Below are 144,179 nucleotides of genomic sequence, written 5' to 3' on the forward strand. Positions count from 1 at the left end.
AGGAGCAAAAAGCGGCAAGTGAGGTTGCAGAAGAAGGCAATAGAACTGCAGAAAGAGGCAAGAGAGTTGCAGAAACAGGCGAAGGGGTACAGAAAGAGGGAACAGGTGGGCAGACTGAGGCAAGAGAGGTGCAGAAAGGTAAGAGGAGTATATAAAAAGGCAAGAGGGATGCAGAAATTTGGAACAGAGGTGCAGAAAGAAGCAAGAGCAGTGCAGAAAGAACCAACAGAGGTGCAGAAAGAGGCAAGAGAGGAACAGAAAGAGGCAAGAGAGAGGTAGAGAGAGGCAAGTGAAGTGCAGAACAAAGCAAAAGAGGTGCAGAAAGAAGCAACAAAGGTGCAAAAGGAGGCAAGAGGGGTGCAGAAAGGGATAGGAGAGGTGCACTAAGAGGCAAAAGGGGTACAGAAAGAGGCAGGAGGGGTGCAGAAAGAAGGAAGAGAAGTGCAGAAAGAAGCAAAAGAGGTGCTAAAAGAGGCACGAAGGGTGCAGACAGACGAGAAGTGCAGAAAGAAGCAACAGAGGTACAGAAAGAGGCAAGAGTGGTGCAGAAAGAGGGACAAGAGTTGTAGAAAGAGGCAAGAGAGTTGCACAAAGAGGGAAGAGGGGTGCATAAACAGGCAAAAGGGGTGCAGAAAGAAGCAAGTGGGGTACAGGAAGAGGGAAGAGAGGTGCAGAAAGAGGCAAGAGAGGTACAGAAAGAGGCAAGAGAAGTACAGAAACAGGCAAGAGACGTATTGACAGAGGCAAGACGGGTGCAGAAGGAGGCAAGAGAACTGCTTTAAGAGGCAAGAGAGTTGCAGAAAGAGGCAAGTGAGGTGCAGAAGGAGGCAAGAGAACTGTAGAAAGAGGCATAAAAGTTACAGACACAGGCAAAAGAGGTACAGAAGAGGGAACAGGTGGGTAGACTGTGGCAAGAGAGGTGCATAAAGAGGGAAGAGGGGTGCAGAAACAGACAAGAGGGATGCAAAAAGAAGCAACAGAGGTGCAGAAAGAAGCAAGAGGGGTGCAGAAAGAGGCAAGCGAAGTGCAGAAAGAAGCAAAAGAGGTACAGAAAGAGGCAAGAGAAGTGAAGAAAGAGGCAAGAGAGGTACAGAAACAGCATGGAGAGGTACAGGAAGAGGGAACAGGGGTGCAGAAAGAGGCAAGAGGTGTACAGGAAGAAGCAAGTGAGGTACAGAAAGAGGCAACTGAGGTGCAGAAAGAGGCAAGAGAGGTACAGAAAGAAGCAAGAGAGGTGCAGAAAGTGTAAGAGATGAGCAGAAAGAGGCAAAAGAAGTGCAGAAAAAGAAAGAAAGGTGCAGAAAGAAGCAACAGAAATGCAGAAAGTGGCAAGAGAGGCACAGAAAGAAGCAAGAGTGGTTTGCATACCATTAGTACCAATTTAACACCCACATTTAGCAATAAGTAACAGGTGACCATTCTAGGCTTGCAAAGGGCCTTCCACCATGCTGTAACACTTGTCGCTGCATTTTTTAGCAGTTTGAGCTAGAAGCAAGGTCTTGTTTTCAAATCTACAGATTATGCAGCAGATGATGGATTATGTGGCAAATGTTCAAAATGTATAATTGTGCGAAAGGCAGTGCAGCCAAACAGTCACATTATTCCAGTGGCCCTGCTGATACCTCCAACTAGGTCCAGAAGAGCTCCTCAGTGGTTCCTTCTTTTTTGTGTCTCATTGAGTTTATAGTTTAGCTTCTATGGTAAACGAGGAAGACTAAACCTGAGGTTACCACTCCACAACACAGACTACAATACCATATAATTACTCTCCAAAACACATAATCCCACTCCACATAATTCCTATGCACTAAATACCACATATTTTCACTGCACAACATACCACATAATTCCACTACACACAACGTACATCCACTCCACTCCACTCCACTCCAAAAAACAATAATAAAAAAGTTTTACATTTACAACGCCAATAGCTCTAACTCTCGCAAATGCAAAACCTATTACATTGCAATGCTTCCTTAACTAGTAGTTGTGTTTGCAGCGTGGTAGAGAAAGGGTGCTGGGCCTCTGACCAGCTCTCAGTAATCCAGCTGCGTAGGACTTACAGGAGGTACCAGGAGGGCTTCTTAGCCCCCAAAGTCCCTCAGGAGTTAAGTGGACTTCATCCCCCAATCATTTGGGTGCAGGAGGCGCCTTTGCAGAGTGGTAGAGAAAAGGGGGCATGGCCTCCAAAGTCCTCTTAAAAATTCCACTGTGTGGGACTTACAGAAGGTAACAGGAGGGGTAGTTGGCCCCCCAAGGACATCTTTGGTGGCCAACTACCCCTCCTATTACCTCCAGTAAGTCCCACACAGCAGGATTGCTAAATTTTCAAAGCAGGCCACGCCCCCTTTGCCCACCACTCTGCAAATACGCTCCCTGGCATGCTCTTGGATGGGGAGTGAAGTCCCCTTTGCTGCAGGGTGCCACTAGCCTACCTCCTACCTCCAGTAAGCCCCACACAGTGGGATTGCTGAGAATGGTCAGAGGCCACACACCCTTTTTACACCACTTTTCAAACAAGCTTACTGGAGGTACCTGATGGGCTAGTTGGCCCTTAAGAACCCTTAGGATGGAAGGGGATTTAATCCCCCAACCCAGAGCGTGCCAGGAGGAACATTTGCAGAGTTGTGGGCAAAGGGGGTTGGCTTGCTATGAGAACTTTGGTGTTGTCCACTCCATATTGTGCACATGTGGCCCCTTTTCCTTAGTTCTGGGACAGAGCCTGGCTGCCCTCACAGACACCATACTGTGCAAACACGTGTCTTTCTCGCTCAGGTACAACATTTGACTCACCTAACTCACCTAACAGCAGATTCTGCACACGGGTCACGGTGGGTCAGTTTCTGTGCACACTACATGCGCACAGCTGCTGCCTTCGGGCAGGTCTGTGCAGCATCTGGCTAGACCCACACGTCTGCGTCTTTGGCCGGTGCTGATTTCTCCACAGCTCGACACCAGTGCTCGCAGCTCCGGCCTCGCACACACACTGTGCAGAGCTCCGAGCTGATAGACACATGTTCCTCACAACTCCAGCTTTCAGACACCCTGTTCTGCCCAGCTTGTTCTCTCATTGATATGTGTACAGTGCACCAGATTCTCACACACACACCGTATTTCACACAGGGCCGTAGCTGTCAATAGTGCATAAGGTGCAGTGGCACCGGGGATCAGAGGCCCAATGGAAGCCATTGAATGCTGATTATAGTGATAATTTACTGCCTATACAGAAGTCAGCAGGCCCGTTCGCTCCCTTGTACTAGAGCCCCCTGCAGTCTTTCTCCTCACTGATGCACACGTGCACTGCGCGTGCACTCATCTGCAGCTCTTGTGCACAGACCCAGGACACTCTCACAGATAATGTGTTTAAACGGGGACTTCTCGCAGGACTGGCGAATTATTGGAGGTCTACGGCTCACCCTTTTCTTGAACACTTCAGAAATGGGGCTTTTTGGATGATTATACTGGTACTGTGAAGTTTCTTCTGGGGTGACCTTCCCATACAGTTAACTTTGTATAATTATAAGGGATTGTTAAAACCAACCACTCTCAGAAGTATATGCTTCCAATCGATAGATAGGCGGCAAAACATGACCCAGAGATTCTGTTATTCCATGTTCTGTACGGCCTGTTTTCATCTGGATACCATCCTTTCATGCACTTTCAAAGGCACAATGTTATGCTCGCAGTTGTTAGCCAAACTGGATTCATTGATAGATGTAATCTGGAAAGAGAACTAACAAATCCTCTTCTAAAATTGTGGTCACCGGATCAAACACCCGTGTTCACGTGGTGTTCGTGTTCGTCTTTGTAAGTGAGCTGTGTGGCAAACAGCTCGTGTACAGACAAGAAGATCAATACCACAGGAACATGAAGGTGTGCATGAAGAAGGGTGCCAGAGCGAAACACATGTCAACAGCTCCCTGGGGGTCAAAACCCATGTCGGCTCCCACAGGAGGCAGGAGCTGGCTGGGACCGCGAGGGCCTTCAGGCTCCCCCAGGGTCCCAAACCAGCTGGCCATGCCCCAGGGAATGGGATCCCTGGGCCCAAAAATGGCCCAGGAGGGGGGCCACTAAGCTCCTGCGCTTTTTTATTTTAAAAAATGGCTGGGCAACGGAGGATGGGGTCCCCGGTGCCCAAAATCAGGCTGGGGTGGTGCAGCTACACAGCCCCTCTCCTTAAAATTATATTTTAAGAAAACAAAACAAAAAATAAATGGTTTGGGCCCGGGAGATGGGGTCCTGAAGGCCGAAAATGGCACAGGAGGGAGGCCGCACTCCACACAGTGGGATTGCTAAGAGGTCTTCAGAGACCACGCCCCCCTTTCTCCACCACTGTGCAAACGCGCCTCCGGGCGCACTACTGGTTGGGGACAAACTCCACTTTACTCCAGAGGGAACTTGGGGGCCAAGAAGCCCTCCTGGTAGCTCCTGTAAGTCCTATGCAGCAGGATTCCTGAGAGCTGGTTGGAGGCCCGGCCCTTTTTCTCCACCACTCTGCAAATGTAATTGCTAGTTAAAAAACCTTACAAATTCACTTAAAAAACCAAAGGTTACAGGGACGTTATAGTTAAGAATTAGCATTTAAAACACCTTAGAAATTCACAGTAAAAAACACAGTTTCGGGGACTGTATAGTTAAGAATTAGAATTTAAAAACCTTAGAAATTCACAGAAAAAAACACAGGTTACAGGAACGTTATGGCTAGGCTGTCATTTCACTTGTACAAAACCTGTGAAATTCAGCCGTTATAGTTAGCTGAGCTGACTATAATTCACGCCCCAGGAATGCACTGATGATGACGTCACATATTAAATCACTCATGACATGGTCAGTGACATCACTGATGACATCTCAAATGACATCACTGATGACATTATCTACATAATCTCTGATGCACCTAATCATACCCCAATATAACCTTTCATCCACCCACTCCAAATTTCAGACTACAATTCTCAAAACCATAGACACACCAATACCAGTAAGTACATACCTACTGACTGATCCATAGGTCTACACACACATCCACTCAGTCACCCATACAGCCACTCACACACCACCACTCACCCATAGAGCTACTCACATACCTAGTCACTCACCAAACAAGAGTCAATCACACTGCCACTTACTCACCTATACAGTTATATACACACCACCTCACTTAGTCATACATACACATACTTACTCTCTTAAAATATCACTGACACAAGCACACATTCATCTAAACAGCCACTCTCACAATTACTCACTAACACATACATCCACTTATATACTTCAATACTTACATATACTGCCTTTTGCATATGCAGTTACTCACCCATATATACCAGTCCCAAAATAAATAGTGAAAATATAGAAAAGTCAGCAGGGTAGGAATGCCATAACCCCCAAACCATGATCTTGGGGTACCTCTGGATTTTTTTCTTTTACAGTGAGGTTGCGACGAATTTGCAAAGTTGTGGTGATTTCTTTTTTTTTTAAAAAACAATCATCTCTGGTGCCTAGTGGGCTTTCTGCCCTCCAGGGGCAGATCAGGGGTAATAACACCCATCTGGCCTCCAGGGCGGGCAGAAAGACTGTCCCTTTTTTGTTTGGGGAGTGTGGGCATTGTATTAAAGGAGGGGGGCGGCCTCCTTTCTGGGACTCATTGATGCCCTGGGGACCACCACTTCCATGGAGCTTCTTTTAAAATAAATGTGGGGTAGGCCTGTACAGCTTCCCTTGCTGCACCTGGGACCACCACCTCCCTGGGACTTATTTATTGTTTGGATTGGGTTCTCTTGGACTTAGAATAATGAGGGGGGCCGCATTGACACCTCTGTAGCCCAGAGACCAATACTTCCCTGGGGCAAATTAGAGGATTGGAGGGGGCCACGTGGCCCCGTTCCTGGAGCCCTAGATGGCCCTGGGGGTGACACTTCCCATGACCAGCCATTGCAATGCCCATGGGTGCCCAATCCTGAGATACTGCTGTTTGCTATGGCTTGGAAGTAGCACTGCTCCCACCAAGCCATATCAAACTCTGCTCTGCTTACTTGAAGCAGAGCTGGATTGTTTTTAAACACAGGAGGTAACAGGAGGGGTAGTTGGCCCCAGGGACCCTCAAGAGCCAAGGGGACTTCATCCCCCAATCAGTAGTGTGCCAGGAGGTGCATTTGCTGAGTGGTGGAGAAAGGGGGCATGGTCACTGAAAACCTCTCAGCAAACCCACTGTGTGGGACTTGCTGGAGGTAACAGGAGAGGTAGTTGGCCCCCAAGTACCCTCAAGAGCCAAGGGGACTTCATCCCCCAACTAGTAGTGTGCCAGGAGATGCATTTGCAAAGTGTTAGAGAAAGGAGGCATGGCCTCCGGCAACCTCTCAGCAATCCTGCTGTGTGGGACTTACTGAAGGCAACAGGAGGGGTAGTTGGCTCCCAAGGACGCACTTTGGGGCCAAATACCCCTCCTGTTACCTGCCGCAAGTGTGCATTGTGGTAGGGTGTAGCTATGTGGGTACTACCCTGAACCAGAATAGTACGCAGCATATACCATTAGGTCAGTGGAGTTGCCAGTGTGAAATATAGGGAGACAAACATTTGCTAAAAGTGGTAAATTTAAATGAGTTTTGGATATCTTTAACATTTTTTGGCTGTGTCAGCTTTGAATTGATTGCATTTAAATTGTTCCAGTGCAACTATTCCAAAGACATTCAGGGGCATATTATCTAGCAATGGCGATAAAGCTCACCTGCGCAAGCTATCGTAATTTTTTGTATCGCATAGTTTCCCGGATACTTATCGCATTGTTTTCAACGTATTATCAACATGTTGGTAACAAGCGATAGTTTCTGGGAAAAGACGCGAAAACTCCCGCTAACACGCGATAGGAATTCATGCGATAGCATGTATCAGCGAGGTAACGGTGAGTTAGCAGCGATAGTATTGCAGCTAACATGCCAATAGCATCCAATATGACCCATTGAACACCCAGTAAGACCCGATCTATGGCACATGATCACTGGCACAATTAGTCTTGCACTCTGCAGCAGTAACACATTGTGAGGACCTGTTATGTGATGGGGTGGCATGTTTGTTGTAGTGCACCCCCTTACAACACCACGCCACCTTCTTGTACATGAGCAGCAGAAATAGGCTGGCTTACATGCACCTACATGCTTAGGGGCTATTAATGCTATACCTTCTTGGTGTCTGTGGCTCCTCAGATGGAGATCAGGCCTAGTGTCCCTTAAGCGCCCCCATTTATAACTATGTTTAGTCATGTTTTTATCAGGTGTTAAAAACCTGCGATCTTCGGGGATTAGCGCAACTTTTTTTATCACGGCGCAACTTTGGTAATACAGCGAAGTGGTGTTAGCAAGTTTTAACGTGTACATTTTGGTTAGAAACGCCTACCTTGCATGTCATATGCGATAAATATCGCTGACATACAAGGCAATAGAAAATGCGACAGCTAACGCCTGAAAGCTTGTGCTAACGCATGTTAGCGCAGGCTTGCTAATAGGGCGATTAAAATATCGCTGCTTTATCGGCAAAAAGTGCCGCTAAAGCGGCGATATTGCCCTTGATAATATGCCCCTCACACTTTTCAAGCTTAGCATATGCTTTATATTTCTGACTGCCTTTGTTTGTTGGTTACACTGATTCATTATATGGATTAAACAGCACATCCTTATATTCAAAGCAGCCAAATCTTAACTAAAATGAATTTGTGTGGACTACACTACATTGTCTTCATTGATACCACTTTAACAAAACTGTAGAAAATGTCTTGTAGCAGCAATGGATGATAAAAATAATGTCTTTATAATTCTGACTTTTGTAATCTATGCATAGATAGATTTACAGCAGGAGATAATGAAACCTTTCTAAATCTTTTCTTTGACTGCCTTCATAAGATAGGTGCTTTCTAACTGTTATCTACATATAACTGCCATACGAATGATGGGGTGGATGTTATTCTGACTTCTTTGACAGAAATGCCTTGTCATATTCTTAATATGTTGCAGTGAATACCGCCTTCAGACACTTCTACTGCCTAATCATCTCCAATGCCCCCGTCACACACTTGGTACCACATAATTAGGTTTTCCTGACAGGCACTCAGACAAACCTAATTTAGAACTGAACTGTGAATCAGAACCGATTCTCCATATTATATATCATAAGACATGTAACTACAGAAGCCTACATCAAATGTGGGTGTGTGATGTGAAGATCTGCCATGAATATGAGTCAAATGTAGTTTGTTGATGTGACAAAATAAACACCCAATGCTAACAGCCTCATGGGGCTTACTCAACTCTACTGCCAGAGCTAAGGAAACTCCTCATTGTTGTCCCAGGTACTGGGGAAATTCTGTGACGACCAGTAAATAAAATTGATTTTATGGATGCACAACTGTTTTTTAACATTAGCATTCTTTAATTCTTGGTAATTATTTGTATTTCATTAGGGCAGTGCGTCACAAACATTTTAGAACCACAATCCTCTTTTTAAAATGATGATCTTTTGCGACCCACCTAGCTTTAATGGACATGAAACTGTCTTTGTGTACTTGTGACTAAAGCATCATGTGGCAGCGCACTGTGATTTACAGACAACACATTTTCCATTGAAATGACCACTAAATGTGCATAGACATGCTGTTTCATTCAACTGTATTGCACACAATCATAATGTGTGTAAATCGGGTTTCAGTGAATATTGATTAATTGTGCAGCACCAAGTAAAGTGTCTTGGTTTGTTTTGATCCTATTACAACCTTTGCTTCTATCACACTTCAGAAATACAACAAAATGGCTTCATTTGTGTTTTCCTTACTGCTAAAAGCGTACAGTTGATTTACAGATATTTACATTTTGTTGTGATACATATCAAAAAATGAAATTCTACAGCCATTCCTTTCACACTCTCTGTACTCCAGCAAGATTGTCACATAATTCACTTTACTTTTCTATCTCTGACTGCAAAGTGAGAGGAGTGTGTAAACACCAATCCCCATGTTAAAAAAATAAGCAGCAGTTTGTCAAAAGGCATAGCCTGGCATTTGACCTCTGTCTTTGAAGCGCAGCAAATGTGACAAGATAAATACAAATTTAAAAGGCATCTTTAATTTATTGCTTCAACTTTCACAATCCACCAAAATTCTGCTCGCCAGCCACCAGTGGGTTGTGACCCGCAGTTTGGGAAAGACTGCTTTAAAGCATGCAAATTGTGTATTCCCTCCAGTTGTCAGGAATCCTTTCACAACTTTCTGAAGAGCACTCTTCTCTCTGCTTGAATGCAACCATTCACAGCCAGTCCTTTGTGTGTCTTATTAAGTCACAAAATTAACTGCTCCTCAAATATACTTATTTATTCCATTACAATGAATTCTTTTTTCAAACAATCTCATCTTAACTTCCCCAAGACATTTTTCCACCTCACATGTTGATTTTCATTCTTCCATTTTACAAGCACATTAAACATTTTCGAAATGAGAATGTGTTTATAAATTCCTTTCCTCAACGCATTACAGACCATTTTGGGTGCTGCTAAAGGAGATATAGCAATATCTACATTATAGTTCTATTTGTATTCTCTAAACGAAAAAATCAAATGTGCTTTTAACCAGTTTACATTTACATTTGATTAACAAGGAGATATAGCAATATCTACATTATTGTTCTATTTGTATTCGCTAAACGAAAAGATCAAATGTGCTTTTAACCAGTTTACATTTACATTTAATTAACAAGTGGCCAACAGCCCAATTCCTTTTTCCATACCTGAACTGAACATCCTGCCAATGCTTCCAATAGTCCTCCATTAATACTCTTCTGTTTCCCATGATTCCCATGTACTATCTTTGTCACATGCTTCAATCAACTCCTATGTGTGCTTGTTTGTGTTCCTTAAAGCACTTTGTGATAGTCATTTATATTACAATTCTGAATCAATCATCATAATGTGTATTTATTTTATTCATAACTATTTTCGATATACTCATTAATATTTTCCAATAAACATTTACATCCTTTGTGACTCCATTGCATTTTTTAGTCTGTTAAAGAGCGTCAGTCTTGCAAGAACCTTTATAAACCAAATCTGAGTTTTACCATTCTCCAAAAATAACATTAACTCTCATTGGATCCCTAATTAATGCAACAAAAACAAATTTCATTTCACTTTATTTGTGCTTCTTTTCTTTAATTGTTATCCAGGTGCAAATAATGCAGCTGCAGCTGGGGTCCACATCAAGAACCAATCAATAAAGCTGCTTCTATGAATGTACTACTTTTTTAATATTAATGTTCTAAATTCTTATTTTGAATCCTTTAAAGTTTGAAAATAGTCCCTCTCATTGCCAGGACACTTCTCACAACATTCTGAGCATGCTCTCAGCTTTCTGCTTGAAAGCAACCATGCACAGTAAGCCCTTTATGTCTCTACCAAAGTCAACAAATAAACTTCTGCTCAAATATACAATGAGCTATTAAATTATAATGAATTCTTCTTTAAAAAAGATTCATCTTAACTTCCTTTCATTCTTCCACTGAACAAACATTTTAAACAATTGCAACTTGGAAATGGAGTGTGCATATCTGTAAATTCCTAAATTCCTTTCCTCAATACATTTCTGATCTTGGAAATTCAACAAGATCTTCAGAAGAAATATATTTGTAATCTTTAAAAAACAGAAAAATACAGTTTTAGCACAAAAAGAGAAAACCAGACATCTTTCCTACCAAAAAAATAAAATAAGCCAAGAAAAAACAGGCACCTAAATTGATCACGTTACCTGTCTAAGAGGTACCCTGCGAGCATGACAACCTACTGAGCAGAGTTCTTGAATTCCTCCTGAGGGTAATAAGGTCCATCAATTTTTTCAGTCAGTTCTGTTACTCCAGACATATTTTTGAGTACATTTTTGCTATATAGCTTGTTAATATTGGCTACCTTTCCAGCATGCCAACTTTAATATCCATATACCCTCAGAACATGTTCCTTGGCCTATTGAATCTGAAATTGAGCAAAACATCTGGAGAGCCCTGTTTACATCAGAATTGGTTCCTTGATTCTTACCATCACATACAATAAATAGCTAAATTGATTACATTTCCTAATATTTTCCTTAAAATTTGATATCCCTGTAACAGAGGCACCCTGGAGGCTTGTGGCAAGAGCCCCGGGGGTACTGCGAATCCCTGTTTGACAATGTTGTCCGTGACGAGATACATCCTCACTTCTGAGTCCAGAGGAATGTAAGCTGGTGTCGGAAGCAAGGAGCGGAGGCAAGGAGGAAGCGGTTTCGAAAGGAAAGGAATGCCAACGCCGGTGAGAGACGAACAACGGGAGAGGTTGGAAGCAGAGGAGAGTGATGGCAACGTCGGGGACGGAGGAGGAGCGCTCACACAATAACTCACGAACCACAAATTCTTTGTATAGCAAAAAAGGCCACTTTATTAAGACAGGTGCCAAATAAATTTCTCTTCAAACATTTGTCCATATATAAATAAATAAATTCCTCCAATTTATTTCCACCTATCTACAAAAAGCATAAACCCCCAATGTAGACCCCAATTGGAGACCGAGTGACTGACCCCTCTAGATAGCATCCCCTCATTCTCATTTCCTGTCCCCTTAACTTCATCCCCCCACCTCCCCCATTGGAGGATGGACAATCCCGCTCAAGGCTGCCCACCCCCCCAGCAAAAAAAAACGCCTACCAAAACAAACTAACCATCTAACGGACAAAACCTGTCTTAGCGTGGCAAAAAGAAAGAAAAAACTGCTTTGATGATAGCAAAACTAAGACATAATCACCCAGTATAGGTGACAGACAGATGTAAAATAGAGAGGGAAGGGTGGGTGGGACAAAAATTGCCAGGAACCCCCTCCTCCCAGCTCCCGAGGGCACAGTGATTTTCCCGCCCCACCTACCCTCTATATCAAACCTCCCCTCGCGCACCTCCCGCCTCCCTGATCACCCCTCCCTCACACCTGTGTGGCCGTTCGATTGCGTGAACAACCCAGGGGGCGACCGGCTCGCACCACGCACCCCCTGGGTCCCCCCTTGCACAATAACTCATGAACCACAAATTCTTTGTATAGCAAAAAAGGCCACTTTATTAAGACAGGTGCCAAATAAATTTCTCTTCAAACATTTGTCCATATATAATTAAATAAATTCCTCCAATTTATTTCCACCTATCTACAAAAAACATAAACCCCCAATGTAGACCCCATTCGGAGCCCGAATGACTGACCCCTGTAGATAGCATCCCCTCATTCTCATTTCCTGTCCCCTTAACTTCGTCCCCCCCACCTCCCCCATTGGAGGATTGACAATCCCGCTCAAGGCTGCCCACCCCCCCAGCAAAAAAATGGCCAACCAGGAAAACCCAAAGAGTTTTCCTGCCCCACCCCTGAACAATGTTTGCAAAAAACCCTTCTTAGGCGCACCAAATACTTTCCTTCCAAATTTGCGCAATCAAGTCCCTTAATTCCAGTAAATAGTATGCTTGCCCCATTTTGGACAAATGAACCCCATCGTCCCTAAAGAGATAACCTTCCATGCTCCGTATGTTAGAATGCGCAAGAACCTTAACGCCATTGCCCACACAATACAGTCTCATGGCTCGGTTAACCTTCCGTCTCGCTTTCTCCATCGCCGCATGGTTACGTGCTCCTCTCCGATGCAGCCTCGTGATGAATTCTGTCCATACCACCTGGGTGCCCACCCAAGAAGCCGTGATGACCTCCAGATCACGTTTCATCAATTTTATGAGAGTCAGACCAGATAAGCTAACGAGATCATTTTCCCCCAAATGGATAATAAGCAGATTCGGTGGGCCCCCTCTTGAACACATCCTGTCCAACAGGGGGAACAATCCCCCCAGTGCATTCCCCCTTTTCCCTGCCATACCACCTCATGACTAGCACTGTGAAGTCCAAGCGATCTCCCACAAATCTGCTGCTCGGCATACACCGCGGTCCATTTTACGAAGGAATGTCCTATTATCCATGTATTCTTTTTCCAACTTGCCAAATCATGTCTTCATCCGTAAAAAACAAAGACACTCCATTAAAGTCTGCCAGAAAAGTCAACCATATGGACAAATCCGCCCTAGTCGCCGCGGAAATACGCACTCTATGGTGCGGGAGAGTTACCCCAGACATAGACAACCCGAGCCTCCTACAGAAAGTTCTACCATCCCGGACCACCCTACACGCAAAGTTGAGGTACCCTAACAGTTTTTGCACCTGCCTTAGCTCCAATTTGCGCTCCTCCAACACAGAGGACAGAAATGCGGAAATCTCCTGCACCTTTGCCGCCGGCAGCCGAGCTACCATCTCCACCGTGTCAATCTCGATGCCCAAAAACACCAGCGTCGTGCTAGGACCCTCCGTCTTATCCAGTGCCAGCGGCACCCCCAACTCTTGAGTCATTAGCTGGAAAGAATGCAACGCCTCTTGACATTGACCAGTGTTCTTTGCACCAATGAACAAAAAATCATCCAAATAATGGCAAATGAGGTCATGACCAGTAACATAAGTAAATCGCCACTGCAAAAACGTGCTGAAGGTTTCAAAAAGGGCACATGATATAGAACACCCCATTGGAAGCATTTTATCCATGTAAAAAGCCCCTTGCACGTGCATTCCCAAGAGCTCAAAGTCAGACGGGTGAATTGGTAGCAATCGAAACGCCGATTGGATATCGCTCTTTGCCAATTGCGCAGCCCTCCCTGCCGATCTCACTAAACGCAGAGCATCATCTACAGAAGAGTATGACACGCAAGAGTCAACGGGCGATATAAAGTCATTAATGGAGGAACCCTCAGGCCACGACAAATGGTGTATCAAACGGAACTCCCCTGCTTTCTTTTTAGGAACTACCCCCAGTGGGGAGACAATCAAATTGGGCAGAGGACAGTGCACGAAAGGACCCGCAACTCTACCCACCTCCATCTCAGACCTTAACTTCTGCTGAACCACCTGCGGGAACTCCTTTGCTGACTTCAAATTATCACCCCATCTACTCCGACGTGGACCCTGGTAGCCAATCTTAAAGACATCCCGGAAACCCCCAAAAAGTCTGTTGGCAGCCTCCTCATCCGGATAGTCCTCCAGCCAGCGCCCCAAAACCGCTAACCTAATTGGGGTAGGAGCCCTTTGCCGCAAACTGCAAAAACTGCCCTCTTCCCCGCTGCCCTCTACCTTGGACCCCGAAACTCTGGCCCGCAAAACATTGTGTGAGGGGATGTTTGCCTCCACATTGGGAGCACTCATGCTTGTACTGGCAAAACTGCCTACTGCAGAAGCCCCTGTTAAAATTCCAACAGGCCCCCAAATTGGACGGCTGACCCCTTCCTCCAAACCCCACCCCAGGCTGGGCGGGACGAGATTGAAAGGGCCGATAAGATACCGGCAACCCACTGGCAGTATGAGTAATAGCAGGTGGCTGAGAAGACACCATCCATTGCAACCACAGCTCGGAATCCACATCACCCCATGGTTTGTCTGGGGCAACACTCAGCCGAGCTCTGAACTCCTCATCATAGGACAACCATGCATATCCCCCAAAATAACTCTGAGCCTTCCTTATAATATCCATATACTTAAACAAGGCGACCGCCCGATCCGGATACTTTTCACAATAAATGGAAGCGTAGATAAGAAAGGCAGAAGTCCAGTTCTCAATCGTTTTGGGGACCCTAGGACGCCTGGCCAACTCCCATTCCTCCTCCTTGGAGCCCTCTTTGGCCTGTATATCTCAATATAATAATTTAAAAACGTCAACAAACTCATGCCGCCAAATTCTACTTTTAGTCCTATCGGATTAATGGGAGCCCAATGGCATAGCAATCCCCATATAAGGCAATTTTTTGTGAATATTCTTATCCACCTCTCCAGACACCGTGACCTCCTGACATGTGTTTGTAAGGGCTGTACTACCACTAACTGAGGTACCCCCCCTTGCCCATCCTCCATGAATAAACCTGGTTGTACTGCCTCAGCAGGTGCCCTTTCCCCCAATGCCTCCCCCCCAACACCAATGGACCTGGTTAATTTCTGAGGGTGACCCCCCTTGTTGCCACACCAACCACCAACCCGCCGTACCTGCAGGCAATGGAGCTACACCATCTTGGCCGACTTGACGGACCTCCTGAGGGCGAATGACAGCTTTTGCTTGGTCCGCACGAGACGTCTGCAAAAGACTAAACACACTGTGTTGCCCCGACAAACCCCTCTTACCCCTCACAGATGTCGCACAATGCTCCCTCACGACCCCATCCACATCCCTCAATTCACCTTCTTCCAAATCATCACTGCCAGTGCCCAATAGCATAGCATCACAGCCTCCACCATGAGACGCCCCACTGACACCCAACATCTCCAAAGCACCCCGTCCCCCAGAACCCAACTGCAAATTCAACTGCTTCATAGCTGAGGGGTGGCCCGAGTGGGAAAGGAAATCCGCTCCAGATCGCCCTTCCTCTAATGGCCCCCCAAATGGAGCCGCAGCGCGCTCCATCCGCAATGGTCGCTTACCGGCATGCACTCTGTGTGGATAAAACCGGCAGAGTGTCCCGCAAGCCGCTCAAACTGTCCTGTTCCTCCCCACCTGTTGTGCCCCCAGAGCCCCTGAAACTGCCACCCAGGGGCCGGAACGCTGCACCCTCAGTACCCACCCACACCCAATGACCCGCCTGTGACTCCAGCAATGCCAGCGGGGATGACTCACCCAAGGGCGCTACTTGTGGCTCCGGAACGCACGAGGGGCTGTTGCACTGCCTAGACGCCTCAACACTGCCAGCTGTGTGCACTAACCAAGGGGCCGCAGCGCGGACTGGCTGTAACCCAGGAGACAATAGCACTGTCCCCACACCATCCTGCGCGCTCGCATGAGACAAGCAATCACCAACCACAGAGGCTGTACCGGGCATAAATACACTGGGAGTCAAACTACCTCTTCCATGTGGCAAACCCACTAACTGCCCCCCAAAGGGGACTCCCTGGGCAAAGGATGGTGAACAAACCCTGAGTGTGCCTGCGCTGGACTCAAAACATATTGCTGCCCATTGAAATTCACCTGCTGAGCACACCCCTGGAGCATTAATGCCACCAACTCCTGCGCAGGGGAATTGGCGCGCTCCTGGACTTTTCCATAAAGAGCCTTGTCCCCCACACTCACTGCCCTCCTCCCCCTCCGTGCCCCCACCTTCGCAGACCCCGACCGGATAACAGCGCTTCTCCCCCGCAGCCCAGCCGAGCCTATGGACCTCCCCCTCCTGCCACCCACCATAGCGCGCAGCCCGCCCGCAGCCAAGCGAGCAGACACACGTACCTGTTCCCCTCCTGGGGCCACCACTTGGGAGCCGGCCTGCCCCTCGCTGCCTGCAGCCTCGTCCAGCCGCGGCCCCACCGGGACATCCGCTACGACATCACCACCGGCCCCAGGCTCCGGTGAAAGAAAGGCCGCCACCGCTTTGGACACGCCGCTCGCGGACTTGTGATGAGCGCGGCTGCCCACCCAGGCCTGGCCTGTAACTCCGGGCTGTAATAAATCGCTCCGGCCTGCAGCACAGAGCACCCGAACGGCCTCCCGCACCTCCTCCGCTGACGTCATCCCGCCCACAGAACTACGGAAAGCTGCCACGGACAAAAATTTCCAGGAGCCCCCTCCTCCCAGCTCCCGAGGGCACAGTGATTTTCCCGCCCCACCTGCCCTCTATATCAAACCTCCCCTCGCGTGCCTCCCGCCTCCCTGATCACCCCTCGCTCACACCTGTGTGGCCGTTCTATTGCGCAAACAACCCAGGGGGCGACCGGCTCGTGCCACGCACCCTCTGGTTCCCCCCTTCTGGCACAGTCAGCCCCGGTTCCTGGTGAGGAAAGGAGGCGGAGTGGAAATTTCGGATACCCAGAGGGAAGGCGAGACGTGTGAGGCAATCGTAACTCCATTATCGGGCCACGGCCTCAGGCAAGTAATACAAACAGCTGGTCACTACATGAGCGAGTGGGGTGTTTTTTTGTTGCATATTTCTATAGAGCGAACTCGACCCAGAGGTATTGGAGCGCTGTACACGAGCACCGTATTTACATTACACAATCAGGCACGGGGAGATTAAGTGATTTGCCCAGAATCACAGGATGTGGACGTGACCTCGAGGCTCGAACCCTGGTTTCCTGCACCAAAGTCGGCAGTTTAAGCCGACGGACCACATCCTTTTTGACTCCGTGACTCGTGCTTATCTCACGAGCCTGTGAGGGTGTGGAAAGGAGGCACTTTAGGGGTCCTGGGAACAGGATCTCTTTGAGGTGGTAGTCTTCTGTGTTTAAGGGATGCAGCCTGTTTGTTTAAGTGGATACTAGCAGTAAGGGAAGGCCTGGATCTTTTGTTTTCTTTTCCCCCTCACGGTTTCTTTTCCCTTCTGTGGGCAATACCCTTGACAAATCTTCCCTCACATGATAACAGTGGTGACCTGGTGAAGGACCTAACAATTACGCTTTCTGCCTGGACATTGGCGGCCTCTGCCTTTGTTTAACCGAGGATACTCCACTCCGGAGAACAGAGTAACAAGGGTGAAATGAAGACGATCTCGACAGTGAAGAAACTGGAAGGATAAGTGAAGGGGAAGACCTGAAGAGCCCATAAAAGAATAGCTCGGAGTACCTGGGACTGTTCACTCAGGGGAAATCACAAATAAATTGTTGTATTGAGTAAGCAAAACACGGTCTGCTGTCTCGTCCTGTAACAATCCCCCTATTGGCTTAAGATTATCCTCTCACCAGAATTTAACAGTTGTCTCTTTCCAGTCCATATATGTGGTCATACCAAAAAGTTTATCACTCAAATTACATTGTACACAATCCGTAACTTTACTCTCACCCTTCCAATGCGTCCTCCACCACCAAAAACATCTCTCATACTTCTCTCCTTTAAATTGATATTCATGGGAGGTGGTTCCCAGAGTAGGGTAAGTCACAGGCATTGAAATTCCCTGGACGCCTGCGGCATGCCTGCTGGGGATAATAAAGAAACCTAGAGGATGTAAAATGAATTACAAATGTCTGAAATGTACGCTGCTTCTGCAGAGTTACTGTGGGTTGGATGGGAAGCAGGGTGTGAGTGTAGAATTATGGGTGCGTGAATTTTTTGGGAATGGGGAACTGATGGGGAACATCACATGTGCATTTCCTGCACTGATGAGCAAGCCCCTGAGGCCGTGGAGGCCTGGAGACAACCAATAAACAACTTTAATACAAGTGGGACTCTAGATTATGACTCTGATTGGGAATGGTTTGTGTGCTCATCAAGACAGAAATATTGAAGCTATTGATGGGATCATCTGGTGTGGATTACTATAATGTATACGATATTCTTGCTTGCAGGCTTGTTGTACAGAATATTATTACTTCTTGAGCAGGGTGGGGCAAGGGAAGCGGGTTGGAGGGTTATTGGCCTGCAGAGTTGATTTGCATTGAATGCTGTGTTGTATTGTTTTGTTGAAAATCCCAAAAATAAAGATTTAAAAAAGAAATTGATACTTATGTGGACATCATATGCTGTTTCAACAAACTTAAACTTAATAAGAGGAATTAACTTTTCACATATAACTAAAAATCTATCCTCCTCTCAAAAATGAATTAGCCATACTCCAATGTGGCTGTGCTTCTTATCTCAATGACTTCTTAAAATAACAATTTTCGTAAAACGTTGCATTTTTAATCTCGCACCATTCTAACTTTTTGCTGCAGATTACCAAATTTACCCCTACTTCTGCCATGATGCACCCTTCTATCTCATCTTCAACCACATGACCCTGTGCCTCATGGGAACAGTCCAGCCCGAACTGCCAAGCCATGTCTTCCCTGGACCGGAAACAAGCACCCTGGGACCGGTTTCTGGCTAATCAGCCATCATCAGCCAGGCTAGCTTGAATTCACAGTGGCAAAGTGAGCAAGGGACCCACGTCTGGGCATACTCTGCCAACTTAGGGTGACCAAAGCAAAACCAGCTGAAGAAGGGTGAAACCCCGAAACCGGTCCTAGGATGCTTGTTTCCAGTCCAGGGAGGACCTGGCTTGGCAGTTCGGGCTGGACTCTTCCCATGAGGCACAGGGTCAAGACTGATTTGCATATGGATGGGTTCAAACTGGAATGGCATGGTGAGCGAAAAAACGATAGATTTAGGCCCAGATCTCTGTACAGGGGTGAATGTATGACATTGTTCTGCATTCTGTCCATCAACTGTTGTTTTTGCATATGTCACCCGAGTGGGACGGGTATGCCCAGACGTGGGTCCCGTGCTCTCCATGCCACTGGAATCAAGCTATCCTGGCTGAAGAGGGGTGAAACCCTGATACCGGTCCTAGGATGCTTGTTTCCAGTCCAGGGAGGACCTGGCTTGGCAGTTTGGGCTGGACTGTTCCCATGAGGCACAGGGTCAAGACTGATTTGCATATGGCTGGGTTAAAACTGGAATGGCATGGTGAGCAAAAAAACGATGGATTTAGGCCCAGATCTGTGTACTGGGGTGAATGTATGACATTGTTCTGCATTCTGTCCATCAACTGTTGTTTTTGCACTTATAAACAATCAGCCCTAACGTTCTTGACCCCTTATATGTAATCTACCTTAAAGTTAAACTCCAAACGTTTGGCTGCAAGTCTTGCCACTTACGCTGTGTATTTCTTAATCTAACCACCAGCTAAAATATCCACTAATGGGTAATGATCAGTCAAATGGTTGACACCAAAAAAATGGTTTGAACTACTTCACACTCTAGACACCTGCTGGCATTTCTCAATCCATAAATGAGTAGTGGAGTTCCGCAAGATATAAAGTTCTTGAAGGCAACACTTCTGACAGTACATTTGACTCAATACCACTCCTAAATTGTAAGCATAAGCATCTATCGTTACTCAACTTATTCTCTGTTTCATAAAACGCTATAAACCAGGTGTCATTAAAAAATCACTTTTTTGTTAACCTCAAAAACTTTCTGACAATCAGAGGACCCCAGAGACTCTGTTCCCTTTTTTAAGTAGGTATCTAGAGCATTCAGTCTGTCTGCAAAATATTTCAGACATTTTAAATAAAGTTCATGTAAACCTAGAAACAATACTGACTGGTCCCTACCTCTTAAAATGCACTCCTCTAAATTGTGTTTCAATTTCTCGTCTTCACTTGATAGAACACAACCTAAATATTTTAATTCGTTAGAACTAAATACACATTTTTCTTTTGCGTGTAATACCTTTTCTAAAAAAAATTTAATGCTTTTTCGGTGATAGCATGTTCATCTTCAGTTTTAATGATCACTAATATACCATGCTGGAATGCCACAACAGAATTCACAACTCTAAATTAATATGATATATTTTTTTAATGCAGGTTCTACCAGTACCAGGCCAAATGGCATACACCAAAACTGGTGGGCAAATTCAGGTTTAAAATGTTGACTAAATTGTCTGGATTAAGCATCCAATAGTATAATAATCTGAGACCCACCACTTCATCTGACCTACCATAACCATTACACTTTAAGTCGAAGGCGGAGGCTATGTCTCTATCCAGATTGCATCATTGAGACTTCTTAAATCGATGCATACATTTAACTCACCTGATTTGTTGTGACCTAGACTCAGGGATAACCACAATATCAACTAGCTCAATAATACACTGATCACACATGCTTCAAATGTTTTGATAAATGTTTCTTGTCATGGTAAAGTACATTGGTCAATTTGTACAGGGGAGTCTGCAATCCATGTATGCAAGCTGATCTCCTTGTTACAGTTTAGTTGTGACGTCAGATGTAGTTGCTCATCTACAATAACCTTTTTACAGTTTTAAAGCCAGCAGGCAAGATGAAAGGGAGCTCATAGAGCATAGAGCTGCCTTTAAACAATAAAAATTAGGACTAGCTTTCCTTCTTGTGATCTGTTTTTGTAAATGAGTAGTTATAGGTAGAAAGAAGGTATTTACAACATGTTAAATGTATTGCATGCCATAGGTCATTTAAGGAGAGATTCTCTCTGCATATTTCTACACATTCTAATTTCGAGCATTTTTTTATTTGACGTATATTAAATTGGTTATAATATATTTTTACAGCAAGTTACTAAATGCTCTCTGGTGTGTTTAATTTCTGCTTTTTTTGTTCATGTCTGAAACCATACTATCACTTTCATATGAAAGTGCAAGGCACCAAAGATCTAAGTGGTTTGTGGGAAGGGTGATGTGTGACTATGAATAACCATGTATAATAAGGAATAAAATACACTCCGCTCTATGTTAAAGGGATATTGCAAGCCACCTCAGAGTTTCACAATGGCATCATGGAAAGCACCCATATCTAATGTCTAATAAAGACTTGATCATCAAAAGCGGGTCTTCCAGGAATGATTACATTAAGGTGTGTCAATACATTTATTCATCTTTTGCATTCTCTGGATTCAAATGTGTTTGTGTATGTGGTCTTGTGTGCAAAGTCATCCTTATATCACAAGCCAAAATATGTAACAAATGGGGTGTGGCCTAGTCGGTAATGGAGTAGGATGTGTTTCGACCTATTCTCCGTTCCTCATGGGTCTTCCAGCACCATCAACAGCACCGGGGCAACCATCAAAGCCTGTAATAGCTGTCGGAGCATTAGTGTACCTCCTCTGCAACCTGGAGGGGTGGATAATTTTGCTCTGCTGCCCTGGCCCCGGTCTTAGTGAAGCGGAGACCTGTCGTGGCCTACTCTGCACCCCGATGGCATTTTCCTCAGCTCATGCCATGCTCTGTGGTGACAGAGTGGAGCTTCACCTTACATCTTTCAGGCGTGCAACTGCAGATCCCTTGGAAACAGTGAGGCTTCTGGCTGTGGATCCCAAATCTGACACCCCATTTACCCCGCTGCAGAGGAAAGATGCTTTTCTAAGCCCGTAGAGGCAGTCTACATCAGCCTTGCAGCCGACCCACGTGGACACCAGTGAGCCTTGCAGCAGTGGCATGGGGTGCAGACCACGGCCAGCGGAGCCGGCCCTGCAGTCACAGACCAGCGACTCTCACCTGCGGAGAATCCGTTCTGAAATTGGATCTCTTAAAGCGGACTTCAAAACCTGCATTTGCCACATCAAGAGGGATGTGGATGCCTGGTCTGAAGACCAGGAATTGCTGTGGTGGCATTTGGCAGTACTTGAAGACCAGTAAATTGAGCTACAAATCAAACAAAAAGATGTACAAAATAGGAGCTGCTGGAACAACATACGGATCAGGAGAATGCATGGGGGGTCAGTGGGCAGTGACATTATGGCCTTCACTGTTGAACTTCTAAAAACAATTAAAGGTGATGGAGAGGCCCCCCCACCCCCCCCCCCCCGCCGGTTCTAGATAGAGCTCATCAAATGGCCTCCAACCGGGGGCGCTCAGCTGCAGTTCCGGACATATTGACACAGGTCCATTTCTTCACAGAGAAAGAAGGCATCCTATGGGCCTCCAGGGGTAAAGCAGACTTGGTGTTCCGTAGCCACACCATTCAACTCTACCAGGACCTCTCCCCTGTGACCCTGTACAGAAGGCAAGATTTTAAACCGATTACAAACAATCTAAGGGATGGCAAACAACACTTTATATGCTCCTTGACTGAGGCAAAGCAGCTGCTGGGGCTCGCCACTGACCCTCGAGATAGGGACACCTCCCCCCTTGTGGAAATGCCAGAGAGGAACTACGGCCCGTCTAGACCACTGTGAAACCTCACCGTCCGACAAACATCAGACTGAGAAATCAACACAAGAGACTATACATTACATTATTCAATGCCTCTGTACCCTGTGAAAAGACGTCTCCAGCTCCTATCACTACAGGCTCCCTGTAACTTCATCAGCATAATCATGCTTCAATACGCTTGTCCGCCCAGGCTAAAACTGCTAAGTCCTCTGCTCTTTCTGCTTGTGGAGGTGTTGGTCACCAAGGGACTGGGGAGACACCCCGCCTAACTTCCTGCACTTGATCCTGATCTACTTCTAATGGCCATCCCCCAGCAATTCACAACCCAGGAGGGAGACTCTACCAGCCGGGAGTTGGACATGTTGGTGCCGGTCACCGCGGGAAACTGATGAAACTGTTGGGCCCAATTGGTCCGCTTCTTTTGATTGCTTGTACTTGGTCTTTCTTTTCAGGTCACTTTCCATCAGTAGATGTCATAGCTGATCCTCGCAGAGTCCACTAAGCGCCCACCTAGATCCGGGTGGGGATCATATGTCATATTTGTCTGTTCCAACACCATGCGGGGATTCACCATTCTTTGGGACCTGCTCAGATGCACTCTTTTTCAGGCTGACATGAGGGTCGCAGGGCAGTACAAGATCCCCTTCTTTTCTTTTCTAGAGTCGCCTCCCTTCGCTATTGCTGACAATCCCACACTACATTGCCACCACTTACCCCTTCGACTGAGGACCCTACCGGGGGGCACTATATTATTATCCCTTGTGTGGGGCCTTAACTCCCCAAACAAGCACCGACAGCTATGGCAATATATATTGCAAAACAACCTGGATGTTGTCCTGCTACAGGTGACACATCTCCTGGGGGCAGACAAACATTGTATGGCACATCCAAAATACACAACACTTTACTGGGCATAAACGGGCACTAAGACACTTGGAGTAGGTATCCTTTGCAAGGCAGGCTTCAGCTCTTCTAACATAATGGTGGTGAGAGATAGGGAGGGCTGCTTTATGACATTACACATCCATCAGGGCTAGTGGAAACTCACACTCCTTAACATATATGCCCTAAACACCTCGCTGGACTTATACTTTTGGCGCGTTTTGCACAAACAGTTGGCTGAGGTGGAATGCAACATTATTGTTTTCAGCAATTTCAACTTGGTGTGGGACCCAGCCCTGGACAGAAGTGTGGTCATTTTTCAATGCACTTGGGCCATGTCTACCAACCTTAAGAGGGATATTGAGGACTTGGGTCTTCTGAAAGCATGGCACTATAAGCACCCTGACACCAGGGAGTATTAATTTTACACCCACGTACAAGCATCATATTCTCACATCAATTACACCCTCGTTACACATTCCCTCCTTCATAATCTTGACGCGGAGGAGATTACCGATACCTCCATCTTTAATTATGCACATGGAGAATTGTCATGGCCTGGTGCTGCATCCTCCCGTCGGAACCCACCACTCTGGCACCTGTCCTCATTCACTGCTTCTGGTCCGGTAGATATGGCTGAGAACTGTAAGGGGACCCCCGAGTATTTCACACTCAATTCCTTGCCAGATATCCCACTCCACATGGTTTGGGATAGGTTTAAAGCTACTATCAGGAGAGTGATCACCTCCATTGCCATAGCAAGGGAAAGAGAGTCCCGTTTGGTGGAGTCTAATTTGATGGCAGAGATTAAGACTATGGAGCAGCAAGATAAAGTAGCTCCCTCCCGCCACAATAAAAGACAACTAGCTATCTGACACAGCCAACAATGGGTGCACAGAGCAAATAGGTCTGAACGCACCCTTTTGGCCCTCCATCAGTGCTACAATGAGGGAGGTGATAAAGTGGGCATGCTCCTAGCTCACAGACTCCTCCAGACACAGGCTAAGGATAGGGGACTCGGGCTGGGCCACCACTGGGCGGGACAAGTTAATGGCATTCCATGACTATTACCAAACCCTATACACTTATTCGAGACCTACCTAGATACCTGTGAGAGGGAGTCCCTCCGTCCCCAACACTTGGAACTCCTCGATGCACTGATTTCTCTGGAGGAGCTCAGTGCTGCGGTCCAAGCTCTACTGCTCGGCAAATCCCTGACACCAGATGGGCTCCCTGCCAGCTTTTATCTGCTGTTTTTGCCCCAACTGGAGGATCACTTGTTGCAACTGGTTAACTCTTCCACACATGACACTTGTCTCACACCCTTATTGGCAGTGGTGGAAATATCTATACTACACAAACCAAGCAAAGATCCAACGCACTGCTCATCCTATCGCCCCATAGCATTTCTTAACACAGATGCCAAGCTCTTCACTAAAATCTGCTAGACTCAAGCGCTACCTAGCAGGCCTCATAGACCTGGATCAGGAGGGCTTTATTTGGAATCAACAGAGCACAGACAATATCGGTTGCATAGCTCATCTGGTACAGAAGTCACACTGCAATCATATCCCCATATGCCTTCTCTCGCTTGACGCAGAGAAGCATTTAATCAGGTGAACTGGTCCGTTCTCCACGCAGTGTTGGGTAAAATAGGGCTGGGGCCATGCATTATTACAAAATTTATGGCCTTGTACATGGCACTGACAGCTGCCGTTAGGGTTAACTGGCAATTTACAACCGTATAGTCATTCTTAGGGAGATGCGACAAGGGTGCCCACTATCACCCTTTAGAGCTTGAGCCTTTGGCTATCAACATCCACCTTACGGCATCTGTGGCGGGCATTACCTTTGGGGGCAGAGTACACAAGATTATCATGTTGGCGGATGACCTCTTGCTTACGCTTTTGCAGCCTGATATTTCACTTCCGTCCATAGTCACATGTCGAAATACTTTTGAGGTGTTATCAAGCTTTAATATTAACATGTCTAATTCGTGGACACTCAACCTAACTATCCCCAAGCAAGGACTACCTACCCTGCAAAAGATGGTGCTATTTCAGTGGTCACCGGATGCAATTCAGTACCTAGGCCTTAACCTCATCTCCACAATCACATCCTGGACACACGCTAATTGACCTCACCTCTGCCGATCTATCCTGGCGGAACTTCGGTAGTGAAAACCACTCCACATCTCTTGACTGTGCCGGGTGAATGTTATAAAAATGAACGTACTCCTACGGGCTCTGTACATCTTCCAAACCATGCCCACCCGATCCCGCAGGATGCTATTCTGTGTTTACAGCATGACATTGTTCCTTTATATGGAATAGGAAATTACCTAGGATATCTAATGCCCTCATGATGCAACTCCGAGACTAGCGTGCCCCAACCTCCTTGAATACTACTGGGCTGCCCATCTGCGCTACATCTCTGAGTGGGTAGTGCAAGAAAGTGAGAAGCACTGGTTCTATATGGATAGGGCAGTGGCCTGCTGACCCCTGTGGGATCTCGCCTGGCTCTCCAAACACACCCAGCCATGCACCGCGTACATTGCTACCTCCACCAAGACGGTACTCGAGATATGGGGTAGATTGGCACTAAGAAAGGGACTCACTAACTTTTTGTCTCCTAATATGCATACAGCCCATAACCCTGGCTTTGCTCTGGTGCTGTTGCCCTCTTTCTTCCACGGCTGGAGCGATGAGGATTGTGAAATGTTAAGAGATCTCTTTGTTGGAGATTCCATGAAGTCTTTTGATCAGTGTAAGGTTGAATACCATCTTCCAGAGGCAGCAAGGTTCCAATATTGCCAACTGTGACACTGGGCACTGCATCCCTCTATTTACCCTGGGTCTACCCGGCCTCACACCCCTTGAGAGCAGCTGAAATGGGCATATGATGGCTTGCGCATCCTTATTGCTCACACATATCATATTCCCCAACACTCCATACCCACTCACATTCACAGCTACCAGACTACTTGCCATTCCACTCCCAAGGAGGGCATTTCGGCCAAACAGTGGGAGACACCATGGCAGGACATAACCAAAACATATTGCTGTATATCCCTTAGGGAAACGGCGTACAAACTTATTTTTCAGTTGTACTACACGCCGGCCCACCTCTCCACCATCTACCCCAACACTTCCCCCTTTGTTGGACATGCAAACTAGCACCTAGCAATTTTTGCCATATATAGTGGTCCTGCAGTCTTATCACTACCTACTGGAAAGAAGTACTGGGCCACATCAAAGCCATTATAGTGTATCCACTTCCTACCTCCTACCTCACGGTTATTCTTGGTATTCGACCCTCTGTCTTGGAGGCAATGACCCATGCTGAATAGAAACTGGTTAGCTACATGTTCCTGGCTGCATAACATCTTGTGGCATTGGCATAGTAAAAGACGACCACCCCCCATGTGGCCCTGTGGTTCTTTAACCTGTGGCATGTAATTACAGTGGGGCAGCTCTCCCACACCCTGACTAAAACAAAGTCTAGGTTCCAATGTATTTGGTGTCTGCTGATCCAGTATCTTACCCGTATAGATTTTACGCTTCAGTCCACTGAAACTATAAGTGCTCCAGCTCTTTGATTAAACCGTTCACTGATTCACTGCTGGCTGGTAGGGAGAAGCACACCCTTTACACTACACCTGCACTTACCTCTAACACTGATGATCTTGATCTGTGATTGATGACTTTGTTCTTTTAATGTTTTTATGTTTGTTTATCTTATGTACTGTGACATGAGGCACTGTGGATGATATTTTATTATGCTATTTGACCATTATTGCTGTAGACACCTGGCTGGGTGAACCCTGGGTGCTTCTCCTGTGTACCATGTACTTCATGATCTCCTGTCATTTTTGCATGTATTGAGGGCTATGTCGCACTTTGTTTCTTTGCCTAAAACTTTTAATATAGAGATTTTGAGTAAATATGTACCAAATATATCATGGCAACCCTCCTGATCTGATATGTGTTACGCAAAAATGTGTCTCTTTCCTCTTTGCCCAAAGCATCATTCACAATCTTAAATAGATAATCCAGGTAATATGATAGTTTCTAACAGTATCTACCTTGGTAGGCTAAAATTCAAAGTTTACCCATTGTACATAAAAAACTCAAGTCACATAACTGCCCTAGAAGCTACATAGCAATGCATCTCGGATTATTTAATGTTTCACATATGTCCAACCCAATATGTTAAGCCACTACTTTATATATGCTCCCATAATTGTTGAAGTAGGAAAATCTACTAGAGAACTTGTTAAAAAACAAACGATATACAAATATGGACATCTTTCCAGTCACAAAATCATAAAATCCATGTCGTTTTGGTGTTTGAAATGCATGGAGTTGCTTTAACTATTTGTTAAGTAGTTCAACTAGGTTTTGGATACAGAAGTAAAGTTAATGGAAATAATCGATGTGATTTTATAGAATGAGTTTGTCACATCTGCGTGTCTTTGTTATTTGGGAACACAAAAATAAATTGTTTATGTAAGGTTTTTAGCCTTGATAAAGTTCCAAAAAAGAACTTAACACATTGGCTGATCCAATTAATATTATGTTTCTACTGTAAGAAATATTTTGAAATAAAGCCTGGAATCCAAACTATCAAACTGGATTGGACATTATGGTGATGGGGAATGTGCTTCTGCTTGTTCTGTTCCATTTGAGATGGAATTAACACTGTATGACTTAAGTGCCTCTCCCACTCTGGAAAAAGTGATTCAGATTATTATATTGTTGATTGCCTGCTCAGTCGATTGGCAGCTGACTCAAGGAGCAGAGCATCATCTCACCACACAGTGAAAAGAATAGGGGATAATTTGTCACAATCATTGCTACCTTTGTAAATTGAGCTCTTTCAGTGTTGTCAAATGTATTATCAATTAGTGACTTACATATAATAACCCTTTTTGCTGGCACACTCATCCACAACTAAAACCTGAAATTTCTCTCTAGATGAGTAAGTTTGAATTATGTCAGATCAGAGGCCACCAGCCAATTCCATTCAATACCTTTCTGGGTATGTATACCAAGTAGTAAAAACAATTGTCTCCCATAAAACTCTTATATGTATTCATTGACATGATGGTGATCTAAGCTGCAAAATTCACCAGTAACTTGATTTCATCATTCTCCTCCGACACCAGAAGAAGAATAGGTTCACATTTCTTCACCTCACCACTGTTATAGAAATTATTACAATTCACTACTAGCACCAACTCACCCACACTATCAGCCACCTCCTTTTGTTTATAAGAAATTGGGTTATTCGTTGTGAATGACGTGAGTTAGTCACAAGTTATAAGTCAGCAATTCTATTTTTACTGGGAACCAAGTACCCCTTTTGTTGCACTTGACTCTCTCGGAATAGCGAAACAGACCCCTTCATGGTCTACTCAGGGGAGGTGGTGTGGGCTACTAACCCCAGTTTGATGGTAGGCAATAATACTCAATAACTGATTTTCGAGCTAGTTCGTCTTCCTATGAAAAGAACACGGTCTTTTACTATACATACTACTAAATTGCAAATATATACAACTAGGTAGATGGAAACACCTTTGGGGGGTACCCTCATATCAAGTTACTCCCCTAGTGGGTCCTGGACCCTATAAGCACCATACCCCTCACCTATACTAGATGCAACATCACAATAAAAGTAATTGTCCTTATCAATAACACAGGCCCACTGGCTTTGTTAGGATGTTGAGGTGTCCATAAAAGCAGCCACATTCTCTAATTCACCGCTGAAATTAATGAAGACAGTACCAATATACACTGTATGTAATAACTCACTATTTAAGTCAATGGGGTAATACCAGTATTCATTACATTCTAAGAACCTTTCATTGTCAGCAATCCACATTGATAATAAAGTCTTGAAGTCAAAACCTATGTCAAAGAGTTCTTCCATGTTTACTCTGCTGCTATTGCAGCTCCAGGACCCACCAATAGGGGTCCCTGTCAGCCCAAGTCAATGTGCAAAAGCACAGGCCCTGGGAGTGCTTTGAAATTTACCAACACCTCTCTCAGGTTCAGGGATTCAGTCCCTCTGGGAGAAGTAGGGTCAGGCTTTTGTAAAATATTTTGGACAGGGCTACTCCTCTCCTGAAATTCCCTAAACACACTTCCTAGATATTGGTTACATTGGTTGTGCCCCTGTCCCTTCAGGGGACACCACTGAAACAAGTATATGAAATTTTATAGGGGTTAGTGGGCTTAAGGAGCGATCTTCTGCACCCGGGCAAGCATTCCAATGGGCAAAAAAAGCCGCTCTTTGCTTTTCTATGCCCAAAGGTCCCGCTGGCTCCCCACGTGTGCAGATTTCACTTATAATGTGTAATTACTTTCAGCAAGCATTACAGACCAATGCTATGAAAATGCATTCACATTATAAGACCTTTCACAACCACTCTGTGAAGAGTACTTTCTGCAACAGACTACCTGGGAGCAGAGACCAGGATGCTCATGGTGGTAGTCTTCCACGTGCAGCAAGCTCACATACCCACCGGTTCATGTGAATCCAGCCCAGACCCTCATACCCTAGCTGCGCCGCAGCAGCCTTATCATAAAAGGCAGAAACTGGGGGTTAGCACTCTCAGTCCATTTACAGTGAATTTAAGGTTGTCATATGCACAAAATCCAAGGGGACTAAATGTGCAGAACCCATTTGCTGCAATGTTCTTCGAATTCATTTACCACATAATACATCTCCTTTCTTCTACTACCCCTGAACACCCTATTTAAATGGTTAATACTTGAAAGACGTTTGCCTGGTGAATTGCATATCTATTGTTTATCTTTGACAACCTGCATACCTCCAATACTATTGCTTCTATTTGCTCTTCTACCAGTAGCTCCAACTCTTGTGGCAGCTAAACAAGGTGTCTGTATAGCTAATAACAACAGGCAACTTTTTTGCTACGCCAATGTAATCTCAGGTATTTTACTTTATGCTTGTTATAGGAAATTCCCCTAGTTACACCATTGTGACATGTCGTACAAATTCACGTCTGTTTTTGGTAAAGATCACTGGTGCACAGGACCAGCAAGAATGAACAGAACTCGAGCAGATCGTGTTCATGGCACTTTCATGTTTTGCACTTTGTTTAGTTCGAAATGTGTCCTCCCATCCAAAATGGATTAAAGCACGTATTGTGTGCTAAAAAATAGTGCTAAATATCAGATTTGCATTTCGTGTAATTTTGCATAATTTCACATAATTTGTTCAGATTTTATGTAATTACATCAAAGGACATTGCACACATTTCACATATCCTTAACATCTAACCACTTGGTATATTACTGCTAAATCTCAGTGCTTTTAGCAGTAAGAACAGCCTTAACTTGAGTGAACTTTTTACATGTCAAGAAACGTCACTTTATTTTTTTAACACCACACCTTCCACAAGTTGAACCCTTTGTACTCACAGTTAACATGCAGTATTTTTAAAGCTGTACAAATATGTCTACAGATTAATCAAGCTCCTGGTGTATTCCGCTATAGGTTTTCATGATACATGTCCTTATATAGGCATAATTCGCATTGCCCTTATATAGGCATAAGATCCCAGTCCTTATTTAGACATTAGCCATGCAATCCAAATACAGGCATGGTCACCTACATCCGTCCACCCCAACGTCACAACGAGTTCTTAGAAACCAGACCCTTAAGCTCTTGGGAGTTCGCATTGCACAGGATTATTGATTTCTCCCAAAACTCATTTATTATGCATGAACACTAATTCCTTAAGGGTTCATTCCTGACGTCTTCCTCTGCCCGGCTTTACGTCGATGCTAACATTCCAAGGCACCCACCGGGTATAAATATACCGTCCCTTGCGCTAACAAGTAGGAGGAGACCTCGACTTTAGAGGAGCCCGTGTCCCGGCCTGATGAACTGACAAGAGACGCTGTCATCCCTGCTCGCAGAGAATCCAGCTTCCAGTGTTCTGACTCCCTTCGCGGGGTATTAGAGTTCGAGACCCGGAAAGAGATTATCACCTCTCTCATTCTCAAGGTATGGAGCTGACTAGAACCTAGAGGGACTCTTGGCATACTAAAACTTAGCATACCATCCTATAGTCTACCATGCTATAGAATACATCACCTACTTCTTACCTTGTACTACACTTAGGTTAGGTACTCTGGGGTAGAACTAGTTAGAGAAGCATCTTATGAGTACTCGCATTTTTAGCTTATGTTATTTTTGTATTTGAATATATGTGTCATAGTTAAAAGATAATGCTAGCACAATATTATTTCTTTCCACTGCTTACGCTGTACATAATCTATCTCGCATACTGTCTTGGGATTGTAACAGCTCCTATCTCCTACACGAGAAACAAGACTGTTCAATAAATCCTTTTATTGAAACGCCCGTCTATTCTTTCTGTGTAACTCTGAAGAAACTAAGCATGCACGATTAGCTGAGTGAAACTGTTATCTGTTGTTTCCATGATTCTGAGAGTGTTCCGATTCTAAAGGGAAACAAAGTTGTCATGTTTATGCGATTGCCAGAAACAAATCCCTTCTTGTTTACAAGGAGTTTCTAGTGGCCTCTGAGTTAGCTGGTACAGATTAATTAAGTTTAACATACTCGATAGGGGCATACTGACCTCAGTCCTATGCCAAATCTATAGGGTATAGCATTCCAATGCGCAGAGCCTATTAGGGAAATAGGAACTACATTACATGCCGCCCAACGTTTGGTAAGGCACTAATTTAACGCTAGATACTGAGTAACTCAGTCGTGCTTTTCTCAAAGATCCTTACTCACATGCTTCATAACATGTCTCGAGTGGGTAGGGTTAAGTATCCGCCAAAGCTGAATAGAACAAAAATCCTATCTAGCTATCCTATCTACCTAGCTGTTTTGGTTTGTTCAACGTCGAAGGATACAGTGTTCCAAAATATTGCGCACCTTATCTTTGTTTCCTTGAAACGTGTTCTACATTTTTAAAAAACAATGTCCCTGAATGGGGATACTAACACCGAGAACGGTGTAGCTGCGGCTGATCCAGTAACAGTTTTTAACTTTACAGGTTTAAATGAAACCGATGAGGGTGTTATAAACATCCCTCCAAACTTAAGGAGATTCATCACTCTAAAACTTATAAAACACGACCTAACTCCAAGAGGTAGTAGAGCAGTTTTTGTGATAGAGGCACACGAATCCTTTCAGACAGAGGTATTCTATTCATAGATTGTATTCCCAGAATCAAATCCAGTAACAAAAGTATTTCACTACTTGAAAGAAGATGAACCACCTGAAGAATATATTCCTTTCGAGGATATTGAAATTCCACTCACATACCAGGAGCATAATCTCTGGTTTAAAGGCACCCTTAAACATCACAAAAACATTACCAGGCTCGGTCCACTAGGTAGGCCAGGAGCAACATGGCCGATTCTAGCAGGCTACACACCTCATCCTGACATCGAAGAGATGTCAGTCGTAGAATTACTTACTCAACTACAAAAGTTAATAAAAATGTACAGACAATTAGCCCAATATGTCATGCGGACTTTCACAGTCCAACCACCAATAACCATTCCAAATCAAACCCCTCAACAAGGGTATCCACTAAAAATTACTCCACAGACTTCATGCGCAGCCATGGGTAAAATGCCAATAATACGTGAACAAATTCCAATCTGGATATCTCAAAAAATTACTCAAATTGAAGCAGTATTTCCAAATACTAGCCCTTATGAGAAACACAGAATTCTAACAATCTGTTTTTCCAATGGGGATCACACCACAACTGGAAGACTGCACCACTTGGGGCAAATGTCTTTGCTGCCATCTACACTAAAACACATGGTGTTTCGTCAATTGCAGTAATACCAGATGTCCTGAAAAAAAATTCAAAACGAATACGGGACAGAGCCTGCTCTGAATTTAGGTATGAAATTATTGAAAAACTTCGACCAGGTCTCAACAATAATATTATCTAATATTAAAGGGCAGGCAGCATCAGTGGCGATCCGCCAACGCTTTAGGGAATTTGATGTAACAGAACATCAACATGAACTACCCAGAATAATAGAAAATCTTATGCAGAATTAGGCAGAGATAGTTTGGTTGGAAACCTTTGAAGCCAAAACTGTCTGAAGGTCCTGAGAAGGACTCTAATATTCAAAATCCTACATCTTCTAAAAAGAAGTGGGGGCGGAGCCAAGATGGCGGAGTGAGCAGACGTCCTGCTCCGGAGCTCCCGCCAGGATCCTGCATAGCACCGGCCACGGGGCCGTCAACAGCGCTGAAAGTGCCGATTTTCCGGAGTCCGGAGACCCGCGACTTCACTGCGGACAAGGTGGCGCCCGGGGGCTGGGAGCTTTCTGGCCGTGCAGCGACAGTGCCGGAGAGCAGCAGGCAGGAGGCCGCGCTGGAGGGCCCAGTGCGGGCGTAGAATCTGCTGTGTGTCGGTGGCCGCGGCCCGGAGACTGAGACTGGCGGTGAGCGGCGAGAGTGGCCCCCGGAGTGGTGCGGGGGCTCGGGGGCCCGTGGAGGGGATCCGCTGCCACAAGGATCGGACCCGCTGCCCTGGAGGTGGGGGCGGCGCCGGAGAGGGGACGGCCTGCAGGGAGCTATTGAGAGTGCCCGGAGAGCGGGGAGTGGAGCCCACCGGTGCCCCATGAAGCGGTGAGCGCCTGCATACCACGGCCCTGCCGCGTTGTGGATACGGGATCGGCGGCTGGGGGCGCGGAGGACCGAGCCGCTCGGGGCCGGTGGAGGGGCCTGCGCGACTGAGCCTGAGGCGCCTGCGGACGGCCTGGGGGTGCCCCTATCCCCAGAGTGGCAGTAGTGTGGCACAAGCTGGTGAGGACCAGGGTTTGCTTACCGGCGGCTGGATCGGGCTGGACGGTGGGGATTTGGCCCTGCTGACTGAGGGCGGTCGCGCTCGGCAGAGCGAGCCCTGGCCGGAAGGCCGCAGTGGAGCACATCAGAGGGGGGCGGCGAAGAGTCCTCGCCTCCCGGAGGTTTGCAGCAGTGGTTGCGACTGGCGGAGTGCCTGGCTTCTCCTGGGGGTCGGTCAGAGCGCATCGGGATCCCTGAGGGCCGTGTCCCCGTGCTCGGCCGGGTCCCTTGGTCATCAAGGTTGTGACGGACCCTGTCGCGGGGTGGCTGATTGAGGTGTTTGGGGAGCCCGCGGCCAACGCCGGGCCTAGTTACGACAGGACTTTCCAGGCTGCCTGCGGGGGAGAAACGGGACCCGGAGCTCGCGACCGCGACCGAGTGGAGTGGGTTGGTGGCCCTCTGGCGCTACCGGCGCCTTTCCCAGGACAGAGGATAGACGCAACAGCCCGTTGGGCACACGGGGATCCCCTGGGTTGAGGAGCTGATCCCCGAGCTTGGGCCTCCTGCCGAGCCTCAGCTGGTTGGCGGTCCCGCGAGTGAGCATTCTACGGGAATCCGCAGTGACTTGCGGGCGGCGACATGGCCGCGCACAAGAAACGACAGGACAAGAACATCAAGGAGTTGTTTTCCAAGTCCCCGGGGGGTCAGCTGGCTGCGACAGCGGACGCCGGTGGCTCGAGCAGGGGGAATCTGGACGCTGAGGGCTAGGAGCCTATTACTAAGGCCTTCTTGGAGTCCATGTTCGCTGCTCTGCGGGACGATATTCAAACTTTCCGACAGGAGTTCACGTCTGAGCTCAAGGAAGTCCGCCGCGATGTGGACGGCATTGGCGAAAGAGTGGCGGACCTAGAGGGCAAGAGGGATGGCAAAGACGTGGAAATCGCAAATCTCCAGCAGGAGATCATCCGCCTGCATGACCAGCAGGTGGACCTACAGGTACATCTTGATGACCTCGAGAATCGCTCCCGTCGTCATAACATCCGCATTAGAGGCGTGAAAGTGACCGATGACACGAAGGACTTGTTCGCCTACTCGCGGGAGCTATTCAATCACATCTTGGAGCGCCGTTGGATGCGAGCCTGGGGATAGATCGAGCGCACAGAGTGGGTCCCCCTAGGGCCTCATCGGCGTCCCCGCCGGATATCCTGGTGTGCGTTCAGGACTACCCTACCAAGGAAAGGATCATGCAAAAAGCACGCCGCATGCAACCCTTACACTTTCGAGATCACAAACCAGTGCTGTTTCAGGACCTGTCTGCGCTCACGCTGCAAAAACGGCGCCTGTTCAGGCCTATCATGGCGCACCTCCAGCACAACAACATCCCCTACAGCTGGGGTCACCCCTTCCGGTTGGTCTTTCGTAAGGACGACAGACTCTACCAGCTGCGCTCTCTGTCCGAGGCCGCTAGCTTGCTGGGAGTGGCCCTCCCTGAGGACGGCGGGGGAGAGGGGGCCGCCGCATCCGGCACGGGACAGGCTGGGCCTCGCTGGAGGCAGCAGGGCTGTAGACGCCGTTTTCAAAAACCGCCATCTGCTGAAATCACGAAGGGTCGTCAGTCGGCGTTGGAAGCTGTGTCAACGGAACTCCCGGGCTCGCAGAATGACTGATCTGGTCTAGCATGGTACCTGATATGGGACTCTTCTTGAATCTGGATCCTCGGCGGGAGGGAGGCTTCCTTCCATGATTGATGGACGTTCCCCAATGACTTTTTGCCAGTCGCAGGCCTGCGACGGACTATATGGTTACAGTTTTCTTGGTTTGGGTTTTTCTTTTTTTAGTTTTGGGGGGGTTTGTTGGGGTGGGAGGAGGTTGGGGGCCCGTGCTTGTCCTTCCTGCACAGCCTGAATCACCACTTGCACTCCCGCGTCCCTGTCCCGCTACCGCCCCGAGGGCCTCGGGCCCTTGCCGGTGCTGCTGCTCCGCGGCGGGGTTCCTCATGTGTTACCCATCATGCCACCCACCATACTGACCCTGAATGTCCGGGGTCTTAACAACCCAGTCAAACGTAAGGCTGGAAAATTCCCAAGCAGATCTCTGCCTTCTGCAGGAAACTCATCTGCTGGCGCGCGATTGCCACCGCCTTAGGTCCCGGAGGTTCCCCACCCAGTTTTTTTCATCCGGCCCAACTAAGACAGCTGGAGTGGCGATCCTAGTGGCTCATCGATTTCGGGGGGAGGTCCTCCACAAAGTTGCCGAGATCAGGGGACGCCTTCTGACCTATCTTCTTGCTCTTGGGGGGCTACCATTCACTGTTAGCTCCATCTACGCCCCGAACGAGGGTCCCGAGCGCTTTTTGCATTCTGCACTCACAGAATCCACGACCACACCAGACCGCCATATTATTATAGGGGGGGATCTTAACTTGGTGTTCGACACTGTTTAGGACCGATCCGGTCAGCGCTCTCATAAAATAGGGGCCATTACGGCGGAGGGGCTTGAGCGCTTGCGGGACTTGGGGCTGGACGGCCTCTGGCGATCCCTGCATCCCCGCGATAGGGAGTACTCCTTTTACTCCAACGCGCACAAGACCTATGCCCGATTAGATTACCTGTTAGTCTCTGCACCACTGAGAGCGCTTGTGACGGTGGCGGACATAGGGGTGGTGTCCTTATCGGATCATGCCCCGGTGACCGCTGTTTTCACTCTCCCACCCATGCCACGTCCCTCTAGGGTGTGGCGTCTTAGAGATGGCCTTTTGCACCGCAACGAGGTCCTCCAGCGCATCAAACGCACTATCCAGGAGTATCACACACATAACGACAACACAGACACATCGCTGGCTACACAATGGGCAGCGCTGAAGGCAGTCCTCAGAGGGGAGTTCATTTCTATCTCGGCGGCGGACAATAGGGACCGTGGCCGCAAGAGGGAAGAGCTTACGCAACAGGTGAGAGAGTTGGAACGCATACACCAGAGAACGGGGGCTCCGAGAGTATGGCGGCAACTTAAAGCGGCTTGCCTACAGTTGACAGCGCTGGACCAAGACAGGGCGGAGTATGCGGTACTGAGGCTGAAACATGCCTACTATGTGGGAGGGGATCGGTGTGGACGACTTTTGGCTCATAAACTCAGAGAGGTACGTCAACGACAGGCTGTTAAACGGATTTCTAGGGCGGACGGCTCGATAGCAACGGACGATAGCGCTATTGCGGAGGCGTTCCGCGACTTTTATGCATCTCTGTATGCGGAGGCCCCGTTGGCTCGGGCGGAGGGGGAGGCCTTCCTGGACTTGGTGGATTTACCGGCCTTGTCACCTGAGCAGGCCGCTCATCTCGACAGAAGCATTCATATGGACGAAGTCGTGTCCGCCATTTCGCGGCTTAAACTAGGGAAAGCCCCGGGTCCAGACGGTTTTCCCGCTCTCTTTTATAAGAAATTTGCCTTGCTGTTGGCCCCGGTCCTCACCAAGCTGTTCAACTCCTTTGCCGCTCAAGGAGCTCTCCCAGGCGACCTCTTGGAGGCGTCGATTGTAGTGATTCCCAAGCCGGGCAAGGACGGTGCGCAATGTGGCTCCTACCGCCCGATCTCACTCCTCAATGTGGATCTTAAGCTCTATACGGGGATACTGGCCTCGCGCCTCTGCCCTCTTATGCCGGGACTCACAAACCCGGATCAAGCCGGCTTCATCCCCGAGAGGCAAACGTCTGATAATACTAAGAGGATACTACATCTTATAGAGAAGGCCACGCGGACACCGGGGGAATATATGATGCTTGCCATTGATGCCGAAAAGGCGTTCGGCCGGGTTCATTGGCCATTTCTAGAGCAGGTACTGGGGAGGGCTGGGATTGGCGACCGCTTTCGCACGATGGTCCTTAACTGTTATAGATATCCCACGGCCACGGTTCAGGTGAACGGCTGCACGTCTTCCAGAATCCACATTGAGAGGGGCACGAGACAGGGATGCCCGCTGTCCCCCCTCCTCTTCGCCCTCTATATGGAGCCTTTGGCCCAGAGGGTGCGACAGAACCCGGGGATCACCGGCATCCGGTTCAGGGGCTTCGTTCACACAATCAGCCTGTATGCGGATGCTGTGCTGCTGTCCTTATCGGATCCGGGCCCTGCCCTCCCAGCGTGCTGGGCAGAATTGGAGGCGTTCGCACGGGCGGCCGGATTTAAGGTGAATGCTGAGAAGTCCCTGGCCCTGGATCTGTCGTTGTAGCGGTCCACTCGTGAGCATTTGCAATCCCGACTCCCCATTCGTTGGGCAGCGGACACGATATCCTATCTAGGGATCCAACTAGCTCCATCGCTTCCTCAGATAGTGCAGAAGAACTATGCACAACTACGCGACAGGATCTGCCGGGACCTCAACCGATGGCGGCATTATCCCCTCTCGTGGCTGGGCAGGATTGCGGCGGTTAAGATGACCATCCTCCCGCAGATTCTCTATTTCTTTCGCACTATACCTCTTCACCCACCGGCGGGATGGATTCGGGTGACGCAGTCAGATCTGGCTCGGTTTATCTGGAATGGGAGGAAACCGCGGATGCGGCGGGCGCTGGGGGTTTTGGCCCTGGAGGCAGGCGGGTTGGGGATTCCAGATTTGGGACTCTATTTTCGGGCAGCACAGCTGCGATATTTGGTGGAGTGGAGCCGATCGGAGTCCGAGAAGCATTGGCTTTTTCAAGATCAGGCGGTGGCGGCGAGACCGCTACAGGACATCCCCTTCTTGCACAAGGCACATCGGCCGCCTAACCTATACGCCTCCTATATTACACGGGTCCCCCTGGAGGTGTGAGACGCCACTAATGTCGCACACAAACTCACCTCATTCCCGTCCCCACTTACCCCGCTGCTCGGCAACCCCGATTTTACCCCGGGACTAGAAGAGGCCGCTTTTTCGAGCTGGAAGGCAGCAGGCTGTCGGGCCCTGTGTCACGTTTATGGAGAGAGGGGTGACCTCGTTTGCTTCTTTGCGAAGGGACTTCGGGCTGCCGGAGGTGGAGCGGTTAAGGTACATGCAGGTGCGGCACTGGGCGCTTCAGCCGCAGGTCTGCTCGGGGGCGGAGCGGCGCCTTTCCCCCTACAAACGCTGGCTTATCACTCATACATCCGACAAACGCCTTGTCTCCGACCTTTATAAACAGTTGCAGATCACACACAAGCTCACATACAATGCGCACAGGCTCCGATGGGAACGAGATCTGGGGAGGACCCTGACTCATAAAGAATGGGAGGACATCTATTACAGGACACGACATTCGGCTTATCATATGGGGCTCACAGAGACCCTTACAAAAGTAGTGACGTATTGGTATTATACGCCGGAGCCTATGCATGCGATGGACCACTCTAGAGAGGCGACGTGCTGGAGGGGTTGTGGACAACTGGGTAGCCTTACACACCTATTATGGGACTGTCCACACCTCCAGCCCTTCTGGAAACTGGTGCTGGATGAAGTGGACAAGCACTTTGAGACAGAGTTACCGCGCTTTCCTGCTTATGTGCTCTTGGGTCTGCCCAACCCTCTGACATACCCATTACGCTCCTGCAGAGGCCGATTGATGGCCATCGCGTTGGGGTCTGCGGTACAAAATATACTTGCACACTGGCGCACACCTCAGCTGCCGACCTTTGTGGGATGGCTCCACCGATTGTGGTATGTCCTGGGTATGGAAAAGTTGGCGCTAACCTTGGCTGGGGAAGGGGATAGGTGCAGGGAATTGTGGCAGCCCTTTTTATCACTTTTGTCCTCAGAATTTAGGGAAGTTATGTGTCCCCGATATTTAAAGTTGTTACGTATCGCAGAGACTTCCGATGGGGGTGGACATTAAAGCTGGCGGGCCTTGGGCGTGCTGTGGGGTGCGGGAGGAGGGGAAGGGGCTTGAGGGAAGGCGGGGGGGATTGAGTTATTTGGGGGGGGTTTGGTGGGAAATGGGGGTTTACAGTGGTAAGTTGTGGTCTAGTGTAGGATCATTCAGTTCGAGCACACTTCGGGGAACGGAGGAATGACAGACACCTAGATGGTTGTCCTAGCATTGTACGAGGCACTTGGGTCTCACTGTATGTTCTTTGACATGATGTCCTTTGAGCTATCCCTCAATAAAAACATTTAAACCATAAAAAGAAGTGGGAAATTAATAAACAAAATCCAAAAGAGACACGTTCTCAATCCCGAGGTAGATCTCCTCAAAAGGAGCCCTCTGAAAGGAGGTATAACCTCAGGAATAGGGACACTTTAAGAAAACCTGACAGGTATCAAGATACTGATACACGATCCTCTCGTACCTTACAGATATCGTCACAGACATCAGAAAGAAGAGGACGGTCATATCACAAAGACGAACGTGTGAAGTCAAAAGACGATCAACACGTTCAGAAAAATAAAGGAAAACCTCAATTCATCAAAAAGAAGGTAGCAGGTCTGAAGATCAGACATGTTGAGAATACTGAGATAACAGCTCAGGAACGGAGAATGGGCTCAGACAATGCTGGACAGTGCAGCAGAAGTAACAATAGCTCGCCAGAACCTGAAGGAACTTCTGGAGATAGTGGACTTAATGAGTACATCACAGTAGAGACTGTAGACACCAGGGTTAGTACTCCACAAAAGTTATATGAAATAACACTCCAGATGAAGAGAGACATACCAAGAAAAGTGAAAGCACTCTTTTGGGAGAAACTTTCAAGGGTTTATGATATACTTCTAGCAGAACAGGACAGGCCACCCAAATTTGTCAGGGAGTGCCCACATGGTGAGGACATCATTATGCCAGCCTTCTCCAACCATATTCCAGTTCACCTAAAATATAGTTATGCCAGGAAATGGGCAGTAGCCCAGGTCCCAGCATTATACAAAAATCATGTAGGATGCGATGAGGACTCACCTCACCACAAAATAAAGCTAAAAAATCAAACTACTGCACAAAGGCAGTACCCAATAAAGCAAGAAGCTAAAAAACAGGTCAGGGAGATCTTAGATCAACTTGAATACCAAGGGGTGATTGAAACATGCACCTCCTCAATTAACAATCCTTTGTTTCCTGTAGCCAAACCAGACAATACATATTGTCTAGTTTTGGATTACAGACACTTGAACACTTGTTCCAAAACATTTTCAGTGCAAAGTGCACATATGTTATGTTAAAATAGTTTTATAATGCGCACAGCTACCCAAAAAGGGTTTCCCAGCGCAGAGCTGAAGGAACCAAGGAAGTGAAAGATTATTGATTGAACAACCAAATTTTTAGTAGTTTACGGACATTTGTATAAAGTGTTTCTCTACGAATCAATATGGGGAGAGAATTCCATAAGAGTGGGCCAAGATAGGAAAAAGAGCGGACACCCATTCTTGTAAGTTTGACCCTAGGAACCACAAATATTTCCTGAGATGTGGAACGCAACAAGCGGGAGGGTTGATAGGGGCAGACTAGTTTTTGAAGGTATTGAGGGGCAGTATCTGTCTTGATCTTGAACATATAGTTCAGAGCTTTAAACGTAGTCCGATTTTCCACTCTGAGCCAGTGTAGCTCTCTCAAGGCACTAGAAGTAGAGGACATTCTTGGGAGTTTGCAAAGCAGTCTTGCTACAGAATTCAGCACCACCTGAAGCTTACGTAATACATCTCTATTTGCTCCCAAGTAAAGTATATTTCCGTAGTCCAGCCTAGATGTTACAAGTGCCTGGACAACGGTCTTTTGGGTAGCACTAGGAAGCATCCAGATGATTTTCTTCAACCATTTTAAGATGGTGAAGCAGGTGGCATCAGTTTTTACCACATGTTGCTTCATAGATAAATTGCTATCAATGATAAATCTCAGGTTGCGGACTTGAGAGGTGGGTACAGGTAAAGGACCCATTGTACTGGGCCAATGTTGGGGACCCCACAGGTCTTTATTTTTCCCTAGAATAAGGAACTCAGTTTTTTCACCATTGAGCTTGAGTAGATTGATTTGCATCCAAGATGCAATATTACTCAAGCCAACTTGAAGAGTTGAGGGTCCTGGCAGCTTTTCTGCAGAAAGGGAAAAAATAATTTGGGTGTCGTCAGCATACGAAAAAAGAGACGACCCGGCCTCTTCTGCTTTCGCTGCCAAAGGTTGTACATATACATTAAACAGAAGAGGACTTAAAATTGACCCCTGAGGTACCCCATAAGGAGAAGAGTGGATTTTTGACGCAGAACTAGAAGAAAAGACTTGATAAGTCCGCTTGGATAAGAAAGAAGACAACCAGCCAAGTGCTGTACCAGTAATACTAAGAGACTGCAAGGATTTAATTAACACGGTGTGACAGACCGTGTCAAATGCAGCACTCAAGTCTTACAGTATGAGGGCCACAGTGTTACCTGTATCTAAATGTTGCCGTAACAGTTCAGTGACACCAAGAAGAGTTGTTTCAGTCGAAAAACCAGCTCGGAATCCAGACTGGGCCGAATGCAGAAAATTAGAGGATTCGATAAACTCAGTTAGTTGTAGGTTAACATGTTTTTCCAAGATTTTGGAAAAAATTGGGAGCAGGGATATAGGCCTGAAATTGGATGACTGGGCAGGGTCAGCATTAGCCTTTTTCAAAAGTGGGACGACCATGACATGTTTCCAATCAGGGGGAACCATGACCTCTTGGAGCGAAGCGTTAAGTGGCTCCATTATAATTTTAAGGATGGCAACTCAAGTTGCTGGAATACAGAAACAGGAAGGAGATCACAAGGAAACCTTGACTTAAGGCTGCCTAAATTTTTTTAAATGAATTAATATTGAGAGTTAACCACGTTTCCAGTTTTGTGGACAAATCGGCAGAAAAAATAGGCTCCGGCGAGGGGGCTGACTGAATAGGCGCCAATGATCTAGTTTTATCTAGTGTTAGATATATTTGCTCCACGTTATTTATAAAAAAGTTAGCGAGACTGTTACATTGTGATTCATCTAGAATAGGAGAAGTAGGCTGAGTATCAGAGCCAGCTAACTTTTTGACCATAGAAAACAAAGTATGTGAACAGTTCTTTGCATTGGACATAGTGGAGGAAACATAATCTGCTCAGGCCAATTTACATAGAACATGATATTTTTTAAGGCGATTTTGTATATAATTTTAGATTTTCCTCCAGCATCTTTCCAATGCTTTACATTTACTTTTTTCGTTTTTTAGTTGTTCTGTAAACCACGGAGCGGGGGGACAATGGTTATGCAGTTTTTTAACAGAAGTTGGAAGGCAGTCATCAGTTGCATTAGAAATTCAGCTGTAAATAGTTTCCAAAGAAGACGTTGATATCGAATCCATAATAGGAGCACTATTGGACAGGGTTTGATGAAATGCTTCCATATCCAATTTTCCTTGATTGTGATCCAGATACCAATGTAAACAACTTCCCTGGGACAGTAAGATAGAACTTGACCGCAAAGTGATCTGACCAACACAAGGAAAAGGCAGGAGGATATTGAATGTAAGATAAATTAGAAAAGATGGTATCTAATAGGTGGCCTGCCATATGCATCAGGCCGCTATTGCATAGCAGCCAGATCCGAAATCAATGCGCCGCTAGTTGTGCACTCAGTAGTGTCAAGATGGAGATTTAAATCACCTAAAATGGTGAAATTAGCGATTTTAAGTAGATAGGGGCAATCAAGTCTGGGAATGATGATACCTAAGGACCGGACGGTCCTGGGGGCCGATAAACCAGCATACCGGAGAAAGTAAACTGAGAAGTCAAAGTAAGTTTAAATAAAGCTGCTTCGCAACCAGTAAGAGGTAGGTCCTCAAATTAGCATGAGTAGCATTTTTTAAAGATTAATGCAATGCCTCCTCCTACCCTTAGATTTCTATCTTTTCTAACTAGGGCATAGTTGGCAGGTAAAGCCGTGGCCACATCTGGTCCTGAACTTCTATGCAATCATGTTTCAGTTAGGAAAATTGCGTCTGGTTGTTCACTGCTTAATAGGTTAGAGATATCCTCCTTATGTTTAGGGAGGGATCGACAGTTAATATTCCAGAAGTTAAACACTTTGTTAGAGGAGAGACAGTGATTTTGTTGGGCAAAAACACTGTCTATAATTGTACCATTTGCTTGACTGGAGGGTAGTGTGCGAAAGATGAAATCACAGTGAGAACAAATAGTAACGTCATCTGTGGGGTGAAAAAAGCTGCAGTTAGGGTGAGGCTTACATTGTAAATTCTGCAATTGTTCAGATGAGTATTTGATAAGCTGTGGCGGGGGAGCCAAACTTTGAACAGAGTTTGTGGCCCCTGGTCCCGTTTGGTCTCGGACAGGCACAGACGGACTTGCCTTTGGCATGCCCGCTGCGCGCGTCCGCTGCGCGGTCGCATTGACATGCATATTTATGGTCAGACCCAACCACTAGCCCGCTAACCTCCCAATGGCCGCCGCTCAAAAATCAAATTCACCTTCCACTCTTTCGGCCACAGTCATGCGCTCCTGAAGGGTATTGAACACAACCCTTCCCAGGCACACAATGCTGCGCAGTAGCGGTTACATGAGTCTTTATGGTCAGACCCAACCACTAGGCCACTAACCTCCCAATAGCCGCCGCTCACCACCCCTTGCCCCAGCGGCAGTGCTGGTCGTTGACGGGAGGCTTCAGCGTTCGGGCAAATGGGAACGGGTGGGGTGCCGATCTGCGAGGTAAGTTATAACTAAAATATAGACTCCGTTTTTTTTTTTAAAGTAGCACCAAGGAACAGGGGCAGTTAGAGATGTGCAAAAAGTGCAAATATGCAATATTAAAAGAAAGCAACAATTAAAAGGATTTAAAATCAAATTCACCTTCCACTCCTTCGGCCACAGTACTCCTGGAGGGTACTGAACACAACACTTCCCAGGCGCACATAGTACAGCATTAATGAATAACATTGTGCATAAAAAATATAAAACCACATTGGACATTTCAAATGGTTTCTTTTGTCAAAACATAGCACCTGAAAGCAAGTACTTAACAGCTTTGGGGATCTAACATCAATTTTGTCGACTCCCACAAGGGTTCAAAAACAGCCCAGGGTTATTCTCAGCAAGGGTAACAGAGTTACTACAAATTTATGATAACGAGGCATTGTCATACGTCGATGACATCTATCTGACAGATGATGACCTAGATAGGCACTTGAACAGGGTGAATACCATTATACTGGGCTTCGCCTCTGAGGGCTATAAATTCAACTTTAAAAAATTGAGAATTGCTCATCTCAATGTCCTTTTCCTAGGATATGAGCTTTCAAGTGAAGGCAAAAGCCTAGCAGCTAACTTTATAGAAAAGTGTGCACTGCTCCAACCTCCAAAAACGTGGAAAAACTTACAATCCATCTTGGGTTTCTTAAATTTTGGAAGAACTTACATTCTAAATTACGCAGAAAGGGTTAAACCTCTCTACGAATTAATCAAACCTGATTTTTCAACAAAACATTGGACACAGGAACACACAAACATCCTGCGTTCACTCCAAGCTAACATGTTAGCAACAAATCACTTACATACACACGTGAATAAATGCAATTTAGTGATCCGAATAATTTCGGATCAATGCGGATTCACCTATTTAACATTTAATGAGGGTGAAAATGTACCAATGCATACAAATCACATTTGTATACACAAGCAGGAATGCGCTTCACTTCAACAGAAAAGATACTGACAGCAGTTCAAACCGCTGTAGCAAAAGAAAGAGCTCTAGCCCAGGGGAAACACATTATTGTCGTGACTCCAGTACCAGCCTTAGAGGCGGTTACAAAAGCGAGCATTCCAAATGCAAAAGCTTTACATCCTAGATGGATACAATTGGTTAATTCTCTTGCTGCAACAGATGTTGAATATGTTTTTGATCCTGATTTAAAAACACAAGCGTTCTTGCAATATTGAACATGAATGTCCTCTGCCCACTGAAATTCTGCCTCTCGATCAGTACGAATTTAGAATTTATACTGATGGTTCAGCACAACCTGCTACAGGGAGTAAGCAAGCTTACAATGCAGCGTGCAAAATCGTTAAAGGTCACATGCGTGATGGTAATTTCCAATCAATGGTCACTAAAACTCAATCTCTAGGAGATTGTACAGCTCAGCAAGCTTAACTACAAGCTTTCAAACTGGCACTTGAGAATACAGATCGCGAATTCCCCACAATTACAGTGTGCGATTCTTTTTACTGTGTCCAGTAATATAATTAATATTTACAGAATTGGCTTCAAAATGGATTCCAAAATGCAAAGGTGGCACAATAAAGCACAAAACGCTTTGAGAACAAGTAGTTCAGTTTCAGAAACGAACTACCAAAAGCTCACGTGATACACACGCTGAGTCATCAATGTGATGACATTCACGTTGCAGGGAATTCATTGGCTGAAAAAGCCGCAAAGGGGGCTGTTCAGACGGCTTCCGTAGCTGCGGTCACTCGTTCAAAAACGAGAATAGACAGTGAGATATTGCTGGCTGTCAATGCTTCAAGCAATGGCAGTGGTGCAGCTTTACCAAAGAAATGTCCACTCAACTACTCCTTTTGCTCGAATTCCTGGAGAGGGGGATAGGGTAATTCCAAACATGGAACGGAGATTAGGACTGATCCTAGCAGCACATGAAGGGATAGCCTCTGCCCATGCAGACGTTTCTGCTACAGTATCTTTACTAAAACAAAGATATTGGTGGCCTGGCATTAGGAAACAGACCAAAAACTATGTTTTGGAATGTGAAATATGCCAACAGATGAAAGTCTCCATAGTGAAATGTCCTGCGCAGACACCCCTGTTGATTTCAGAAAAACCATTAGCTTGTATTTACCTGGACCACTGCGGTCCCTTGCAAGGGGACGGTAACTATAAATATATAATGGTGGCAGTGGATTCGTGCTTAAGGTTCCTATGGATGTGGCCTCAGCGCTCGGCTGACACTCGAACTGTTATAAAAGATTTGCGAGTCTTTATCGGCACATACGCAATTGGCACACTACATTCTGGCCAGGGCCCTGTCTTTAGCTCTGGGGCTTAAAAAGAAGCCATGGCCAGTTGGGGCGTAGCATTGCGGTACTTCTCTCTGTTTCATCCTGAGTGAAATTCTGTTGTGGAAAGGAAAAACCGGGACATAAAGCAGCCTATAACAGCTAGAGTATTAGGTTCGGGTGATTGGTGGGTCAAACATGTTTATGGGGTCCAACTCATTAAATAATTTGCCAAGAAGTTCTCTGGGGGGGATGTCACTCCATATGAGGTCCTATTTGGGACAAGAATGTGGGTTCCTGATCTCAAATGTAAAGGCACAGTGGTGGAAAATAAACCCTTTGATATCAAAGATCGTTTGGCTGTTTTACAGGATCAAAATGAACTAAGATCGAAACAAAGCAACGTGTTCCTGAAGCCAACCACCACTGGGGACAAACTGGCTGTCCCAGCAAGGCCTGTCTCGATCCCAAAAGTTGGGGATCTAGTCAGAGCGAAGATTGCTGACAAGAAGGAATTTGGACCTTCTTACAGACAACCAGTACCTGTCATAGCCGTCCACGGAACAAGAACAGTACTTCTGCCACCCCTTGCTGGAAGAAAGGAGAAAAGATTTGTGTCAATCGACCTCATCAAACCACACTATGTGGCCGATACTAAAAAGTAGGCCTTGTGGACTCCGACCTAGTAGCAGACGCCCTCCTCTCGCTACTATCCAAGACGTTCAGGCTGAAAGACTCATAACCATCGAGAATTCAGCAGTAAGAGATGAAGGACTAAGTAACAATGCTATGGAACTCATCCCTCTTGAAACTCAAGTAACAGTTCGTCCAGATACACCTGTCTACACAAACGTAACACGTGATCAACTGGTTCCAGCGATTTCGACGAATCCTGATGCAATTCCGACAATTGACCGAACTGCTTCTGGCTACTTCATTAACTTTGATACGGTTTCTGAGGATCCAGGTGAGCCTGAAACGATGCCAGCCCTAAAAACTTTCAAACAACAAGTACAAGAATTTTTTCGTTTTCTGAAAGACACGTATCTGGTTTCACCATGGATTGAACTATGGATTATTTCTGGAATATTTTCTTTCTGCTTTGGCTAGCTTTGGTAATGACTCTTAGCATGCTTATGAATGGCAGATACATTTGTTTGGACAATGAAAGTAAAAATGTGAACTTACTTTTAAAACCACACCAATCTTCCCATCGAGAAGCAAGAGATTTGTCAGCAGTGAACATCACCGCCGTTCCTATACAGGTTCGAATAGTTTTTGACAAAACCGATTTTGACATATTCGGCCCAACTGAACTTTTGAAGATTCCACATTTATTTAAAATTTAATTAAGTGACTTTATTACCTCCAGTACCTATTCTGATGATTGGGACTTTGAGACTGTTAATAAGATGGGTTCTGATCTAGAAAGGTCTGCTGCGTTCTATAACAATGAAAACTTAGAGGGTTCATCAGACTATGAACAGCTTTATTGTTACACCCACTATGCTCATCATTTCTTGCATAGATCTGCAATACCTAGAAATGTATTTATGTTTAACCAATGGGATCATTGTCCTACACCACCAAAGGGTAGTTCAAAAACGTTTGCAAATAAGTTTCCATATTTTTCAGGGTACAATACATCTGATCCAGAATTTGTTTTCTATAGAAATGTGAACACAACAGGACAGAAAAATATGTTAACTACTACAAAACAGATTTATTCTGCAGCCTTTATTGTCCAACTGTCTAGAGAAGGATTTGACTTTTGGAAAGACACAATCGACACAAAATCTGTCTGGGGTTCTAAAGATTGGCAAGTGCAGGGGATAGAAGCTTTGTTTAGAGCCTGTATCATCCCTCAGCAAATAATGTTTTTGAATGGCACTTTGCAACAAACGTCTTGCCTTGGATTAGCCAAAACAAAAGACATGAAGACACCTTCTGTACCAACACCTGCAAGTAATAGCACTACACAGGGAGAGGTCATAGTAGACACAATACTACAAAACAACAGATCAGATCCTGATTCTAAAAAATGGTTGCTCTGGCCCACAGACACAAACATCTGTCAAGAAAGATTCCTCAATAGAATACTGGGCTCTGCTATCCATAGGCCAGACCCACGTTATGTTCAACGACAGCATCCGGGGGTAGTAACAACATACAGTGTAGGAAAATTGTGCCTCGACCGGTTACACTCGAGGATGTGAAACAACACTTATCTTTACTTAAAGAAGACGCAGCACTTAAGGATTTCTTGCTAGGACAAAGAAAACCGCGTCAAAAACATTTCATATATGCCGGCATTTACGCTGCTTATAATGAAATATGGAAGGTTTCACAGGCAGAGGCTGCTGAAAAAATACGTGAGCTTGATTGTATTAACTTAGAGAAATCTTTCTCTGTGGTCGACAATGGGTTAACAACTTTGTCATCCAGAATATATTCACTGGACAACATTGTATCCTCTGCTATTGACATACTGGAACAAGATTTAGCCATGTTACAACAAGGCCAATCTCAGTTACGTTCTATTATGTTATTAGGCTGGACGCTGCAATCCTTGCGTTCAGGCTATGTGCCTTGGCGTTTTATAAACACGTCATCTCTGTTTTCAGAATACAATCTCACGGATAAATAGATCGAACTGGCACAAAGGGGAGCAAAGTATACAGTGCTGAGCATTGAAAAACTGGAAAAAGTACCATTTTCGGTAGCAGAAAAACCAGCTACAGAATGGCTTATCCATGGCAAAATAACTCTGCCTATCACTGCTTTTCATTTTCAGTAGTGCCTCAAACAAATGCAAGCGGAAATATGAAAGGTTGGGTAAAGAATACATTAAGACTTCCTGGGATTTACCTTATGAATACAGATGTTGAAGTGGGGGTCGTTAAGTGTTTATAAGCGGTACACAATGTGAAAATGCACTGAGCGGATCTCTCATATGTCATGACATTTCTTTACACAGGGCTTGTAATGGTTCTGTGGCAAACTTGTCCTGCCACCTGAAGGGTACACCAGCTGCTGTGATTAATCCAACGTTTGGACAACTTTCTAACGGGAGTTACCTCATGTTGAATGATCAAAGTTGCTGTGGCATGTTGCCAGGAATCCCATATCTGGTAACAGTTGGCTCCAGGGTTACTTGTTGTATGCAAGTATTGTTCCCCCAAATAGACACAGTCAGGGAGTCGCCTCTATGGCCTTCATTGAATTTTTCTTTTATAGGTTTTGATACTTTAAGCAGAATGAAAGCCATGCTTTTGCAACACACCGTGCCTTTGACCTCGGCCAAAGAAACCTTTGATCTACAAATTGCAAGGACTTTGGCTGAGATACAAACTCTAATACGTACAAACTGCCCTATACATTTCGTATAAATGATGGGGCGTATCTTAAACATGTCTGATATGAGCGGGATTGTACATGTATTTAAGAACATATGTTCAGGACTGTTAACTCCTTTTCAGGCAGTCCTCGGAATCATTCCAAACTTCGTGCATTCGGTGTTTGGTGGTCTGCCATTAGTTCTAGTGCTCATTGCAGAAATCCTGTTTCTATTCCTACTGCTACGCTTTGGCAAGCCTATCCACCGGCGTCACTCCCAGCAACTTGGAGAAAGCTCTCCCAGTACAGAACTGCCGTGAGCGCATATGCAACTTTTGGACATACCTCGTCTACGGGAACTTAATACAACTTGGTTTCTGTCATTTAGACCAATCTGGCAAGATTGCCTCTTACCTGTTCTAAGCTGCCTGCTTTGCGGTGAAGAATGCATGCTAGACATATGTCTAACACTCCCATCAGTCATGCCTACGGATATCGATACTCTGCTGGACCCGATAACGGCCCATGCTTTGTGTTGTCCCCAGAGGCTAGCAATCCTGATGACGGCATTCGTTGAGATCTCACAGACGCTTCCTGCTGCTGCTGAGATACGAGATGGATCAACAGGCACACAGGTAACAACGGATGCGAACATTGCTGCGGCATCCCATGCTGAAGGCGATGCTTCACATCTCTGTGCAGTTAACCTTCTAAACGATGTGTTCCAACTGTCACCGACATCGGTAGACGATCTTTTGTCTACAAGAGTTGATGATTTCATGTTTTCTCCAGATCCATACACTGACTTTGATTCGGCTCACAGTGTACCAGGGAAGCAATGAATTTGGCCTCCAAATTTTCATAACAGAACAAAACTTGAAAATCTTCCTAAAATTGACTTTTTTCTAAATTTGAAAATACATGGCAATTCAATCTGCTTACAGTAGAGCTATTCATATAGCAAGGACTTCTTTGAATACTTCCAGGGACACATTGTCACTTTATTTACCACTATTTCATTTAGTACCATGTTATGAAATGGCTTTGTTTTTTGAATAATTATCAACCTTTTCATCATATCTATATATTTCTATTCATTCCTAATGCATTTATTTCCGATATATGCTTAGAATGAAAAACTGCTTTAAATGTAGAGTACCTTTTCATTACATGTTTAGCTTCAGGTTTTTTTAACACCTTCTTTTAGTATGCTTTTACAAATGTTTTAGTAACATATGGTACTCAGTTTAATGTTTAGCATTTTTATCTTTAGCATTTAGGATTATCATTCATTCGAAAGTGGAGTGGGTGCTGTATTCCGCTTTAGGTGTCCGTATATAGGTTTTCATGATACATGTCCTTATATAGGTACAATTCGCATTGCCCTTATATAGGCTTAAGATCCCAGTCCTTATTTAGGCATTAGCCATGCTATCCAAATACAGGCATGGTCACCTACATCCGTCCACCCCAACATCACAACGAGTTCTTAGAAACCAGACCCTTAAGCTCTTGGGAGTTCCCCTAGCACAGGATTATTGATTTCTCCAAGAACTCATTTATTCTGCATGAACAGCTATTGCTTAAGGGTTCATTCCTGATGTCTTCCTCTGCCCGACTTTACGTCAATGCTGACATTCCAAGGCACCTACCAGGTATAAGTATACCTTCCCTTGCCCTAACAAGTAGGAGGAGACCTCGACTTTAGAGGAACCTGTGTCCCAGCTTGACGCACTGACAAGAGATGCTGTCATCCCTGCTCGCAGACAATCCAGCTTCCAGTGTTCTGACTCCCTTCGTGGGGGTTGGAGTTTGAGACCCGGAAAGAGATTCCCTCCTCACTCATTCTCAAGGTATGGAGCTGACTAGAACCTAGAGGGACTCTTGGCATACTAAAACTTAGCATACCATACTATAGCCTACCATACTATAGAATACATCAACTACTTCTTACCTTGTACTACACTTAGGTTAGGTACACTGGGGTAGAACTAGTTAGAGAAGCATCTTATGAGTACTCGCATTTTTAGCTTATGTTATTTATGTATATGAATATATGTGTCATAGCTAAAAGATAATGCTAGAACAGTATTATTTCTTTCTACTGCTTGCGCTGTACATAATCTATCTCGCATTCTGTCTTGTGATTGTAACAGCTCATATCTCTTACACGAGAAGCAAGACTGTTCAATAAATCCTTTTATTGAAACGCCCGTCTATTCTTTCTGTGTAACTCTGAAGAAGCTAAGCATGCACGATTAGCTTAGTGAAACTGTTATCTGTTGTTTCCACGATTCTGAGAGTGTTCCGATTCTAAAGGGAAACAAAGTTGTCATGTTTATGCAGTTGCCAGAAACTAATCCCTTCTTGTTTACAAGGAGTTTCTAGTGGCCTCTGAGTTAGGTGGTACAAATTAATTAAGTTTAATATACTCGATAGGGGCATACTGACCTCAGTCCTATGCCAAATCTATAGTGTATATTATTCCAATCCGCAGAGCCTATTGGGGAAAAAGGAACTACACTACACTCCTGTACAAGTGTGAAATATTGTTAGAAATGGGATCTCTAGTTGGCAATGGTTTGCACCTTTGTCCAAGTAGAAATCCTTCTTCTTCCTAGTCAGAGTAAGCTGGATACACTTCTAAAACAACCCCTTGGTAGCTTGGTATGAGCAGACAGGTTTATCTCAGAGGCAGTGTGTAAAGCATTTGTGCACACATACAGTAATACAGTGAAAACACTACAAATGGACACCACACCAATTTAGAGTAATCATTATCTAAACCAAACAAGGCCAAAATGACAAAAATCCAACATACAGTTATCAAGAGATGACTTTTAAAAGTTCTGTCCAGAGCAAACTATAGATACGACATTTTCGACACAAAGTACCTTGAATGTGTCAAAATCATGAACAAAAACAGCCGCAAGGAAGGTGATGCGTCAGTTCCTTACGCACAGAGAAGGTGATGCATCAGCTTCCTTACTGAAGAGGAGGTGATGCATCGGTTTCTTACTGAGCAGGGAGGTGATGTGTTGGTTTCTTACTTTGGCCCCGGGGTTGTTGTAGACTTGGTGCCCCGGTGCGATGCGTTGGGATTCAGGGATGCGGCAGTTCTCGATGCGGTGGTGGCATGGCCTGAGTCTGAATTGGTGCGGTGATCTCGGACTTTAGAGATCAGTGCATGGGATTCGGCATGCAGCAATTTCTCCAGCCACTGGCAGGCGCTGCGTCGGTTTCTTTGACGGCACAGCAATGATGCGTTGGAATTGGGTACGAATGCATCACGCTTCTTTAGTTATGTCTCTTTTTCCAGCTCCCAGCAGCAGGAATATCCTCCAGAGGCCCAACACAGGAATAAGTACCTCTTGGTATGTCAGAACTCCCAGCAAGGAAGTTCAGGGGAGCTGGTGGTGAAGTCTTTGTGTCCCTGAGACTTCAGAACCGGAGGAGCTCTACTTTGAGCCCTTGGAGATCTCCCTCAAGCAGTATACACAGCACACAGCAAAGTATTTGTCCTCTCCTTGGCAGAACAAGCCACTGCAGGCCAACCCCATACAGCACACAGCAAACGGGGAGTACTTCTCCTTCAGCTTTCACAGCTTTTCTCCTAGGCAGAGGTTCCTCTTGAGTCCAGGAGCATTCTAAAGTTCTGGGGTCTAGTCTCCAATATTTATACTGAGGTTCTCTTAAGGCCCTGTGCTCAATCAAAACCTGTTCTGTCCTCTCTGGTCCAGCTTCCTGGGAAGAGGTGTAGACAGCATTGTGCAAAGCAGACCAGGCCCATTCAAGTGAAAGGAAATCTCCCCTCCACTCTAAATGCAGCCCAGGTCTATTCAGCCCAGCTCTGACTCATCCAGGAAAGGCAGGACACACCTCCCCCCCCCGTGGCTGTCTACAGTGAATGTGCATCCCCAGCCCCTGTCACTGCAAAGCCCAACAGTCAATCTACAAACTAGCAGAGGCACACAGGATGGCTAAACAAGAAAATACCCACTTTCTAAAATAGTATTTTCAAACACATAACATAAAAATCATCTTTGCTAAAAGATGCATCTTTATATTCTGAGTGCAGTCGTACTAAACTCGATGTTCCTACCTTGTCCCAATGAGAAGTTGTACTTATAAATAAACTCCCACTCTATCCTATGGGGCAGACAGCCTTTCCATAGTGAAAAATGAATTACTCTGTAGTTCACTATCAGTAAATGTTACACATACCAGTAAATGTCCTACCTTTCATGTACACTGCACCCTGCCCACAGGGGTACCTTGGGCCTACCTTAGGGGTGACTCACATGTAAAAAAGGGAAGGTTAGGGCCTGGCAAGTGGGTACACTTGCCAGGTCAAGATGGCAGTCACAACTGAGCACAGACACTGCAGTGGCAGGTCTGAGAATCATTTGAAGGGCTGCTTGTGTGGGTGGCACAACAAGTTATGCAGGCCCACTAGCAGCATTTGATTTACATGCCATGGGCACACAGAGTGCCCGGTACTAGGGACATTGTAGTAAATCAAATAAGCCAATCATGGAGACACCAATCCATAATAACAATTTACACAGAGAGCATATGCACTTTAGAACTGATTAGCAGTGGCTAAGTTCCCAGAGTCCTAAAGCCAACAAAAACAGGGTCAAAAACAGGAGGCCAGAAAGCAAAACGTCTGTGGCTAAAACGGCCGAAAAAGCCAGGTCTAACAAATATGCATACCTACATAGCACAACATTTTTCTAGTCTTCAAAATATTTCTCTAGCTGTATCATACCTATTTGAATCTCATCAAGATCTTCCCCGTGAATGGGCACATAAGTGCTCCAACATATTTTTTACACCCTCAATAATAAAACAGAAATTTGCTCTTTCTGTCAGGTCCCAACCTAAGATCATCAATTGCTTTTCAGTAAGCATTGAATGATCTGATCCAACATCTTTATTTTACTGGTGGTTTGCCAGGATCCTGTAAAAAAGTGGCATAGATTGTATAACATTCTGAAATATATCAATAAATGCACAACAAGAAATTAAATATACTTTCAAAACCCTCAGATTGTTAAACAGAGACAAAATATGCAGTGACTCATCGGCTTCAGTAAGGCAAAAATATGAACAATTCGATGTGATCATCCAAGCACATTCTTACCTTAACTCCCCACAGTGTCTAGTGTAGTCAATACACTGCAGTACTTTAATTTTGTTACATTTTCTCGTTTTTCAAAGTCAGTACTTAATTTGACCCAGTGGTTGCAAGTGGCTTATTTTTTCTCACTGTGCCGCGATCCACTGGCAGGAAACTCTGTCAGGAAGGCCTCGTTTAAAAGGGAAAGCCATTTTCAGCATGTTTTCCCCACCGGAGTCGAGTGCGGCCTTTCCTGTGGCTGTCCTCTGCTCCGGCGGGGAAAACTGCGCGCTGATGTCACAGATGGGTGGAGGGGGGTTGGGAAGGGACGCTGAAAGTCTTCCACATCTCTCCCAGGGAAGAAAAAGAAATTTAAAGGGGCCCTCCCTGGTGTCAGCCAATGGACGTGTGCAGCACCAGGGAGGTATTGCGTTTGTCGGCCATCGGCCGACGCCCACAGCAAATGGGTTAAGCAAAGAAACAAAACAAGCCAGGAATCTCTCATGTGATAGAGGATGCAATGAGCAGTGCAAGTGATTTAACCGTTGCGGAATCTCTGATTAAAAAAAAAATATGGTACTTATTTATTAGGAAAATGGAAGGTACAGAGTATAGTGCCAAATCACTGATGTGTTCAATTCTGGTACCTGATAGACGTTTGCTATCAATGGCTAATTCTCCTTTCCTTTTGCCATCAACACAACATTCTACTTTGAAGCTCAAGTTGGAAGTAAAGTGAAACATCTGTCACCACCAGATATACAAGCAGTACATTTTGATGATCGGCACACCAATTTCTAGGACCTTTCAGCGAAAGTGCCAAATTCAAGGGGAGGACAGCATATTTGAAGCTATATGTAGCACTAAATGGTGCCAATGTTTTGGGTTGGAAAGATCAGAAACGATTTAAAATTAAGTTGAACTCCAGCCCTGATGATCCTGTGCTGGTAGTTAAGGAGATTGATATAAAGGAGCAAATCATATTAACCTTTCCTGAAGTTTTCTATAACAAATTTGGAAAACTGCAATGGTTCGTACATGAGATTAAGCTAAAAACCGATGCTGAACCAATGAGACAAAAGTTGAGAAATATGTCATTTAGCTTGAGAATTGAGTTATAGAACCTTTTGGATCAATTGGTGTGAGACGATGTCATCAAGTAGATTGAGTCATCAGTGCAGATTTCACCTATTGTTCTAGTTAAGAAGGGAGACGGAAGCCTCAGACTTTGCATAGATAACATCTTAGTGGACAGACATCCTTTGCTGATAACCAATGATCTGTTGGCAATGTTGAATGGTGCTTCAGTCTTTTTCACACTTTAACTCTAAAATGCATACCACCTAATTGAATTGACAAAGGCTTCCAAGCCTTTAACAGCCTTTGTCACTCTGTTTGGCATATTCCATTTTAAAAGGTTGGCGTTCAGACTGGCATCCGCATCCGCATCTGCGTTGTTCTAGAGAGTAATGGCCCATGTTTTCAGAAACTGGGTAGAACACGTAGGATGTTTCCAAGACAATATTTTTTCTTATTCTCCAAGGGTGAGGAGGAACATTACGAGATACTATTGGAAGTGTGCAGGATACTGTCCAATAAAGGTTTGGTGTTAAATTTTGAAAAATGTAAACTGTTTAAATCACAAATCAACTATTTGGGCCATAACATATCTTCCCGAGGAAAGTCTTGTTGATGCCATTAAGAATGCTGCTGCACCTAATAACAAGGACAAACTCTTGTCATTTATAGAACAAATCCAGTTGGCCGCACACTGCTCGTCACACCAGCATGTTGCCCCAAGGAACTCTGGTCGATGTAGTGGCGACGGCGAGTACGCCTATGCCACTGTGTTGCAAAAAAGTATGTGTCGCATTAGCCATCCCTGGACACGTGTTTCGAGGTAGTTGCCTCTCGTCAGCAGGGAGTAGGTAAGTGTAAGGGGGTGCCGTTTGGACTGCCAATAACGTAAAAACAGGTAAAGTACCTCTCATGGCACGCAGGTGCTGGTCCAGAGCTTGTCAGCCCAAATGGCTCAAGGGAGCCTTTATATAACAAATCCAGTTGGCCGCACACTGCTCGTCACACCAGCATGTTGCCCCAAGGAACTCTGGTCAATGTAGTGGCGACGGCGAGTACGCCTATGCCACTGTGTTGCAAAAAAGTATGTGTCGCATTAGCCATCCCTGGACACGTGTTTCGAGGTAGTTGCCTCTCGTCAGCAGGGAGTAGGTAAGTGTAAAGGGGTTGCCGCGTGGACTGCCAATAACGTAAAAACAGGTAAAGTACCTCTCATGGCGCGCAGGTGCTGGTCCAGAGCTCGTCAGCCCAAATGGCTCAAGGGAGCCTTTATATAACAAATCCATCTATAACAAACCCCTCTACACTTACCTGCTCCCTGCTGACGAGAGGCAACTACCTCAAAACACGTGTCCAGGGATGGCTAATGCGACACATACTTTTTTACACACACCGTGGCATAGGCGTACTCGCCGTCGCCACTACATTGACCACAGTTCCTTGGGGCAACTTGCTGGTGTGACGAGCAGTGTGCGGCCAATTGAACTTGATATATTACGGCTCCCTTGAGCCACCGGGCTGACGAGTCCTGGATCAGCACCTGCGCGCCATGAGAGGTACTCTACCTGTTTTTAATTTTTGGCAGTCCACCCGGCACCCCTCTACACTTACCTGCTCCCTGCTGACGAGAGGCAACTACCTCGAAACACGTGTCCAGGGATGGCTAATGTGACACATACTTTTTTACACACACCGTGGCATAGGCGTACTCGCCGTCGCCACTACATTGACCACAGTTCCTTGGGGCAACTTGCTGGTGTGACAAGCAGTGTGCGGCCAATTGAACTTGATATATTACGGCTCCCTTGAGCCACCGGGCTGACGAGTCCTGGATCAGCACCTGCGCGCCATGAGAGGTACTCTACCTGTTTTTAATTTTTGGCAGTCCATGCGGCACCCCTCTACACTTACCTGCTCCCTGCTGATGAGAGGCAACTACCTCGAAACACGTGTCCAGGGATGGCTAATGCGACTCATACTTTTTTACACACACCGTGGCATAGGCGTACTCGCCGTCGCCACTACATTGACCACAGTTCCTTGGGGCAACTTGCTGGTGTGACGAGCAGTGTGCGGCCAATTGAACTTGATATATTACGGCTCCCTTGAGCCACTGGGCTGACGAGTCCTGGATCAGCACCTGCGCGCCATGAGAGGTACTCTACCTGTTTTTAATTTTTGGCAGTCCATGCGGCACCCCTCTACACTTACCTGCTCCCTGCTGACGAGAGGCAACTACCTCGAAACACGTGTCCAGGGATGGCTAATGCGACACATACTTTTTTACACACACCGTGGCATAGGCGTACTCGCCGTCGCCACTACATTGACCACAGTTCCTTGGGGCAACTTGCTGGTGTGACGAGCAGTGTGCGGCCAATTGAACTTGATATATTACGGCTCCCTTGAGCCACCGGGCTGACGAGTCCTGGATCAGCACCTGCACGCCATGAGAGTTACTCTACCTGTTTTTAATTTTTGGCAGTCCACGCGGCACCCCTCTACACTTACCTGCTCCCTGCTGACGAGAGGCAACTACCTCGAAACACGTGTCCAGGGATGGCTAATGTGACACATACTTTTTTACACACACCGTGGCATAGGCGTACTCGCCGTCGCAACTACATTGACCACAGTTCCTTGAGGCAACTTGCTGGTGTGACGAGCAGTGTGCGGCCAATTGAACTTGATATATTACGGCTCCCTTGAGCCACCGGGCTGACGAGTCCTGGATCAGCACCTGCGCGCCATGAGAGGTACTCTACCTGTTTTTAATTTTTTGCAGTCCACGTGGCACCCCTCTACACTTACCTGCTCCCTGCTGACGAGAGGCAACTCCCTCGAAACACGTGTCCAGGGATGGCTAATGCGACACATACTTTTTTACACACACCGTGGCATAGGCGTACTCGCCGTCGCCACTACATTGACCACAGTTCCTTGGGGCAACTTGCTGGTGTGACGAGCAGTGTGCGGCCAATTGAACTTGATATATTACGGCTCCCTTGAGCCACCGGGCTGACGAGTACTGGATCAGCACCTGCGCGCCATGAGAGGTACTCTACCTGTTTTTAATTTTTGGCAGTCCACGCGGCACCCCTCTACACTTACCTGCTCCCTGCTGACGAGAGGCAACTACCTCGAAACACGTGTCCGGGGATGGCTAATGCGACACATACTTTTTTACACACACCGTGGCATAGGCGTACTCGCCGTCGCCACTACATTGACCACAGTTCCTTGGGGCAACTTGCTGGTGTGACGAGCAGTGTGCGGCCAATTGAACTTGTCATGTCATTTATAGGGTTGTGTGAGTACTGCAGAAGGTTTGTTACTAACTTTGCATCAGTGGTGGAACCACTGAGAAGGTTGTTACGAAAAGGATATGAATTTGAGTGGGTTTTCAGAGCTACAGTATGCCTTTGACTTTGTCAATATCCATATTATGCTCCTGCCTTACAACCTTTTTCCAGTGGGCGCAGATGTGTAATTTCTGTCGATGCTATCACCTATGGGATTGGGGCCATGTTATCCGAGAGATCAGGAAGTTTGGAGTGAGTGGTGACATACTCATCCAGAATTTAAAAACAATCTGAACGCATATACTCTGTAATCGATCTACAACTACTAGTTTGAATGTGGGCTACTCATCATTTTCAACATTTTGTGTGGGGTAACAGGTTTACTATGCAGACTGACCATAAGCCACTGATTTCCATTCTGTCTCCGTGTGCTGGGAGGAATTCAACAGCTCACATAGTCATATTGAGCTGTAAACTCCAAGAATATAATTTCAACACAATATATGTGCCAGGTCAGAAGAACCATATAGCAGATTGTCTAGATTACCATGTCATAAAGAAAGTGAGTATGATGTGGCAAATGAGGATTATGATGTAGTAGCAAATGTGTGTGATGTGTGCGTGGTCAATGGAATGGAGATGGATGAAAGAAAATGGATGACTGAGTATGAAAAGGATGGCAAATGGAAGCTGTTTAAAAAATACTTAAGAGAAGGGTGGCCTTTGAGTAAGCATTTAAAAGGCTCACTTCACTCTTTCACACAGGTAGCATCTGAATTGTCTGTGAATGGAGAGTTTTTGTTTCACAATGACAAGTTATGCTACCTAAGGGATTCCGCAGCTGTTTGCTGAAGATGTGCCATGAAGGACGCTCTAACAAATTTAGCACATAGTTTGTATTGGTGGCCTGGTTTGGATGTTGAAGCTGATCGATTAGTACCCAATTGTGACATATGTGTGGTTTCAGACAAAACACTGTAAGACCGGTATTCTTCCCATGCAACCCACACAGTGGCCTGATTTCACATGGCAGAAGGGAGTTTGGTCATTGTGGATCCTTTTAAGTCTTTACCATATAATCTTCAATTCGCCATTGTGCTAATTGATTACCACTCCAAGTGGCCTGTGGTGATGTTTCTGGCAGATGCGGCCCCTGCAGGTAAGAGCGCTGGGGCGAAGGGGCCAGGTTGGGTGGATACAAAAGACGGCCATGAGGGAAAATAAAAAAATAAAAATAAATTCCCCCATCGCGTCTGTCGAAATCCCTCTCCCACCCTGAAACCCGCCCCCCCCCCCCACCCCCTGGCCCCACCGTTCTTACCTGCATGGGCCACAGCTGGTTTCTGGAGAGTGACTACGTTGGCAGTGCTAGAGAGAAGGGTTGCCTAGAAGATTAGTTATAGATAATGGTGTTCAATTTTAATTGATTGAAATTACTACATTCCTATACACCCACAACATAGAACCTATACGCACAGCTTTATATGACCCGCAATGCAATGGTTTGGTGGAACGACTCAATAGATATAGCAAAGAAAGTGTCCATTTAACCATGTCAGGAGTAATGCCTTTTATTCTAGCAATCTGTGACAGATTATGGTCATACAGAATTACACCACGTGACAGGTGTTTCACTTTTTGTTTTATTGAAAAGATGGCAACACACATTATCTATTTGCCCCTGGTGGTTTAAAAGCAAATTTCAGGTAGGTTGGAGAATGGAGCTAATCTGGATGTTGTGGGGGTCACAGTTGTTGCTAACAAAAGGAGGTCAAAAGAATGGTATGACAAAACGCATAGAGTGGTGTCATCTGACATTTCTGTGGGCGATTGGTTCAAAATTTCTTTGTGACACCGAGTGGACAAAGACAAGAGCAAATTTTTCAAACCAGTCAAAATGGTCAAAATGAACAAGGATAGTGTCATCACACAGAATCGCAAATGTTGGACTTTTAGGAGAATAGCAAAGTGAAAAGCTGGTGAGACACATAGTGAACTCCAACATCCGTGTAACAATGTTCCATGTGACCATTCTGGTGATGGAAATTATTCCATTTCTGATGGTGGGATTAGAGACCAAGCTAACAAACATTTGACTTACCTGCAGTAAATGAGAATGATGCAATATCTTGTCCTGATGACAATGATGTTAATTTCTCAGGTTGATCACATGGCAGTGGTCCCACATCATACTAAAATGAATCCGCTTTGGAGGACAGAGTTAAGAATGCACCTGGGTCTAGACTGCCTTTTAAGATAATATTGTATGAAGATTAATGAATGTTTCTTTATTAAAAAAAAGGAAGATGTTTTATATTCTGTGCCATTATATATTGTTATTTGCTTTGTTCAATATGTATTTCCATGTTACCCCCACCCCCTTTTTGTTCCTATCCTCATTGGTTCTTCCTGATTCGTGCTGAGAAAGCTGGACAGGTTAACTTTCCAAAGTTTGAGTCATTCGTTAATGCAGGAGCTAGAGAACTTTATGTGTGAAGAAAGTGTTCCCTTCATGACTTACCTGAGTTGTAGTCTCTTTATTTCCTCACTTTATAACATGTGCTCACACCAATAGGAATTTAGCACAATTTACTGAAGTAACAGGATAAGCGTCCCAAAGCGGCAGTACCTGCCCATTTAAAACACTGCTTCACCTGACAAAATGTTCTTTTAAACATCCTCCCATCCATAAAACATTGGTCATATCGCAATGCTACTTCACTAATCTCACTGCTGTGGTCTGTACATTTGATCATGCTTTATATGATGTGTTCTAAGTGGTTTCTGAGGCCACAATGACCCAGGGTTCATCTACCATCTCCTGAACCTTTTACTTCAGCTAGTTTTAGTTCCGTGATGGATGTCAGTGCTGCGTCTCCAACACGGACTGTGAAATTCTAGCCAAACATTGCAACTCTGTCATTAATATATTATATGTGTTAATAACTGAGTAACCAAATTTGTAGGATTGGCATAGCCCACGCGAATGCAACTCTACCTATTAAAAATGGCAAATGGGACATGACTTGACCACTGTGAAGCATTGCTTGGTTTGTGACACAGAAACATAGCCACCACTGTGCTCTGTTACCGGAAGATTTTAAGGGACCCCAGAAACATTTTCAGTGAATTTAATCGGGTGTCATTGAGAAGTTATTATTCAATAAAATACAGTGGATTTCCTCAATATGTATTTACCAATAAAACTTCTGTAATTTGTTACAACAATATTTGCTAGATGTTCATTGCCATCCTCCCGCGCCATCTTTACATTTACATTTGCATTTACTTCTACATTGTTTTGTAGCTCTCTCTACTTGAAACGCAACCCTATTCTCCTTTACCCTAGAGGTGTGCTTTTATCAGCCATGTATGCTGCCGGAGGATAAAGGCATATGGATGACAAAAGATCAGAGGACAGCCCATGCTACTTCATTTGCCAATCAGAGCCAATTACTGCCCTTGCCACGAAATTTTGCTTTGATGGTGCTCATATAATCTGGAACTGCATTTTCTCTGTAACAACACAGAAAGACTCTGCTACAAAGTTATCACTTAGCTCCATACATATGGCAAAAATTGTGGGCTGGTGAAAATGGAACCACCTTAGAGTATTAAGAGTGATGCCATATAGCAATGTGCTGTGTCTGTGCTGGGCCCAGTTGATCTGCCGCAGCCGGTGAAATAAACTTAGGCTGATGCAAAACTCTCTTAAGGTACCTTTCCTCTGTAATATACCTCTCCAGGAAGGAGTCCTCAGTCTCCCAGAAGCTCATCATGATAAACAGTTCTTTCAATCGAAACCGCAAGTATTCCGCCAATCAATCTAGCATTTGTTGAGTGCGGCAAATCACCCATGAGGGTCAAAAGGCGCTGGGGAGGAGCTGGTGTCTGGTCTGGTGTTGAACAACCAGGGCATGAGTCCTTTCCTGAACTGAAGCAGCGATGAGGAGGATCTCAGGTGAATGGGAAGTTCCTTCCAAAAGTATTGTATAATATTGTGGGGCTATTGCTCTTCAGAGTTTCTTGTAGCACCACTCTGGTCCAGTACTCCATTTGCACCCAGGACCTCATTCCTCCAGTGGCCACATGCGCCAGAATTCTAACTAATTGCGGTCACCCAAGTGAAAATAAGGCTGCCACCACTGCAAGTCCTCAACTCTACTATGTCTAATGATGTGAGCATGGAAATGCCACCTTGTCAGAGCAAGCAGCCGCACTGCACACTCGCCACACGACATAATACCGCTGGCAAGCAAACTCTGATGTACGCATCACTTACTAAATGGTACAACTAGGCAGAATATGTGGGTGGCATGTCACTAACAGCTCTCACTGATAACATTCTTCAACCATATCTGCCGCTATGTCTTTCAAAAGAGGTCCATCTCTTTATTCAATGCTTTCTTCCTGCATAAAGCCTATTGATGGTACTCCACAGATGGTTAATCGGTAATTAATACATATGCAAAAAGATTATATGTTCCGTAAAGTTATGTTTGTCACAAGCCGAGGGCCTCTCAAATCTTGCATGTAAACTGTTTTTTTTTTCAGCATACCCATAATGGGCAGTACAAGGTCAATGTGAGGGCACCAACGAGAGCACAGTCAGGTGAGCGACATTGCCCCAGCCCCTTAAAACACACTCTGTCTTTTAAACATTTGGGTTTGAAATACCTCATGTCACAGTACCTGTGTCTTTCGGTGGTCTCTGATTCAGTAAAAGCTCGGAAAGTATCATCCACGTGTGAAACATGGTCAGCGGAAACAAAGATATAGTCGACTAGAGATCTTTTTTTCTACAAATAAATGTTCTTAGCGTCAAATAACACAATACTTTAGAGTGAAAAGCCTCAACTTGTTATGAATGCTATCCAGCTTGCTAGCCTTTACATGTGCATCATAGGGAATCATACTACTTCAAGAATGGCATCACATGTTTTTACTTTTATTTTAACAATATTGGATGAATACTGAAGTGTTCATTACAAATCATGCGCAAAACAAAATGACTAATTCTACTGCAGTACGCATCATCGTTCATCAGATAAATAAAAACATATTTCCTTTGCCAGTGATTATTTACTTTAACTCAAGTCAAGTGAGGATAATTTGATAATTGACACATTGGAAAATAATGCAGCTAAATATATTAGATGATGGATAGCATTGCAAGAGACACACTCAGTCGGCTGTCACTTCAAGCAAGAAGTAGAAAACAATTCTTCAGTGGCCTAGCTGGGGGAGCACTGTTTTTGGGGGCAGCAGAGGTGAGTGAGAAAGCTGGGTCTGTCGACTACCACCATCCCCCGCCCCGAGAACAAGTCGGCCATTGGCCGCCAACCCCTCCTTCCCCCGGAACAAGTCAGCCGTCGGCCGCCACCCCCTCTCCGCTCTTACCTACACCAGGTGGCAAAATGAAGGGCCACCCCCGGTGGCAGTAGGTCTAGCTATGTCACTGCAATTCTTGCTATAGACAGTATTGTACTTGAAATTATGATAAAAGAATCTAAACAGCTTAACAGCGTTACTCCAATGTTTGAAGTCGATTGCTGAGATTCACAAAACATCAAAGATGTATTCGAGGAAATACTTGCGCACGTTTTTTTTCTCCATAATGCACATACCTTTAACATGGTAGGCCCCCTTCTCTACTAACTGATTAAATGTGGGAGGATGCCCCTCCCATTACCACCCGCTGGACATACTTACTTCAGCCTTTAAGAGTAGCAAAGCTGGTGTATTTCTAGAGTAAGAAGTATGTGGATACCAAGAAGCCAGACAGTTTGTGGATAGTCACTGCCTGTTGCATGGTAGACTACCCACAGATGCCTTCACCTTGCCACTAACCCTTGCCTTGTGAATGAAGCATTTCCACATTACCTCCTGGTCTGTCTTCCTTGTCCCAGTCCTTACATTATAAGGTTTGCCTCACTATACACAGTATCTACCTACCTCGGGCTAAACTAAACTTAAAAACAAATACTTATACCAATCCCTAAATTAGGCTCCACCTCTTCCCTGGAAATAATAAAGACTCAGTCCACCTACTATAGTTTCTGAAGTAAAAAACACTTTAGGGTCCGGTGGTCAAAACCAACCTGGCTGGTCAGGCTGGTATCCAGTTATGTGCTGAGGAAGACTAGAACTCTGAGTAATGAAGATTACCTGTAAGGAATCGGAGCATTTATGAGTACGCTTTGAAAAATTGCATCCACCAATTCAGATCTAATGTATTGATGACAAGGTTTATTCTGTCATAAGGTGAGAGGGCTCAGTTGTGGACAGGAAGAGAGTAGTGATTCACTTACAGCTCATTTAAATAGAGCTGGTTCATCTAAATGTGATGAGAGCTAGCACTGATCACTTGCAGTGATGTGAAGAGACCTGAGTTCAAGGTATCACCCCTTTCAGAGGAGCACCAGCTGCAGCAGGCTATTTTTATGTTCCTCCACATGAATAATTGTCGCTAAATTAGGCATTCGCTATGAACCATAGCACTACTTTTCACTTCACTTTCAGCATCAAATTTTAGATTGCAGCAAAATATTTTAATTGTAGTCTCAGCCAAAGGTGTATATTAATTAGTCTTGCTAAAGAGAAAGCAATTCAAGTAATAGATATACGTTTACATTTTCTTCAAAAGATTGTATAATAAAATGAAAAGTACTATTTGAAGATTTCTGTAAGCTTTTTGGCACTAAAATATTAATGAAGTTCAATCAATGATCATTCCTTATGGTAGTTTTAAAAGAAAGCCACACACCTTGAGAAATCAGACTTTCCCTGCAAATTGAATTTTCATATAAATGATTGTGCGGATGCCATTATTTTATAAGTTTGATCTTAAGAATACCACAGTGCAGCATTCATATGTCGATCCTTTTGGTGATGACATAAAAACAAGAACTTCATGTGTAGTGTGTGGTACTGCTGCCTTTGCAAAGAGAGAAATCCAAGCGTTATCTTCAGAAATGGAGTTTTGCAAGAGAATTTTATTGAGAGAATACAGGTGTCTACAGACAATGCATACAATTAAGCATAGGCCATCACAATACAAAGAAGCTCCTAAAAGAAATACATGAATTGGAGTGATATACAGTATAAATAATATTCAAGAAAGTGGGAAAGAAGTACAGTTAATATCAAAATAAAACGAAGGAATGATCAGGGGAATCAAGGCGGTTTAAGGACTTCTTGTTGACATGGCCTAAGCATAAGAGAACGTTTGGCACTTATATCAATATACAACGTAACAGGTGCCCATAAATTCAGATGCTTTGGCGCCATAGATAAAGGGTAAACAGAAGAAGTATCCAACATGTGATTGTGGCAAACTGCATACCACCAAGCCTGATAAGAGATTTTGGTGAAGTCTTTCCAATTGCTAGTAATATATTGGAAGGCAATTGCTAATAACAAATCAATAATGTTCACATTGGATGAGTAGTTATCCCAAATAGGAGAAAGACTTGCCAAAAACACATGAGTAAATGAAAAAGCAAAGTTTGTGCCAAAAATTAAGTTAACTTGAGACCATACACGTTTCCAGAAACTATGCACAAATGAGCAGGAAAACAGCATATGAAACAAATCAGCATTCGGGGATGAGCATGTCCAACAAATATCCTTTACCAAGGGAAACCGTTTACTTAGGGAATTTGGGCAGAACACAAGCCTATTATAAATAAAAAACAATGTTTGCGTTGTATTGGCAGCTCTTGAGGATTTAGGTATCTTGGTCCAAATACGTCCCCAGAAAGATACAGGCCACGATGACCCCAAATCCTGCTCTCATGCATCTCTATTGTAGATTTTTGTCTGGTGTCACTAGGGCAACATAAGCGAGTGTAAAGAGTGGAGGCTTTAGGCCTGGTACGTAATAAAGTGTGAAAACTATCAGGTGGAACAGAAGGATGAACAACATCAGATGTAATGGCAAATTGAGTGTAATTGTCAAGCACTGCCTTTCTGAGGAGATTGTATTTGGGAAGAAAAGAAGCAGGTAGGTTAAACAATTGGCTGGGCAAAGGGAAGGGTACAAATTGTGAGTGAGAAAATAATTGGTGAACCCAAATTAAACACTTCTGCCTCCACGTCTTCCAATAGAAAGGTTTATTACGGATTAGCAAGGAGTTATTATGCCAAATTGTGGAGTTGAGGAAGGAATCAGAGGTACCGTGAATTAAAAAAGATTTTGATCTCAAAAGCAGAGATGTGAGTTTGATTATAGGAGTGGAAAGAGATTGTGGTTTGCGAGAAAAAGAGAGATACTCTTGAAAAGAGAACGGGGATAAAAATAAGCTCTCGACTAGGGTCCATAACGGGCAATCATCAATGGAATCACTCAACCAATATGCAGATTGGCGGAGGAGGAAAGACTTATGATACATGGAAAATTTTGGAAAATTGACCCCTCTCTCAGATTTAGGACGAGTTAATTTGGATAATGACAAGCGAGATTTTTTGTTGTTCCATAGAAAAGGATGGAATTAATTTTATTAAACATTTTGGCAGGTATGGGGACTGGAATGTTGGAAATAGTAAATAAGACTATAGGGGAAAGCATCATCTTTATCGTATCGAGGCGGCCCCACCTAGACAAGTAAAGAGGATTCCACTTAGTAGTTAGTTCTGAAATCTTTTGGGTACATTTATTCATACACAAAGATACTGTTTCGGAAACTGAAGAAAAATATAACCCTAAATATTTCATATGATTTGGATTTCACGTGAAGTGAAAAGGTGCAAAATCATCTTTAAAAGTGTATTTGGTGAGGGGGAGGATCTCATATTTATCGGTATTTAATTTGTATCCAGAAATAGAGGAAAAGGATTGCACCTCCGTTAAAAAAGCAGGTATAGAGACACTGGGCTGTGACATGAAAAGCAGAATGTTGTCAGCATATGCTGCAAGTTTGATGTGAGATTCTTTAAACTCGAACCCGTGTATTTCTCTATTTTGGCGGATTTTTGAAAGGAAAGGCCCCATAACCAAATTAAATAGGAAAGGGGATAAAGGGCAACCTTGGCGTGCACCCCTACCCAAATCAAAAAATTGAGAAATTAAACCATTGGAGCAGACAGCAGCGCGGGGATTCGAACAGAGAATAGAGATTAGAGAGATAAACCTGGGGCCAAAACCCAACCATCTAAGGGCATAAAAAGGTATGGCCATTCAACTCTGTCGAAAGCTTTTTCCGCATCTAACGCTATTTCTGCAAGGTACTGTGTTAAATAGGAGGATTTGGATAAGATGTCAAAGAAGAGTTGTGTGTTATCTGTGATGAGTTGGCCTTTGACGAAACCATATTGTTCTCTCCCTAATACATTTGGTAAAAAGGATTCTAAGCGAAGAGCCAAGGCCTTGGACATCTTTTTATAATCGATATTAACCAGGGAAATGGGCCTATAATTTTTACAAAATTTTGGATCTTTGCCCTCCTTAGGAATGAAACAGATATGTGCCTCAGAAAAAGAACCAGTGGAACCTATTGGGAAACAAAAAGAGTGTCCCAAAGAATGTAATTTGGGAAGTGATAATTTGGAGAAATAGAGAAAAAAATGAGACCATAAAACCATCTGGTCCAGGTGCTTTATCTTTTTTAATGTGTGTAAGGGCGTCAAGAAGTTCTTGTTGTGTGAGGTCTAATTCTAAAGGAGATAAATCCGGAGCAGTATTTGGAATAGTGGAAAAAAATTGAGCTAATATATGATCTGTTGGATGAGTTTCTGCAGTGTATAATGACTTATAGAAGAGGGAAAATTCAGTTAATATGTCCGTGTCTTATCAATCAATCAATAGTAATCTTGCTATGTTTGATTTTCAGATAATTGACCAGAACTTTTAGTGCCTTATTTTGGCCACCATAAAATTTTGCACTAGATTTTAATAAGTACAAAGAAGCATTATCAGTGGATTCCTTATTGAACTGAAGCTTAGCTTTTATAAAAGCAGATAAACATTCTTGTGAATTAGAAGAGTAATAGGATTGCTCCAGTCTCTTTATTTCATGAAAAAGGTCAGTAGTACGTTTACGAGCTATCTTACGTTTCTTAGCAACGTATCCAATGATGAAATCCCTGACAGAGGCTTTAAAGGCATCCCAAATAGTCCAGAAGGGCATAGAGTCATTCTGATTAAATAGAAAATATTCATTAAAAAAAGTGATAAAGGAGGAAGTAAATACGGGATCCAAGAGAAGGGTATTATTAAAACGCCATCTCCTAGAAGCATTAACCTTTGGTAAAATATCAAGTTGAATTGAAATGGGGGCATGGTCTGACAATAAGATGGAGCCAATCTCTGCATTCACGAGGGCTTGGGATACATTGTGGGATACAAAAAAAATCTCAATTCTTGATTGGGTATGATGGACAGGAGAATAAAAAGTATACTCACGGGTAGTAGGGTTGCATAGCCTCCATGCATCCAGGAGTTTATGTTGGGTGATTGTGTGAACAAAGGACTTATGGGGTTTGTTAGGGAAAAGCTAATATAAAATTATCCTCGATACACAAAGTAATTTGTTTAGCTAGTGGGGACCAAAAAGAGGAGTCCCCACCTGTGGGGGCATAAACAATAAGAAAAGAGACTGGAGCATCTCCCCACTTTAATTTAACATTTAACCAGCGGCCATCTGCATCAGAGTCTTGCGAAATGAATTTAATAGGAAGCGATTTGTGACAGAGTAACATGACACCATTATTCTTGCCATCTCCTGGAGAAAAGAACACATCCCCCACCCAGCCCCTTTTCAGTTTCAATGACTCAGCAGCTGTCAGATGGGATTCCTGAAGACATGCTATATTGCGTCTAATTTAGCAAGATGGCTTAAAACCCTCTGTCTCTTAATGGGAGAATGTAATCCCCTGACATTCCAAGATATAATTTTCAGTTCCATGAGACGTTAGAAAAGGAGAAGAAAAAGAAATAATCTGAACATCCATCCAATTCATTAAGATGACAAAAGCAAATAGGAGAATAAGAGTACAAAAACGTGACCGTGTTTACCATCGAGCAAAGAGAAAAAGAAAGAAAGGTTAATAAAAACCACCAATAAAGTTGAAAAAAAGCAAAAATCCAAGTGAGTTGAAATAGTGGAGTTGAGAAAGAAGAAGAAGAAGACAAGAAGTAGCAGATGAAAGATATTAGGAATATGCCTGGAGGGATGAGGAATACAGAAGAAAAATGTTTTAACGACACCTGAGAAGAAACCAAGAAAAGGGTTTGGAAGTAGACAGAGAAGAGAAAATAAAAAATAAAAAAGAAGGAATAGAAGAATAACATACCTACATAAGGAAGGTTCAGGGAAAACGGGGGGGGGGGGGGTGAATCCACATGGAACAGACGATACATCCAGGATCGACCAAACGGAGGACCGGGGGATGAACACGCCATAAGGGTGAGACATCTGTGGAGGCGAAGAATAACAAGTGTTAAGATAATTACTAAAACGTACATTGAACAAAAGAACAGTGAAATCAAACAATGCAGTCTAACATAAAAAAAAGCCAGACTAAAACCGTAAGCCTATCCAAATACGGAGAATAGCAGCAATTACTGAACAACTCTATAAAGGAGAAAACAGAATATGAAAAACGTGTAAGGAAAATACATAAAGTTAAATGTTGCCTCGAAGAATCCATAGCAACTGTTTTACATGAGTTTATGAAACTTTGTAGTCAAAGCGGGTCTTCATATGTTGTTGTTCTGTTTTTATACGTGACCTTGAAAAGACAATGGTGAAAAAGGCCATAATGAGCTCCCATTGACCGAAGATCTGGTCTCATATTAAGAAATGCCTTACGTCTGTTAGCAGTAGCCTTGGCGTAATCCTGTGCGAAAAATAAAGTCGAGCCTGACCAAGTGATTCGTTGAGAAGATTTGATCGCTGACAAAACTTTTAACAACTCCTCTTGGTCGTTGTGAGGGTGAGGCGTTTGAGGGAAGGTGTCCCAATCTATGTGCTCATTGAATGTTGAGTACAGTGCCCTCTGGCATATGGAGTACTTTGGGGAGGAAAGATTTGAAAAAGGTGAGAGAATCTAATCCTTCAATTCCCTCCACCAAACTGTAAATACGCAGGTTGTTCCGTTTATTGCAGTTTTCGAGGTCCTCAACCTGTCGCTGGAGCGCAGAGATTCTAGATTGAAGTTGAGAAACAGTGGCACTGGTATCTCTAAAAGAGGATATGCTGTGTTCAACTACAGTGATTTGTAATGTTGTATTGGTTTCTTCCACAAAGGGTCGAAGGGCCCTAATTTCTTCCAGCAACAGCTCCATAGAAACAGGTGAAACTGATTTAGGCGGAGCGGGAGGGTCCTTTTTTAGGCGATTAGTAATGAATTTCCCTGGTGGTGCAGGAGAGGGATCCATTTTAAGCACAGAATCTTGAGGCGAGGATAACAAAGAATCCTCCAACTTGGAAAACTCAGTAAAATGTTTTGAGTTCTTGACAAAAATATGCTTTGGTTTTGAGTGCGTGGAGTGAGATCCCTTCGTCCTTCCCATAAATCACCAGTCAAACACAACTTCCAGACAAAAAAAACGCGTAAGACTGTTCAAAAATAAAATGTAATTCACAGATAAGAAAAAAGAGAAACCTTGAAAAAATCGTGTATCTTAGAAAAGTACAGCAGTCAGGGTCATTCACATAACATCTTCTGTATGCGGAGTAGAGAAACCAACTCCGCAGATATCAGGGTGCAGTTAAGCAAAGGGTGAACGGATAAAAATAACTGCGAAGAGGGCTCCCCACCTCAGTGACAAAGAAAAAAAACACCATCAGAGCGTTTACATCAGTATGTCCTTAAAAAATGAAAGAGGAAGTCACAGTTACAAATACATGGGCAGGTAGATTAGCTGCACAGGAGTCACGCAAACTTCGAACTATTTGTGAGGAAGTAGATTGAAGCCTATGACGTGAGGAAGAAAAGGAATCCACAAAATGGCTGCCGTAATCATTTCTTCTCAGCCATGTCAGCACAATGCTGGGAATTGAGATATCACACCAACATCAAGGATCCCAAAGGAGATATGGTGTACATATAATGGCCTGAGCAAACTGAGGATGAATTTAGGCAACTACAGATTGATATGTCCTCACACGGGAAGAGCTCCGTGAGTCAGGCGGTATTACAAAATGGCAGGCGCGATATCGCGTCGCTGCGAAGGAAAACTCACTGAGGGGAAAAAGCGATTTTGCCGCTGTTTGCAGGAACGGCAAGGGTCACATGACAATCAGGAGGTCTTCAAACGTCTCTGGTGTGCAGGAACTTTGCAGGAGACAGCCGGGTAGCGCGTAACCACCGAATCGCACCAGAGAGCCTCAATCGGATGCCGCCAAATTCCTAAGGCGTCAAGCCACGCCCCTCGAGTTTTGCATTTTTAATGCAATAATACAGCATTTTTGGCCATATTATTAAAGACGCCACAGACACCTGTGTGGCTCCACTCTGTAAAACAGGAGTGTGCCCACATTTGACTGCAGGCCTGGCACCATGCAAATGAGGAAACACTCTGCCTCTGTGCCTGCACTGTACAATAGGCACAGGCACAAAGGCAAAGGATTTGTCAGGGCCTCTCTGCCCCCTATCAAATGCAGGCTGGTTTACCATCTGCACAGTGGAAATCAGACCAGTGGCCTCAAAACTGTAGGTCCACCTTTCACTAATGTGCTGCCCCCAGGGCAGGCGCAAGTTCTCGACTCCACTGAGGGCAATACATACATTATGATGGGAAGCACTGAATCTGTGTACGCTTGGAGCATTCAGTTAAAGGTATGCCATTGTGTAAACCAGGACAGTGCACTTCATCTGTAATATTGGTTCTAATACTCTTTTTGTTAGCACTGTTCAGAAAAATAAATATTCACAGAAAAACCTTTAAGACAGTGAAATTCTGCATACTTCTGTAACTATAGTACAGATCAAAATAGGAGAGTGGAAGTAGAAGCAAGTCAAAAGGTTCACTCAACTTCCAATCGTAGATCGCACTAATCAAGGAGAATGACCCACAATGTCTACATACCAAAGTCTTGGAGAGGATTGTCGCGAAGATCGTCATCCATGTAGTCACCCCCAACAGTGTATATTATCTCTGTTGGGCTGATGTTGTGGGTAGTGTCATCATAGGGTCTTTTTCACTTCAGTGTCCCCTTCTCCAAGTGAAATTATCCTCCGACCAGGAGAGGAACTGTCTAGGTGAAGACAGTGGTGATGCCTGTGACATGTGGCTTAAAATTACCTCCTATCCTGTGAATTACATTTGTTAAAAATAAATACAAAGGATAGGGGTAAGGTTAGAAGCGATGTTGTGAGGACAGATGATCGCACACATCCAGTAATCAGGTCAACATGTTTCAGCCGTATGTAGCCCTTACTGGAGTAGGGGTTTTATCAGGATTGTGTGAACTGGATTACCCACAATTTCAAGGTGATCCCTGTAAATGTATTAACTTACGAATCTTCGTCTAGGTTACAATGATTCCCTAGACTTATCGATGTTAAAGGTAACCTAAAAAAAAAGAACAACATGAAATTAATTCTGGGGGATATGGCATAAGTGTAGCTATCCCCTATTCAATTGTCATCCTTAATAGTGATAATACTACAAAAAGTATACCCTGTACATGTGTACATAAGCAGACAAATCCACCTATTTTGCATGTATTAATGGTTAAGTTTGAAAAGGAACCAGGCGCTGTCCATTGCTAACAACTCTTAAACATTTAGAAATATACAAATATCTGGAGAAGTGTAATGAAAAGGAGGGCAGGTCCCAATATCATCGTATGTCAGTGTCATATAGATGGCATATCTAGTAGAGCCAAAGGTCATCATAAGGCTGCCAATTATCATTGTTACCTAGTGTAGGTGATCTCCACTTGCAAGTAGACATCAACCAAAAGGGTCAATACAACAGGATCAGAGGCAGAATAAGATTTTTAAAATACCTCATGGGGTACGGGTAGACCTGTATCTGTCCGCCTCCATCTAATAGAGAAATGGTGCATAGTTTGCGTGATAAAGAAAATAGCCATGTCCGGATTAATGCTCCCATGTCAAAGGAAACCCGACTTACTTGGATAACGTATCATGCAATGTGCTTCTCCATGTCTCTCCCGTCGCGAATGTTTAAAGTTGACGGATAGCTGGAGTATATATACGATCGCAGTGGACTATAATTAATGAAAACCAACCTCAGGTGCATCGCTGAAAGTAGCGTTTCCATTTGGACTGTGCTAGAAGTGCTGGAGGAAAGGGACTGATTGTGTACCTGAACGTATCGAAGTCAAGGGTTCAGTGGCATTCTCAATGGAGTAAAATGGAAAGACAGACTACAAAAAACATCAGGTATACAGATTTAGTTTGTGACAAAGTCACAATAATAATAAAATGTTACAAAATTAAAGTGCTTTGTGTCATAATTCACTGGCACAGTTCTTGATGGCAGTGTCTCCTTCCAAACTTTGCTTGAAGTATTATAAGGAAAGGATTGGTAGTGTATCCTGGTCTGGGGGCATCTGGAATTACATGTCGTTGTTAAGATCTCAAAAGACCACCCAACCTTCCATTTCTAAATGCTGTACATCATGCTCTGACATGGTACCTAAGCACTATGGGAAAAAGGATTGGTGCTGCATCCTAAGATTTGGTCTCAAAAATAGAGGAGAACTGGCTCCGTGGATGTTCTGAAAAGACGTCATGTGTTCCATGAGGTCCTTGATAAGGCTGCAATATTACAGATAAGACCGCTTTGTCACGAATGTCCAAGGAAGGGGGGGGGGGCCATTCTGGGTTTTCAAATACTGCAGATGTTTTAAAAATGGACCTCAAGTGTTTTACATTAGTAGGATACAGAATGATGTAATAGGGAATAGAACTCAAATCTATCCTACATGGTATCTATTTACTAAAAGACAACCAGGGAATGTTGTCATTCAGTCCTCTGTCAAAAGGATTCAGATGGTGCACCCATTGCTGTTCTTTTTTAGAAAAGGATGAGTTCTGCATCTTTTTTTGTCTCATTTAACATTTCTAGAACTACCCACTCGAGTTCATTTTCTGCTTGTTTAGCTGACAGATACTTTTTGTTGTGATCTTCCTATACCTGATATTGCTACGGTGTTCACTTATGCGTACTTTGATTTTCCTGCACGTCACACCTATGTATCTAAGTTGACAGGGACAAGAGATCATATAGATCACGTGTGTTGAATTACAATATGCATGTCTTTCCAGAGTCCATCTCAGGTGTTCACTCAGTTGTAGAACTTTAGTCGCCTTAGTTTACAGACATACAGCACAAGCATGTCAGGAAGACAATATGTATTTAATGGCATAACCTCTGATTTTTCTATATTAAGTTTATATTCTGATATTATATTCTGATACTGCTGAAAATACATTTAACAAAAATGAAAATTCGGAGATCGTAGTTTGCAGATTTGTTATTAATAGCAAAATATCACCGACTATTTGTGTGTAAAATCTGTAAAAGCTGGATCTATGGATTTCTTTCCAAGAAGGGTTCTATGGCTAAAATAAATAAAAGAGGAAATAATGGACAACCATGGCTGGTAATTACTTGCCATTAATGAAGATAGAAGTATAGGGTGCAGAGTACAATAGCCAAACATATTTGAGAACGTGGGGACTGAAGCCATGCCATTTCAAAGCTTCAAACATGAAATCCCAAGTAACAAGGTCGAAGGCTTTTCATGGTGGGCTCCCCGCCATGAAAGGGCTGGCAGTGAGGAAACTTGTAAAATTCTTGGAAGTGCTGGAGTAGCACCCCCAGCATATTACTGCCTCACACCTTTGCAACAATGCTGGGGAAAGGCGGTTGCAGCGGGCCTGCGGCTGTCCGACCTCCAAACTCAAAATAGGGCGGTTCTAACACCAGTGCAACGATAGTCACTGTGCCACCACCTTTGGACCACCGAACTCGTAATCACCCCTTAATCTGTTTCAACAATTGTGAGGATTCGTCAAAGGTGTTTTTCTTTTTGATTGCAATGTAATCTATAATTAAACCCCTGGATGTTGCTTTAAAAGTGCCCCATTTTAAATTCATCCCGGTATCTGAAGGAAGATTAATCGTAAATAATTCATTAAAGAAAACTGTAAATTGCTCAGTTAATTGATTGTCTTGTAACAGGGCATTATAGAATCTCCACCTATTGGGACGAGATCTGTCAGTGGGAGTGTCCAAATCAAATATGGCTGGGGCGTGGTCAGAAATAGGGATAGATTCTATCTCCGCATTTGACTTACACTGGAGAATATTCTGTGTAAGAAATAAATAATCCATTCTGGAATGTGAGTGGTGAATGAGAAAAAACGTAAATTACAACACACCAGGATGTGTAATACTCCAAGCATCGACTAAGCCCCTGGATGCTGTTGAATTCTGGAATATATTTTGCATCTTGGTAGGGATGTGTCTAGTCTGAGAACAATGGTCTAGAAAAGGGTCAATTAATTGATTACAATCTCCTCCCACCATAAGGTTATCTACCGGACAAGATATTAATAGGGACGAGAAACATTCACAGAATTGTAGATCAACTCCTGTAGTAGTATTACAGTAGTATTTCAGATAGAAAATTGGGTGTTATTAATCTTAATAGTCAGTAAATCCATCATCCTACATTGGTAAGGATTTGTAAAACAAAATAATTACACCATTTTTTTTATTAAAAGAAAGTGATTTAGAAGTTCAGTTTGGAGAGATAATTTAGCACCATCTGTTGTTTAAATGGACTGCGTAGGCCCTTAACATTCCAAGAAACAACACATAAATTATTCATTTGAAATACGTATGAAGACGATTAGACAACAAGACTTAAGTGAACCTATTTTGAGGACAACATAAATCATAGAAGGATTGATGGGGTGTGAACTGGTGGAAATGCTACAATACATGTTGATATAAAATGCTGCACTAAAATGTAGAAAAAAGCCTGAGATGGAGACAAGAAAATGAAGAAAGTAAATGAGTTATAGGAGATAAAGGAAAGTAGGGAGATAAGATAGCTCCCCAGTGTTAAAAGCAATAAAAAGATTACAAAAAGCCAAATGAATTTAATCATGCGTGTCATGGAATGAAAAGAAGGCATAATTGATGGAAAGGAATGGAACAAGAGAACAGAGGCCAAACCAGAAGAAAACCTCAGAGGAATATAATGCAATATAACACATGAGGGAGGAAGAGTGATAGAAAATGAGTAGGAAGAGCCTGAAATAACAAATGATGTTCGGACTTACCAAACACATAAATGAACACTGTACCGATGACAGGACGTGAATACTAGAATGAGGAAACATTGGAGGACACAATATCATGATCCATTAGTCTGGAGGTAACTGGAGACCCGCAAAAAATAAAGTAGAAATTAAGAATTCCTAGAAACCATATCAAGTTCTACTCAGTTCTATAGCCTCTCTCTTGTGAATGTGTATAAAGTGTCTTAAATTTGCTGGGATATCAAATGTGCCTGTTTTTTCTTTGTATGTGACCCTGAATAAACAAGAATGGAACAGGCTATATTAGGTATCATAGATCTCAGATCTGGTCATAAGTTTAAAGCTTATTTCCTTCAAAAGTCCGTTGCTCTAGATACGTCTTGGCTGATGGAGATCTTAGTACCTGACCACAGCATTTGCTTATGTTGTTTAACCACTGTTAATATTTCCATTATGTCAGAATATTACGGGAAAAGGGCAGTAATCCCTCTTGGTCTGTTAGACCAGAAGCTTGCGAGGTAACAACTTGATGTGCCCTTTGAATGTTAAGTTCGACGGATGATTGTAAGTCTATAATCTTTGGAATGTGAATCCTGAAAATTGTAATAATGTCGGGCCCTTCAGAACCTTCCGGTATACCATGCATGTGCAGGTTTTTGCGTCTGTTGCAGTACTCTAAATCTTCTGTCTGTTGTTTAAGTTAAGAGGCTTCCTTAGACAAGTATTACATTTTTACTGCGACACTCACTCGCTGTTCAACTTCAGTAAGCCTAGAGTCAAAATGAGACAATTTCTACTCAATTCCCTGAAGAGCAGCACTTGTCTCCACCACAAAAGGTTTCATATGATTAAGTTCATCCATAATGCCTTTCGACATTAGGGGTAGTGGTGCTTCAGTAGGGGATGTAGGATCTTTCTTAACCCGCTTATTTGCATTTCCACCAGGTTTCTTACGACCGTTGGTGCTAGGAGTAGAGGAGACACATGGCTTGGAGTAATGCACAGCTTCCATTGTAGGAGAGGGAAAAGTTGACTGACAATGAGACACGGTCCCAGCAGGAAATTCAACTTGACCAACTAGTTTAACATGGTAAAGTTCTGTATTTTGAGGATGCTCAAATGTCTAGGTCAAATTGGGGTTGTATATTAGCATAAAGCAGCCAGAAAGAAATGATCCCATGTTAGAGTCAAGTATGCGGAAGGCTCATGAGGCGACTGAGGTGCAAAAGTAAGGTGGCTCATTTATAAGAGGCATACTGAGGAGAAGCCAGTTACGTGTAATAATGAAGTGCAGAGGAATTATGATCTCCTTCTCTGTATTTGTCTGTGCCTGAGCACTGCATTCCGTGCCCTACCCATAATGTGACTAATGGTTAATATCTTTTTTCCAGAAGATGTCCAGGTATTGTTTGTATGTAATCAATTAAGGCTGCTTATTATGATGCGGGTAACAATGCCTCAGCTGACCGCTGATGAGATAGAATGGGCCAGGGGCTTCACAAAATGGCAGGCGTGACTTATTACTTATTATATGGGAGTGGCGGACGTAAACACAAAAACTCCACTTTAAGACGCAGTCACTGTGTGCAAACTAACCCGCCGCTCCCGGACACTTCCAATATCATTTCTGATGTTCCCTATACATATAGTTAAGATATGCTTTACTTAAACATATATGTAACCTTATTTAAATATTAAAATTAATATAAAAATAGTTTAACTAATACTATGAACTAAATCTATAAATTATATATACATATGTAATTTAAAATAAGACATTGTTAAACGATCTATAGAAATTACATTAATAATGTTAACAATGACTTTAAAAATAAAATTAAGAAACATATTTGCAATACCATATATCACATTTAAATTAAAAATGAAATCAATATAAAAATAGTAAAATCTATGTAAGGAATTACATTTATAACAAATTATATAAATATTAAATACAAAATATTAAAAAACAGCTTTAAAAAATAAACAACACTAGTAAAAGTTTTAAACTTCAAAGGAGTCAGATTATCAAATTCAACTCTAATTTAAGCAAAAGTAGGCAAATTGTAATTTGGAGGGGTTAAATTTGTTATGCACACTCCAATTAAAGCAAACGCAGGGAAAGTGGTGGACTTTGGAGGGGTTAGATATACCATTCCTACTCCAACATTAGCAACATTAGCAAAAGCATAAAGCGTGTTGGAGTTTGGAGGGCTAGGATTTCCATTCCCACTCCAATCTCAGCAACGGTAGGGAAGGTGTTAGATTTTGAAGGAGCTACATTGATTATTCTGATTCCAACTGTACAACATTAGGGAAAGTATTGGACTTCACAGGAGTTAGATTTATTATTCCCAATCCAATCTAAACAACAGTAAAGAAAATGTTGGACTTTGGAAGGGTTACATTTACTATTCCCACTCCATCATAAGTAAAAGCTGGGAAAGTGCTGGACGTTAGATGGGTTTGATTAACTATCCCCATTACAACGTAAGCAAAAGCATGAAAAGTGTTGGACTTTGGAGGGTTTACTTCACTATTCTCACTCCAGGAAACAGGGAAAGTGTTGCAGTTAGGAAGGTTTACAGATATCACTCTTACTCCTAATCATTATTTAACAAATATTTAACTAGCTAAAAACATAAAATAATGACAGCATGTTCAAAATAAAAATTATATACAGTATAAATAAATAAAACAAATAGAAATAAATAGAAATTGAGAAATAATTAAAAATAATTCATATTGGTTTTAACTACATACACATCCCTCTCTACCAAGCCAGAAAACTCACATATATTATAAATAAAACAATAATAACATTAAGATTGTAATTACATAAACCAAATAAAATTAAATCCATTAATACTTTTAAAATACATTTTACAAAGTGTATTATTGAATGCATTTATCATCATCATCAATTTACTTTACTCGATTTTAGAAATAAAATCATAAAAGCCATACACAGTGTAATACATTGCATGCATGATAACATCAACACAAATCACATTTTAACTTGCTTTAAAACACTAGAAAGATACCATGCTAAAAAATAACATACTGTGGGGGTAGTTAAGAACTGTAAAAACAATAAGGCAGGTCTCACTTGATTGAAATTCTTGGGCATCAAAAGGTGCCATATATATTTATAGTGCATAGTGTTATAGGAACCCCTAAGAGCCCCCTAAGGAACTTATTTTCAGCTATTTGAATTGGACGCATAACTCCAAATCCCATAACCATAACTGACTATAATGAGACATTTAGCCTTAAAAATATCAAAAACTGTCTTTATGTGGTTGCGCCCTAACCATTGGGAGAAATCTCCTATCCTATGCATAGCCCTATTAAAAGCATTGTAACTTATCAATGTGTGCCAATTAGGGCAAGAGTCCAATTGAAACACCCAAATATCGAAAATTCTCAACCTGGCTAATGTGGTGACCCTTGACCCCAAATTTCAAAGTTTTAGTCTTAGACGGGCCGAACACCATCACATGTGATTTGAAGAAATTGGTGGTCAAATCAAGACCATTAATAAAATCAACAAAAACATCTAAAAGTCACTGTAATCCCCTGGCGGTCGATGCAATTAAAACAGTGTGGTCTGTATAAAGAAGAGCACGGATTGGTCGGCCTTCAACCCTAGGAACATCCAGGGGGAATTCCGTCAAAACCGATTCCAATTGATTGATATAAAAAATAAATAAAAAGGGTGCTAATATGCAACCCTGGCGATTGCCACGCTTCAATTTAAAGTGCGGTGTGCATTCCCCATTAGAGCCATATCTAATAGATGCCGAAAGGTCCTTGTGCAAATCACACAAAAAGAGAACTAATGCAGGCTCAACCCCCTTCTGAGCTATCATGGACAACAACTTAGAACGATTAACTCTGCTGAGGTGGATTACATTTATCAATACATTACCAATTGATGCAAATACAATAGATAATTTGCATAACAAATAATCAATTGAAAGATTGCATAATTAATTACTGATCTAACTAACATAAAAATTATTTTTTTAAAGAAAATATATAATTTAACCAACTTCCCACCCTATTCCCATACAATTCCATAAGTTGCAACTAGAATATAAATTAGTAATTAAACTATACAAAAATAAAATATGCATTAAACATCACAAAATACACATAAATAAAGAGAATAACAATTAATGAATCAAACAATTTAAAACTCGAACACCAATTCATTATTTAGCAATAGTATTAATTGAAAATAAAAAACAAACATTTATAATTTAAATAGGTTTTCATCCTATTCCCATACAGCCCCAACAACCATCAACAAAATTATAAATTGCTAATTATATATAAAAAATAAATATGGCAAATTACAAACTACACTAAAAAATAAAATAAATATATTAATAATATGAATACCTAAAACTAATATAATATCTAATATATATTACATTAATTAAAAAAAACAATATTAAATACAACTATATTAAATTAAACAATGTTAAATGCAACAATATCTCTAAAAGTCATATTATATACATTCAAAAAATATCATACCTTCTAAATTCTGTTCTAAGATATTTTTGTAGTAAAGATAATTGTGACATGATTTTTAAGTAACACAATGGTGCCGATCACGATCCGGTAAAAAAATTCCCCGTACGACTCGTATCCGGTCTTTTCACCGTACGAATCGCACAAGTGCCGTACAAACTGCCAATTACGATTCGCATGGGAAAAAGACCATACGAATCGCATTCGGAATAATTCCCCACACGTCCTCGGGTCGGAAATTGTGTCCGACACGTCCCTGGACGATTTACCGTACAAATGTGAAAAGTGAAGTCCGACCGCGGAATCACGATCCATCCCGTGCGGCCGATGTTACAACCGTATGCAAAAAACACCGTCCGCACCGAACACCCATAGCAACCATGGAGACATGTGCCTGCATACGCGCCCAACACCCCCCCAGCCCCGTACGTTCGAGTCGTACCCCCACCCGTGTATGTACACCCTTGTACGTGTCGTACCCCCCCGTGCATGTACACCCGTGTACATGTCGTACCCCCGTGTATGTACACCCGTGTACGTTCGAGTCGTACCCCCGTGTATGTACACCCGTGTACGTTTGAGTCGTACCCCCCGTGTATGTACACCCGTGTACGTGTCGTACCCCCCGTGTATGTACACCCGTGTACGTTCGAGTCGTACCCCCACCCGTGTATGTACACCCGTGTACGTGTCGTACCCCCGTGCATGTACACCCGTGTACGTGTCGTACCCCCCGTGTATGTACACCCATGTACGTTCGAGTCGTACCCCCCCGTGTATGTACACCCGTGTACGTTCGAGTCATACCCCCACCCGTGTATGTACACCCGTGTACGTTCGAGTCGTACCCCCACCCGTGTATGTACACCCGTGTACGTTCGAGTCGTACCCCCACCCGTGCATGTACACCCATGTACGTGTCGTACCCCCGTGTATGTACACCCGTGTACGTTCGAGTCATACCCCCCGTGTATGTACACCCGTGTACGTACGAGTCGTACCCCCACCCGTGTATGTACACCCGTTTATGTGTCGTACCCCCCGTGTATGTACACCCGTGTACGTTCGAGTCGTACCCCCCGTGTATGTACACCCATGTACGTACGAGTCGTACCCCCACCCGTGTATGTACACCCGTGTACGTTCGAGTCGTACCCCCACCCATGTATGTACGACCCGTACCCTCACCCGCGTACGTATGGAGCGTACCCCAGGCCCCAACATCACCACCTTCACACAACATCGCGCATGTACGAGTCGTACCAAGCCAGACACAAGGACAGCACTGTACAACAAAAAGGCCCATGTACACACCGTACACACGCCAAAAACGCACGTACACAACCAGGACAAAGCAAAACAACACGAGAATACACCATTCGAATGGCACAAAGCCACAAAACATGTCCAACAACCACAAAAACAACACATTCACTGACCTGCAACTGCCAAAATCCAAAACGGAGGCCCACAACACAACCACTCCTTATAACACACCCACCCAAAGTTCAAACACAGCCACACCCACCAATGGACCAATAAAAAGGGCCCACACACACAAACCATGAGCCTTTGCAACAGACTCACTGCTGCCAGACCCCACAGACAACCTACAGCACCATACTAGAACCTTTACCACACCTTACACTTGCACACCTTCACACACACACCTTCACAAACACCCCCTCATCACATTCACACACACACCTGCACAACCACACCCACACACCCACAACCATCCACACACACCCCCCCATCCACACCCACACCCCTCACCATGCCCACTAACAAGAATCCAAAGTTCACTAGCCGAGAGTTAGAGGTCCTTGTCGATGAAATCCTCAGAGTTGAGCCACACCTCTTTGGAACATTTGTCAGACAGACCACCATTTCAGAAAAAACATCCATGTGGCAGACGGTCGTCGATGCTGTGAATGCTGTTGCGGACACCAGAAGGACCAGGCATGAATGCCAAGCCAGGTGGTACGATCTGCGGAGGAGGGTCCGAGCCAAAATGACGGACGAACACAACCAGGCCAACGTCACTGGAGGAGGGCCGCCCCGCAGACGCGTAGAATACCATCCCTGGGAGGAGAGGGTGATGGCCATACTGCCGGTGGTGGCAGTGGACGGATTAGACGGACTCCGAGACCCGGGTGAGTACACAAACAACTCAACTCACATGGGGGGAACGTCATCCACAACCAAACTCACAAACAGGCACGCAACCACCCCAAGCTATCGCATGACTCAACCACACTCCATGAACACGCACATGCCACTGGCGCCACCATGCCCCATGCACCCAGCTGGACGATGTCAAGTCACAGGCCACAGAAAACACCAACACATGACACGGTAAGCCAGATGGCGGGAGTGTGGGCCCCAAAAATCACATAGTGCAAATCAGAAGCAGACAACAATGCCCCCTGCCCATATGGCCTAGATCACAGCCAGACAAACAGTGTGTCCCCACACAGGAAAGACTTGCCAGCAAATGGCGGACGCCTTGCATTAACACATGGGGGTGACGGCACGTTTTTGCACATGACAGAAGCTAATGAACAGCCAACACTGTGAAAGAGTGGCAGCACACACCACCACAGCAGCAGTGCAGACACAGACACTACACCCAATGGGTGCCTGGAGATCAGAAACAAACTCACATCAACAATCCAAGGGCCATTCAAAGATCTGCTAACAGCGTGTGCCCAGGAAGCTGGGCTGAGGTGACAGAGGGTGATACACAGAGGGAGGGAGAGGGGGACAGAGAGGGAGCGAGACACAGGGAGACGGACAGAGGGAGGAGGCTGACACAGAGAGGGAGGGAGAGGGGGACAGAGAGGGAGGGAGAAACAGGGAGACGGACAGAGGGAGGAGGCTGACACACAGAGGGAGGGAGAGGGGGACAGAGAGGGAGGGAGACACAGGGAGACGGACAGAGGGAGGAGGCTGACACACAGAGGGAGGGAGAGGGGGACAGAGAGGGAGGGAGACACAGGGAGACGGACAGAGGGAGAAGGCTGACACACAGAGGGAGGGAGAGGGGGACAGAGAGGGAGGGAGACACAGGGAGACGGACAGAGGGAGGAGGCTGACACACAGAGGAAGGGAGAGGGGGACAGAGAGGGAGCGAGAAAGGGACACACAGGGAGAGCAAATCAGCCTTGTGGTGTGTGGGAATGTCTGCTCGTCAGCAGGTGGACTGCGTGCATGTAGACAAGGGTGGCCAGTGCCAGAACCCCCCCTCTTCTCCATGGCAAAACACAGGGCCATGTCACAACCTGTGCACGAGCACAACGACAGCTACCTGCATTATCTAAGTGTGTGGAACCACTCCATGTGCACACGTACAGTGCTACACGGAAGGCGCCAATGCATGGCTCGCCACACCTGCCCACTCCACTGCTGACTGCAGTCACAATTGACGCAGCAAGTAAGACTGTGCCACACATAGGTAAAGTCGCAAAAGCTGTGGCCAAGGGACATACCCATGCACAAGTGCACTGTGAGTGGAATGCAAGACATATCCCAATTCCCAGAGGAAATGTGCCAACTTTGAAACCAATGAAACATGGATGTTGCATGGAACAAAATTAACATTTTCTCTCTCACACACAGGTCAACGTCGTGGATCACCCCCCAACACTGGGGGGGAAGACTCACAGGACCCGGCTCGGCGGGATGACGGAGCCACCGGCAGCGACGACTCTCACCACTCTGTGGACGAACCCGACCCCGACCAACCTGGCCCCTCTGGTGTCCAACGACCTGCAGCACCTGCGTCAGGTACAACTGGGCCAACCACCACCCCCACTCCTGCCACATCCCAGGAGACACCCAGGATCCCTGCTCCACCACCACAATGCAGCCAGGCTGGCCAGGAGGGACACGGTGTCCCGGGCACCCAGGAGGAGGCAGGCGACAACGCCAATGCCACCTCTCAGGGGTCCCGGAGACCCGATGTGCCCACAAGGGCAGGCCAGGTGCAAGTGGGCAGAGGTGGTGGGAGTGGAGGACGGCGGAGGCGCGAGCCTGACCGGTTGGCTGGGGAACCGGTATATTCCCATGTCCGAAACATCCTGGACACACACCGGCAGGACACCACGGGCATGGCCCAGGTTGTGTCCATCCTCGAGGAGATCAAGACCCAGCAGGCCCAGCAACATGCGGAGCAACATGCCTGTCTACTGCAACACCAACGGCGGATGGAGGACAGACAGACTGAGCTCGTGACGGTGTTCACGGGAATTCACAGTACACTCCGTCGGATGGCCGACAACATGGGCAACCCTCCCTGTGCCATCAGGCGTAGAACATCACCATCCACAGGGAGGGATCAGGAGGAGGAGGACGAGACATCCGACGGAGCATCCCAAACATCGTCACGGCCTGCTTCTGAGGGTCCCCGCAGGAGGGCGGGTCGTCCACGGAAAAGACCGTGAGGGTCGGCGCAACAGCACCATCTCCCAGGACACCTGGCCTGGCACCTGGCCCACTGGAGCAACAGCAGCACAGCAGCAAAAGACATTCTCTGCCACATGGACTTGCTGGTCACTGTCTGACCAATGTTGACAAAGACTGTGGCATGGACTCTGAGGATTTCAAATGGCAAGGACACCAACTCCCCTAGTGAACTTTGGATTCCACACACCCGGAAAGCCCCTCATGTCAAACCCCCCCTACCCCAACCAAAATAAAAAGTCACACCATAAAGAGAAGATGCCTACTGATTGCATTATTACCTTACATGTGTCTTGTAAAGTCTAACTATGCCTGAGTTCTCATTTGACTTCAACCATCCACACCCTGGGGCCTGAGTCTGGCACAGGACACACATGGGTCACATTGTATTAGGCAAGACAGACATGGAGCACCATACACACCCGTGATGGGCCCAACCAGCTGAGGGGGTGGCCGCACGACCGTGCCGACAGACATATTGAGTACAGCGACAGCCATGCGCAGAGGTCAGGGATCATGTGGAGTGTCCTGGGGGGCACCCAGGTATGTGTGGACAGGTGGCAGAACCATGTCCTGCAAGCTTGAGTCAGGTGGATGCAGAGAATGGTGGCCTGGCCAACGTTGGATGCATGGGGATGGCACATGTCACAATACCCACACAGTCATGGACATCATGCACAATACACGGTCTAATCCCACACAAACAGCTTGCATCCTGCTACTCTACACATAGACACATAGCCACTATCACGGAAAACCATGCCAGACATGCCGGATGCACCATGGCAACACACCAGCATTGACTGAGAAGAGGCACCTTGGAGGCATAGGGACACCTTTATTAGTCATGTATTTGGGATTGCAGAGGCAAGTCGGAGTACACATGAACGGGTCATGTGGAGTAACATGTAGGTCCAACACTGGCACCCCCCTTCTGCAGCACAAATGCGTGATAGCCATGGAACTGGAACACAAGTGTCGGCTAACAGCTAAACACCCCCTGCTGCTCACGGAGAGACTGCCATACACCATTGATCCGCTGATGTGGAAGTCCCACACCATGTCAAGCCAATGCAAACCGTATGTGTCCGAGGGCAGTGTAACACACATTGATGCCATCATCACATTCCACAATCCCATCACTGATGACTGTCAACAAGTCTGACCATCTATTCAGGTGTACCCAGCTGCATGTAATGTGTACCATGGTGATGCAACATGTCTGCAGAGGAACCAAACATCGACAGGGGCAGTGTGCATGCATCGTAAACAACTGCCACACCCAATACACCCCTGATGCATCCCTTACCCTAAGGAGACTTCCAAACTTGTCCGTGCGTGTAACGCTGAGTCAGCACACGATGACGTGTCCATGAGGAATAGCAGTGCCACAACAATGCAACCAGCAGACGGCATGCGCAAGTACCTGGGGATGAGAGACACACAAGAAGTCAGCCACAAAAAGCACAGCCACTTGCATGTGCATGTACTCGACACATGTAAGGATGACAACATGCCAGGTCACAATTATGACTGGGGAAATACACATCACTGGCACCATCACTCGAGTGACACATCCACACACACCTCTGACTCACGTGGCATACATGCAGATGGACACACACATCGCAACACATGCCACACGGGGACCAATGCGTGCACACACAGACACTGGTACTCACCACTAAGCAAAGAAGTCGCGTATGAGCCGAGTCCGGATGTCCTCTTGCGGAACCACATCCTCCACATCACTAGCCCCATTGCCAAGACCTTCGTCCTCCACGGGTGGATGGTCCTGATCATCTTGATCCAGGATGAGTGGCACAGCTTTCTAAACTGCCATGTTGTGCAGCATGCAGCAGACCATGAAGATTTTGCAGACCTTCGCCGGGGCATATGGGAGGGCGCCGCCGGTCTTGTGGAGGCATTGGAATCGGCTCTTCAGGAGGCCAAATGTCCTCTCTATCACTCGCCTTGTCCGGCCATGGGCGGTGTTGTAGCGGAGCTGGGTGGGCGTGATGGGGTTGCGGAGAGGTGTGATCAGCCATGGCATGTTGGGATAGCCAGCGTCCCCTACATGGAAAGCACATGGACATAAGTAGGACAGGAGAAGCGGTCGTGCTGGAAGTCTACGCAAAATACAGGACAGACAGAGTGTACCCGCCAACAACACATGCTCGTTCGTTGCGCAGCTGCGTCATCATTTCAGGCACCCTGCTACGCCTCATGATGTAGGCATCATGTGCTGATCCTGGATAACGAGCACAGACATGTGAAATCACCATGTTGGACAGACACACCACAAGGGCATTGATGGAGTGGTAGTGCTTGCGATTCCTGTACGCTACCTCCTGTGCCTGTGGTGGTACCAAAGCCACATGTGTCCCATCTATGGACCCAATGACATGGGGCATCCCTCCCAGGGCATAGAATCCACGCTTGACCCCAGTCAACATTTCAGGGGTTGGGAAATGGATGAACTCATTCAGGTGAAGCAACATGGCCTCTAAGAAATCATGCAGCACACGGCAGAACATGCTCTGGGACATGCCACCAACATGAGCTATGGTATTTTGAAAGGTACCCGTGGCAAGAAAATGTAGGGATGCCATTACCTTCAGCTTGGGTGTCAGTGCCGTAGGATACCTGTGCAGCGGTTGCAGGTGTGGTGCCAGTCTCGCCGTCAACTCCAGAATCAACCGTTGGGGGAAGCGGTATCACCGGATACAGTCATTCTCCCGCATGGCAGCCAAGTCCGGAATTGGTCGGGGAAGAGGCGGCGCTCTGCAGTAATTTGGAAGTGACAAGGAAGAGTGAGTGCACTACAACAACTATTTATATGTACTGAGCACATGTTAATCTGTCAATACACATATGCGACATACGGAGTCAGGTATGTGCCACATGCCCTTGACACGTATGGCAGCCAGGTGACACTCCTACCAAGACCCAGCTACACACGGAGATTGTGAACCTCCACATGCCATGGCATGGGATTAGCTGTGTCCCAGTGTAAGTGAACAGCCAGACGCAACACAGGAGTGACATACATCCACACATCAGCAGAAGTAGGATGTCGACTGCAGAGACTGGTAGCGGAACACTAGAGCCACGGGTCACATGACATTACACTAGGACAGCCCACACACCTTGCCATGAAGGTGTACATGTGATGACTCACCACACATTCATAGAGAGGATGCAGACATGTCCTTGTTACGCCACTCTGTGTCCCATGCATACATACGCACCTCACATCCGATACCACATGTGGCCTGGTGTGCGGAACAGTGTGCCATGTCAATCTACACACAGACACATGTTGGTTGCTGCAACAGCTGATGCTTTTGAGGGGGCTCCAACATCAACCTAATGGGAACCCCCCACACATACATGACATAGTCACATCGTGCACCGTGGGTAGTGACCTGTCTGGTGTGGTAACCCCTGTAGCGGGCATCAGGGGACACTTGCGTGTGTTGTTGACCGTGCCATGCCAGTGACGCTCATCCCAAGTGTGCAGTACGACATGCACACATGTCAAAGGAGTTGAGGGCATGCCTGGCACACATTGCACCGTCACACATAACATCTGTACACATCTCATCATACATCTGGTGCCTTCTCCACTCATGAGTAATGTGCCACATCACAGCCTTTCACACCTGTGCCCCACACATGTAGTACTGGCCAGACAATGCCTTGATGTCCATCCATGGACAAATATGTCAGCCCTATTCCTTCCTGTGTGCTGCCTGTCACCACTGTGATGTGTGAAAGGCACCGTACTTTCGCTAAGAGGGCCTGTGTACGTTCCCTATCACTATGGGAGTGCTGCCGTATGTGTACCCATAGTGATAGTGAGCGTACGCACGCGTGTACGGTCCGTCTCACTATGGGTGCTCTCGCGTATGCGTACTCATAGTGATAGTGAGCGTACAGGCGTGTGTACGGTCCGTACCACTATGGGTGTTCTCGCGTATGCGTACTCATAGTGATAGTGAGCGTACAGGCGTGTGTTCTGTCCGTACCACTATGGGTGTTCTCGCGTATGCGTACTCATAGTGATAGTGAGCGTACAGGCGTGTGTACGGTCCGTACCACTATGAGTACGCATACGCGAGAACACCCATAGTGGTACGGACCGTACACACGCCTGTACGCTCACTATCACTATGAGTACGCATACGTGAGAACACCCATAGTGGTACGGATCGTACACACGCCTGTACGCTCACTATCACAATGAGTACACATACGCGAGGACACCCATAGTGATAGTGAGCGTACAGGCGTGTGTACGGTCCGTACCACTATGAGTACGCATATGCGAGTACACCCATAGTGGTACGGACCGTACAAACGCCTGTACGCTCACTATCACAATGAGTACGCATACGCGAGGACACCCATAGTGATAGTGAGCGTACAGGCGTGTGTACGGTCCGTACCACTATGAGTACGCATACGCGAGAACACCCATAGTGAGACGGACCGTACACACGCCTGTACGGGCCGTTGCTATGCATTTGGGGTGCCCTAGGGCCCCGGAACGCACCGTACCTGTGTGTGAAGCTCCAAATTACATAGGGGACACATGAGGGACAAGTATAAAGGCCTACATGCATGCTGGTTGTCATGGAGACCAAGTTTAACGTTTGGATTTTTTGAAGCAGGTGCACAGCAGTAGTCAGTTTGAATGAATCTACTTTGTTGCAATGTGCTTCTGGAGTTTACATCATGCTCAAGAAAAAAACCACAATAAGAACCAACTGACTGTGCTAGGTTTGAAGGGATTGGAGGAAACATAGGATGCAAATGTGAGTGACCAATCACTCTGTACTCCTGTGCATGAAACAGGCCAGCAAGGCAGATATAAGGCAGCCAGGTCCCATGAGGGAGCACTTGCCTGCACATCTTTGTATTCCACGACCCAGCTGCTGCTACTGATTGCCTGGAACCATGTCAAGGTCTGTGGAGAGGTCACAGCCTTTCACCCTGGAGGAGAACCTGGCTTTGCTGGATGTGATCCTCCCACAGTACCCCATGCTGTATGGGCGACCAGGGTATCAGGTGAGTGCAGAGTCCACCAGCACAGACTGTGTCCCTTTTTTGTGAGTGTGACTTCTGGCATTGTGTCCAGGTGTGGCACACATGCTATGTACTGTAGGGGGGGTCCCGGGGGGGGAATGCCTGATGTCTCCCAGCCAGTGCATGCTGTGGTGCATGTCTGCCGTCCTCACTTGCATTGTGTTTACTGTGACAATCACTGCATGGTGCATGCCACATTCTGCCTGTCTTGTCCTCCTGGGAATGTAGCCTCTACAGTCCTCATGTGATTATGTGGTCAGCCCAGTGTGACAGGTGACTGTACCCACAGATGTGTGTTAGTTCTGTGTACCTGTGCTGAGAGTGTCCACATGGTGTGTTCGTACCCTGGACATCGGTGTGTGTGTAACTCCCCTGTCATGTGGGTGGGTGCATATGTGGAGTGTAGAACCCGGGCTGCATGAGGGATGGATATACCCTGCCCATGTGATGTGAGCAGGGAGCAGTGATGTGTGTCTGACGTGCAGAGCCAGCCCCACACCTGTGAGCCCCCCCGGCTAGTGGCACATGTGCAGAGTGAGTTTTGTCACAGCATTTGGCTATGGCAGGTGAATGTCCTGTGCCTGTGTGTGTCTGTGTACTCTGCTGCGGTAGCGTCAGTGGCCTGTTGCATGTGACTGCTCAGAGGTGCTGAACATTATCCTGGTGTAGCTTGTGATGCACAGTGTGAGCCTGGATCATTTATTGTGTCGTTGCCTCATTCCACCTGTGTACTTTCAATGGCACGTACTGCTTTTGCCCTTCCCCAGAGGATCATGTCCCTATGACAAAGGTGCAATGCGTTGGATGTATACTATGCCTTGTTGTAAACAGCACATTTGTTCCAATATGTCTCTCTGTGACATGTGCCTGGTGTATTGATGTAGTGTCACTTGTTCATCCTCACAGGTAGGCGCCTCTGCCAAGAAGCAGATATGGCTGACCGCCGTCAGTGCCGTGCGGAGTGCGGATGGTCGCAAGCGGCGCCTGGCCCAGGTGAGGAAACGCTGGCAGGATATCCGGTGCTGGACGCGGAGGATCGCACGAGTCCTGCTGGGGGACTCACCTGAGACCCATAAGAACAGGGGGCGCCGCCGTCTGACCCACATCCACAAGCGTGTGCTAGCGGTGGTATTTCCAGACTTGGAGAGGCGCTTACAGGAGAAGCAGCAGCAGGAAGGGGGTAGGTACATGTGTGTGTGTTGTGTGTCACCAGCATTTGTAAGTGCACAGTTGCATGGATACACTGCCAGGGTTTAAAGGTGCTGTGCAGATCCTGTTACCCACAGTATAGCTGTGCTCTCCTGCCTCCCTTCCCCTCCTTGCAATGTGTTCCCTGGTCTGTGTGTAGTCACTCCTTCACAAGGTAATGTAGGCTGGCGCTTTCTCCACGTGAACTATGCCTGTAGCATCATGTGTGGGGGTGGTGTGTAACAGGTTTGGGGACCTTGCCTGTGCCCTGTCCAGTTCAGTACATGTCGGTTCCATGTCAGTTGGCACTGATGCTGAGTCCAGACATGGGAGTTAGTCTCTCAAGTGTCATGCCTTACAGCGCGCATGTCCTATGTTGTGGCCTGTGACATGATGTGCATGAGTTTGCGATACGCATAGTGCAGTGATGGTGGCGTGTGTTGCAGTCATTCCCATTCAGGACCATGGAGTTGTGTGGCCACTACTGTCCCCTGGGGCATATTTTCATAGGTGTCATGTGTGTCATCACAAAACGTGGACACTCTCAGTGTCTACAGCATAGGTTGTGCTCTGTGCCATTGTCCCCTGGCACCATGTATATTGACGTGAAATGTAGTACAAGTGTCCACTGTACAGCCTGACCTGATTTTCCTTGTTCATAGTCACAGTGGCCAGTGCCTGTGTGTCTTGTTACAATCATCTGATGATGGCCATTTGTACATGATTATTTGGACAGGCGCACCTTGGGTATTTGGCGTCCAATCTTGCTTTTATGCAGCCCCTGTGCATATCACCCAGACTAAGAGATGTAAGTGCCACCTGTGTCTCAACTAATTGTCTCATGTAGGGGGTGGTTGGTGCGGGCCAAGCCTACATGTCAAAACCAGAATTCTCCTTGCTAGGTCTGGCCAGTGTGTGATGTTTGTCTGGACATACACTCAAGGTGCAGTGAGCCAGTCATGGTGGGCATGTTTTCAGTATTACCTATGCAGCATGTGCCTCAAGTTCATGGATATGGTCCCTCCTCATCCCTATTTTCGGCAACGCTGTGTGGTGCAGATGCAGTGCTGGATTGTCCCCAGGGCCTGGCTCCTATGTCAAACTCCATTTCATGTCATTTGCTATTGTGTCATGCTCTCCATGGATTTTCTTTGGCATGGTGGATCAACCAACTGTGTGTTGCATGCCCTACATCTGTGCCAGGCTATGCACTGTAACCTATGTAGATTGGACTCATGTGACATATGTATACAGGTGTGTGATTAATTGCTGTCTCTTAACCTTGCCCACAGCATCGTCGGGGGACACGGAGGGAGACATGAGCACAGACGGAGCGGAGGGACCGAGCACCAGTGCCAGCATTGACATCGTGGCTGGCACATTGAGTGGTACTGAGGCGAAGGAGAGTGAGGCCGAGGACCTGTCCACTGGCACGACAGAATATGAAGCTGACGGGTCCGAGGATGATCTCTCCGAGTGGGCGGAGGCTGCACCAGCAGCTGACAGCGGCACAACATCGCACCCCGCCCCCTCCATTGCCATCAGCCGCCTCCCACTTGCTCGTGTCCCTTCCCAGCGTGCCCGGTCACCACATGTCTCCTTCCTGCTAGGCACCGCACCCCCTGCCCCTGTCTCCACTGCTGCCGCCAATGCCGAGTCTGTGGACATCCAGCGCCAGTTGCAGGTCGGTCAGGCTGCGATCCTTAATGTCCTCCATGGCCACAGCCAAGTGCTGCACAACATGGAGGCATACTTGGAGGGCATTTTTTCATCGTAGGCTGACCAACGCCAGTTGCTGAGGTCCATCGACTCGACACTGACTGCAGCAGTGGGTCTCCTGCAGCGCTACGTCCCACCCCCTACCCCTGCCCCATCCACACTTCCCACTCCCATGCCTGTCCCACGTACACACAGACGTCAGCATGCACCCACCACAACAGACACAGGCACCACACCAGCAGGGAAGGTCATACGCACACCTTCTGGCACGCACACACAGGGTGGAGTAGGCACACCCACTGGGTCAGGGGGCAAACGTAAGTCATGCAGCCAGAGTGGGAGTCCGCATTTCACCCAATCCACTCCCTCCAAATCCCCTCCCCTCAGCTCTCCTGGCCACATATCCGGCAAGGACTCCTTCATGGCCGCTCTGTCCCTGAGCCCCACTGTGACACCACCCCGCAAGCGGTCAAGGGAGTCCCCGGTCAGGGTGGTTGAGTCCCCCCCCTGTCCGCACCCTCCCCCAGTGGCGCTGCGACCCATCCCTCCGCCCCCCCCCCCCCTCCTTGGGGCCTGTGGTTCCTTCGGGTGCAGGGGAGACGCTGGAGGACCTTGCTAAGGTGTGCAGCGCCATCCTGGCCTCCGCCTTTGGCCCAGACCGACCCCCCGTGGTGGAGTCCTCCATCCCTGCACCCACGATGCCTACCCTTCGCTCTCATGTCCCTGCGGTGCCTGGTCCTTCCCCCCCACATGATGCCCTCCCCGCTGTGGAAGACGAAGGAGTCTGACTGTGCAGGCAAGCTAGGGGACACGCGTCCCACTGTGTCCCCCATCCAGCTGTGACTCATGGACTGCCCTATGGGCTTTGTAAATATTGAACTTGATCCACACACACATTATTTGGAAATGCTGAATAAAGCCTTTTTTTTTTCCTTAGAACACTACTGCTTTTGTGGTGTTGCTGTTGGTGGGGCTGCTACGTGATTTTGGGTGGTGATCATGTGTTGGGTGTGTGGGAAATGTAGTAGTGTGCTGGTCATAGGGGGGACCCTGGTATCTGTGTGCCATCACAAGCTGTTGGCTACATAACTTTGTTCATGTAAGCAGTTACTGCATGGTGACAGCTACCCAAGGTGTGTTCCTTCCTCTGTGTAACCTGACTTCTTCCCTGCAGGGTGTTTCCAATATGTGGTGCTGAGCTGTGTCTACATTGGCTGGGTGTGTGACGGACTCGTTAGACTTGGGCCATGCATGCTGAGCGATGTCTCCACCTGCATCATTCGTGGCGTCCTTGGTGGTCACTGTACTTGTGTATGTAGACTGTTGCCATGACTTCATGTGTACATGTTTTCTTTTTGGCGCTATGCATGTGTATACTCCCAGCCTCGCACACATGTGGTACATGTACTGCAGGATCTTTGTGTACCTGACTGACATTTGTGGGCATTGGATCTGTGGGTACTCCACCCTTTTCTTTGCAGGGGCACTGCTGTGAGTGTTAGGCACCCACCCCTCCTATGTCTGGGCACTGCTGGGAGGACTCTGCACCCACCCCTCCTGTGTCTGGGCACTGCTGGGAGGACTCTGCACCCACCCCTCCTGCGTCTGGGCACTGCTGGGAGGACTCTGCACACACCCCTCTTGTGACTGGGCATTGCTGGGAGGACTCTGCACACACCCCTCTTGTGACTGGGCATTGCTGGGAGGACTCTGCACACACCCCTCCTGTGTCTGGGCACTGCTGGGAGGACTCTGCACACACCCCTCTTGTGACTGGGCATTGCTGGGAGGACTCTGCACACACCCCTCCTGTGTCTGGGCACTGCTGGGAGGACTCTGCACCCACCCCTCCTGCGTCTGGGCACTGCTGGGAGGACTCTGCACCCACCCCTCCTGTGTCTGGGCACTGCTGGGAGGACTCTGCACCCACTCCTCCTGCGTCTGGGCACTGCTGGGAGGACTCTGCACCCACCCCTCCTGCGTCTGGGCACTGCTGGGAGGACTCTGCACCCACCCCTCCTGTGTCTGGGCACTGCTGGGAGGACTCTGCACACACCCCTCCTGTGTCTGGGCACTGCTGGGAGGACTCTGCACACACCCCTCCTGTGTCTGGGCACTGCTGGGAGGACTCTGCACACACCCCTCCTGTGTCTGGGCACTGCTGGGAGGACTCTGCACACACCCCACCTGTGTCTGGGCACTGCTGGGAGTGATAGGCACACACCCCTCCTGTGTCTGGGCACTGCTGGGAGGACTCTGCACACACCCCTCCTGTGTCTGGGCACTGCTGGGAGTGATAGGCACACACCCCTCCTGTGTCTGGGCACTGCTGGGAGGACCCTGCACCCACCCCTCCTGTGTCTGGGCACTGCTGGGAGGACTCTGCACCCACCCCTCCTGCGTCTGGGCACTGCTGGGAGGACTCTGCACCCACCCCTCCTGCGTCTGGGCACTGCTGGGAGGACTCTGCACACACCCCTCCTGTGTCTGGGCACTGCTGGGAGGACTCTTCACCCACCCCTCCTGCGTCTGGGCACTGCTGGGAGGACTCTGCTCCCACCCCTCCTGTGTCTGGGCACTGCTGGGAGGACTCTGCACACACCACTCTTGTGACTGGGCACTGCTGGGAGGACTCTGCACCCACCCCTCCTGTGTCTGGGCACTGCTGGGAGGACTCTGCACACACCCCTCCTGTGTCTGGGCACTGCTGGGAGGACTCTGCACCCACCCCTCCTGTGTCTGGGCACTGCTGGGAGGACTCTGCACACACCCCTCCTGTGTCTGGGCACTGCTGGGAGGGCTCTGCACACACCACTCTTGTGACTGGGCACTGCTGGGAGGACTCTGCACCCACCCCTCATGTGTCTGGGCACTGCTGGGAGTGATAGGCACACACCCCTCCTGCGTCTGGGCACTGCTGGGAGGACTCTGCACCCACCCCTCCTGCGTCTGGGCACTGCTGGGAGGACTCTGCACACACCCCTCCTGTGTCTGGGCACTGCTGGGAGTGATAGGCACACACCCCTCCTGTGTCTGGGCACTGCTGGGAGGACTCTGCACACACCCCTCCTGTGTCTGGGCACTGCTGGGAGTGATAGGCACACACCCCTCCTGTGTCTGGGCACTGCTGGGAGGACTCTGCACACACCCCTCCTGTGTCTGGGCACTGCTGGGAGTGATAGGCACACACCCCTCCTGTGTCTGGGCACTGCTGGGAGGACTCTGCACACACCCCTCCTGTGTCTGGGCACTGCTGCGAGTGATAGGCACCCACCCCTCCTGTCTCTGGGCACTGCTGGGAGGACTCTGCACCCACCCCTCCTGTCTCTGGGCACTGCTGGGAGGACTCTGCACCCACCCCTCCTATTTCACGATATATACGCTTAGAACATACACGTGTGTGGGTTCGCTCCATGCATACGAGGTGGGGGTACGTGTGGTACATACACTGTTGGGGTGGGGGTACGCTCCATATGTCCGCGGGTGAGGGTACGTGTCGTACTTACACTGTTGGGGTGGGGGTACGCTCCATACGTCCACGGGAGAGGGTACGGGTCGTACTTACACTGTTGGGGTGGGGGTACGCTCCATACGTACGCGGGTGAGGGTACGGGTCGTACTTACACTGTTGGGGTGGGTGTACGCTCCATGCATACGCGGGTGAGGGTAAGGGTCGTACTTACACTGTTGGGGTGGGGGGTACGCTCCATACGTACGCGGGTGAGGGTACGGGTCGTACTTACACTGTTGGGGTGGGGGTACGCTCCATGCATACGCGGGTGAGGGTACGGGTCGTACTTACACTGTTGGGGTGGGGGGTACGCTCCATACGTACGCGGGTGAGGGTACGGGTCGTACTTACACTGTTGGGGTGGGGGGTACGCTCCATATGTACGCGGGTGAGGGTACAGGTCATACTTACACTGTTGGGGTGGGGGTATGCTCCATGCATACGCGGGTGAGGGTACGGGTCGTACTTACACTGTTGGGGTGGGGGGTACGCTCCATACGTACGCGGGTGAGGGTACGGGTCGTACTTACACTGTTGGGGTGGGGGTACGCTCCATACGTCCGCGGGTGAGGGTACGGGTCGTACTTACACTGTTGGGGTTGGGGGTACGCTCCATGCATACGGGGGTGGGGGTACGGTCCGTACATATGCGTCCGCACGCTATGTGATGCTTGTGCGGGCCGTACCCAGGCCTTTGCCACGTGGGTACAGCCGTCCCGCCATTGTTGGGGTGACGTAGGTGTGGGCGTGGTACGACTCGTACCCACGCTCTTAAGGCGTGGGTAAGGGACGTATCTGTGTTGCTGTGTTACCGGTTCGCGTCGTCAAGCACTTCCGTTGTGGCGGATGCTGGCTTTGCTGGACACGCCCCCACCCCCTCGTAGTGACCAGGGCCTGGGGGTCAGGTATGTTCAGGGCATGTGTGCTGTGTGACTTTGGTGGGGGTTTTGTGGCCTGCCTCTGGACCTGCCCCCCCCTTCCCCCCCTCCCTTTGTTGTTCTGACCTTCTGCGGCATCTGCGTCCGAACCTGTAGAGGAGGTCGACTGCTATGAGGGCCGGGATGACACGTAGGTTCGGGTCCATGTCTGTCCGTCGCGTACAGGTACTCCTTGTTCGCGTCGTTCTGATTTCCCGGCAGTTTTTGGCAGCCGGAAAATATTCACCGTGCGGGATGACGTCGGTGCGAATCGTGATTCCTGGTTCGTGAATGGCAGGCTGCGTCCGTCCCGACGTCACATCGGCACTTTCCCGGATCGCATTTGTATGTATATTTTCGTCGGTCGGGGTTTTGTACGATTCGTACGGAAATGGTGTTTCCGTGCGAATCGTAATTCCATGTTTGTATATTTGGACGACCGGGTACGCGTCGGACGGAGAATATGCTCCGTCCGACGGTTCGTACCCGGTTTTTACCGGATCGTAATTGGCACCAATATATTTGATTTGATATTTGTGTCATTCACCTCAGAGAGATACCTTAAAAAACCCACCACAGTGCCTTTACATTTCCACCCTCTTGGAAAGTAAAACTAAATAACTCAATTGTAGAAAAAAATACATATTTCATTAAACCATCTAGCATTTGTTTCTCCTATGTTAACGCTGGCAAATGATTTAAATGTGACAACATGTTGAGAGTTTAGAACTGCCTGTACAAACTACATACAAAAAAACACAGTCTCCTACCAAAGGGGAATATTGTGAACATTGTAAGTCTTAAGCGAGCACATAGTTACCCCAACGTTTAAACACCCCAAAATGTAATTTGTTCAGTTCTCCCACAGTTTACTCTATTGGAGACAGTGTCAAACACTCTATTTCATGAGGCAATGTGTCCCAGCGTTAAGGCACAAACCAGCAGAGTAATACAATTCATTACGTAATGGGGTCGACTCAATAATTGAGCTCTAGATCAATAAAAAATGAAAGGGTTTTATTACAAAAAATGTAATGTAATATAAAATGTAAAATAAAATGTACATAATGTGTGCACACATGTAAATAAGGATTATGCATGTTACAGGTTAGCATAATATTAAGCAAAATTAAATGAGGGTGACTTTTTGTCACCACAACTCAATAAAGTTAAAAGCTATAAGGAGAAATGTAGAAATTGAAATAAAATGGGACCATTATTATCGGGTGTTCACTGAAAGAATAAAAGATAAGTGTGATAAAATCACTATTTATCAACAGTGCCTTTTTCATCGTCGCTCAGTCAACATAAGAGGCCCCAGACGCTGCGACCGTGTACGACAATCCAGCGTACCCGCTGTTCTTAGTGAAGCCCCCACTTCTGGCTCCACCCGCCGGTATCACCCCGCTGGACCATTCCTGGGTCCACATACCTTCCTCTTCCCTGGAACCGGGATGGAAGTATAACCAGTTAAGAGTGAAGCCCCTTCACTCACTATATCTGTGGTCCTTATTCTGGACCAGTCCCATATGTCAAGAAACGCTCACCTCCAATAGCCAGCCGGGACGAAAGTACAACCGGCAGAGGGATCCACTTTCTCCTTTTTATTGCCAAAGGCCCTGAAAAAGTCTTGGGGTACTTCCCCAGACGAAACACGTGATGGCTGGGCAACTGTTCAGGATTAAGGAAGAAACATAAAAAAAGAAAAACCTCTCAATGTTTATTGTGATTTTCAATACATGTTTTGTATATTGAATTCTCTTGTATGTGAAAGTATGACACAGAGTAACACTCGACAACTAAATATAGACGTGTGCACAGGCCTGTAGCAATTTGTAAGACCTCTGGTCTTGAAACCAGGGGGTTCAGGGTTAACCCCTTCCTGTTGGCACCGCCTCACGACAACGAGAACCTGACTCATGTACACCTGTTACAGACGCCAGTTTCTACAGCATATTTCCAAAACCCTGTCTCTTTGTCAACGTAAGAGGTCCATTGGTCAAGAAGGGATGTGGGGGACACTGCAACAATTGATATAAAGATTCTGCTTTCATCTTCTTCCGCTCAACCTCCACCTTTGACTTCCTTGAAAATGTATCACTGGAGAAAAGGCCTGTGTATACCTACCCTGGATGAAACGCAGGCCGCTGCTCTTCACGGGGCACCTCACTCACGGGGTCCCCAATTACTTCAAGGCCTATGGATACCTGTGAGATATGGGTGCCTCAAGGAGCTCTCACCACTTTCTGCAGAGAGGACCCATCATTTTGCATAAATGACCCTAAGAGCTGATTGGACTTTCGGGTATATCGATTTGTGCTGAGCTGTAGGACATTCATACAGTGCCCTGTTCGTTGAGGCGCCTCTAGGCAACTGAAAATAAAGCAGGAACCAAGATAGAAAGAATGGCATGGCCGAAGCTCTTCTTTTGGAAAAAAAATCACACATTCTTTTTATGAATTCAATTAACTAATTAAACAAGAAACATTGAAATCTTGTCTTAAATGAACACGTCAAATGAGCAGAGGTGGTAAATGCACCCATATTGTTGTAAGCCTTGAGTTTACAGTTGAACATAAGGTTTGGCTCACCATTATCATTAATCAAACCACCAATTACCAAGCATGCACTGGCGCAACAACATCAAACTAGATCCAGAGAGGAAATAAGCATTGTTAAGATATTACTCTTACACTGTTCGAGGAGTGCAACCAGCTCCTGTCATTGCAACTCTCTAACGTGCAGACACTAATACAATATCACACCAGCCAGTCTGTGTCTCCCTTTTTGTACATGCTTCCATGACCTCCTAGCAGTCTTGAAAATTCAATAATCTTACCATTTGTGAGTTGTACTAAGGCCGTGAGGAAAAGTGGACGTGATTTTGGTGAGAGAATGTGTATAAAATATGCCAGTCTTCACATTGCCCCTTTCAATGCCATCTAAACTTTGATGGGGAAGGGACATTTTTTCAAGCTCTGATTCAAGGAAGGGGTGATGAGGATTAGAATGTTGTTTTGACCCTATGATGTCAGTTTCCTCTTTAACAAAATGAATGAAATTAGAGTACATTTTGCTGCCATTGTGCGGAATGATTGCAGTGTGCAGTGTGTGATTGTATGCTGAGGAATACAGATCTCTGTGTATGGCGTGTTCATTTGCATGCTCCCGGCTGGTGAGGACGCAACATGTGCTGTTGCTGCATGTGCTAAGCTGACAATGTATATAGTTTGACTCTTTATAAGCATTTGGTATGCAAGGGCATATCTTGCATGCAGCTTAATGCGAATCTCTACTACATGTTTTATATGTGTAAAGTTTTGCACAATTTCCCCAGCACAACTTCCCCTACCCTAGAAGCTCAAATGGTCAGAACACTAGTGTGCTGGTGACTAGTAAAATTGGTTCTTAATACATGTGCGTTCAGATGTCAGATCACACTTGAAATATGAAAATAAAAAACAGGCCTTTATCAGGATTATATCATAGTAATTCATTTGCCCGGTAATCAAGCATGTTTTCGTTTGAACCTCAGGGGACCTATTATACATAGGGTACACTTTTCCTGTTTATGCTACAGTGTACCTTTAAATAGGTGCGCTGTGCACAAACAGGGAAAGTGCACCCTATTACAGAGAATGCGCTGCCCTCAAGGCAGCCAAAAACTCCTGCTGCCTTGGTGGTAGTGCTTCAAAGCCATTCCATATTATACTGTGCAGGTGGCAACCTGCCTGCACTTTAAAGAAGGATTGGAGATACGTAGGCGGGTGGAGGCGGGTGCAGTGAGTGACTGTACCTGGAGGCAAGAGGATGTCTAGAGGGTCTATGGGACCACCTTACGCCCCTCCAGAGGGCTGGATCATAGGGCGTACTGACAATGCACCACCTTTTTGTGGCATACTTTCAGTGCACCTTCTGACACTTTCTTTGCCTTTGTACCCGCGTCGATAATATGACGCAGAGGCAAAGAGATTTCCTCATTTGCATGGGGCCACGCCCCCATGCAAATGAGGGATCGCCCTCTAGCGATAGCGCAGGTGCTACATGTGCACAAGTACTATCTGTATTACAGAAAGGGGTTGTACAAGAATCTGCAGCCCCTTCTGTAATAATAAACTGCCCCGGGGGCCCACAAAGCAGGAGCACATGCCAGTTATCCCTCTGGGCACTTTATGGAATACGGCCCTAGATGTTCAAGGTTTGGGATATGTAAATAAATGTCTAAAGTGAACACATTGAAGTTGTGTGCTTCAATGGGCTAATGTTGTCAGAAAATAATTTGATTAGGGTGGCAAGTCTGTCAAGCTCAAGAATAAGCTCCCCACCTCATGCCAATAAATGATATCAGGAGCTACCTGCATGCAATTTTGTGCAGGCCCTTAGTTACTTGTCTTCATGTAAGATAAGTGGTTTGAATGCTACTGACAGTTTTTTTTTATGCCACACACGTCAGTGTATGCAATGCACAAGAATGTGTTTTTCTTTGACATAAACATAACCTAGAAACAACATGCATAATAAAGCAGCTTCAGGGGGCTACAAATCAATAGCACTCATTCTATGAACCTAGGAAGAATGAAAAGCGGGGGGGCCCTCTAGCATTTGGACCTGCTATCAGGTGGCCTGGGCATTTTGATGTCCATATATGTGCCACTCCTCTGATCTTCACTATAAAAATGAGAGAAACGTTGCGCACATTCAAGAAGACACCCTCTATATCCTTCATGCCACACTGCATTGCAGATAGAGCCCCTCCTTTTCACAGCCAACGCGCTCGCTGTGGGAAACAGCTTGCATTTCAATCCAGAAGAAAGCTGCCCATCAATCAGAACAAACACATACAGAAAGTATTTTCAGCACACTCTCTATATTAGGGATGTTCTTTCCATCAGTTTTTTAAATAACATGGTTGACCCAAAAATTTAGTTCACGAAATGTTCTTCATGGTAATTACATCTAGCTCAGTGAGTCCTGGAAGGAATCCTGTTTACATCTTAAAAGCTTCTATTTAGGCACCACTGTTGATGTGCATTCATTCGTGTATAAAATACAGAGGACAAAGTGGATACATCTCTAACAAGTCAGCACCGTTTGTTGCCAATACTGCGTGGTTAGAAAATGACACAAATGGACTCCAAAGTGAATTTACACGAACTGCTTATTACCAGAGGAGTTAGCCTGTGGCTACTTTTCTATTCCTGGACTCTGAGCGATATGTTCTATGACCTAGCAGATATATCTTTAACTGTGTGCCTGAGGGCAACCAAAGTGGGCATGTGAGAGGTAGTCTCCTAAGAACACTATTTACAAGCCCCTTGAGCCGCCGGTGCGTCACGTTGCACGACGCACCGGAGGCACAACCTGCTGCATGATATTTACAAGCACAGTGTGCTTGTAAATATTTCCTCTTTAAACGAAACAATTTGCATGTTAGGGGCGTGACATGGGTATTGCTGTGGGTGTTTCCATTCACCACCCATGTCCACTGATGCATTCCCAGCTTTACGAGCAATCGTAACCTGGAAATGCGTCGGAATGCTAGCAAGGTGCAACGAGGAGAAATGTTTTGATTTCTCCTCGTTTGTTTCCTCTTTCAATGTGTGCTGCATTCTACTGCACACATTGGAAGATGAAATCACCTCAATTGATTGTTTTTGTGTTGGAATGTGCTCCGTCCTGCACAAATACAATCTCCCAACGACGTCGGGAAACCTTGCACCATAGTGCAACGGTGCCGTGCCGGGCACATGGCAGCAGGTTGTGTGTCAGCACAGGGGAAAGCACAGAGATGAAACATATTGTTGTAAATATGTGCTTTGAAACGAATGCAGCACTACACAGCAAAATGACTTGCGGCATCGCGCTGCGTTAGTTTCTCGTGAATAGGGCCCACTGTACACTACCTTTAAAAGTTAGTGCATGCACAGGAGAGTGAGCACCACACAAACAGAGAATGGTAGTTTAACCTTGAATGGCTTTGGGTGTCAACATGACACTAGAGAGGAAACTGAAGGTTGACAGAAGGGCACAGTAGCAAACTTCATCCACTTACGTACACACTGCCCTCGCGTCTGCTACAAAATAGGAAAATATGGTAATAGTGCTGAACTTTGGGGCTGATTACGATGGCGGGCAGACCTAGCGGTGTTTGGGACCACCTGCCAGACATGCTGCAGTCCCACCACTGCGTTTATGATGCGGCCGCCATACTGGCAGGCGCGTCCTGGGCTTTTCACATTTTGGGTGGTGCTGCTAGCTGCAGCACCGCACGCAATGTGAAAAGTGCGTGCACAGCATTTCCCCGCACTGCGTGGCAGGCACCACGCGGTGCCTGCCACTTGGTGCATGGAAATGAGGGGGGGTACCCTGGGTACCCCCCAGTGCAGCGACACCCCCACCCACACAAGGGAGGCCCGCAACGGGCCCCCAAACCCAATCCCAGCTAGCCTTTCCATGGCAGCATCGCCGCCATGGAAAGGCTTTTCTAAATCCACATCCTGATCTGGTGGAGGGTGCCTGGCACCGCCAGCATTTCAGGGGCCCTGCACCGTCCGCCAGGCAATCAGTGCGATTGACTTTGGCAGAAAAGTGGCGCACAGACTTTGCGTCTGCCGCGATACCCACCGCCATCCTAATTTGGCGGTGGGTAATGAGCTTGGTGATGGCGGAAAGACTGCCACCGCCGGCCCGGCAGTGGCAGTCCTTCCACCTTCATAATGACCCCTTTTGAGTGGACGCACTGCACAATGGTGCAGTTGTAGAGCATTTGGGAGATTGTGAGGACTTGGGGGATCCCTGGATACACAAACAGAGAACGGTAGTTTAACCTTGAATGGCTTTGGGCGTCAACATGACACTAGAGAGGAAACTGAAGGTTGACATAAGGGCACAGTAGCAGACTTCATCCACTTACGTACACACTGCGCTCGCGTCTGCTACAAAATAGGAAAATATGGTAATAGTGCTGAACTTTGGGGCTGATTACGATGGCGGGCAGACCTAGCGGTGTTTGGGACCACCTGCCAGACATGCTGCAGTCCCACCACTGCGATTATGATGCGGCCGCCATACTGGCAGGCGCGTCCTGGGCTTTTCACATTGTGGGTGGTGCTGCTAGCTGCAGCACCGCACGCAATGTGAAAAGTGCGTGCACAGCATTTCCCTGCACTGCGTGGCAGGCACCACGCGGTGCCTTCCACTTGGTGCATGGAAATGAGGGGGGTACCCTGGGTACCCCCCAGAGCAGCGACACCCCCACCCACACAAGGGAGGCCCGCAACGGGCCCCCAAACCCAATCCCAGCTAGCCTTTCCATGGCAGCATCGCCGCCATGGAAAGGCTTTTCTAAATCCACATCCTGATCTGGTGGAGGGTGCCTGGCACCGCCACCATTTCAGGGGCCCTGCACCGTCCGCCAGGCAATCAGTGCGATTGCCTTTGGCAGAAAAGTGGCGGACGGACTTTGCGTCCGCCGCGATACCCACCGCCATCCTAATTTGGCGGTGGGTAATGAGCTTGGTGATGGTGGAAAGACAGCCACCGCCGGCCCGGCAGTCCTTCCACCTTCATAATGACCACTTTTGAGTGGACGCACTGCACAATGGTGCACTTGTAGAGCATTTGGGAGATTGTGAAGACTTGGGGGATCCCTGGATACCTTCTTGTCTCCATGCTTGTTCTACTAGAGGTCGGGGGGAGAGGGGTGATGGGCACTAAATGTGTGCCACAAACCACGTTTTGCAAATTCATTGACCCTCCGTGCCTCTTTAACTTGATCTGTGCTTCAGTGATATAAACCCTTCTCAAGGCCAAATAGATTCCCTTCATTTGCACAAGGCTAGGCCTTAGTGTAAATAAGGAAAACACTCTCCACTGCAAAAAAGAATTGGTAAAATACAAACCTGTAACCTATAAAGGGAAAATTCAACAAAAATACTTTGACTATGGATGCACCCATTTCATACTTTGGCTCCAAGCTTAAGTACTTGACCACAAATTATGTGAGTCTGAGCAAATCGGATTTTCCCAATGTTCCTCAAATTGTACACATTTATTGAGCAGGTAGTTACCTCTAATAGGTGACACACTAATGTCAGCAGCCACTAGGGTGCTGTCCACTTTCCAGGTGAGAAGCACAGGGAGTACAGAGTGCCCTCAATGTTGATTTGGGAGCTGGTGTACAAAGATGCCCCTCTGGGTGTTTTGGAAGTAGGGAGCCCCACTCTATGTTGTTCCTATGTTGGGTGTATTCACCACCCAGTGGCTCCAGACAACCCTTAGAGAGGCTACTGAGTAGACGTCTTGTCCAGGAACGTGTAAGAAGGAAAACAACACTTGGTACTTATAACAATCCACACTCAACTATGCAAAACAATGCAATCGCTCAGACCTCCGGTGACTAAAACTTCTAGCAGCAGAAATCAAATAGCAAATATTCAATAAACTACCTACAAAATAGGAAAATATGGTAATAGTGAAATATGGTCCAATATTGGATCGGAGGGTTCTGGTGACATTAACCACTAGGCCAAAGGGTTTGTATATATCAGCAAAGCCCTAAGATATCATTATAATACAATATTACCTGTTCTGCATTTATTTAATTTTTTTATTTTGTGGAAGATAGCATAAAAAAGCTGGTTTGTTCAAAATCAGCCTGTAATGGGCTTCGATTAGAATTAGAATATTTCCATTTTATTTCCCTTCTATGAAAACATTTTTGATAAAACAATGGGCAATTGAAAGTCCGACGATGTATGAGATTATTTGGCTGCAGGGTTTAGCAGAATTTCAGCATGCACTACCTAATTTGCCTCAAAAATGTTTTCACACAAAAAACTACTGTGAAATATGCAATAAAAGATCAAACATGACATATAGATATATACACCATGACAATACAAATTAGGTTTCAGGAGCTTCAGGAAGGGAAATTATGATTTTATAAAAGTCCCCTTTCCTAAATATTTATTAGAAATATGACTTTACCATTATAATTATTTTTAAGATATGGATTAAAAATAGTTGTTGAACATTTTTTTTTGCTGGTCTCAAACTTTAAATAGCATAATTAATATGTTTACCTCTACTCTAGATTTTCTCATAGGGCAGCCAGAGCAGGAGGGTGGTAACATTAAATTCCAACATGTCCCACTTTTAAATACCATGCACCACGACTGGTGTACTACAAGGCCTACATAGGGGTGACTTATTAATATTTAAAAGGGAGTATTTACCTGACAAAAAGGGTGGTTTTGCAATTCTGGACTTCAGGTTTAAAGTGCAGCAGTCATGCTACACTACAAAAGCCTGAAACCATGTTTTCTCAGTCACCCTAGTGGCTGACACAATAAGTGCTACAGCTCACAGATGACATTCAACTTTTAATTTCATGGGTGAATTTCTAAGTCATATGCTATGGCCTTATGGGAAGGTTAAATATGACAGTTAGGGATAGCCAATTTTAACACATTAAGGGGGCGAATCACATGCACTGCACCTGATCAGCGGTGTCGCTATGCACAGAAAAAAAAGAAATAGAGCAGCATCAGTCTAAAAAAATGGGGGTTATTATGTCACCCTCATTTTATCAAACTTAGCTTCTAGAATTGTATGTACTTCAGATTCTTTTTCAGCATTAACCTGAACTGGCAAAAGATTTGGAATAAGATGTGTTTGTACAGAACAGGGTTTCAGCAAAGATGTACGTAATGCAGGATTAATTTTTATCCGTACAGCAACTGGATTCACAATCTATTTAGTTGAAAATGGACTAAAGATTTTTGGTTGTACCTTAGAGGATTGTTTTAAATGTAAATTGTTAGTAAATAACCATATCGTTCCACACACAATACATTAAAGTGTATATGTTCATTAGCAATGAGAGTATAGCATATCGCCAGGTTTAGGTTTTTCTGCAGTCTCCTATGCAGCTTTTTGCCCTATCGTAAACTCAAATGGTTTTTATGCCAGAGGAACTAGTGTACATGATAATAGATATAATGGTAATATGTTGGATATATCTAATGGTAATATTGCTGGATGTGTCCATGCACACAAAAGAAAGGTGACATATTCTGTTAGCAGAATGTTCAGCATTGCTGTTTTAATAATTCTGCTAATCAATGTCTTACTACAATCCTGATCTTGTTGCAAGGCTTGACATCCTAAATATCGTTAAGCACATCAGTTCAGTCTTTCAGTCTGCCCTTCTCTCTGCACGGAGGTGTAATTATGAAATCCTGAAATTCTACAGAAGTCATATGGAAGACACATGTAACTATCTTAGAGAAGAGATGGTGATCTTTCAACTTCTGTAAGACCGCTTTGACATGTTGTCTCGTGAGAATCTGTATGATTCAGAATATCTCCCAGATAAACTATACAGAACACATCTATGTATCCATTATAAAACTCCTCCATGAAGTACTGGAAGGCTGCAGGAAACCTGCAGAGTCCAAAAGGTATAACTTGATATTTAAAGAAACCAAACTTAGGGTCTGACAACAACTTCGGGTGAACCACCACTGACAGCCCATTGGTGACGCTCCATCCAACAGACAGGCCATCAGTCTGACCGCCATATTACAATTCAGGCAGTCGGACTGCAGAGATCGGGGGAAAGACCGCTACCAGCAACAGGATCATCTGATCCCGTTGGGGTGGTGGTTCGATTCATAGTCCTAACCACAGGCGGTGCCTGCGCAGGCACTGCCGTCAGGATTACGATGTCCCTTTCCGACAGCCTTTTCATAGCAGCCATGAAAAGGCTGTCGGAAATGGACTTTGGGGGCCCCAAACAGGCCGCTGTCCCTTGTGGGCCACTGTAAAGTGGCCCTGGGGGCACATGTGGTGCGCCCACTCATATCCATGCACCGTGCATGTGTGCCAGGTACTACATGGTGCCTGACGCATGGTGCATGGATGTTGACAAAGTTCTCTATTACACTGAAGTTTGTGCTGCGTCCCTTTTCCTGGGCCGCAGCAGAAGCCGCAGTGGCATAGAGCACTTTGCGACTGCGAGCCCACCGGTCGCATTGTAATAGGGTGGTCGGACCACCTGCATACTGGTCGGCGGTCTCCTGAATGCCCAACTGCAGTCGGCGGTGCGACTGCAGGCCATCGTAATGAGGCCCTTAGTGTGCAACATAGTTTTCCACTGTTCACCCTTGGAGACTGTGACTAGATGGTATGCTCCTCTCAAGTCTCGGTTATTGAAAATGTTTTCATTTTAAAATGAATCTGATAAACAGGTATTGGGACAGGAGGTATCAATTTTAACTGTGATTCTATCGATTACTTAGTCAATACACATTTTTAACACCCCTTTTTTCTTTACAAAATAAAATTATGGAGACAAGGCTGGTGATGAGATCGTCTCATTAACCCACTATTTAAAAGTCTTACCTAAATATTGTCTTAGGTGATCTGTTTCTGATTCTGTGAATGCACATATTTGCCTGCAAGCTTTCAGTGCTCCCGGTTTTAAATGAATCTTACCAGCACAACTCTCGTGTGGAGCATATATACTTTCTTTTCCTTGGGAAACTCATCACTAAAACAATCATAGCTAGGTGGTAAATTTGTCACACAACTAACAGCATGATGTATTGCTAATACTGCACAAAAGTTACAAGGCCACTTCTTGGAGTGTTCACATGATATCAAACAGCTGTTCTGACACTATTCAATTGTACTGTTCTAGCTGTCCAATCAATGCTAAGGTTATAAAGTGCGAACCACATCAAACCAAGAATCACTTAACGTGTATCTATAGGTCGAAACAATCTTTTTATGAGAGTTTCAAATATAACCAAAGAGATTATATGTGTGCGAAAATGTATTGGACCTGAAGACAAAACAGAACCATCGACTGCCTTAAGTTCCCTAGTTGAATTTTTCTCATCATAGGTGTTTGCATTTGTAGAGATTGGTCTAACCTAATACCTATGTAGCTTCTTTAATCTAAAAGTCCTGACACAACCTTTTTCTTGCCATTATGACAAAGTAATTTTGCTTGGCAGAATCAAATGGGATACTGAAGATTGCATGTCAGAACGGACAATTTCTCCACTCAACAATCATTGTCGAGGAATCTTGTCTTTCATTGGCTGTTGCCTTTCTGTGTGTGATGTTGCTGATGCTTTTGTCTGTTTATGCCTTATTTCTTCTTTTGAGAAAGGGCCTTTTACACTGCCTGAGTGCACCGATTCATAAGCTTCTGTGTTTCTATTTTCTTCTGACTTTGGATATGCTATTAATACCTTAATCTCTGTTATTGTTTTCTCTGAATGGTTTTCAACTAAATGATAATCTACTTTCACGACTAAGCCTAAAAGCTCTGCGCACTTATAAGGAGGATTCCCCGCCTGTGCCAGTTCATCCCTTAATTCCCTTTTAGCCCTTAATAAACTAATTACACTTTTTCCCCCTGAGCCCAACCAGCCTCAACAGCAAAACAAATAAATGTAGTAAGGTAACACAGCAAGTATTGGTGGCTATTTTTACAAAAATATATATTTTTTAAATGTATGATGCAGAGAAAGATTATGTAGCTGTCTTTTGAACACCTTACACATCTGCTCACAGAAGGCAAAAAAATATATAAAACGAAGCGTGGTCTCTCACGGTTTGTTTTGAAAAAGCCCCCGGGTGGGCCAGGTCCCGGGGGCTCTCGAAAATTCATTAGCGGGGGCCCTCAGGGGCCACCGCAGCCCTTCGGACCTCCACCTCCCAGGGCTTATATTGTTGTATGCGGGGGGCTATGCCGCCCCCCGCAGCCCCAGGGATCGCCACCTCCCCGAGGCTGAAAAACAAATGCGTGGGAGGGTCCCAATCCCCCCATGCTGCCCCGGGGACTACCACCTCCCCGGGGCTTTCAAAATAAACCGCGGGGGCACGCGGCCCCCCTGCAGTCCCAGGGACCACCACCTCCCTTGGGCTCAGTAAATTAGCAGGCACATTGTAAATTGGGGGAGTAAGTTCCCTTCAATCCTGAGGGCCCCTGGGGGCCAACTAGCCCACCAGGTACCTCCAGTAAGTGCCACAGAGCTATGTTGCAGAGAGGTGGTCTGAGTCCACGCCCCTTTTTACACCTCTCTGCAACGCAGCTCTGTGGCACTTAATGGAGGTACCTGGTGGCCTAGTTGGCCCCCAGGGACCGTCAGGATTCAAGAAGACTTAATCCCTCTACTTAGAATGCACCAGGGGGCATGTTTGCAGAGTGCTGCAGGGAGGGGGTGGGGCCTGATATAACAAGTTAGCAATCCTGCTGTGTGGGACTTACTGGAGGTAGATGGTCCACAAGGTTGACGTTGGGGGCTAACTATCCCTCCTGATACTTCCACTAAATCCCACACAGTGGGATTGCTAAAAGGTTTTTGAAGGCCACGCTCACCTTGCTCAACCACTCTGCAAACGTGACTGCTATGTTATAGTTAGAAATTAGCATTTAAAAAACCTTTGAAATTCACTGAAAAAACCATAGGTTTCAGGGACGTTATAGTTAATTGGACATTTCACTCATACAAAACCATAGAAATTCCGCCGTTATAGTTAGTTCAGCTATCTATAACTTGCGCCCCTGCAATGTCACATATTACATCATTCGTGACATGGTCATTGACATCACTGATGACATCACTGATGACATCTCAAATGACATCACTGATGACATCATATATATGTGTGTGTGTCTTGCAAGTCTATCCTGTGTCTGAATGCCACATTGCCTCTGGAGTGCCTGTTCTTTCTGAGCCTTAACTCTCTTACTCCCTTATACAGAGCTTCCCCTTTGGATTCCCTTTTTCCGCAGACTCTCTGCGAGATCTTGGGCAGTTCTGTACAGAATATTCTACCTACTTTGTTTCCCCTGCCAACAGTCCTTCTCAGAGTTTCTGACACATACCAGTGTCCCAGACTGAGTCCTTACATAGAGTTCTAGTGCAAACTCCACCCCGATATTGTCTCACCCTTGCTAAAATTATATAATGAAGCCACTGACAAAGGCCATCTTCCCTCTGAGATTGACCTAGCCACAATTTTGGTACTTTCCAAACCTGGCTGCACACACTCAACATGCACCTCTTTCCGACCCATCTGCCTTATCAACATTGAGGATAAACTCTATGTGAAGCTTATGGTGCACTGGTTGCTGACAGTGATCTGCAAGCTGGTCCACCTAGAACAATGTGTCTTCATCCCCCGGTGTGACACCAGGCACTACATCCGCAGAGTACACATAGCATTTTCCCGTATTAAGCCCTGGGAGGCTCCAAGGCCCTTCTTTTAATCGACTTTGAAACAGTGTTCCACATGGTTCACTGGTCCTATCTTGATGATATACTTACTAGCATGGGGCTCAGACCCTGGCTCCGAGAGTAAGTTGAGGTCCTTTAAGCAGGCCCCATGCCCGGGTGCAGGTCAATGGAGTACTGCCAAGTGCATTTCCAGTGAGGAGAGGCAACAGGCAGGAGTGTCAACTATTCCTGCTTTTATTTGCGCTCGCCATTGAGGCAGTGATGGTGTGGATCTGATGCAATGCCCACTTGCAAGGCTTTGACTGGGGCCTTGCAATGGAAGATCACATAGCGCTTTATGCAGACAATGTTATTTTATTTATGTCCTGACCGGCTGAAACAGGGCCCAGAATTTTTAAAATCCTGAGCATTTTCGGGGAGGCATTGGATCAACGGGGGCAAATCTTTATTGGTCCCTCTGAGGGGGGACTGCCGCTACGAGGCCTGGAAATCCCAGAATCCGATACGCCAGGTTAGTTTCTAATACATCTCCTGGGAGCTGGACCTGACATGGAGTTTGAACCTCGCTCCCATGATGAGTAAGCCCCGGGAGGACCTTTTCATATACCACAAGTCTGGTTTGGCTCTGTGCTGGTTATGGGATGTAAATTTCTTTGGGCCTATGGCAATCCCGGAGTAGCCTTTGGGTAACGCACCTGAGCAATGTACATTGGTGGCCTTGCCATGGCAGCTATACTATTGGGCAAAACAGTTAGTCCCTATTAATGACTGGCTGTATGGAGCGTAGGGTGGCCCCATGTACAGGAGAGAACTAGCCTTACTGGGACTGTACAATGATATAAACATCCTTTATGGTGCCCCCATTCCCTTCAACCTCCCAGAAGTAACGCAGGTGGCATTTAAAGCATGGAGGGCCATCCTCCGGTGGATGGGATGGAACCTCAAGCTGACGAGGGAAACCACGCTGTGGGAGAGCAGGTGGCTGCATCAGGTGTCTATCCTAGAAGAGTTCAACCGATAGAACTCTATTGAAATTATCGAGAGAGGGGATGTCTGGGCCAGCCGCCACATGAAATCATTCCAATAGCTACAGGCAGAGTTTCAAATGTCACCTTCTTAATTCTACTTTCACCTTCGAAATGCCCCAAACACATATCAATACCGGACATTCCTGAGTGCAGCCCCTTAGAAAATAAGATTCTTATGGGTCATTTAGGCAAGAGATGGGTAATCACAGATCTGTAAATCCCTAGTGTTGCACTCACCCATATCACTGAACCCACTGAAAGAGAAGTGGGGAAGCTGAGTGGGAGATCTGTACGATGTAGACTGAAAAGAAATATGGCTGTTTACAACACATTCAAATATATTGCATGCCATTACAACACGGTCCTTACAACGACCAAGTTGTTAGAACGAATACCATTACATCGCAAGTCATTACAACGACTTGCTGTAGGGAGCATGCTGTACTTAGGAATAGTATTATTTACTATTCCTACTCCAATTTGTGCAACAGCAGGGAAGGTGCTGGATTTTAAAGCAAGTTTTTTAAACAAATTACGATGTAATGGTATGCATGGTAACAACACGGTCATTGTAACAACCGTGTTGTAATGGTACTGCATTGTGGAGACAGCGTTGTAAATGCTGTTGCCCCTGGAGAGAGATGCCTGCATGGCCCATCGCAAACTAACAATATCCGCTAGGCACCACTTTATACAATGCAGGTATCTACACCAAGTGTATATGAGACCCCTCCGTATGTGAAGAGTTGCCTCAATGACTCCCCAGCATGCCACAGGTGCAAAGATGCTATGGGGGATTTCTTTCATGTTGTATGGAAATGCCCAGTGATACAGGTCTATTGGACTGCCTTCCTTGATGTTCTTTCTGCCGTGGTGGGCACAAATATCGACGCTCACCCAAGGATTGGTTTAATTGGTAGCTTAGATGATATGGGTGGGCCTAGGGGGATAGAACACTGGAGGGTCTGGGTTTGTTAATCACCAAAAGTTGATGCAGCCCACAACTAGGCCACCGCAGTGGCTCACTTTGATGAGGCTTCGACACATGGTATAAACTGGTGCAGCGAGCTGGAGGAAACAATGGATACAATGGTGAGACTACCATGGACTAGCAATTTAGATGAAACCCGGGGAGCAACCCGGAACGCTTGGAGGGACATTTCACCGAGCCTTGTTTGTGTACATGGGACGGAGCAATACGTAAATGTATCCATATTAAGCAAAGCATTGGTTTTGTCGTTAACATGCAAAATGGTAATAAAATGTTACTATTAAAAAAAAGAAAATTGAAGTAGCCATAATGCGGCAATGAGGAGCATTCCCAAACTGCTGCTTAGGTGGGGGACTCCAAAAGGACCCCAGTGAGTATCAAAACTAAAAAAGTATAATTTACTGTAGGGTTTGCTGAACGGCAGCCAGATTCTGAGCTTCACAAACACTGCCGTGGGGTAAATAAATGGGATCAGCCCCACTTGACTTCCCTAAGGCTATGAGCAGAGGGGATTGATCACCTGCACTGGGGTGGGCCAAGACGAGGCCCTTTACCCATCTCACTGCATCCTACCTTCAGGTAAAAAATACTTTTAAAGAAGGTGGATATACAATATAATACAAAATCCCCAGACATTCACTGAAAAAATACAGTTACATTTATGGATAGGATTGGTTATAAATCTTTTTATGTATTTACTTTAAAAACACAGTTAAGTTGAAATTATGATCACAAAGCACAAAATGTAAAAACTTTTAAATTTGCCAGTTATGGTTAGTTCCACCATCTGTGTCTTGCACACTAGCCATTCACACCACAACTCACATGCCAAATGCAATGCTTAAGACCTCACAATATTTATAGCAATAAGTAACGGTAACTGAAAGCAAAATGTATTTAAATGACATCACATGTTTAAACCAATAAATAACATCACATTCATAGTCTGCTCATTCATAGTAGTAGTGTGATATTCATTTCAACTGCAAGAATGTTTAATTAACCATAACTGTACCATATGATGTCTGCAGGTCAGAATGGGCTCCTAAAGTCAAATAAAATATCTCTAATTATCTGTCACAATCATTCTGAAGCTACTTTCAGCAGTTAATGTTTATAACTTAAATATATCTCTCTGTAACCAATTCTATGTTTCCTTGATATAAAGCTGACTTTGCTGAAACTGAAATAGAACAAAATATCTTGGGGACCCAGAAAGGGGGGGGGGGGGGTAAAAAATTTGCATTTCCCATGTTTATGCAAATAGGGATTTTGAAGGCGACTACAGCCCGAACTGAAGGATGGAATTTTATCAGATTTGGCAAAAAGCTTGCTCTTGGTCCACAGATTGTGTTTTTTTATTATTTGGTGTAAATCAGCTCAGTAGTTTTGAGTTATTCAATGAAAATAAAATGGTATATCTCAGGACGCAAACCCTTAAGGACTCCAACACAAAGCTTCTCTAAGCCATGCGCTAACAGCAGTGCTGTGATTGGCTGGCTAGAACCTGTGTAGAAAGTTGCAGCTGCAATTTTACATAGCGGGACACGGTCCTGTGGGGATGAGACTATAGCTTGTAAGTTATTGAAGGGGTCAGAGTAGTCGCGGAACTGTGGCAACATTCCGTTCAGCCCACTGTGTACCATTGCTGTGGATTTGCGACATCTGCCAAAAAAACACATTCACACACTCACTCATACACTAATGCACCCTCTCAGAGGCCCACTCAGATACTCACTCACACATCTACTCAGACACTTACTGTTAGGAATCACACGTGGCATCCACTGACAGGCTCCATGTGAAGGAGCTGGCGCGGTTAGTGCAGAACTCCATTTCCCAGAAGTGGAGAGCATCTGATGTCAGACGCACCTTAACGCTTTACGTCCTACAAACAACGGAAAAGGAGGAAAACCAGCAGGAGAAGCAGCCGATTATTCTGGAGGATTACTGGCAGTTTATGCCCATGCTTCTTTGTGGCTTCGCTGTTCTGGTCGGGTGAGGGTGCCTTTGGCACCGCTTTCCTTTCTATGCAATCTTAGCTCATGGAGCTACTGTTACAAGCTCTCTCTGAAATTCCTGGCATTTATTCCTTGTGCCTGCATTTTCCCTTCATTGGCGAGTCCTTAGGTTTAGGGGCTCTTCTGAGAGAAAATATCAGGACAATATCTATTACCTGAACCTTGGATCATTGATTACGAGGTATATTACCTTTTGGGGGCAATATTTGAGACTCCCCTGTTGGCGAGTGCAGTGCAGTGACTCATGCAGGGGAGTTATTCTTGCTACCTTTAATTTGCTCACATAGAGTAACATTAACTCTCCGAACTATTCCTTTTCCTTGTCGCTTATTGTGGTATCAAGTTATCATTATCTGAAGAACCAGACCAAGCCTCAATTCTTTGTTTCTTTTGATGACACACAGTGGTTACCCTTAACATTTCAATGTTGGCAAAAAACGTTATTGTTTGCCTTATGATGATATGAACAATTCTGCACCCTACTTAATTTATATATGGCAATGCCTTGTGTTTTCCTTTCAACAGGGGGGTCAGCAGTAGGTGGTCAGCCCGTAGGCATCACAAGGCTTCTTTCACTGCTACAGAGGGTAGATGTAGAGGATCAGAGATTAATTACAGCGCCTATGTATAGGTATCTTTAGCTTGCTAGAGATCATAGCATTCATGTGGTCTTATGTCTTGTTCTTACAGTAGGTAGTGTACAGAGCTGAGATCACCTGCTCATCTCCTCTGTTCCTGAGAGTGCATTTTCTTTCTTTACAGGTAGTTACAGTGGGGAATATATATTGCTAGAAGGGATTATGTAAATTGCCTGACTATTCTGGAAGAGTATTACTATATTCTATTTTTGTATTCACAGGTCTCCCTCCCCACTGTCCCCATCCTTCCCTTCCCCCACTTGACCATCCTAAAGTCTGTGGAATTCTGAAACCAGACTTGGGGCTGTAGAGAGGTGGACCCCTTTGAGCATAAGTTCCATCCTGAGTATATGATTGGTCTGGGACACTAACATACCTCAGTGAGTCATGCACACACTCACTATCCCACTCAGACACTCATGTACCCAGCCACAGACCCACTCACACATTCATGCACCCACTCACAGACCAACAAAAACACTAGTGCACCCACTCACAGACCCACTCAGACACTCATGCACCAAGTCATAGACCCACTCAGACACTGACATGCCCACTCACAAACCCACTCAAACAGTAACACCCACTCACAGACCTACTGTGACACTCATGTACCCACTCATAGACCCACTCAAACACTGACACACACACTCACAGATGCTCTCAAATACTAATGCACCCACTCACAGACCCAATGAGAAACTAATACACCCACTCACAAACCTACTCAAATACCCATGCAACCACTCACAGACCCACGCAGAGACTCAAGAGCCCTCTTACATACCCACTCATACACTCACATATCCAGTCATGGTCACACTCAGACACTGACGTATTTATTCACAGGCCCACTCAAACACTAATGCACCCACTCAGACACTCATGCACCCACCAGACATCTCCAGACATCCCTAACTCAGCCCTTCACTCCTTGAGGCAGTCCCTAAGGCACCCCCTGCTGTAGAACAAAAGTTCCAGCCATGGGGATGCAGATGACTTCTGGTTGAGCCCTTGAGGGTTTATTCTTTTTAGTCCCCATGAGACTTAGGGAGGGACTTCTTCGCGTTGTGCTGGAGGAGACTGTGTTGCTCCCCCTGCACCCTGTCACACATGTGGTGGTAACCCCTTCCTTCTGGGGCCACCACAAGTAGAGAAAAGCTGACTTTTCCTTGCAGGCCGGTCCAGGCCTGCTAGGCATTATGGGTGGTCTTGAATCTAGGAAGAGCCGTGCTACCCTTCTTCCTGGCACTTCACAACATCGTTGGGGATCCGGTCCCACACAGACCCCGTGCTTCTGCTGAGGGCTCCCGCGGCTAGAGCAGCCCACCCACGGCAACTCCACAACATCGTTGTGCTGGCAGATTGATGGAGGGCAGCCAGGGAGCCACACCCCGGCTGTCCCTGCCGGCTCCCTTCCAGCCCGCACCCTCGTGTGTTGCCGCGGGAGCCGGCGTGTGCATTCTGGTCTGGCCACTCTGGCGGGCAGGCATGAAGTCTCCTCCCTCACTAGTGGGTCTTCGGGGGAGTGCAATGGCATTCCCCCGCCTTTCCACCACTGCAGGGAAGTGTGATGGCACTTCCCCCACCTCCGCTTCTATTCTGGGCCCAGAGATGGGGTCCCGGGTCCCCTTGCACATTATGACGGGGAGCGCGACTGCGCTCCCCGGCTTTACTTCCAGGAGACAGGGCCCGGAGTTGGAATCCCAGGCCCCCTTCACTTCCTTGCGGGAGGAGCGATGGCGCCCCCGCACTCCATTGTCGCTGGGGGCCAGGGTGGGCTTCTGGCACCCCGGTTGGGCCCATTCACGGGGTGCGTGATGGCACTCCCCGACTTTCATCCTCACAACAGCGGGGGCCAGGGAGGGCTCCTGGCACCCGTGGGAGCATTTTTCACGGGGAGCGCAACGGCGCTCCCCGACTTTTCTTCTTGTGGGGGCTGCCCTCGGGACCTGACCCATCCCAGGGGCATTTTCTGGAACGGTGGCGGAGCCCCACGGCTTCGTCGTCGGTGGGCCAAAGGTCATAGGTCGCCTACCTTCTGGGGGCCTATCTCAGCCCCCAGGGGTCTGATCTTTGTGATCTTGGTCTCTTCTTGCTCCTGGCGGCACATCCCAGCCACTGGGAGCACCTTCCTTCACCCTCTGGGTTTTACAGAGGGTAGATTCAGCAGGGAGCTGTCTTCAGTGGCTTCCTGCGCCAGCCTTTCGCCTGGCTCTCCTCCTGGGCCTCTCTTCTCCCTGCGCGGAGGCCCATGCTTCTGTGCACTGGTCCTGGACTCTTCTCCTGGCGCTGTTCAAGATCCTGGGGCAGTCAAGGGGGTTCCTCCTTCCAACTGCCCATTGTGCCAGGCTCCAGTACCCTCTGCCTCAGCTGGCCACACCCCAGAGAGAGCTCCTCTTCCTGTGCAAGTTCTTTTAAAGAATTGGGGAGGGGGCTGGCAGGAAGTCTCTCGTTGCCCTATCACACAGCGACACCTCACTTCTCTGCGCCTGCTCCCTCCTTCCTGCCCAGGCCTCTGGGTTTTTTCAAATGGCATCATCCAGGGTCTCCTGCCACATGGTCTCTGAGAGCCCCTTGCCCCGCGCTGCCTTCTCCCTGGTGCATCCTGGTGCCTGGCACCCAGTGACAGCTGCTGATGGATTAGCCTGTTGCTCCACCCATCTGCTCTTCTTGGAGAAGAGGCCTTCGCTCTTGGAGAAAAGGCCATTAATCCAGCCTGCCAGGGCCAGCCCCCAGCCAGGCCCTGGTTATGAGCTGACTCAGGGAAATATGACATTTCTGGATGACCCCAAAAGCAGTACAAATATGACTTTGGACTCTGCAGAATACTTCTTCGCACACCAGTTACAGTGGACTTTAATGCATGTCTGGAACTTGTAGGCCTTAGGAAAGTGAAACTAGCCCTTGTGCTCCCCATCCTCAAACGGGAGTAATGGAGTGAAAACAGTGAATCACACTGACTTTCCCTCAAATGTTTCTTCCCATTGTATAAAGCCTAGTCCATGTCATCACCCAATTCTGCATAAGTCCTGCCACACCATTCACTTTGTTGCTGCTCCTGGGCTGCACACGCCAGGAATCCCCTGTGCAGCCAAACACGTGTGCACATGCATGCACACATGTGTCTGCATGTAACCAGCCCATGCTCCTTACTCCAGCTGCTGCGCAGCGGCCTAGTCAAGCTAGGGGGACCCCAGTAAAATCCACATGCAGTCTACTTCTTCATGAGTTCACTGTGGGTGAGTCCCAACTTATGAGGCTCTCCCACAGTAAAAGCTCAACAAATAGGTGCTCAAAAAGCAAAACAAATCTGGGCGCCTCAGATTGTCAGAACCACCTTCTAATACTCATGCACCAACTTACATACTCACTCAGACACTCATGCACCCAGTCACAGACCCACTCAGATACTGATGCACCCACTCACACACCTGCTCAAATACTAACACAACCCACTCAAAGGCCCACTCAGACCCTGATGGACCCACTCACAGACCCACCCAGATACTGATGCATACACTCACAGACCAACTCAAACACTAATACACCCACTCACAAACCTAAACAGATACTCATGCAATCAATCACAGATCCATGCAGAAACTCAAGAGCCCTCTTACAGACCCACTCATACACTAATGTATTCATATATAGACCCACTCAGACACTGACATACCCACTCACAGACTCATGAACCAACTGACAGACCCACTCAGACACTTACACACCTACACACAGACCCTGTCAGACACTCTTGTATTCACTCATAGACCCACTCAGACACTGACTCACCCACTCACATGCCCACTGAGACACTCATGCACTCACTAATTAACCAACTCAGACATTTATACACCCACTCAGACACTCATGCACCCACTCAGAGACTCACACACTGATTTATAGACTCACTTAGATATTCAAACTTCTACTCATAGAGCCCTTTCCACATGCTTAAGAGTCAAACACAGAGTCACTAATGCTAAATGTGCTATTTAGAAGCGGGTACATGAGGCATGGAAGGGAGCCTCTGGACATAACCTTCGGTGATTTTATTAGTACGGAGCCAATCTGGAAGCATGCTTTATATTTGAAGCACTGTACTTACCTATTTGAGGATAATGGAATGATTATCATGGCACAAACTCTTGGTCCCAGAATGTATTATATGGTAAGTCAAGATGAAGCTCACAAGAGCACATTTGTAATTATGCAGATGAGGGACTATAAAATGAAGCATGTTACTAGTGCTTGAAGGTGGCCCATGACAGTTTGAAAGCCGTTGGGGCTGTATTTATGATTTGTATCTGGATTGCTGTTTATTTTCAATAAAATACACTTTGAGGGACAGTGCTTCTCTGTTATCTGTGGCAGAGTTGGGAGTCTGAAAAAAAAAAATATATATATTATATATATATATATATATATATTTATCAAAAAGGCTGCTCTTCGCTTCTTAGTCCTTTCAGCAAAGCAGACGCGTGCTTAAGTTGATTTAATGTCGGCCATTACGCGTTTTGGACCTTGATCACATGACAACGCTGCTACGTACTTTTGACCATTTTAAAGTGCAATAAGTTAACTTTGATTGGTGGTGGATAATAGTCATAAAAGAACCATTTTGTACGGAGATCGGGGCACCCAAAATAGTATTTTAAATCCTAAAACTGATTGTGCATATTACGTGATACATAGACAATGTTAAAACCAATTCCGTTAAAACAGTGCAGTAAATACACATCATAAGCAAGTTTAACAAATAAATATATAAATATTGATAATGATAAAACTATTTATAGTGAAACCATAGATTTCCACCTAGGTATGACATGGGTAAATCCATATGCCATTTTTTTTATGTATTTTTTTTTAAAAATGGGGGAACTCACTAATGTATCACAAAGTACTAGTACTAGTAAACATTCCTGCTTAAATGCATCAATTTGGTTGTCTCCTTGTTATAATTTCACCTGCTACTGGGTCCATAAATGTATTTTTCTTTTTATAAAGTGCTTGTGCTAATAACTATTTTTTTTTTAAAAAACCTGTTGTAAAAAACTCCTACGTGTAGTAGTTCAAAAAGCCAAATTCTCAAGTAACGTGCAATTCTTGTTAAAAAACCATGATAGTTTATTGTTAAGGTTGGAAAGCAGCCCCCCTCACTAATGGCCCAGAGTGGCACACATTATTATGTTCCAGTTTGTTTAGTAGCTATTTCCGCCTCCAGTGTCGGAGTTTCTAAAAATCCAAATAATCGAATGTTTAGTTTTAGTTTACTATATATATATATAGGCCGATTGCTGAATCTTCCAGACAGTTTCAAAACGTTCCCCCTTTTGGTTAGTCTGCTGTTTTGAACGTTTTGGGGTAATCCGCTTAGGGGGAACCAAGAAAAATGGATGGTTCCAAAACGCGTTTTCTCCATGAATTTTTCCATTGGGGTTTTAAACACGACTACAGTCAAGCTGCTGAACGGAATTACACCAAATTTAGCAAAAAGCTAGATGTTTGTTCAGAAAACATGGTTTCTGTGATGTGGTGTAAATACATTCAGAACTTTTAGAGATATTTAAGTTTAGTGGGATCCTACTGAAATTTGATTGGCTGCCAACACTCCAACCACGAAGTGGTGGCAGCCAACTTGGGACACGACTTGAAGCCGAGTCCCATTAAAAATTTAAAAAATAGGGGGCAAGTTAGAAATATCCTGACCCCCCCAGATATGGTGGGGGTGTCCCACAAGGACACCCTCAGGCATTAAAAAGAGATTTTCAATTTTGCCATTAATCCACAGATTGCCCCACGGATTCACAGTAAAATAATTTTTTTAAAGTGTGGGCTCCCATGCTTCTTTTAAAGGTACTCCCCAAGTAGGCCAAATATCGGGGGCATATGAAAACTGTAGGGACCACCACCTCCCTGGGGTTTTTGACTGGGGGCATACCCCCGGGACATAGCTGTTTGCAATAACTTGGCAGGAGCTTTACTGCTCCTGCCAAGCCAAGCAAACTATGGAAGCATTTTGCTGTTGCTTGCTCCAAGTGGAGCAAAATTGCTTTGACAGAGAGGGAGCTGCAAGTGCATTGTATGTTGTCTAAACGCGCAGGTCCTATAAAGGTTTATAAGAACTACACATTATGGCGCCGCAAATGTTGGTTTAGTACTTATTTAACGGTCAAATCTGAATAGTTCAGTCGTACTGTTCTCAGAAACCCCTCCTCACATTTCCCCAGAGACGGCTGGAGTGGGAAGGAACTATCCGCCACATCTGAGTAGGCATATCCTATGTATTGGCTGTACATTTATCAAGCTTGAAAGACAAACAATTCCTATTGTGCATAAAACCTTATCTCCGTTTCCTTGAAACTTTTCCTTCTTCAAAATAATGGCTGACCAAGACCCCCGCTGCACCAGCACTGTTACACCCGGACGGTCCCAGGGACCACCGACTCCGACGCGGTAGCTTGGCGCGAGGCGGGAAGGCACGCCGGAAGCTATGTGTGAAGTAGTTGTGCAGCACACACTCACACTGACCCAGTAAAGCGCACGCAATAAAGAGATACCATCCCAGGTTCATTGGCAAAAACAAGTAGCTTTATCTATCTCTGGTCAGGATTAAATCTGCAAAGTCCGCACAGTGTGCAGGATGAACAGTTTCTACCACATCAGGTTAAAACAGGCAACACTTCTTAGACACATGTTCACTGAAGATAACATTTCCTATGCACATGTCCACTAAAAGTAAAATTCCTTAGGCACTATCAGTACCCAGCCCCCTTTCACATATTCTTTGCAGACAGCCAGGCTCACGTTGATGGGTACACAGGGATTGAGGCCCAGTCTAATATGCCTCACAGTTATCAGTTCAGAGGTTTACACTGGTAAGGGTGAACAATTCCCAGGTGGAGGCTCGTGGCAGATCCCCCCTTCCCGAGGACTCAACAGCAGGGGCAATGGATGGAGCCTTGGCGGGGTGTAGGCCTCAACTTCCCCTCGCACTCACTGATTTAATTAAGGAGGGTGGTGCCGCAGAAGCTAGGCGGCGCTGGGCCGAGTCACTGGGAGACGTCCCCTCTCCAGGCAGTCCGCTGCTCCTTTTTCCTCAGGGCTCTCTTCTGGAGGGTGCGGCATGATTCCCGGATGTACGCGGGGCTCTCTAAGGCAGGGGAGCCAATCCAGGGGCCCCCACATGCAGCGGAGTCCCTTCGGCGAAGATGTGGTCGGGCTCCGGGCCGCCGTCGGGCTCAGGACATGGGAGCCAATGGGGTTGCCGCTTCCTGGGGGCACGGCCGATGACGCAGCCAACACCCCGGTCGCCCCGCAACGCTCTCTTGCGCTCACTGGGCCTGGCGCGGCCTTCGCTGCAGCCGCGACGGCCCTCCCTCAGCTGCGGGAGCTGCAGCGGCTTCCAGAGGCACAGTGCTTCTTCTCTCCTCGGCCGCGGCGGTGATATCCGCCACAGCGTCTCTTGATTCAGTGGCACCCGGGCTGCGGCGGTGTTTTCGGCAAACAGCGCTTCTTCAGGCCAAGCGCTCGCTCTCAGGTACCCGGCTGCAGCGGTGATCTTGGGCATATAGTGCTTCGCAGACTCAGCGCTGGGGGGGGCACAGCGTTCGCACTCAAGGAGTGGCTCCAGTTGCAATTGCAGCCCCTTCAGGTCCTGGACACACAGCAGCGCGGTAGCACAGCACTAGCAGAAAGTGGCAGGTTCTTGCGGGACAGTGCCTGGGTAACACAGCGCTTTACCTTAGGGTTCTCAGCTGCACCAGTGCTCGCAGGCTCCTCAGCACTCGTTGGGGAGGTTTAGGTGTTAGGTTCGCAGCGCTTCTACCCTCAGCGCTAGCAGAAGATGGCAGGCCTTAGTTGCAGGAGTTAGTATTAGTGAGAGGAAGGATGGTAGTCTTGGGCAGGCACACTGGAGTTGGTACCCCGGGCTCCCCTCACACTGGGCAAGGTCAGCAGGCTGGCAGGATCACTCATCTATCTTGGGGCAGCAGGGCCTAAGGTCAGTCAGCCTCAGTAGTGTAGCCTCACAGCGCTAGCAGAAAGTGGTAGGTTCTTGCGGGACAGCGCTTGGGTAACACAGCGCTTTACCTTGGGGTTCTCAGCTGCACCAGCGCTCGCAGGCTCCTCAGCACTCCGGGATCACAGCGCTAGTTGGGGAGGTTGGTACCCCGGGTTCCCCTCACACTGGGCAAGGTCAGCAGGCTGGCAGGATCACACATCTATCTTGGGGCAGCAGGGCCTAAGGTCAGTCAGCCTAAGTAGTGTAGCCTCCCCCTAGCTCGGCAGCCTATACTCCGGCGGAGGGTCCCCAGGTCCAGTAGTGTACCAACTGACTGTCAGATTTCCATCCTTTACCTTTATACCCCTAGGTCAGGTGACCCTACAAAAGGCGGCAAGCTCTGGCACCAGCCTGGGGGTTGGGAAGATTCTAGAAGGCTCTGGGGCCTCTTTGGTGGCTTCTCTGGTGACAAGAGGCGGGACGCTCAGGGATACAGTAGCATTATGTCCCAGCCTGATCCCAACTACTAGCGCGCAGATAGGACAGTGGCCACTCCACAGTAGCAGGGGCCTGTGGCAACCATGTTGTTAGGAGAGAGCACCTGCACCTCAGCACTGTTCAGCAGCGGTAAGGTGCCCAGAGTCCTATGTCCAACAAAAAAAATGGCAGAAAAAACGGAGGCAGAAAGGGAAAAAAATGCAGGGTAAGACCACCCTAGGGTTGACAGGTCTAACAAGCACAATGTGCTGCAGCTAGGGAGGAAGAACAAGAAGGTGGAAATATACATCTCTGAAAATGTTAGAACTGCCCTAAACCTAAAACTAGCAGACTGTGGAATCACAGCTGGGGGTGGAACAATAACATTTGTGATTGAGGGACACGAAACATATAGAACAGAGGTATTCTATTCATGGGTTAAATTCCCACAAGCGGACACACAATCACATACATTTCATTCTTATTTTGAAGATGAAACACCAAATGAATACTGTCTGTATGAGGGTATTGAAGTTCTGCGTACCTACCAGGAGCACATAAACTGGTTTAAAGATGCCCTCCCACATACAAAAGAAAAGAAAAGAAAAAGTGAGACTCGGTCCGCTCGGAAGACATGGAACAACTTGGCCAGTCCTCCCTGCATACACACCACATCCAGACAGGACAAATTCAGGGATCTACAACTAAAATAGCACTGCAAACGCTACACGCAGTTATGGGTAAAATGCCCACTAAATGTGAGCAAATGCTATTCTGGATAGCTCAGAGAATAACATAGCTAGAGGCAGTATTTCCACACAGAAGCCCTCAAGAAAAACACAGAATGCTAACAATCTGCTTGCTGATGGGGATAGCTCCCCAGATAGAGGATTGGACTACTTGGGGTACAGTTTTCACTGCTATAAATACCAGACTTCATGGTATCCCTTCATTAGCAGTAATACCAGATGTCTTAAGACAAATACAGAATAAGTATGGAGCAGAACCTGCTCTGAACTTAGGGATGACATTAATAGGTAATTTTGCCCAAGTATCAGCTATCATATTAGTTAACATTAAAAGGGAAGCAGCCGCAGTGGCAATATGTCAATGGATGAGAGATTTCACTCCTTTACAACAGGAATGTCAGTTACCTAAAATTATTGAAGACACCTATGCTGAATTACGTAGAGATAGTTTGGGAGGTAGAGCAACAAAACCTCAACTGATGGGGGCTCCTGAAAAGGATAACATCAAGCAAGCACCTGATTCTTCCAAGAAGAAATTGGATAATAACAATAAAACACAAAAGTATAGAGAGAATAGATCACAATCCAGGGGTGGGACTCCTCAACAGGAACCCTCCGAAAGGAGGTACAACCTTGGGAACCATGATAACATTAAAAAACCTGATAGGTATCAGAATACTGATACACGTTCCTCTCGTTCCTTTCAGGGTTCATCAAAAAACTCCAAGAGGGAAGGACAAATACAAGAAGAGCGTACAAAGTCCAGTGACACGCCACGCACTTCAGATTATACTTCCAAGATAAGAAGAGAAGCCAAAATCAAAACCTCAATTTAAAAAGAAGAAATTAGCAGGTCTTAAAGTCAGACATGCCCAGAATTCTGAGGACTCAACTTCTGAATGGGGAATGGGCTCTGATGATGCTAGACAGTGTAGCATAAGTAACAATAGGTCTCAAGAACCTGATAGAATTTCTGGTGACAGTGGAGTTGAATGAGCAAATCACGTTGGAAATACCTGATACAAGGGTAAGTGTCCCACATAGGTTACATGAAATAACACTCCAGATGGAGAGGGACAAACCCAGAAAAATTAAAGGTCTCTTTTGGAAGAACCTGACTTTTGGCTATGACATCCTTTTAGCTGAAAGAGATTGGTTGCCTGAAATTGTTATGGATTGCCCAAAGGGAGAAACGGTAATTTTACTGGCCTTTTCTGACCTCGTTCCAATATACTTAAAACACACATACACGCAGGAGTGGGCAGTAGCCCTTGCTCCAGCACTATATTGCAACCATGTTGGGTGGGATGCTGAGTCACCTCACCATACAATCCCAGTAAAAACTACTCCAACTCCACAGAGACAGTACCCAATAAAACAAGAAGCTGAAAAACAGGTGTTAGAAATGGCGATTTCTGGTTGGCTAAGGCTTGCGCCAAAGCCAGGCAGAAACCACCACTCTAGTCAGGGCAAGGAAGTTACACGCCAAAGATAACCCCTGCTCACCCCCTTGGTAGCTTGGCACGAGCAGTCAGGCTTATCTCTGAGGCAAGGTGTAAAGCGTTTGCGCGCGCACCCAGCAACAACACCCAAGGCACAACACCCAAGGCCTACCACAAAGGAAACTCCACACAAGGTATTATATAAAAATAGCCTTTGTATTATAGCGAAACACATTAGATAAAAACACACACTTTACAATGTGCCAACAGGCACGGACAGAATTTACAAGGGATTATATGTACAGGGGACAGGGCCACATGGACCACTGTCAGGAATTAGCACTTTTAGAATTTAGCACTTAGAACATAGGATATAAAATTACTGTAGCACAAAATAACACATGTAGCACAAAACCAGTAACTACTGGTAACAGGTAAGTACCACCTACGCAAACCTAACCACCTTAGGAAAATATCGCGCAGGGAACCAGAACCTCACTAGCACCACCGGTACTAGGAGAAAACACCCACCTAAGTATCACAATACCTGTAGGGGTATAAGCACATTACACATGATGCATCACAACACATTCAGAGGTGTAGGGAAGCAAAACACATGATGCATAAACTACATTCAGCGGTGTAAGGAAGGAAAACACATGATGCATAAAACACATTCAGCGGTGTAAAGCAAGGCACATGGCGCATAAACATACATTCAGAGGTGCAGGTTAGGAAAACACATGATGCATAAAAACACATTCAGAGGTGCAGGTTAGGAAAACACATGATGCATAAAAACACATTCAGAGGTGTAAGGAAGTAAAACACATGATGCGTAAAATACATTCAGCGGTGTAAAGACATGGCACATGACGCATAAACATACATTCAGAGGTGCAGGTAGGAACCTTAGCGAGAAACTCACATACGCCACCACCTGTGGCAGTCCCTAGGCCAACTGGCCTTGTCGGGGCTAGGACGCCCTGTCCCAGTAAAGCTGCGCCAGCTGCGCAAGCCAAAAAGCGTAAAGATCCCAACCTAAACGTTGCAGCTGCCCACTAAGTGCTGGGCAGCTGTAGAACTGAGCCTGGGCACCACTGTGTCTTCTCCAAACAACATATAGTACTGGAGCCACCGAGGCTCTACGAGAAGAATGCCCCCAAAACGGCGTGGGAGCCTACTAGGCTCTTGAACAAAGAAATGCGCCCCTGGCACGTGGGGCCTCGTGGGCTCTCTAATCACACAAAATGCCCCCTAGAGCCTTTCAGGGCTCTAAACGTTACTGTGGGGCAAGGGGGAGCGGCCCGCTGCCTTGTGGGGCCGCTCCACCACTGAACAACTGGTGCCTCCTTCGTTGGAGTCCTCTTGGACTCTTAACACAGTGCGCCCCGTTGGAGCCTCACAGGCTCTGCCACATGCAGCCCCCTTCGTTGGAGCCTCACGGGGCTCGTGAACACTGCCCCCGCACGATGAAGTCCCACTCGGGGGACTCTTACAGCAAAGGCTGTCCCCACTCACCGGGCTCTTCGTCGTGCAGGTTGCTCCTCCTCGGATTCTCACGGGGCTGCACACGGGGCTTCTCTCCTTTGCGGCGGGGGCAGGCACCGGCAATGTGCCTCGAGCCCCCTCCGCTTCACTGGCACCTGCGGGACTCTCCGTACGGAGGGGAGTCTCCTGCCGCAGCACACCTCACCTCACCCGGGGCCTACGCAGGAACGCGGGGTAGACTCCCGCCTGCTTCCTGCTTTTTGCACAGCTTCCGTCACACGGCCCGCCCCCAGGGGGTGCCTGACTTCCGATCCGGGCTGCAGCGGTGATTTTCCTCCGGCTTTCACCGAAGCGCGGGGTGGGCTCCCGCCTTCGTTTTAAGGATAAAATCTGCGGCAACCAGCGGGGTGGGCACCCGTCATCAGAAACAACGCACTCCCGGCGCCGAGGGCACAGGGGAAGCGCTCTCTGCGCCGAAGGCAATTCCAGTGCTTTCAGGCACTGGGGGCTTCAGCGAAGCACCCTGGGAGGCGCTCCTCTACGCTGGTGTCCCAAAGCAAAGCGCTCTTAGCGCTATCAAGGATAAAAGCGCTCCCAGGTGCTGCCAGTAAAAGTCCAGCAACAAAAAGTCTTAATGTTAATGTTAATGTTAATGTTAATGTTATTTGACATTTGTTAAGCGCTCGTACGCCCGGGGGCTTCATGGCGCTGTAGGGAGGAACAGGCGTGGCCATTGGTTGGTGGAGATAAGGCAGCTTAGTGATGCGCCTGAGAGAAGAGCCAGGTCTTCAAAGAGTGTCTGAAGCTGAGGATGTTATCACTAAGTTTCAGATGAAGAGGGAGAGAGTTCCAGAAGGCAGCTGCAAGATGGTCAAAGCAGCTGCCTCCGAGACGCTTCTTCTTGTACGGAGGGATAGTCAGAAGGGCTTTATGAGCAGAGCGGAGGTTGCGGGAAGGGCTGTATCTTTTAAATAAGTCTCTAATGAAAATAGGCCCAATGTCATGTAAGGACTTGAAAAGGATACACCCAGCTTTGAAGGCCACGCGTTGCTCAACCGGAAGCCAATGCAGCTGTTTCAAGCCAGGTCTGACTGATTGCCTCCTAGGGATGTTCAAGAGAAGTCTGGCTGCCTGGTTTTGAACCAGCTGGAGGCATTTTAGCTCTCCAGCTTGGAGCCCAAGGTATAGACTGTTGGAAAAGTCCAATCTGGACAAAACCAGGGAGATGACGATCTGAGTGAGGGCCGCTAAGGAGAAGAAGCGGGCGATTTTTTTTATTTTCTTCAGCTGAAAAAAACTGGAGGAAACAACAGCTCCAACTTGCTTCTTCAGGGAGAGATCCTCGCTAATGAAAATGCCAAGGCTCTTAACCGAGGATGATTTGGATGGGGGGGCGGCCATGCAGGAGGGCCAGAAACTGGGGTTCCAACTGAGGGTGCTCTGTCCAGGCAAGACCAGTTCGGTCTTGCCTGGGTTAAGTTTCAGGTGATTGCAGCTCGTCCAGCTCAAAATGTGGGACATGGTGTTTTGGAATTCTACCACAGAGTCCTTGGTGTTCAAAGAAAAGATGAGCTGCAAATCATCGGCGTAATTGAAAATGGTGACCTTAGCGTGCCTGAGGGAATGCAAAAGAGGGCGTAGATACAAATTAAAAAGCAGGGGAGACAACGAGGAGCCTTGAGGTACTCCACAGATGGTAGATATGGTGGGAGCCGTGAAGGAGCCCAGTCTGACCGATTGAGTTCGGTCAGTTATAAATGAGCGGATCCAGCTCAGCGCAGGGCCCCTGAGGCCTGCCTGTTCGACACGGTCGACCAAGATGGTATAGTCGACCGTGTCGAAAGCAGCAGAGAGGTCCAAAAGCACCAGAGCCTGATGGATCCCTTCATCCGCATTCCGCCTCAGGGTATTCTGCACCGAGAGGATGACCGCCTCAGTAGAATGGCAAGGGCGGAAACCGGCCTGATTAGGTGCAAGATACTCTGATTTTTCCAGGAATGTGGAGATGCTGTCACAGACATGAGACTCCAAAAGTTTGGCGCAGTATGGCAACAAAGATATAGGCCTGTAATTGAGTGGGTCTAATGGGTTGGCTCCTGCCTTTTTTATGAGGGGAATAAGGAGGGCTTTTTTGAAGTTGTTTGGAACTTTACCCTGCGCAAGTGAACCATTCAGCATGGGAAGTAGGCTCCCAGGAATGCTGGTACCCACTTCTTTCAGGATGTAAGGGGGGCAGATGTCATCAGGGGAGCCGGATTTGATCTTAGAAAGGAGTTTAAATAGGTTAGCGTTTTCAATGGGGGGGTAGGAGTCCAGGGTAACAGGGTTATAAAAGGTGTCTGCAAATAAAAGGGGAGGCTGAGTGGTAGGAATGTTTTGTTTAATGGTGCAGATTTTGTCAAAGAAAAAGGAGTTTAATGAGTTACAAAGTTCCTGAGTGGGAACTGTCGGGAGGGAGGTTCTGTCACTGGTGCTAAGATCTTCCACAATGTTGAACAGTTCTTTGGATTTATTATGAGCCTTAAGAATTTTTTCCGAAAAATAGTCGGTTTTGTATTTTAAAATAAGCTTTTGGTAATTTTTACGAGCCTTGCAATAGTTAGCCCTATCTTGTTCTAAATAGGCTATTCGCCACTTTCGCTCCAATTGACGGACTTCAAGTTTATGGGTTTTCAGAAGGGGTGTAAACCACCTGTGGGCGTCATTGGTGCGGGAGCGTGGAAAGTAGGTACAGGGGGCGTGAGCGTCCGCTGCCTGGAGTAGCCATCCTGAGAAAGCTTCTTCCATCTTTTCGATGTCCTGATCAAGCGGGGGAAGGGAGGAAGTTAATGAACCAATAAAAGCGGGGACATCAACATTCTTCCATCTTCTAGTTTTTCCTCCTAGCTTGGGCAGGGGATTTCTACTTTTCCCGGTGGTCATAGTAAAGTTGATCAGATAATGATCCGACCAAATACAGGGCGTGATAGACTTAATAGCCAAGGAAATGTTTTGGGACCAGATTTGATCTAGGCTATGCCCTTTGTCATGAGTTGGAAGGTGAATATGTTGAATAAGGTTCATATCGAGGAGGGTTTCTTTCAGCGTAGCTGCCTGAGAGTCAGACTCGGCAGAGTCCAGCCAAAGGTTGAAGTCACCCAGCAACACGATTTTATTATGGGAGATTATCAGAGGGGCAAGTTGTTCAGCTAGGGATGCCGCAAAAGAGGGCATATTTTGAGGGGGGCGATATATAAGGATGAGAAGTAATGATCCAGTATTAGTATCCATTTTAAAGATCAGGTTGTCTGTTCCTAATATGTCGAAGGATGGTAAAGAGGAGACTTTGTGGGTGCTGCGAATAATCGCAGCAACCCCCCCACCTCTTTTACCGGCTGGTCTATCGACATGTAGAATATAGTAGTTTGAGGGAACTGCCGCTAAAATGTCGGGTAGGGAACCCTCGGTGAGCCAAGTCTCAGAGAGAAACAAAAAATCAGGTTGTTCAGCCTGGAGCAAGAGAAAGATATCCAAATGGTGTTTAACCAAGGCAGGGGGGCAAAGACTGGGCCTAGGGGCCAGCTCACAGGGCCCTCCAGCAGGGAGGCAGTCCCCAGTGGCGGTCTCTACTGGCGCCCAGCAGCAGCAGGCCCCCTTCAAGTTGGACCAGCAAGAGAACAAATTGTAAGGGGACACAGCCCCTTTTTATACAGTGAAACCCTTTGTCTTCAAGGTGCAGGGAAGGGGCGAACCAGTTACAACTGGTTCCTGAGCACTTTGTTTTGATCAGCCCCTCTCCCTATTCAGAGTGCAGGCCAGGGTCATCAGTCGCACCACAGGGGCCGGAGCCAGCATTGTGTAAGGAAAGCCCTGCCCTATTCAGGTCCAAGGTGCACTCCTCCCCAGCCATCAGCATGCTAATCTCCCTATTCACCACTGGGTGACTCCTCCTGACTCTGGGGATTTCCCTAGCCCGTCACATGACCTCAGCCAGCCAATCGCCAGACAAGCCACACATTTCACACTGCACACAGAAGTGCCCACTTCTAGAAGTGGCACTTCCACACTAGGTACATGCACGCCGCACACATCATCGCGCAGCATTCAATCACACAAGTCCGTACATACCAAACTCGAGCCTGCACACCCCACGCATCAGGAACTATCAGGACACATACATTCCCCCATGCATTCCTATGGGAGGGCAGGCCAACCTCCATACACGCACGCACTTTACCCTGGGACACAGTGGTAAAAGTGCGCAGAAGCCAAAAATCACGACACCAAGTCACCAATGAAAAGCAAAAAGTTTCGGGGTGAACCTGCCAGAAGGGCCGGGTCCAACAACAGGTCAGGGAGATCTTAGATCAACTTGAATATCACAGTGTAATTGAAAGTTGCACCTCTCCAATGAATAATCCTTTGTGTCTCGTAATGAAACCTGACAATTCATACCGTCTAGTTGTAGACTACAGACACCTGAACACATCCACTAAAACATTTGCAGTGCAGAATGAACATAGTGCTGCATTAACAAATAACATTGTGTGGAAAAAATACAAAACAGCACTAGATATCTCAAATGGATTTTTCTGCCAAAATATAGTGCCTGAAAGCAGGTATTTGACAGCATTCTCAGCGCTAGGTTCCCAGCGTCAATCTTGTTGATGCCCCCAAGGGTATAAGAATAGCCCTGGGTTGTTCTCCACTAGGAGAACAGAGTTACTTCAGAATTTGGATGAAGAGATATTGTCCTATGTACATTATATTTATCTGACGGATGATGATTTAAAGGATTACTTGACCAGGGTGAGCAACATAATTTTAGGGTTCGCCTCTGAGGGCTACAAATGTAATTTAAAAAAAATTGAAAATAGCCCACCTCAATCTCCTATTTTTGGGTTATGAGTTATCAAGTGAAGGTAAAAGTCTGGCAGCTAACTTTTTAGAAAAGTGTGCGCTGCTCCAACCTCTTAAATTGCAGTGCAACTTATAATCCATATTGGAATTTTTAAATTTGGCAGAACATACATTTTAGATTACACAGAAAAATTACATCTTTCTATGACCTAATAAGACCTGATTTTTCAGTTAGGCATTGGACACTGGAAGACACAGATATCCTTTGTTCCCTACAAGCTGACATGATAGCATCAAAACACTTGCAGACACGCATAAATGTCCGCAACCTGGTGGTCTGTGTTATAGCAGGTCAATATGGGTACACTTACCTAACCTTCAATGAAGGAGAAACAGTACCCCAGCATACAAATCACACTTGTACACAAACGCTGAAATGCGTTTTGCTTCTACAGAAAAAGTTCTGACAGCAGTACAGACGGCTGTAGTGACAGAAAAAGCACTGGCTCAGGGAAAACAAATAATTGTCATAACTCCGGTACCAGCCTTAAAGGCTGCTACAGAAGCAAGAATTCGTAATGCTAAAGCCTTACATCCAAGATGGATACAATGGGCTAATTCTCTCATTGCAACAGATGTAGAATACAGATATGACACTAGTCTACAAATATAAGCATTCCTGCAATATGAATGTCCTCTACCAAATGAAATAATGCCTCTAGATCAATGTGAATATATCATTAACACTGACAGATCTGGTCAGCCTGCCATAGGAAGTAAACAGCAATACAGCGCCGCATGTCGGATTGTAAAGGGACGTATGCAGGATGGCAAGTTTCATTCCAGAAGTACGAAGACACAGTCTCTAGGAGACTGCACGGCACAGCTAGGAGAATAAAAAGCCCTATTACTGGCACTAATAAATACAGATCAAAAATTCCCCACACTGATTGTGTGCGATTTGTTTTATTGTGTCCAGCCATACAATTAATATCTTCACTTCTGGGGTCAAAATGGGTTTAAAGACTCAAAAGGTGGCACAATTAAGCATAAAACGCTATGGGAACAGGTGGCTGAGTTGAAAAACAAACTCCGAAGAGCTCACGTGATACACACAATGAGTCATCAACGTGATGGCATCCACGTTGAAGGGAATTAATTGGCCGATGATGCTGCGAAGGGGGCAGTACGAACTGCTGCCATAGCTGCAATCACTCGTTCAAAAACGTGAACAGGTGGACAGATAATGGTAGCTGTCATTGCTTCACACAAAAACAGCACAGCCTTACCGAAAGGCTTTCCACTCAATTACTTCTACAAGTTAGGTGCAAACAACATTCCGTATGCTCAAATTCCAGGAGTGGGCTATAGAGTAATACCAAACATGGATCGCAGATTAGGCTTAATACTAGCTGGGCATGAGGGTCTAGGTTCTGCACAGCTGGGGATTACCGTGACAATTTCTTTACTGAAACAATGCTATTGGTGGCCTGGTTTAACTAAACAGAAACAATGCTATTGGTGGCCTGGTTTAACAGATGAAGAATTTTGCCCTAAATTGCGACATCTGCCAGCAGATGAAGGGTTCCACCGTGGCGCATCCAGCGCAGACACCTTTATTAATAACAGACAGACCATTGTTTGTGTCTATTTGGACCCCTACAAGCAGGTGGGGTTTACAAGTACATCTTGGTGGCAGTGGATTCATGCTTTAGATTCCTATGGGTATGACCTCAGCGCTTGGTGACGCTCAAACTCTTATAAAAGATTTGCAAGTCTTTATTGGGACAAATGAAGTTGGCACATTACATTCTGACCGTGGCCCCGCGTTTAGCTCTAGGGCTGACAAGGAAGCCACTGGAAGTTTGGGTGTAGCATTGCGGTACTCCTCACCGTACCATCCTGCGGGAAATTCGGTAGTGGAGAGGAAAAACCGAGACTTAAAGCAATCTTTAACAGCAAGAGTATTAGGTTAAGGTGGTAGTTGGATTAATTACTTATACGGGGTCCAACGAGCCCATATTAATATGCCAAGAAGTTCCCTAGGAGCTGTCACTCCTTACGAGGTCCTATTTGGGACGAGAATGTGGGTACCTAATCTCGATTATGAAATCACAGTAGCGGAAGAAAAACCATTTGACATCAATAAACGTTTGGCTGTTTTACAGGATCTGAATGAATCCTGGGCACTACTAAGCAACGTGCATGTAAAACGCACCACCACTGGGGTAGTCAAATCAGTCACAGCAAGACCTTTCTGGATCCCAAAAGTCTGGGATCTGGTCAGAATAAAGATTGAGGACAAGAAAGAATTTGGACCATCATACAGAAAGCCTGTACCTGTCCTGGCTGTCGAAAGAACAAGAACAGCACTTCTTCTGCCTCTTGCCGGTAACAAAGTAAAGAGATTTGTCTCTCTTGATCCGATCAAACCACACTATGTGGCCGATGCTGAATAGTAGGCCTTGTGGGCTTCTGGGTAGCCGATGCTCTCCTCTCGTTAACATAGAGGAAGTTCAGACAGAAAGACTAATAACATTTGAAGAGTCGCCAATACAAAATGATGGAATTTCCAACAATGAAATGGAACTCTTCCTCTTGAAACAGAACTTCAAAAGACATATGAAAGACAAATATCAATTTGGCCTAACACTGAAGTCTACATCAATATGCCTCTACAAGAGACATCTGCCAGTTCAACAAAACCTGCTGAGCTATTGAAAATAGATTGAACTGCATCTGGCTACTTCATCGACTTTGATACATTTTCTCTGGATCCCAGTGAACCGGAAACAACGCCAGCACCAGTTTCCCATAAGCAACAAATTTGTGACTTGAAAAAGAGTTACTTAGTATCACCTCGGCTCCAGCTCTGGATAATAACTGGAATACTGTTTTTTCTGTTCTGGATTGGCCTAGTGACTGTCTTCTGCTTAATAATGAATGGAAACTATCTCCCAAAACAGTCAGCAGTATCAAAAGTGAACTTGGTCCTGAAACCTCATACATCATATCCACGCAAACAGAGGGACCTGTCCTTCGTGAACATTATAGCTGTTCCTATTCCTGATGGTATAGTTTGGGACAAGGTTGATTATGATGTATTTGGTCTGACAGAACTCATGTGTTCAAAATTTCGCTAAGTGATATCATTACCTCCAGTACATTTTCTGATGATCGGGATTTTGAAACTGTAAATAATATGTTGCCTGATATAAAACAATCTGCTGCATTTTCAAGCATTGAAATGTTAGAAGACACATCTGCCTCTAACACTTTGGGGCTGATTCCGATTCCGGCCGCAAAACGAACCGACTGACATGGACCCGGACCGAATACCGACCGACACGGACCAGCGCCATATGACCCGTGCAGTACGATGCAACGCGAGTGGATTACAACCGACACGTATGGGATACAAGCCGTACGACCGAGCCGTAGGGAAAATAGTGATCCGGCTGGAAAACCGACGTGATTTTCACCGACCGACACGAACCCGGAATGAACCCGACCGACCCGTACCCGCGATGTCCGATCCGTGCAGTACAATGCAATGCGTGTAAAACCAGACCGACTCGCACGGAGACCAAGCCGCACGACCGATACGCACAGACAACCGGGCACACAAGCAATAGAGACCACCGCGACAAACGCGTATCAAACACAGTAGATAGGCAGCGTGAACGAGGTGGAGAAGCCCGCACGAGACAACAGCAGCGTCCGTTTCTGTCACATGAAGGTCTCCTTCATGCCTACAAAACTCAAAGGAAAAAAGACAAAAAAAGGACCAAACAAGCAATGACAAAGCCAATAAATAGCAAATCAAAAAAAATGGGACAAAGACACACCCACAACTCCAACTATAGAAAGGACTACAATTACTACCATCATCCCTTGCAAACAGGAGACACAGCCAGCAGCAAACACCATCACACAGCAACCACAGACACACTCACAACTCACACATCACACAACCCACACACCATCAGCACCTCACCCTAAAGCACACACACATACACCCAGCAAAACCAACACCAATCCCCCCTCACTTGCACCCTCACACACACATCCCTCACCACCACCACCCATCACCATGCCCCCAAAGAAGAATCCAAAGTTCACATATAGTGAGCTAGAAGTGCTGGTAGACGAGATCATCAGAGTAGAGCCACATTTGTTTGGTACATTGGTCCAAAGGACCCCCATGTCACAGAAAACCAAGATGTGGGTGAGGATTGTGGACAAGGTGAACGCTCAAGCACCGGCAAGGCGCACAAAGGACGATATCCAGAACAGGTGGTATGACGTGCGCAGGAGCGTCAAGAAACTCACCGAAAAAGATCACGCCCTGAGTCAGTGCACCGGCGGTGGCCCTCCTGCCAAACCAGTCTACTTCAGGACCTGGGAGGAGAAGGTGCGGGACATCCTACCACCAGAGAGCGTCCATGGCCTAACACACATCCCAGAGCCTGGTGAGTACACAAACAACATATCCAAGATTGTATGGCAAGGGGACAGTGAAACCATGCACCACAAGCAAAGCTACAGTAACCAAAAGATAATCATCCCAAAATGTGTATTCCAGTCAGACATACACAATACCTGCCATCTCATAGTGACTTGGAACTGTGTCATGACATGCACCAACCTACAAACAAATAGAGCAAGCCAGTGGCACAAAGCTAAATAGACACTGCTAGACAGTTTGCCACCACAAACACACTACCTCACAGTGCAGCTGACTAACAGGAAGGAATAGTGGAGATGCAGGTGAAGTGAGTGTATTCAGAAGCATGATGGGGCCTGTAGTCACAGATAATGCTCCCCCTCCTGATTGGCCCATCAAGACCTCTCTGAAACATGCCCACATCACAGGGAGTGGAAAATGACTGACAAGCCGCACGACCGACACGCACAGACAAACGGGCACACAAGCAATAGAGACCGCCACGACCGACGCGTATCAAACACAGAAGATAGGCAGCGTGAACGAGACGGAGAAGCCCGCACGACACAACAGCAGCGTCCGTTTCCATCACATGAACGTCTCCTTCATTCCTACAAAACTCAAAGGAAAAAAGCCAAAAAAAGTCCAAACCAGCAATGACACAGCCAATAAATAGCAAATTAAAAAAAATGGGACAAAGACACACCCACAACTCCAACTATATAAAGGACTGCAATTACTACCATGATCCCTTGCAAACAGGAGACACAGCCATCAGCAAACACCATCACACAGCAACCCCAGACACACTCATAACTCACACATCACACAACCCACACACCATCAGCACCTCATCCTAAAGCACACACACATACACCCAGCAAAACCAACACCAACCCCCCCACTTGCACCCTCACACACACATCCCTCACCACCACCCATCACCATGCCCCCAAAGAAGAATCCAAAGTTCACAGATAGTGAGTTAGAAGTGCTGGTAGACGAGATCATCAGAGTAGAGCCACATTTGTTTGGTACATTGGTCCAAAGGACCCCCATGTCACAGAAAACCAATATGTGGGCGAGGATTGTGGACAAGGTAACCGCTCAAGCACCGGCAAGGCGCACAAAGGACGATATCCAGAACAGGTGGTATGACGTGCGCAAGAGGGTCAAGAAACTCATCGAAAAAGATCACGCCCTGAGTCAGTGCGCCGGCGGTGGCCCTCCTGCCAAACCAGTCTATTTCAGGACCTGGGAGGAGAAGGTGCGGGACATCCTGCCACCAGAGAGCGTCCATGGCCTAACACACATCCCAGAGCCTGGTGAGTACACAAACAACATACACAAGATAGTGTGGCAAGGGTACAGTGAAACCATGCACCGCAAGCAAAGCTACAGTAACCAATAGATAATCACCCCAAGATGTGTATGCCAGTCAGACAAACTCAATACCTGCCATCTCATAGTGACTTGGTACTGTGTCATGACATGCACCAACCTACAAACAAATAGAGCAAGCCAGTGGCACAAAGCTAAAGAGACACTTCTAGACAGTTTGCCACCACAAATACACCACCTCACAGTGCAGCTGACTGACAGGAAGGAATAGTGGGGATGCAGCTGAAGGGAGTGTATCCAGAAGCATGATGGGGCCTATAGTCACAGATAATGTTCCCCCTCCTGATTGGCCTATCAAGACCTCTCTGAAACATGCCCACATCACAAGGAATGGAAAATGGCTGACAAGATGGCTGACTCTGGGTCCTGCTGTGGGGAGCACAAGGCCCTGCTAGGGGTAGTGTGCAAATCAGAAGCAGGACACCACTGACTGACATCCTGAAAGACAACTTGCACGCCCTACAATGGAAGCACGTTTCATGATGGGAAGGAGGACTGACAGCCCTGACCATACTTACCAGCATGTGGAGACATCCCTCCTCAACTCCACACAACTCACCGGGTACAATGCATTGACACACACCTCATTGAAATATCAGCAAAAGATATCCCGTGCTAGGTGCTGCTGTGTGAAGCACAGGGGCTCTCTTTGGACTTGGAGCTAAACAAACACCAGGATTTCACAGTCAGCCATCTTGCCATTGCTGTCACACCCCCTCACAGGGAAGCAGAGTCAAGAGGAAGGAAGTATGGGCATGCTCGGAAGGGGGGTGTAGCCAAGAGTATGATGGGAGTCGCAGTCACAGACAATCTACACCCACCCACATGGCCCAGCAAGCTCACACTGAACCATACTCGCCTCACAGGGAGTGGCAAGAGACTGACAAGATGTCTGACACTGGGCTCTGTTGTGTGGAGCACCAGGTCATGCTGGGAAATGGGTAACAACAAACACCAGGACTTCACAGTCAGCCATCTTGCCATTGCCGTCACACCCCCTCACAGGGAAGCAGAGTCAAGAGGGAGGAAGTATGGGCATGCTGGGAAGGGGGGTGTAGCTAAGAGTATGATGGGAGTCACAGTCACAGACAATCTACACCCACCCACATGGCCCAGCAAGCTCACACTGAACCATACTCGCCTCACAGGGAGTGGGAAGGGACTGATAAGATGTCTGACACTGGGCTCTGTTGTGGGGAGCACAAGGCCATGCTGGGAAATGGCCAACAACAATTTCAAACTCTGTCTGTGACAAGCTGGGAAAAAGCAGTGTACAGGCAGGCATCTGTTCGAAAAGTAGAAAATGTCATGTTTGTGAACCATCGATGCATGTAGAAACATAACTCACATTGTGTGTCTCCTTCAAACACAGGTGGTGCTGGGCACCCAGCACCAAATGATGAGGATTCCCAGTCCCAGACTCTGGCGGACACTGAGCTCTCTGGTCTGACTCTCTCTCTGTCCTCTTCGGATGACGACGACCAACCTGGCCCCTCCGGTGTGAGCCATCATGCAGCACCAGCAGCATCAACATCTGCACCCCCTGTACCCACGCCTCCAGCATCTGGACACCGACAGGGCACCCCGCCAACATGGACAGACCAAGCACAATCAACACCCACAGCACAGGGACACAGGACCCCCCCGGAAGCTACAGCAAACACCACCAGCAACACCACCCAAGGAGTCCCAGTGTCACCTGTGCGTCCTGCCACTGGACCTGCCCGTGTGGATAGGGGTGCTGGGAGGGGTGGGAGGCAGAGGGCACACCTTGCAGAGGGGTCTGGACTGCATGATGACCCCCACCTGGCATGCTTCATAGATGCGTACCAGGATAGCACCGGAGGATTTGGCCAGGTAGTGGGGATCCTCAAGGACATGCAACTCGAGCAGATCGCCCACCATGCCCGCCCCGCATGGAGGCCAAGTGGGATGCCATCACTGCGGTGCATCGGGACATACTCCAATGCCTCCGCCAGATCAACACCAACCTGTCCACACCTCCCTGTGTGGCCACAACATCTGTCACAACACCATCTGCCAGCGCCACAGGGAGGGAGGAGGACTCTGGCGGAGAGTCCCCTGCACCGCAGAGGCCTGCACCTGAGGATTCCCCCCACCCGGAAGAAGAGGGGTCATCTGAAGAAGGACATGTGAGAGGCAGATGTCCCAGCACTTCCCCCAGGGCCTCTAAACCTGTTCTGGACAATGTTCTTTGTGCGCAACCCTTTCACCTTGTCCAATCACACACAACTCGCCCACATGACATGGAGGGTTCATGTTGGGCCAATGTAGCAGATGACTGTGGACTTTACTCTGGACATTTCAGCTACCAGCACTTCCAACTCTAATGTGAACTTTGGATTCCAAAACCAATGTACAGCACCCACCAGCCTGTGCACTTCCCTCACACATGTTTGAAAATAAACTCACCAGTACACCATACTTGCCTCTGTTGTGATTCCAACTTGTCATGTTCAGGGAGATGTTGATCTGCTCCACAACACAGTGCATG

This window comes from Triturus cristatus, chromosome 6 (assembly GCF_964204655.1).
Source record: "Triturus cristatus chromosome 6, aTriCri1.1, whole genome shotgun sequence".
NCBI classification, from domain to species: Eukaryota; Metazoa; Chordata; class Amphibia; order Caudata; family Salamandridae; genus Triturus; species Triturus cristatus.